At 41.6% G+C, this 144,179-nt stretch overlaps 1 protein-coding gene across 4 annotated transcripts; it reads right to left on the reverse strand.

Annotated features, from left to right (window-relative positions):
* Positions 1 to 5,252: 5,252 nt before the first annotated feature.
* Positions 5,253 to 114,668, reverse strand: LOC127599131 (protein unc-13 homolog C-like). Of its 4 annotated transcripts, none has more exons than XM_052062809.1 (33): positions 113,954 to 114,668; positions 100,538 to 104,746; positions 91,946 to 91,968; positions 91,373 to 91,419; positions 89,538 to 89,616; positions 84,631 to 84,684; positions 78,969 to 79,188; positions 77,980 to 78,207; positions 74,639 to 74,780; positions 70,892 to 71,061; positions 68,100 to 68,215; positions 67,685 to 67,848; positions 62,266 to 62,422; positions 61,815 to 61,883; positions 54,363 to 54,452; positions 51,838 to 51,966; positions 44,480 to 44,613; positions 41,417 to 41,502; positions 33,694 to 33,820; positions 32,780 to 32,876; positions 31,734 to 31,877; positions 30,860 to 30,937; positions 27,938 to 28,015; positions 26,619 to 26,645; positions 23,212 to 23,300; positions 22,283 to 22,420; positions 20,443 to 20,566; positions 19,452 to 19,511; positions 15,652 to 15,732; positions 14,371 to 14,518; positions 11,027 to 11,119; positions 8,313 to 8,472; positions 5,253 to 7,420 (listed from the first exon to the last, which is right to left on the reverse strand). In XM_052062809.1, the coding sequence occupies exons 2-33, from the start codon at positions 104,583 to 104,585 to the stop codon at positions 7,135 to 7,137; spliced, it is 7,686 nt and encodes a 2,561-aa protein (XP_051918769.1). In that variant the 5' UTR covers positions 104,586 to 104,746; positions 113,954 to 114,668; the 3' UTR covers positions 5,253 to 7,134. The 4 variants fall into 4 exon arrangements, with proteins under 4 accessions (XP_051918769.1, XP_051918768.1, XP_051918770.1 ...); XM_052062808.1 differs by having other exon boundaries at positions 19,452 to 19,514; positions 113,954 to 114,667; XM_052062810.1 differs by lacking the exon at positions 26,619 to 26,645 and having other exon boundaries at positions 19,452 to 19,514; positions 113,954 to 114,666.
* Between the last annotated feature and the right edge of the window lie 29,511 nt (positions 114,669 to 144,179).

Genomic DNA, 144,179 nt, shown 5'->3' on the forward strand with positions numbered 1-144,179 from the left:
TTGAAGGTGTGCCTTATACTCCGTAGCGCCTTATAGTGCTGGAAATACGGTCATCAATAAATAACCAATCTTGTGCTCCGATCAAAGTATACAATCGCATTCTTCATTTCAGCCATTAACTGTTAGTTCATTAGAAAGGTGAGTGAGGATACTAGGTTGAGGCGGCCCGGTAGTCCAGTGGTTAGCACGTCGGCTTCACAGTGCAGAGGTACCGGGTTCGATTCCAGCTCCGGCCTCCCTGTGTGGAGTTTGCATGTTCTCCCCGGGCCTGCGTGGGTTTTCTCCGGGTGCTCCGGTTTCCTCCCACATTCCAAAAATATGCATGGCAGGCTGATTGAACACTCTAAATTGTCCCTAGGTGTGAGTGTGAGCGTGGATGGTTGTTCATCTATGTGTGCCCTGCGATTGGCTGGCAACCGATTCAGGGTGTCCCCCGCCTACTGCCCGAAAACAGCTGGGATAGGCTCCAGCACCCCCCGCGACCCTAGTGAGGATCAAGCGGTACGGAAGATGAATGAATGAATGATACTAGGTTGAAAGATGTGATCACAGCATGCTTTTTCGTAGACGATACACCTGCTTATTAAAAGAATCTATCTCGATCCACTTGAGTCTGTTGTGCATCCACCTGTTAAAATTGAGTACATTTAACCAAAACGTTTTTCACTGCATTAACACCAATTTCTTTTGGTGTGACATCACTCACACCAAGCTGAGTCTGAACAGAAAGGAGCAACCACAGTCCTCCGAGTGGGTAGTTCATTTCAGTTTTCTTGTCCCATCTAGACATTTGTCTCTCTCTCTCTCTCTCTCTCTCTCTCTCGCTTCCTCTTTTAGAACGTACCTGGCACTTAGCTCCAAGTTGGGGGGCGAAGCTCCTCGCAGCTGTGCTGCACATGCTCCATCATAACACTCCGCTCAATAAAACTAAAATGTACAAAAAAACTAAACTGGGTTGGAATTGTAACAAGGCTTACTGCAAAAATACCGTCTGTTGAGGTGTAAAACAAGAAAACTGCCGCCATTCAATCCCTGTCAAGTGTGAATTCAAGATTAGTCCCATTTTTTTCTCTCGTTTAACTGCTGCTGTTGCTATTGCGGCTGCTTTTCTGAAAATGTCATCTTTTTGTAACCACGATTTTCGGCGTTTCTTATTATTTCTATCAATGGTTCATTGCCCGTCACGGACTGATCGCACATGGGATTCTCTCTTTTCCTTAGCTGCCGCTTTGACCTTTCAAGAAATGGCTTACTCCAAGCTTCTTCTGATTGCCTGAAACTGAGAATGTTTTTCTCACAATCATCAGTCCTGTTTCTATCCCACTCTCCATATTTTGACTTGGAAGCATTGTCATTGTCAGCATCCTTATTGGCTACCGTGCAGCTAAAAAAAAAAAACAAGAAGCCATTTTTAACATTTTATATCACAGCAAGTATGGCTGAAAATGTCTTCTTTTTAATAGAGTACCAATAGATTTGTGGACTCCCTACCTGCTTCTAAAAAGACAATGTACACAATTTTGCTTGTCTGTGCGCAGCCATAACGTTCTATGATCATCCGGGTCGAGAGTGAGGACTATCGCTCGGCTGTTGTTTTGAAGGCTAAGAAAGTATTCTATATTTCATAGATGGAGTCAGAGAAAGCATGCCAGTGTTAAATATAACTCGATGCAGCGTAATTCTGGATGATTAAGTGGATTCACAACACAGTGATTTTTTTTCTCACATCAGCATATGTAATCTACTCACAATTGCAATTGTCGTTGTCATCCCAACCAGATGGCCACACATGAGTGTACGCGCACTCAGTTGAGAAGAGTGTTCTGCAGGGTTGAACAAATGAGGCGTCCTTTTCGTCAAGTGTGTTTGCTATAAAGCTGCCACACGGTGGAATCAATTACAGCATAGTTTGCGCCCGTGACATGACCTGACACATCACGACGCGACAATGACTGGTTACACCAGCGGCTTCAACAACTCCCATCATCAAGGCGCCAAACACCAGAAGGTCAATGACACTCGTCTAATGCCCTTATGATCCCATTTGGTGTCACTTGGATGACAAAACAAAACACGTTCCCTCTGTATGCTTTCATTGAGTACTTTGGTCCATTCAAAGTGGCCGCAGGATGATGCAGTGCAGTCCTAAAGCACTGCGAACTGCAACTCCAATTACAACTTCTTTTTTTGGTGAACCTTGAGCCAAGGGCAATGAAGGATGTGGGAAAACAGATCCTGTACAGTATGAGCCTCCTTGTCTGCAGTTGTTGGGTCTTTTCATGGAGTGACCTTTTTCAGGCTTCTGATTGGTTTACAGTTTTACTCCCTCATCTATCAATTTTTCATCTTCTTTTTCAGCTTTTCTGTAAAGACTTACTTCAAGCCTTTGCCTCACTAAAACGCCACCTTGTTTCTATTTCCATTCCTCTCCTCTTCTGATGTATTTATACATTTTGCAGCAAATGCTTTCTACCTGGGAAAAATGTTAAATTCAAAGATGCCAGGTGTGATATAGAATGTTAGACTTGGTTGCTTGTTCAATAACTGCAGAGCAAATGTTTACAAAACTTTGAGTAGACCAACAAAGAACTGATGAGATTGAGTTTTTTTTTTAGTGTAGAAAGTTTTTAAAGAAGTTTCTAGACTCTTTGAAATGGTCCAGTTTCAGGCTTGTCAGAAATACAGTCCGTCAGCGATCGAGTAATCCATCCCTGGAAGTAAGCCCCATCAATCTTTCCCTTCAAAAATAAACAGCATTCCTCTTTGAAGGGCACAGCAAAGTCCAGGTTGGGTGCTATATACAGTATGTGTATGGGGTGCTACTCACACTGCTACTCACACATACAGTAACAGCTTGCTGCATCCCATTATCTCCTCACAGATGGACATGCATGATCCATGTGGCCCCTCGCCTAAGTTCTGGATAATTTATTCTCTCTTTTTTCCCTCCTAGTTTTATTGTACTCATGTCATCTGAACTGTAAAATAAATCAGCAGGCTCGATACGATTCCAAATATGTGCATGCACACGCACGCACCCACACACACGCACATGCTGTGGCCTCAATTTACAACATACTGCTCGGTCCTTCCGTCCTTTACATTTTAATGGCGACCCCAGATTGAACAAAAGGTTTTGAGGGATTCTGGATCTTGGTTCGCTTCTTTGTGTACAAAGTGTTTTCTTACTATCCTATGACAGGTACGAGCCACTTAAGGTCCGGTGTTAGTGCAACAAAGCCATGTCTGCCATCTCGTGGTGAATGGTGCAATTACAACTTAAACTTCGATCCCTGCATATTCACATTCTGGCACCCGAGGATTCACATGTTCATCCCCCCCCCCAATATTTTTTTTGTATTTTGGATTGTACCTTTTCTTTTTCTGTATTTCCCCTATTTTTCATGGAAATCATAATGAATGTTTATTAGTGTAAAATTTATTTACCCTTCCCTGTCCTATGGATTCCTATCAAGTATGTTTCCTATAAGTTTCCAAATTTTGGAAACAACTGTTTAGTCACAGCATCATATCGGAGTACAATTGGTTTGACGCTAACGTTCCAACCCAAAGTCTTACAAATTTTGACCCCTGCTTCCTTGCTCATTCTTCTGTGAATGCAATTTTATCGCTTCCTGCTTTCTCCCAGCACTTATTTTCATATTCGGCCGGGAATGTTCTTTCTGTAATGAAAAATACATATTTTGACTCTCCAGGCTGACTGACATTATCTGGTTGACCGCCATCAAGATAAGTGCTAAGGACTAAACGCTCTGATAACAGCTTAACAAATGACCCAATAAGTGCGTCGCTAAAAAATGTCAGAGGGCGTGATGCTTTTTTGATGTGAGTGATGTTATTGCTTGAAGATCTGGATTTAATCTCTCGTTGCGTTGTGCTCGTTCATCGGAGGTCAATGGTGTTATCAGTGTGATTTTCACCTTGCGTATATTAAGCTTGCAACAGGCAAACCAATGTAGCTAGCTGCTCTTCTGCTAGAAGCAGAGCTTTTGGTGGCATCTTAAGGGCATTAAAGAAAACAAGAGCATCATTTTTATTCCAATGTCATAATTTTTAAAAAGAGACAAAGTATATGAATTGTTTCTTACAGAAAATACTGTAAATATACACGAATTTGCTCAAAGCTAGTTTTCATCGGCCCTCTCTTTGCCAAATGTTCATTGACACTTCATTGAAAATGAATTGAAAGTATCAGATGAAGGGCATACTGTCGTTAAGCATATGGTGGTGCTTTTGCATTTTTGTCTTTAATACATAAAATTATCATATACTCAGACCTAAACAAGAAACTCTCAAAGACAAACAAGCTCACGTATACCTCGCTCTGGACTTTGCGCTTTATCCTCTCAGTAGATTTTTTTCTCTTTGAAACTGAAGATGCTGGCTCAACTGTTTACATTTAATTGGATCTGTTTCAATCAAGTGTATACATGTGCCACCTCATTAAATCAGAAAAGCAAAATAAAGTACTGAAGATAAAGAGCACTAGCCAGGCATTAAAACATTGTTGGATCTTATTTGCCACCGACAAGCATTAATTCTTTTGCTTTGCCAATTATCAGAGAGTAAGTAGAGCACAGCAGAGAATAAAATACTAACTTGGGGGGAAAAAAAACAGCGAACAACCTGACAATGCAGAGCATCACCTACTTCTTGGATGCTAAATAAGGAAAAAAATCTCAACAACAGTGGCTGGAAGGACAATACATTTCTAAATTTAGTAAGTAAAGGTGCTTATCAAAATATTCAGTATATTCACACAGTTGCATTTGACTAAAAATATTAACATGTCTGTTCCCTAACTGTTCCCAAAATGTTGATATACATCTTTTTTTTTAATCAAAAAGTGACACAGCTCATAACCTATTGTAGATTCCGGATATTATTATGTCCTTGCCACAATGAGTACCGTGTGAACTAAAGTACTGTATTAGCCATATTTATCTCACTTCATAGATGTGATCGTTCACACAAATCAACCATTGAGGTAATTTGATCTCTTTGTGAAGAAAACATGCAGCACCTACCAAAGCACACTCCAAAAATGGTCGCTGATGGTGTAAGTGGCACACTTGCCTGATTTATGTGTGGGTAGCGTGGGATCGGTTCCCACTCAGTGAGGGTGTAGATGTGTGTGAATGGTTTTTGTCTCTATTATGTGCCCTGCGACAAAAATGTGTCATCTATGTCCTAGTGCATATTTGATTTGCGAAATGATCGAGATTTGCGAGCACATTTGCACATACTTTATGCACATAGAAGAAAAGTAGACTTTTTGTACAATATCTCACTAAATATATTTACATGACATACAATTTGCCATCAGTGCAATACATAGGAATGTTGCATATTTACCAAAAATGTTAAACTTTTTCCTTTTTATGAAGAAAAATAATGACAGAAGCTGAGTGTTTTTTCTCTTTCCAGCTCTCTATATCTTAAAGGAACATGTGCCACTCTCATATTTTGCTCGCATTCCAGCTCCGCGGCAAATAAAAACATGTACATATACATATACTGTACATCTCCATGTATGGAATGGATTGCGTTTGTTTTTGTACAAAGATTCTAAACAACTTTGGCAGTTTATCAGGAACTTAAACAATCAAAAAACATGACGTGAAATGATGCGGCGTAAGCTTGCCTTCCAAAGCTCATGTTCACAGTGGTCATTCAAAAAGGCCAGAAGCTACCAATTCAAAAGAAACAAAAAGGAGGAAAATATAAACGACTAATCCTTCTTTCTGGAGTCTTTTGTCAGATTATGTCATGATTATAAAATTACAAACACCTATGAAGGTTTATGTAGCAGTCATCGCCATTTCAAAATAAGATAAAAACAAACCATTTCCTTGCGGTGGACTTACGATACAAAGAGTTTAAAGGCTCGGGGATCGGGACCCTGTTTGGTGGTTACCGTGAGAACATGGGAAGGACGCAACCGAGAGGACGTGCAACAGTGCTGGGTGACAAAGCAAAATACACTTGAAAGAAAATAATGAAACGCAAAAACAACGGACTCCTCAACAGTGCTGTGTGACAAACAAATACAAAATGCAATTCATTAAAAAGGTCAACAATTAAAAACAAGGAACTTTACAACTGTGCTGGGTGTGAAAAACAAACAATAACAGGGATTCCACAATATGTCTAGGTGGCAAAAAGTAAAAAAATAAGATACAAAAGACTCCACAACAGTGCTTGGTAGGAAAAAGTACAATAAGATAAGGGACCTCGAAATAATGTTGGTGGCCCAAATATATATTTTTCTTTCTAAAATAAGGGATGTTGTAACAGTGAAGGGTGGTTCAAATGACAAAAAGGGACTCGGTATTTTTGGAGGGGCAAAATAATAATAATTTTAAAATGACAAAAAATCTTGGGTGCAACAGTGCTAGGTGACAAGAACGGGGTTGAGGAATGTAAATGAATGCAGAACAAAGCCATACAAAAACACAACTCGCCAAAAAGTTGAGTGGCAAACGTGTCGTAGAAATAAATTAATAAACAACAAATAACAAAAAAATATAATTTAAAAACACAACAAGCAACTTTACAACAACGCTGGGTGGCAAAATATATATCAAACAAACAGACAAACGAGAGACTGCAACAATCAGAATGCCACACAGTCATAAAGTGACTTACACTGGATCATCGAGCAAATTTTCCAACACACTTAGTTCATTGCCACAATTCGTGTCTAGTTTGTTCTTTTTTGTTTCATTTCATTTTTTGTTGATGTTGTTGCAACTCCACTGGTTTGGCACTTTATTGGAACAAATCTCAGTTCAAAAAAAGACCAAGTGTACAAAAGGTATTTTGTCTGCTTGAACGTAACCGATTGAATATGGTACTTAATAATAAGCATACGGTCAGTAAACACTTGTACGTACTTGTAGTATTCAAATGAACATTCCAACAGATGTTTTTTTTCTTACACACATGCACAAAAACAAACAAACAAACAAACAAACAAACAACTCCTTTGCTCGCATCCTGCTTTGGATCATCTCAAGTAGAACACCATTCCAGTGATTCTCATCTGTAGGACAAAACCATTCAAATGAAATACTGCATTTTTTCCCCACCCCCACACACCCAAAATTCGCATTATGACACTTCCTCGGCTGAGCGTGTGTCCGTCTTGAGACGCACAAACTCCTTGGCCACCTCGTCATTGGTCCTTTGCGAGAGTATCCGCATGATGGTGAGGCCTGTCTCGTCCATGGCGATGCTCTTCACTAGAGGGTAGCAGGCGCCGCAGCTGCCTGAGTCAGCCAGCTCGCGCAGCTGGATGACGGTCATGCCGATGATGCGGTCCTCGCGAGCGAAGCAGTAGTCCTTCACCGACACATGCAGCTCGTACGCCTCCGGCCCGTGCTCGTTGCTCAAGACGCTATGGGAAAGAGGGAATGCAAAGCTGAAATCTCGTATGATTGACAAATGCAGTGAACAGCAGTTCACCTTTCACCGTTCTTGAGTAGGTTAGCATTTTTTTTCTGAATGTAACTACAGGAATCCTCCATGAGGTTGTGGGTCTCGATGAATTTGTTTTGTGGAACCCGCTCCAGCTATTATCTGGAAAATTCCCCTGTTCAGACAACTTTGAGTTGTTAGAATTTACACAGTCTTCACATCATACACCCTCAGTTTATTTATCAGGATAAGATTTTGAAATGAGATTGTTTACTTTGGTCATTTGTCATCTGAGTTAAGATTTCATAAATCTCTTACAGTATACAACAACCATACTGCATTTTCCGCAGTATGTATAAATAAATAAATAAATAAATAAATAAATATATATAAGGTGCACCGGATTATAAGGTGCACTGTCGGCTTTTCAGAAAATTGAACGTTTTTAGGTGTGCCTTATAGTTTTGGAAAATACTGTAATATACTTTGAATTTTTATTTTATTATTTTTTTACTCTTAACAGCTTCTTAATGCATTTGTACTGCGGTATGGCAGTTAATGTTACATTGCCTTTGCCATGAGACTAAAATTGTATTTTTATGTTTTACTTACTTAGTGTGTGAATGTTACAATATTGCTTATATATCCATAAAGGTTTTATTTGTGATGCCCCAAAATGAAAATTCTTATCCGAAAACAAAGAAACCAATGCCGACAACCGAAACATAGATAATACAGTACCTTAACCACCCCTTCATCATTAATAGTGTGTCAAAGTACAATAATGATTGGGACAGTGACATGTGAAAAGCCACAAACTTGTTTGGGGATTGTTGAGTTAATTTAGTCCTGTTTTTCCAGTCATGACTTACTATTGGAATGTTTCGTTGTACTTTGGTGACCAGTTGTTGTTCTTGGTCTTGGTGCTGAATTTGCGTTTCTTGTCAGCCAGGTGCGGCCCGACGGCGTTGACCTCAACGAATGGCCGGAACATGGCGGTGGTCTGCCACTGGAGGTTGTTCACACCGACAACTGATACACAAAGTAAGGCTGAGTTAAAGCTTTGAGCAGCGATAAACCTACCCTTGAATTGTCAGACGAGATGCAAGTAAAAAGTTTGAAGGAAATTGGAAGAGGCAGGGTTACGACAAGTAGCCTCTACTATTTCTGTCAGAAATTGTCACTTCATCTCAGAAGGAGGGTGTTTGATCAAGCTCCGACCTTGTGGAGTTTCATGCATTTATGACAAATTATCAAACTTTGCGGCCATTCAATGACAAAAACGCCAACATTTTGTGTCGCCTGTCTGATTAATGTCATGATTCCTAAACACTGCATCACAGAAAGTATATTCTGTGTTCATAAGGAGTGGCGAGGAAATGATCAATTTCACTTAAGTCTTGTTACTGACATCAAAACAATGCATGTGTATTGATCAGTTTGTGCCAAGGACATGTAATGACAGGGTGAGCAATTACAGCCAAAGCTCTTTCGCCAGATGGCAGTAGAAACATTTCCCGTATTTTCCACACTACACGACACTTCGGAGTATAAGGCGCACCTTCAATGAATAGCCTCTTTTGAAACTGTTTTCATATATAGGGTGCACCGCATTATAAGGTGTATAGAGTAGAAGCTACTATTGTGGTTGCATTATGCATCCACTAGATGGAGCTGCGCTAAAATACAATACAATACAGCTTTATTTATATAGAGGTTTCACAACTGCTGCTGCTGTAACAAAGCACATTACAGAACAGTTCAAATACTACATCCAGGAAATCAGAATATTAACCGGTATATAAGGTGCATCATTTTATAAGGGGCACTGTCCGCTTTTGAGAAAATTGAATACTTTTGGGTGTGCCTTCAGTGTGGAAAATACGGTATTCTGTGAATTCACCTGTTATGATTTGTACAACCCCCCAACTAAACAGGCCCAGATTTCAAACTGACTCAGTAAATTAGTAAATTGAGGCGATGTCATTTTTACTCTCTCATAAATACTTTTGTTTGGTCGAATGCATAAACCTCGGTTTAAATGTTGGGAAATACAGGTGGTGTACAAGGTAGGTTGTGATAAGTCGAATCTTTGGAACTTTTTGCAATGGACCACTGGAAATTGTGAGAATGACCCCATGATTTCCTGTGTTCTTGAGAGTTCTTGAGACATTTTTGTGGGTCTCCTCATGATAGAAATGCCTACCAAATTGTACGTTGCACTGTGAAACTGGCTTTGGGGACTGAATTTTCAAAAGGAAATCCAAACTTGGCCAAACTACACTTCAACGTGAAAAGTATCTTTTATTAATACATTATTAGCACTCCGAACTGTTTTATGATTTGCTCTGCGTCATGGAGACAGACATGAATGATTGGTACGCCGGCTGCTCCAGCACTGCCAATGTAACTTGACTTTTGATGTTGTGGCTGAGAACGAACACAAAAAAAGACAGATGATGGAAGATTAAGGCAAAAAGCAGCACTCAGCCTCTTGTTTGCGCGGTCTAATAACAAGCTAATGGCACACCCCACTGCCTTGGTAATAAAGATAAATGTAAGGCTGTGAACATGTCGTCATAGCGCTTATGTTGCTGACAAAGTATTTTATTTAGGGAGGATAAAAAAAATAAAACGGCACCCATTAAAAATAATCTACGCAGTGAGACGGAGTGCAAAAGCAGGGGGAAATGCTTAAGTCATACGCCCCCTGTTGGTAAGAATGACAATTCATCATAATTGACAGGAGGGGCTCTGAAACACAGTGTCCCACACACATATTGCCAGTGTTTTTTTTTCTTTTGTTCACGGTATCCACTGCAACTGCTGAGCCTTGGTTGCGCACCTAAACAGCAGGACCTAACGAGGCATGTAGACAGTCTCTGAGATATAGCTTCTTATCAATTGTAAGCATGGATTAAATGTACTCTTAAACAACAAGTGGTCGCATTGCAGTGTTGTGTCCATCCATGTTGATGTTCGCATTCACAGGCGATGCTGAAGTACATATTCAGTTCCTTTTAAGTGTGACATATCTCGTTGATGTCTGATAAAAAACACACATGTCGTGTATTGTTGTTTTTTTTTTCTGGGAGCAACAAAAAGGTGTTTTCTGGTAAAGTACATGAACTAACCATTGCAAATTAACAGTAGCAACGTGTCGAGTGGCCACCACCTTTCTAGAATTTTCTAAAAAGTAGGGAATGAGTGCCTCAAACACCTCTAAAATCCTCTCTAAAAATACATTTGTTAAAAGGATAGTTGGTGACACAAGGACATGAGCTATTCCGCTGCTCACGTTGCTCCTCAAGCATCATTTATTTGTCCAAAAAATAATTAGTGCGAAGTATGAATGGCTCTCTCTAGTAATGCCTTTCCCTGTCTGCAGTTGAGTAACTAAATGACTCTCCTCTGGCCACCATCTGAGGTGCACCATATTTGTTTCTAAATGGAGCCACAAGCACAGTCACCTGCTGCTTCATTCATTTTCGGGATCCCGGACGGCAGCACGATCATCTCGGGAGTTGCCCCAGGCGAGCGAGCGTGAATACATTTGAATAGAAATGACGACTGATCTGAAGCTCACCCTTCACGCTGACTTTGTGCTCTCCGGTGCCAGGGTGAGAGATGAGGTTCACTTGTATGGACACCTCGCCCACCGAGCCGTTGCTTGACTGACCTGAAAACACGGCAGCAGAAGAGAATTAAGGAAAAGGCGTGGTTAAAATTTGGAGATTAAGCCAAGAAGACAAAAAAAAAAACATCAACAAAACAACTGAAACCCATAAAATGCTGAAGGGATGCACGCTTCTTTCAACAATGTTGGCCACAAGATGTTTCCTTTAGCCCACGGCTGAACAAGAACCGCAACAGGAGTTACAAAAAAAAAAAAGGCAATAAAAACAGAAATATTCTGTCTGGTTGAAGGCCAGTGAGATGCAGATTCTGCGGAGGGATACATTAAATCATTTTTTTCACAGTTTTTTTCTACAAAAATGGCAACGAAATACTGGCAGCACTTTCGGGGTTCTCACAGTGGTCTAGTACATGTTGCAGTGCAACATGCTGAGGGACATTTCTAATGTTTGACCCTTTTACATTGAATAGCAAAAGGCAAATGAAATGTTACAATATGCAAAAGTCATAGAGTTTGCCAATGGGTCTCTTGATGCTAAACTAAAATAACTTCCTAAGTTCTTACAGCAGTAACTTTGGGATTGTACTGGAATTGTACTGGCAAAAAAAATAAAAAATAAGAAATCACCACGGCTATATGTGATCATTTTAACAGTACAAAAACAAAATATATATTGGTGGCCTGAGTCTTTTCCACAGTAAGCAGGGTTACAGTTGCCAGAAAGCCTAATTTAAGTCATCCTCAAGAAAAAAAATATTATGCGGTATCATTATTAGAACATGGAGGTAGTGTTGTTCTTTACAAAAAGAAATGTTTTTTTTTTTTTAATTAATGTGACCAAACATTAACCCGCTAATGAAAATGCCACATCACGTTCAGCATGTTTGCAGAGTGTACTAGTGCAGTTGCTTGAAAGCGACTGCAGTCCACATTTCAGGGGCTGCTACCAAGTCAAGTACCAAAAAACCCCAAAACGTAGTCTTTCGATCAGATTGCTGAGCACGTTTGCGCTGCAGCCAAGCGAGGACGGACGGTGAACGCCCGAAGGCTGCGAGTGGGCTCTCGTACGACGGATGATGGAGCGTGCTGGGCTGATAGCTGATCGATACGTGCCAAACACGATGCATATGTTATGCCACTAATGAAGAAACAAGCCAGGTGATTTATTGTTATGACAGCGCGAGGGGAGGGCTGAGAGTCCCTGCCGCATAATTAAGCTAATAACTTTTGTAAAACAAAGAAACATCACAGCACTTTTACCTCACAAATGTGCTGATACAGCACAGTATTTGTAATCGCGTGCAGGGACGGAAGCTCGACTGTACATTATCAACATACGTAGAGTGTGCACTGGCTTGGAATAACAACGATGCTGACTGGCGTTACCCCGGCAACCCTACTTTAGCGTTTTGTATCAGTGGACCAGTCAGGATATTATTCCTTAGCCGCTGTTTAGTTCATGTTTGTTTGCAATAATGTTTGATTTTTGTTTTGTTTAGATGTTGGATCTTGTCGGATCACGAGATTCCAGCTGAAATAATACACAGAGCCAACTATTGATCTTTGAATACGATGTGAATCTCTGCATTGTCTCGCTATTGTGGCTCCCCTTTGGCCAATTATTGCTGTTACATCATTTTACGGGTAACTTTGCGATTTCCACTTCTATTTCTAAAGTGACGGCAGTGGAAGTGGAAAAGATCTGATTGACACTGTCATTGCGAGATGGAAGTTATTGATTCCAAACTACTGATCTCTACATTGTCTTATTTCTTGGTTGGTAGTTTGTTGAACTTCTTTTTTTTTCATGGTAAATCCTCCAAATGATCAAACATTGAGGCCATGCTGTGACATGAGATGGTGTGGGCTCAAAGCCTAAAACGTTAGCCCAGGTCCTAGAATATTAGAATCGAAGTGCTGGGATCGATGGTACCGGGTGGAGTTTATTTGAATTCCTCAGTCGAGTTGATCAAAGTCAAAGTCCTTCAACTCCCAACATGGCAACTTCAAACTAAAATGGCAGACTTTCTGTTCAATTTTATGTATCAGTCATCGAGACTTATGATAGATGTCCACCCAATTTAAGGTCAACTGATATATTATTTTTTTTTCTTAATACCAAGGGTGTGGGGCGCTACTGAGCATTTTCTCCTTTCAATTAAATGCAGACCCGACATAAAGCTAGAATATCTGACAGTTTTAGCTGTCAGTTAGCTAAATGGTGGGGTCGCTTGCCTGTGTTTTGGGATTTTGTGGTAAGAAATCAAGTTCAATGTCATTGTTTTTATCTTTGAGTTGAAAACCTTGTATGTTGGGTTGTATGATCACATTTTTCTGATTATAGAAAAACATCCAAATATAATAATCTTCTAAACACCCTCCATGATAGTTGCTTCATGAGGTAGCTTCTGCTCTTTGCATCTCAGCATCCCATGTTTGTGCACACCACACACGTAGATACACAAAAAAAACACTGCCTTAGAAACAATTTTTAAATGGAAACAACCTAGACATGGCCAAGCATATAGTTCAAGTCTAAAACACTCTCTTGAATACCAAATCAAATTCAAGTAGAGTCTTCCAATTAGAATCTTTATTGGCTATGCACAGCATGTAGCATTCTATGCAACGTAAGGGAATAATAACACGTTTCCCAAGCACAGGGGATTCTGGGTGCAAAAAACCCAAATGATCCACAAAACCACAAAATAAGCTGCACACTTTGAAGAGAGAAAAATTCCTTTTTCTATTGTAGCCTGACCGCTGGTGCGACATACTTCTGGCTTCTGTGGAATAAACGAGTACACGCACACCGGGCTCTAAATATGTCACTGTCATGAGCAACGGGGGGTGGTGATTAATGAACGAACGTTCGAAAGCCAGCACATCGCTGCCCTGTTTGCTGACCTAATGTGCATCATCCACCTCACTACCTTCACTTCTAGATCCCGCATTTGCCTTATTAAGTGTGTAGTGACTATCATGAAAGAAAAAAGGCAAACTGCAAGTTCGCAAGGTGGTGCTTATATGCAACCTATGTTTGTGTGTGGTGAGTGAGTGAGTGAGTGAGTGAGTGAGTGAGTGAGTGAGTGAGTGAGTGAGTGAGTGAGTGAGTGAGTGAGTGAGTGAGTGCGAGAGAGAGTTTGAAAGGTTCCATACATATATCTATCAAAGAGAAAAGGCAGTAACCAGGTGAGCAAGAATTGTTATCACGTGTACAGTAGCACAAAATATATTACATAAACAACAGCTCAAAAAGTGAATTAGACTTTGTAGCTAGTGGGGTGTCTTACCTTGAGAGGTTTGGGTGCATATATATTTCTTGATCAAGGCATCTGTAGGTTGAGTGTAAAGGCTAAGAGCATATTTGAGGGACTTCATATCCGGGCTCTTCTCCAGGAATGTCTTCTTTAGCCCGTTTCCTCCAGCATGGAAATATTGCTGCAGAAAGCAGGCAAACAACCATTTCTTGGGTTTGCATCGGACAATGTGTTATACTCATGTTGCGAATGGTTCAGTGATAAGTGGAAGTGGCAGCAAATGCATTAAGCCACATTTGCAGCTAATTAGCACGCATGGAAATGTGGAGGCCCTGTCTGGAATGTTCATGAAATTCAAATCAAATGTATTTAGTGTGAAAGTTTTGTGGAGAGAAGATGTCAAGCTTTTGGTCTCCCAACTGTACTATAAGAGTGAATTAATATGAGCACACTGCATGCTTTGCTTTGCCAGAAAAATATGAGCCATCAGGAAATATAAATTGCCTATTGCCAATTTTGCCAAAATTGCCCTGCGATTGGCTGGCAACCGATTCAGGGTGTCCCCTGCCTACTGCCCGAAGACAGCTGGGATAGGCACCAGCACCCCCGCGACCCTAGTGAGGATCAAGCTGCTCGGAAGATGAATGAATGAATGAAGGAAATATAAAGTAGCGAAAACATATAGATGTGCACTGCTATAAATCTCCAGCGCATCCTCACTAGAGGTGGAGCTGAACATACATAAACGCAACACTTAACTAGATTAGACACAGCAGGTACAGTAGTACATAACTCAAAGTCTAACCAGTCAGGACACAAATAAGATGAGTCTTTGTCACTATCACTTTATATTCCAAAAAAAGGACAGTACCTATTCTTTAAATATCAATAAACAACAGACTAACCGCAGTCGACAGACTGTCTAAAGAAACTGATCAATATTTTGTGGAAACTACAAATATGCCAGCCGATTTGTAATACAATGTAGGGTTAGCTTCTCTTGAAAACGAAACCGGGCCAGGACAGGGAAGTGTGTTCGTCACTACACTTCATTGAAGTCCAAACTGCTACAATATGTCCATCTTATCACCTTTTTCCTCTTTGTCAGCAACGGCAACCTTCTGTAGTTGCATCACAAAAAAAATCCACATAAATCCTTTTTATATGAGCCCCACCTGAACAGTAAATTGCATTTTGTGGTTGTATGGGGAACCCAAGAGCCAAAAAAAAAAAACAACAAAACAAAATAATGGCTTCAAGCAATCTATCCATTCATGTCTGTTGGGCCAGTTGCCTCTCGACCATAAAACTCACCTTGATAGTGGGAAGCACGAGGTCCATGGCGGCACACTGCCGTGGAGTCAGACTCCTGGCTTCCTCACGGATGACATGCTCCTGCGGAGGGACACAAACATAAAACAACGTAAAAGTACAATTAGCTTGCTGAATTGAACTGTGGCTTGCACGCTTTTCAAGTGCAGACTTGAATTCAACGTGGGAAACAAGAACATTGCCATAACGTGCCAGGATAAGAGAATCTTAATCATGAGCAGTGTAGTCAAAAACGTAGTCAGGATACTGTAAAATAGCTCAACTTCTAATGCCGATTATAATTAGCTTTTACAAAGCCGTTAACACGCCCATGCTGATATTTATGGTGCATTGCAGAGAAAACACATACCGTCCCTAAAATTAGAACTTGCAGATGAAACGCAAAGCCCTGCCTCGCTTTCTTATGCATATTCATTTAATCAGAGATGGCTTTAAATTGATTTCCATGAGGCGATGTGAGACAGCAAGCACTTAAATCGCCATCTCTGCTAAAATGCAAGGCAAGTGCCAAACTGCGCGCATTTCATTTTCAATTGACTCTGTTCCAGTGCAAGACACGGTAAACCAAAGAGCAAAGATGTGGTAAACCACCACAGTTTAAATAGATGCATCCTCTTTCCGATGAAGAAAAACAAAAGGGTGTTTGCGGAAATTAATTCAATTCAGTGATCACTCACGTGCTGACATGAAAACATTGAGCATGTGAATTCCTTTAACCAAAACAACAGCAACTACAGTGGCAGCAGCTTTGTCATAGTAGAAAAAAATTCATGCACAATATTAAAGATGATTTTGCAATAAGGGTGCCTACACTTTTTCAGCAGATGAGGTCGAAATTGCTTCGATTAGTTTTGTGAGAAACCCAAAAGCATTTCAAAACAAAAAAAAATCACAGTTTTTGGGGAGTATGACTTATATATTTTGAGTTTTAAGCAAGCAAGAGTTAGCTACTGCGCTGCCGCCACGCCATTCATATACTAGAAATGAAGCATATATAAATTGTTTTACAAAAATATGTAACAATATTTACAAATTCATATGCGCAGTATCTGTGGATGTGAATCCTGCAGTCCCTGTCAACAACACGTGCGCAAGCAATATACCTACCGTGCCGAGTACATACAAATGAATGGGACCGAGCTGACAAGGAGCAACCAGCGACATCACTATGAAAGCCATTAACATGATATTGTAGTAGGTGTAGATAAAGTGGTATGTACGCCAAGTGCAGCGCTCCATTTAGCACAGACAGCACGATACAATGATTCATAGTACACTGCCCATTCCGTGCATAGTATTAAACATCTTGTTGTGCTGTGATGTTGGTGTTTAGAATTTCATTTGACACTGATATGTGCTCCATAATGTGCAGTCCTTCTGCCCAGTATGCCTTGGTTCAGTGTTTTCTCTGCAATTCTACATAATAGTAATTTTTCTTTGGTGTAAAACTCACTTGGCATGAATTATAATATACCACTACCATTGATAATATTATTACCCCTCCATCCGTGATCCAAACTGCTTATCTTATAATATTAATAATAATAAGCATAATAATAATAATTATTATTATTAATATGACAACTAATATTATTATTATTGCTATTATTATCAGTAATAATAACAATAATAAATTCCAAAACCCCATTTGTACTACTATATAGATAACACCCCGCCCCACATCACCCAATTTGCAGCCGAGTACTATATACCCTTGGCTATCATTTGTTCTGAAAATCCCTCATACGAGATGATTATGACTCATGACCAGCATTAACAAGAGGATAATAAACGACTTTAATGCTCTAGGAAGGATACAGACACACGCCCATCTGTGCGCTCCTCTCCAGATGTCGCCCCCTCGAAGGATGGCAGCGTTTCCACGAACAACGGGGATGGTTGCCGACTCCAAAGAATGCAAAGGCAAAATCATATACTGGGCGTGCATCTGTTGCGTCACACTCTCAGGTTAAATACCTCCGGTATCTGCATTCACGGTGGTTAGTCAAAGCAAAAGTTCTCAGAGCCTGTGACATTACTCGTCCACGAGTGACTTCAGTAAATAGACATGATTCGGCTGGATTGATGCCGAGGTACTGCAGTAGCGAACAAATGTTTTGGTTTCAACAGGCAGCTACCATTCCTTCTTTGTTGTTGTATAATCACACTCCACACTGTGAGTGCAAGCGTGAACCAGATTATCCATGCACACAAAGTTGCACTGCTGCATTTAAAATCCTTGAGGACATACAGAAAAATGTTGACCTAATATATATTAATTGGACCGCATGATTTGTGTTAGGCTGTTAGGATTTGTTTCTCTTAGGCTAAGTGGACTTGTATATGGGTATTTAAAAATGCATAGCTTCTGCATTACTGGTTTAAAAAAAAACTGCAACCACAAACACACAAAACAACCATTTTACAGAGCCGCAGACATGTGGCGGGAAAAAAACGTTTTTATTCTGGCCACAATCTAAATTAACCAAAATACACTACTCAAAACAAAAAAAAAAAAATACATCTGGATATTTGGTTTCGGGTGCATTTCCTAGTTTAAACTAAAGGGGCACCACAACCTTTACAGGTGGATTTGACCTTCTTGAAACCTTTGAATGGATATCTCCAAGTGTTTCAGTAGTTTTTGCACGATTTGCTGTTCTCTAAGAAGCAGCTGACAAGTATGATGAAGAGGACTTCATCAACATTCATTCTAATTCATTTAGGTAATGTATTGGCCCATTTGTGGATTAAACACCTGTTGTGAATGTTCCCATTCAGATTCTGCTTAGAGAAATCATTTGTTTAATGTTCATCCATTGGCTAAACATTCCAATATACGCGCAAAAGCGTTCCATTATATGTCACACGCGTTGCCATCCCAATTCCTGTGACACTCGTACGCGTGACAATATGCTATGAATTATTCTCACTCAAATCCGAAAGGACTGATTCGAGCCTTCATTTTTATCAGCCAATTAGTGTACAGCCCTCATATTCGGGATCTAAGTCATTCAGCGATTTATACACCAGGAGCATAATTTTAAAATCTATTCAACAGCTGACTGGGAACCGGCGTAAGCGGCAGTTAAAAAAAAAAATGGGTCTGCCTTTTTTTGTGTAAAAGTGGGTTGAAGTTGTTTCCTGGGCAAATCTTTTGATTTGATGACGTTGCCCCTTTTCAACGTCCCCGCTTCAGTCATTTTGAAAAGACTGGTGCATATCCATATATCTAGTAGTGAGACTTTGTCTTTGTATTCGATAGATCCCATATAATCACGTGAGACTTCTGCCTCTGAGATCTGAGAAATTTGTTTCAAGATTGGTGGTTGAACATCTTTATTTTGTGGTCTTCTGTATTGAAGTAATCGCAGCAGACCACGCAAAGTACGCCCAAAACTGTGAGATGCCTGATTTTTAATCATCAGGTGTGGGCTCTCTAACAGATGAACAAACTTTTGAAAAATCCTTATGCATGAAGTGGGCCAAAGTCACATACCAGTAAAGTTTTACTGTAAAAGTAGACGCTGTTGTCGCAGCAAATGGTGGGACCTTGCGGAGGTTTATGTCCATATAGCATGTGAATATACTGTATAATGGCTCATAAGACTGGAAAACTTAGAATAGTCATTAAAAATAAATGAACAGAACAGTGAATTTCAAGCATACATCTACAGTGGCAGAGTATACGACCTGACCATAAAGTGTGATATGAGTCACCAAAAGGCATTATGAAGCAAACTCTACAGCACATTAGCAGCGGAGTGAAGAAACTGGATTACCTTCAATTTGGACAATTGTCCCAAGTCCTTTGCCGCATTGAAGATCATCTGAGCTCCTTGCTGCTGGAAGACAAAAATAATAATAAATCCACCTTTGTGCCAAAAATCCATGGTTGTGTAGACATCCACAATAGATCATCATCGAGGATTCTCAAAGTGGAATTACATTAAATACCGTGTGTAGGAAAAGTGTCTTAACATTATATTGTACGGTAATCTTTCATCATTCATTGGGATAGGGATCAAGTACACCCCCCCTCAAATATTTACAATTCAGATTAAGGAAAAAAATCTGTTACCTCTGCAGCGCAATTAATGAACAGAGATCAGCAGAGTTATTGACAGTTTCCAGCAAGCATGTTTCCAATAAAAATGAAGAATAGAATTGCATATATTCGTAGTTTAATCCATACATATGCCACAAACTATAATCCGGAAACTGTGTCATATAGTTTCAAAATGACCCTGAAAAAAAATTATTTACGAATGAATCGATTAAAAAAAAGAATAAATAAAAAAAACAGCACCCTATGTACATGCATATGTAGTAAAGACCTTACACGACCAACTTCAGCACCCCCCCCCCTGCCTCCTAACATTTTTGTCTCTTTCCAGATGTTACTTGAGACAGATTCCAATTTCAACAGGGCTTTTCTGCCATTTTGTGACATCTTGAAGCATTTTAGAAATAGCACAAAACCATAAAAGTAAGGATTAAAAAAAAAGCAATTACTATTTGAAACACATGTTGAGTTCTCAAGTATTGCTTAAAAAAATTATAATTAATTGATCTTAATAAAATCTTCCAGAACCCACTGTGGAATAAAATGAACAGATTATGGCAAACATGAATGAATGTGTTAATCGAAAACAAACAAACAATGTGATGATAAGTTATAGCCAAGTGTGCAACTTAATGGCTCTTAAACAGCAAATGATGAAATACATTATTGGTAATCATGCAAAAGACAAAACAAACAAAAACACTCACACTCTGGTCACTCAGCGGGGGCAAAACGATGGTTCTCTCGATGGTGTTTAGCACGATCTTCCAAAGCTCTTTGAGAACACGTTTCAGCACTGTCTTCTCACAAATCTTGGCAAATAACATCAAACTGCAAAATTGGTGTAAAAAAAAAAAGAAGCATGTGTTTTATCGTTGCTTTAAGAGACATCTTCAAATATAAAAGTATTAGCTGAGTGCTAAATAATACTTGTATGAGAGTAAATAATCAACTTGTTATGCTGTTTTCCATCCGACGAAGGATGAGAGGGCTTGAGCATTTCCCACCCTGCACACCATTCACAATTCATCTTATTACCATAAACAGTCCTTTTACAAGTCAACATTAATATGAAAAGGGTGTGGAATGCAGCAACGACATACAAGAACAAAGAGTTAAAAGGGCTTTGCTGTCTGTTGGCCGCTTGCCATTACCGCCACACAATGCTCGATGGATCCATTTTGTCCGAGCCAAAAAAACGCTGCTTAATATCTCCGTGACAGACCAATCTGTCAAACCGGGTGGCGTGGAAGGATTCCAAGTTCAGGCAGAGCGATTGTTACACTTGCAAAAATATATCTTGAAAGGTACGCTGACTTGTAACTACGGCTGTAGCCTGAAAACTACCTCAGTACCTTTGACTTGCAGGCAGAATAGTGCGCTGGATTCACTTTTGTCTCTACCCTGGAAATAATGCAAAACACAATGATGGATGCTGACACGTACATCTTTTGAAGCCAAATTGATAAGGTGGGGAGCTCTCTCTTCGCTATTAGTCAGAAGCAGTAGGCCAGCACAAACATTGCAGCTGAGAGCATATGTATTGTACTGTATAAGCATCGCTGACTTAAGCTGGCCTGCGCCATGGATTTTAACAAGGCCTATCAATGTAGCATTAGCATTTTGGGTGATATGAGCTAACAATAGCATATCGTTATTCTATGCGGAATCCAATTTATCTGCAATTGACATTGACATCCACGCAAAAAGCGTTTTCAGTTGCCGATAGACGCGACAAGATCGTAGCAATTGGCAAAGCACTTTTTTGTTTTTGACCTCACCCCCTCATTTCGGTGCTTGGCACCAATATGCCACTTGATGATGACAAACCCAAATTATTTGATACATTACTCTGCCCCGAGTATGAAAATGGTGAAGATGTAGAGTACATTTTTTCAGTGAGTAACAGACGATACATTCCGAGCCGCAAATATTTAGGGGGGTTACCTATACATTGCTTCCATTTGAGCTGAGCATTTAGCTTGTTGAGGAATTCACGTTTTATCACAAACTCGCATCCATGTAATTTAGGGGCCTAGTTTTTCATTATTTTTGGCAGGACTGGACCAAGATCGCCCCAAAATAGCCGAGGGTATACAGTCATCCTAAAATGTATCATTGAATTCAATGAACGCTACCGTGAGGGGCAGTAATGAACTCCTCCAGTACCCCTTTTTGTGGCATTATATTGTGCAGATGGGAGTCAGGATTAGCATTTCCATACCATAAAGAGGATTCCCTCTGTAAAATTCCATTGACCTCGATGCTTCTTTGACAATGGCTGAGAGTTGACTTCTAAACATCATCTGAACCATTTATAATCTCTGTGGCTGTTTCAGGAATGGCTTGTCTTTGACACAATCTGTTCTTTTATCCCTCATTCTGTCTTGAGAAGGGTGTTACTAAGAGGTATAGCATCAGTATTTATGTCTCTTTAGAAAGCTAGGTTCTCCACTAGAAAAAAAACACTTTACTGTATGTACTCTATTGTTGTTCAAAATAAGGTCAGCGGGCTGTACAGGATGAATAAAAAGAGACTTCTCTCACTTTTTATCAAGGAGGTCCATAAGAGGTCGAAGGACAGTCTCTGCATCCATAGCAGCATTACTTCCCTTGGCCGAACCTTTCATCTGGACCAGCTCCTGGTTCATCTGCTTCACACAATCCTCGATGACCGGTTTGAAACTGAGGAATAGAAACGGAGCATTTATTTCCGCTTGTGTCCGTAGAATGTGTAATGACACTTTGGTTCAGGGAAGAGCATTCTTTTTTGGAAAACGCAAGAATCCGAGGTATTGTTTGAATGGCAGTTGGTCTATTTTTCAGTAACAGGCTCCCTTGCTATCTTAACTTTATAACCGATATGAGGCAAGGGCCTCAGGGCAGCAAGGAACAGCATGATGGAGTTGAGCATGTTTGCCTCACAGTTCTGAGCGCTGCGTTTTGAATTTTGGCTCCAGCTTTGCTGTGAGTTTGCATGCTATCCTTGACTTCCTCCCAACATTCTAAAACATTTATTTGATCGAATAATTGAAGACTCGATTAAGGATAAAGGTTAATGGTCGTTGGTCTCGATATGCCCGATATTGAACCAGTTCAGGATGCCCCTTGCCACTCGCCTGAATCAGTTTTGATTTGCCTTAGCTCACCTGTGACCTTAAAGAGTATAAGACATAAAAGAAATTGGCGGCTTCACCAAAAGTACACTACCCTTCCAAGTAGAACTGATTGAAATTGGCTTAGTTGTTTAGAATTGAAGAGTATGACTTGGTGGACAGAAGGCCATAAACCTAGCAACGTTGAGGAGTTGTTAATTCATGAATGCTGGCCGTAAAGTGCATCCCGGGAGCTTTTTATTTGTGTCTGAAATGTTTCGGACAGAGTCTCTAAATGGAGCGTGTGGGATGTTAGTTGTAAAGCAGATTAGTGGTGTCATTCGTCTGAGAAATTTGTACATGGGTTGTGCTAATACTCACCTGGAGCCCAAGACACCACTGAGCTCATCCAACACGGTGTTTAGTTTATTCTGAAGCTCCTTGAGCAGATCACTGGCCTCTGCATCCAGCTGTCATGGTAGAGAAAAAAGACGGACAGTTACTGGATGGCTGCACTCCGCAGAGCTGCTACACGGCCTTACAACTTTGCAGGATGCCTGGGCTGAAATGAAGCGGGGGGGGGGGGGTGCAAGGGGGGTGTTGGTGTTCAACGGGGTCTGCTAACTTGTTTGCCTTCCGCTCGTTCTTCGTGCCATCTGTGCCGAGCATCGCTCTGAATACAAATGGACGGCTCCGAGATGAGCGCGGCTATAAAACATGGCGTTGGCGGAGTAGAATCAGCCAACTAGAAGAAGCTGCGCGCACTCGTGCGTACCATACAGTAGTCACAGCTGGGAGAGTCGAATATCAAGGGAAAGTGTAGTTCTGGATTCATTCTTTCCATTATGAATTGATGATAAGACTCAAATGAAAAATATGAGATGGAGAAACAGGCCACAGGACCGAAACTGATTTTATTATGTGATGAGTCGGATTTACCAGAATTTTGGGTCAAGAGCAACAAAGTTGTAATGTTAATTATAACAATGTTAGCCATTACAACGCTACGAGTTGTTAAGCCCTGTTTATCAATATACAAGCATGTTGAACTAATTATTTCAAAATATGAACATAGTGCAAAAAAAAACCCAAATAAACTTGGTTGTCAGAATATCTACGACACCTATGACAAATCTGTTGTCAGCTCCAGTTTTTCCTATTTGTAGAAATATTAAACCGACATATGAAAAATCACATTTCAATCACTTTGAGTATCCCACGCCCCAAATAACGTTTATTCTTTATTTTAATTTCAATTTATATTATTTATTTTCAAGGCAGGATATTGCTAATTTTTAAAAAGACTTTAGGCGATCAACAACAACGAGCAATTTTTCGGCCTATAAACTCAATTTAAAAAATACAAATAAAGTTGACTCACTCCTGTGGCTTGCTTATTCAATGTTGTATTTTTGATCTAAGCTTAAATACAACTATGATGGAGATAAATAACTAACTAAATAAATAAATTAATTAAATAATCCTTCTTAATTGTTACTTTTTCACTTTTGGATTCTCAAGGAAAAAAATCAAAGACTTCATGCTGCATTGAATTCAATGGATTGGAATGGTGACTGCGGTTGCTTGGGAGCAACAAGACATTGGCTATCAGCACTGGCCCCTGAACAGGATGATGAGCACGGCCAACAAAAACAAGATCATTCAATTTAAATTTAGAATTAAATAAAATCTTTACATTCTCAAATGAAATCTTTTCTGATTTGATGCCCACAGACTCTCAGTCAACGATTTGATGCACTGCTGCCTGGGTTGCCAACGGTCACAAAATAGCATATGTTGGTCTTCGGCCTTGAACTGAACTTGGAAAGATTTTTCCAGAGGGTTCTTTCTAGAATCTAATTTTATACAGTTTACGTATAGTGTGTGGTATGCTCTTTTTCCATTCATTTTCTAATCGTCTTACCCTCACGAGTGTCGCGAGCGGGCTGGAGCCTATCCCAGCTGTCTTCGGGCAGTAGGCGAGGTACACCCTGAACTGGTCGCCAGCCAATCGCAGGGCACACAGAGACGAACAACCATCCACGCTCACACTCACACCTGGAGACAATTTTGAGTGTTCTGCTCCTTTTCAGTTGGTATTCAAATCTTGTCACCTTGCGATGATTTGGTTGGCTTGCTCCGCAGACATGGCTCTGTCGGCACATGAGCACCGCTGATTTACACTTTTGGCTGCTCACTTATGGACACATTCATACTGCTGTCAGTTCAGTTCACCACATTCCGGTATAAAATATTTTTCTGTCACAGAAAAAACTGGCCAAATGTTGGACTTTTTCATTTTACATTGTGGCAAAGGTTCGGTTTAAGCATCCGTCTCAATGGCCTGGCGAACGTTTTTGCCTGACCTTTAATCAGGTGTCGGTCAGTCTCTGAAATCGTTTTTTTCCCCCCCATCCTGTGTCTGCGAAATCTCACTTAATGGCAATATGAGTGAGGAAAATCCAAGCTCACAGTTTGATATCCAAGGCCACTGTCGAACCCTGGGAGCAGAAAATTCAATTCTGACTTCAATTGGTCATCGACACTCTGGTCAAATGTTTGAGTCCTGCCAGTAATGCCGTTTTCTGAGAGGTTTTCACACCTTTCCGTATCATCTGTGGGTCATTTCTCTATAGCTTGTTTCTTTTTCAACAATTTTTTTCGAGGAAGAATAGTCAGCCTTGGTCCTGTGAACAGTTTCAAAATAGTATTTACGTTTGTGGAATTGGCTGATGAGGAGAATCACAAGGGTGATTTGGACAAAAGAGTGAGAAATACAGTAGTGTAATCACAAAGTATTCTCACATAAATCCTTTAAATTTGATTTTTCTATCCTATCCTGGTAAACTATGTCAATTCAAAAGAAGTTTTGAATCTGAGTTATCGGTTTATGGGGGTCACCTCCCAACTGAATAAACTCTCCTCTGGCTTCGAGCCTATCACCAGAAGCCAAGCTTTGTTTTCATTCGCCTGTTTCAACACTTGCGTACGAGGAGCCATTCTGAATGCAGTTACCGAGTAAATAAGTGGTTGATAAACCACTGTTTAAAATGTGACACAACCTACCAATCTGTGGTTGTCAGTATTGCGTCTATATGTATGTGTTGTTTGACGTTTTGGAAAACCTTATGCCAAACTGTCAACATTGTGCCAAGGCTGCGAAAAGCATTCCCTGAGAAAAACCCGGGTGTCCGGCAGCATTGGAGAAGCCAATCAAGATTTCTGGAGTCATTAATACATCAGAAGTAAATGCCCTGGAGGGTGCCGGGTACCACGATCTGTTCTCTGCACCATTTCCAGGAACGTAAAGTAATCTAGATATCTCTTGAATCCATAAGGTGAACATTTGTGGCTGCAGCCTGGATGACCTGATTCAAATCACAACCAGTTGAACTCAAAAGGCTTGTGTGGGGTAGGGAGGAGGTGGTCGACAAGCTATGACACGTTTCTTAAATTGCCATGGTTAAAAGACTGGCTGAGAGGGGGTCAGGAAGCAAGCTAAAAATAAAAAGATGGTAACGCATGTTTTTTGAGCCACTATCCCGACAGTGCCGGTGATGGTGAGATAGAGCAGCCTGTCCTGAGGGATGATGGGCAATTCAGATTCTGTATGCTTGGTGGCACATGCTGCCTGAAGGTATTCATACTAGAGGGGCATGGTGGAGTGAAAAAAAGCGTATGAGTAGTGGCGAGAAAGGGCGGAGGGGTGGGCGGGAAGAAATTCGTGCTTTTTGACATCATTCACTAAATGGCAAGAGAGAGCTGTTGGCGGGTCCCACTACACACACCTTACAGAAGGACACAACCCCCTCCTCCTGGAGAGAGAGAGCACATAAAGGAAATTGGGAGGTAGGGAGGGGGTTATCGGGAAGGTTGGGTATCAGGGTCGAGGGCATGACCATAGGAGACAAAACGCAAGGCGAGACAAGGTGTTAGATATTTACAGAGAAACATGCAATCAAGTAAGAAGACACCAACAGGGGCTGCATCGTCAGGAGTGAGATGACAGTGTTTCACACGCATTGAAAGGGTTGATCTATTTGTGCACAAAAGAAAAGGTGAACTTTGAGAATCGAACTCGACTGAGTTCCAAAACCTGCATGGACCCACAAGCTCCATGTCTCTCACCAATATCTGTGATCACACAGGGGCTTACCTAAAATTTGAGTTCTTCAAACTGGGTATCCTGCTTCCTCAGTTTTGTGTGTGTGTGTGTGTGTATGTATTTATATGTTTTTATTGACCCCACACAAAAAGCACAATGTCCCTAGAGCCATCATCCAGTTTTCAAAATTCTTGGTGCATTGTACTCAGGTTGAAGTGGTTATTCCCGCTAGACATTGCATTTTGACTGATTGTCATTTTGGGAAAAACTATTTGCTCATCCTAGGGCCTTGCCTATAACCGGGGGCTGACTTGTCCCAATGGTGTTTCGAAATGGAAAATTCACTGTCAGCAAAATGAGAGAGAAAATTAGACCTCAAGGTAGGTACAAGCAAAATTAGGGGTACTGATCACAAGGTAGGTTATTTGACAGGGTAGCCAGAGTGCATAAAGCATGCTCTGTCACAGTAGCTTCCCCTTCCAAAATTGCTTTTTTTCTCCCCCCACTAGGCCAACCATCACAGAAACCTCTGACGAGTGGTTCCCGCAACCCAGATTTGAGCAGAGTCTATTATGTTGAAAAAACAGTAGAAATGACCACAGTGACACAGAGCCTGGCTCTTTGGCAAGGTTACCATAGTCACAAGTAGGATAATCGTGAGGGAGGGGGGGGGGGGGATACGATATTAGCAAACTGACAGGGGAGATTCGTTGACAAGTCTGGTACACGGGAAACTGAGGGAAGGATTACAGCACAACACTGTCAGGGTCGATGCCGTTTCACTTCCAAAAAATGTCACGCGAAATTATAATATACATAAGCATGACCTGGTACTTATTTCTTGGGCTGAACGGTGTGAGGATGTGGCATTTCAGCCTCCGTTGCTAATTGATGGCAAGTCTGTTCAATTGTCCTTGAGAAAGACACGTAATCTATGACAACCGACCACTGCGTCTTGTCCATATATTTTATCAGGAATGGGAGGGGGGGGGGGAGACAGACCTGTTTCCCTCCCATTGACTCGAACATCTTCTCCAACTGGACTCTGAGCTGCTGAATGTTGTTGAGAAGAATGCAGGGCTGTGAAAAGGGGTTCAAAACAAAAGGGACATCAGCACATAATACATATTTAATGTTCACGTCTCGCAAAATAAATGACAGCGCTTATTGGGCAGAAGCAGCACGTAAGGTTTGACTCACTTATGACATGGGAAATACATGGCCAGTACGTCAACAAAAGAAGCACCCCCCGCCTCCAAAAAACATAGGAATGGCAAACATCCATCGGTTTGGCTTTCCTGTCACATCATCTACACAAGTGATGCGAGACGTCTGTACTACATTGTCAGTCAGCAGAGGAATATTATGCTACTGGGAGAGGAATGCCTGCGCTGAATACACCGGACATTATCGATTTTTCTGCTCCCTGACAAATTTAACAGATGACGAACATTAATCACAACACTTTTTATGCTAGGCCGCCAATAATTCTTCTCAGCTTTTAGTCAGGCGAGCGTGATGTGCATTATCTGCCCCAAATAGTAGCAAATTCAGCCCCGCAGCTTATAAAAAGGAGGATAGATTTAATGGATAGGGCTGAGATTGTGTTCACCACACAAGAGTATGATTGTTTCCTTTCGAACCACTAAAAGCAGACCGGGAGAACATACTGCACATACAGTAATGACTCCATGCTCCTATTGCATTTCTCTTTTTTGTGATCCTTTTGCATCCGGTATTTAGAGAATGAATAATGGCAAACGAGATTTCTCCGAAACCTTCTGTAACTTGTGGGAGGCTGAAAAATTATTGCGGAACTGCCCATTAACGCAGGAACCTAAAATCACAGTGACAGATGAAATGTGTCTCATGGCTTATTTACAAGCTTGGCTATGAAATTAATTTAACCCTTTGAGTTTCAGGGGAAGTTAAGTTTTAATGGAATCTGTGGAATCCACTAATTTTTATCCATCTAATGGGGATCCCATTTTGCTTTGTGCTGCCACTTGTTGTCGACTGAAAATGACATCACAGTGCCTAAGAGCCCATGTCGTTAGCTCACGGCTCACCTCTTGTCTGGGTTTGGTCAAGCTGGGGAAATTTTGACTTGACTGCCACTTTAAAGGCTAGTAAAGTTGCTTCTTTTTTCTTGACTTAAAATTTCCGATCAGATTCATTGACTTCCTTTAATTGCTTTTAATACTGGTAATGTACACTCACCAACCTTAACTTAAAGTACATATCATTAATTGAACAAAATGACTAGAATTATCATGCTTGCCATTTCATGTGAGGAGGTTTTAACTCCAGTACATTATTGGAAAAGTCTTCTCTGACCATCTCAATTGTCGTACATAGTAACAATCTGTAGTCACTAGCTTAGCCTAACCTATGCTAATGTTGCAGTATGTTCATAATTCCAGGAAACATCAGCATAAAAACAGCATGGTGGTTACTGAGCGCGTGCCTTCAGGTACTTTTAGAGTTGTCTTGCAGCACTCTTCAATGAACACTTTTCATAACCTTTAAATATTGTCGGCCCTGTCGTAAACAGAAACATGAATAATGCTAGAAGTAAAAGTCGAGGACAAGGTTTCTGGCTTTGATGCAGCGTCACCCGAATTACTGGCACGATAGAACTATTTTTTGACACTTCCAGTTCAACCACTTGAGACTTTTTGTTTGTTTTGTTTGTTTTTTGGCGCTTGTACTGCAAAAAACATCAGTACTATTTCAAGTGCAAATCTGCTATCGCTAATCGCTAAACCAGTTATAAAGAATATGCCTGCTTCAAGAGAGTTCCTAATATGAGGTGGGACAGTGTTCCAAAGCTGGAGGGCTGAGCGACTGAAGCTCCCCAGGGTGACCAGAGGTGCAGGAGGTGGAACAAGTTGAACAGTTTGCACAGCGGCGTAAAAATATGTCATCACACAGCAGTTACCGCCACACTAAGTGTTTTCCATCTGATGGATTTCTATTTATGACCTTCGAGGTGTATTTCATACAGATGATTACGGTAGCTTTCTGATAGATTACGCCGTGTTCCAACTGTACAATGTCCCAAGTTCAGGTTATATTGATGCCACGGAACTCTAGCGAAGGAGAAAAGTCTCTTTCCCTAACACACCCACACAGATGACTGCATTGTAGCATAAAATTCACCACGTGTGGTTCGTGAGCATTCATATTAAAGCATCAAGTTGAAAAAGTCAGTGGCTACTATATAAATAACATCGCTAAATATTCACTGAGTATCCTGCACACTGTGCTCATGACAGGTTGGCTGATTCTATATGGGGGGGCGTTTGTGTTTCTTTTTATGATTATGAAATTTATCAATGCGCTGCTACAATACTTCTAAGTAGATCTTTGAGTCATATAATTGCATCTCTGCATTTATCAGCTCTACGTCGCAGTGCACGGAAAACAAACATCATTATAGTGATTGCATTGTATTTGATGTATGACTGCCACTGCATCATGCCAATGGCTTTTAACTTTTGTTCTTTTTTTTTTACATTGTCATCCATTTGTCTAACAAGAAAACAGGTTTTTTTTTTTCCAACTCAAAATATACCGTAATATTGCTTCGTTTGGAACCCTTTGCTTCATATTCCATCACCACCAGAAAAACCGGCGGGCGTAATTTGGGTGGTGGGAAGGACCTTTCTAAGTGTTTGGTCATCTGTCACATTAACCAAAGGTCCCACGAAAAAAAACTTTGGGCCGGGAGATACCGGTAAGTAATTTTGCTTTAACGTGCATAACGACTCACACCGCTTGACTCAACCAAGAACACTTCCATTTGCTATTATAGCTTCGGCTGGATGCCCTTGAAATATTTATCTTGGAACAAATATAAATAACAAATAAATAAATATCAACCCGTGTCACATATTTGCATATACTGTAGTATGTACTTACCACATTCTCCTTGTTCAAATACAAAGGGAAGTCCTTGGAAATGATTGCGGCATACTGCAGAAGAACCTTGTTGATAGTCTGTATGGAGGGAGGGTGGGAGTTAGCATTTTAATTAGAATTGTTTGCTTTTGCTGTGAACTCATTCATCCCAAAGATGTTTTTAAACATCTTTTCAGACTTCGTCCTGAATTGGCTGGTACTGAATGAGTTAATGAATCACAGCAACGTATCAGGCGGGGAAAAAAAAAACAATACAAGCGAGTGGCCTGATGGCATGAAAGATCAATACAGTCAGTTATTACAGAGAACCCCCCCCCCCCCAAAAAAAATGAGGAAAGACAATATCACTGCACGCTGCAGTAATAAGGCCAAACCAAAACGCTTCGGCTGCGCCTAGAAATTCTGTCCATAAAGGTGATGAACAGAATCGGCGACAAAGGGCAGCCTTGGCAGAGTCCAACCCTCACTGGAAACGATTCCGACTTATTGCCGGTAATGCGAACTCGGTCGTCTAATTTCCCCAACAAAATATTTCTACCTCCTCCTTGTCTCCATTCTCTGTCACTCTCCTCACTCCTCAATGGAATTTCTGGAGGCGAGTCACGAGCAACGACTTAGGTTGCAGCTCGAAATGAGAATGAAATGAGCCCAGTGTTTTTATTCCAACTATTTTAATGACGATGTGCATCTCAAAGCTAATGGTGATGCAGTCTCTCAACAGTAAATACACTGTTGGTTTTCTGATGGCACAGTTTGACCCTGGAACACATTTCTACTTTCGATTAAAAAAAAAAATCTTCATCCCCCACTTCCCCAACAAATCAAATACATTTCAAAAGCTCCACTGTGTCTTGTTGTCAAATAAAAACCTGACCTTGGCAAATCGGCACATGAAGTGAGCCAGAGCCTGGGGGTTCGGACACTCGAGCTTCTTGATGATCTCAAAACTCTGGTTCAGCTGCGTGAACACGTCCACCACCGAACAGGAGAAGAGGGCGTGGTCGGATGTCTGCTGGAACTGTCGAGAGAAAAGCCTATTCAAATGTAGTATTGCACGAAATGAGTGAAATGTCGGTTTGAACACTGGAAAGATCCTAGAACTCGTTTCTCAAAAAGCAGGACTCAAATCCACCGACTGAGATATTTCTAGGTCAGTTTTTACGTATCAATCAATTATTAACAAAGTTACATATTTAAGGTGCAATTACGAAAGTGTGAAATTATGTTCTGATATACTCATTATAATAGAAAGATCTGCACCGAGCACAGATCCAAAATATTTGAAGGGAACAGAGTTTTATCTTTACATTAAGTGGCATTCAAAAAATTCTAAATTCATTACAATAATCTAAACATATGTAAAATAAATAATTTATAAATAAAATAGACACAATGCAGATATAAAATATTCAGAATGCACAATTTTCAAATTTAAAATTGCAATGGTGAATGGCACAATGGTTGTAAACTCATTTTTGTGAGCTTCGAAAGATAAAATAATAAACGGTTCTTCCAGCGTTTTGTAAATTTTTCTAGGAAAAAAAAATAGTTCTATAATTAGTTTTTATATTAAATTACACTGATCCATACAGAAAAAAGGGTCCCAGAAGGCGACTAATTTCTTTATTCAACTCATTCTCTAATATACTGGCAGCCTCACCCCACCCTTTTCTCTCTTTTTTTTTTGCCTTGAAATCAGTTTGTTTCTGTTTCATTCAGTCCCGTTCGTATTCCTGTCTCGTGTGCGACCCGAGGCAAAGAATGCCTCTTGTCTGTGTGAAATTCCTTTTTATCTGAGAGACTGTCTCCTCCTGGAGAAGCACAATTCTTTTTAGAGGGCTTCTCCTTGGCCCATTTAAATAAAGCAAGGAACACTTTCATTTTTTATTTTATTTGTTATTTTGATTTTTTTTTACTCACGCCATCTTTCTTGTCTCTCTCCAAAGCTCCATTGAGGAAATCCATTGCCACGTCTTCATTCTCGTCAAGCCACTGAATGACAAACGGCTCAAACCACCTGAAGGAGAAAAGAAGATGTTTGCAGTGTACCTTATGATTGTGCTTGGGTTAAGGTAAGTGAAGAATTCACGTGATTCAACATGGTTTTATTTGAAGTAGGATTCCTTTTTACAAGACGACCGTATTTCCTCCACTCTTATAGCTGGCCTAAGTGGCCTGGTGTGTTTGCCACTTCACCAAATGTGCTATCACAAGGTGTCTTGTATTCTTATTACTAAAGCTGATAACGCAGCAGATGTCTTCAGCCGACATCTTTCAAGCTGGAGTTTATGGTGGCACTGAAACATTTTAACTCAACCAACCAACAAAAAAAAAAATCTAAAGTGCTGTTGAATTCCTGTCATTATTTTATTTTATTGAATCCTACTGCGCTTTTACGAACTCCGCCAAGGTTACCTTTGAAATCTGTTCGTGTGACTCGCGCTCCTTTTTGTATGTTGAAGAGTGACACGGAATTTAATGTATGCGTCGCCCACCATCAATATTAACTTTCAGACAATGTTGCCTCTGTGACAGTCGTCCAACTGTGCTGATAAATCAGGTGTGACAAAGTATTTGTGTGACTTTCCCCTCCTCGCCGTCATCTCGGAAATGCATTGAAAGGCATATTGAACGGACGGTTCATTTTCTGCGGTGCCTTAAAGTGGTCTCTTAATTAACGGATGCAAAAATGTTGGCATGGTTTGATCAAGAAGGAATTCTATCTTGCTGTTTAGCACCAACATATCATAGCAGCATCATTTCACATGTGATACGTTTTGACCGTATGTCCATTCAGTGTATGTACGTTGAGGAAAAGAGCGCATATTACTTACAGAGAATACTCTGGCGAAACCCCCTTGAAGGCTGGCAATTCGCGCACGTACTCATTATGGAACCATTTGACTTTGAAGTGAAGATTCATGTATTCGGTGCTTTTGCATAAGCGGTGCTTATCATGCTCTGAAATGCAGATTAAAACAAAGGAAAGGGAAAATGGTTAGCTCAAAACACTTCACGGCCAAATCGTAAAGCTTGGTCAGAAGAAATTAAATAAATCAAACCAACCTTGTTCCATTCAACCTGTAACATTGTTTTCGAATTCACTCCAACTCGAAAGACCAAAAATGTGCAAGCATTTTCATTATAAATACGAGACTTTGGTTGCCGAGTTGGCTTTGACAAAGACAGACATCGTCCCAGGCACGGTCGTGCCAATAGCCTGCAGCTATTGACGGTATTAGAGAATAAAAAGCATCGAGCAGCTCCCTTTAGAAAAGACAGAAAGCCCTTGAATGATTGCAGAGAAAATCCAGATAAATCCGTTTTTGCCTGACGTTGCTGCTGAGTCATAAAGTCTTGTCACACTTATTTTGGAGCAATTAAACCTTTCCGTGGGGTACCCTCGTCATGATCAAGTATAACAAGGCTAGGAAAAATACATTTGGAAATACTTGTAAATCTGTAATATGAGAGATACGTGTTCTTTTACAGCATCCTCCATTGTCAAAGGGCGGAACAAAACATTTTATGGGTTTCCCTACTTCATTAATAAATGTGGCACTGTCTCTTTAAAGTTGAACACACACTTCTGACTCTCCGATTTATTCTCTTGATGTTCATGGTGAGGTAAACATTTTTCGAGTTGGAGAAACTTTTGTTTTCATTTACAAGTTTTAAGGATTTCGACACATTGCTGTGCCATATAATTTCTGTCGGCGTATGCTGTATCAATATAATTGGCGAGGAGGACATTTTTTCTGTTGTTTTCGTCAGGTATGTTGTGTTTGCGTGGCCCTTTTTTCTCTTGATGTCCATGGGGAGGGGCACGCTGTATCTATATATCGTAATTGACAAGGACAACATTGAGGATGATTAAACGCAAACAACACACAAAATCCTGCTGTGCGTCATCAATATTCTTCAACACAATGCAGCCGGACACCACCGATTACTCAAGGGATGGCAAGAATGATGCTGGCAAAGTAAAGAAGTGAAATCCAAACATCGATTTTTAACCATTTTACATCAACATGTCTTTTCGAAAGCCACAAATGGACAGATTTCATTCCAAAAAAATTAAATCCCAATAAAATAATTGCTGTCCGTCGACAGGAAGTTACATGACAGTCTGTACATTCATGAAATAGTCTATTAACTTTACAGCTCAACCCATATTTTATCTAAAATATTGAAGTTCAAAATATTGATCGATAATAGCAAGTGAATTGTGGACTAACGTGTACGGCCACAGCATCGTGTCAAAAATGAAGCTTAAGATGCTAACAATATGAAGGAATTCATCTGTGGCTGCTTTCATTTAGCTCACACCTCCTTGACGCTAACTGAATAGACGCTTGGAATCCAGCTCGTTGCACTCAAGCTGTCATGCCTTAATCCTGATAAGAACCACGGGTGCTTAGCCTGATGAATAGCGCTAAATAAAGCCTGCCATCCTACACTCTTCTTTTAGCCCAATGAAAATATCGCCAGGTGCTTAAATTACCTTTTTTTTTTTTTTTTAACGTACACATGCTTGTTGCATTCAAATAAGCAAAGCGGTACCGGCTCTTGCTAGATTTCATGAAGACAAAGGTTGCGAGGGCGATGAGGGATTTTCACACGCTCTGAAAATAACAAAATAAAAGCTGCACCGCAAGTGTCATCTTTGTTTTGATTCTCATTTTATCACTGATCCCGACTCCTGACACAACAAATAGCTCACACTCTAGTTTGTGTAGTTGAGCCCTTTTTTCCTCTCCCCCTTTGCTCCACGCTTGCCTTTTAACTTCCTAACTGTTGAGTTAGTTCAAATAGTGTTTGCATTTTGACAGTTTGGCAGGGATCCCCGGAGCCCGAGTAGAAGATTTTTTGGAAAGCACTTGCAGTATCCTTCCTGAAATGAAACCAGTCAACGTTTTCCACACCCGACCGTCATGGGTGAATCGGCTTTGACGACACAGAGAAATGTCAAGTTTCACTTGGTGGCAGATTCATTCGGAGTATGTTTTTCAAAAGGCAATCCGTGTGCAAGAACTGAATGTCAGGAGTGATGAGCGAGATGGTACAAACTGTTTGGAAAACAGCAAAAACATCAAGTAAAAAGTCAAGTACCTTCACAGTCCACATTCACCGTTTATTCCAACGACTTTTTAATCGTTTTTGTAGTGTTGAAATACACACCATATTTTCTTTTCTTAGTCACATTTATACTCCTTTTATGCTACCAGGCATAAAATTAACAATTTACCACCCCCCCCCCCGACCCCCAAACTCCACACATGTAAACTGAGATTTGAACGCAGAATCTTGAACTTTGAAGCAGATGTACTACCCACTATGGCTCCATGCTGTCAGTTTTGGCCAGACACACCCATATAAAATTTGTCACCTGCTATATCTGGGAAGCAGATGGAGGTCATTTCAAAGAAAAGGTCAGCAGGTGTTTCGTAAGATTGTGTTTGCATACATTACAACGTCATCATGAGTTGTTTTTTTTCATAGTTCCTTCCAGCATCCTATAAGTTAGTATATTTTATTTGTGTGTCAGATCTTCTCACAGAGGTCATGCAAAGTGCTTGATATGGTTAAAAAAGCAAAATCACAAACATCGTAGTTAAACCGAGGAACTAGGTTAAGAGTGTTCAACAAACTCACTTTATAACACTTTAAAACAGGGGTGCCCAAACTTTTTGGATCAAAGATCTACTTTTCGATCAACTAACCTCCCGGGATCTATCCTTACCGGCACGCGCATGCGCACAAACACGCACACACACACACACACACACACACACACACACACACGCACACGCACACGCACACGCACACGCACACACGCACACACGCACGCACACACACACACACACACACACACACACACACGCGCCATGATGAGAAACAGCCTGAAACAGAGGCATGCCACGCACTTTTGCAGCCTGTTAACTATCGTAGCTCACACATACCGTTTTAAAGTGCTTCCCTGGGCCCTCCTAGATTCCTATTCTTTGCTCGTGCCTTCGGTGAATTGTACACGAAGCAAACTCTGAATGAGAAGAATGACGATGAAAGATAGAGCGCAACAGCTCTTATCACAAGCTGCAATTGCAGACTGCTGAGAGCTAACAACTTCCGGTGATGTAATCACGCGCCACCATAAATTCAAGATTTACCTGTTTTATTTTATTTTTAAATATTTTGAAAATTTGAAAATGAGACTGATAAGATGATAAGGGTGCAGTGTACATAACACAAAAAATATATTAATATGTACAAAGACGCACAAATGTTTTTTTTTTGTTTTTTTTTTTTCTCCTCGACACTCATCAGATCTACTTGGGACCTGTCTTAGATCTAAATCAGGATCTACCTAATGGGCACCCCTGATTTAGAATATAAGAGGAAGCTGAGTTACCTGAACAAAACTCACGGTGGGATTCAAACGCAGAACCACTTGACTGTGAGACAGACATGCTCACCACTACCTACGGTGCAGCCCGCATCATTTTTACGGGAATCTTTTTAATCACACCATGTTCCATTTGCTTATAGGAGGGAAAAATGAAACTCTAAAGGACAAAAAAAGTATCTTTTTCCATGTTATATATTTTGCAATTGCATTCTCTGACTGGCCCTCAATAGAGGCTATGAAGTCAAAATCAAACGTAAAATTGCCGATGCTTTTATTTTGAAAATTGTGCTTTTACTTTATGTGCAAACGTGTGGATGTTGGTCCAAGCGATGGAGCAATCGTGAGCTACGACTTGTCTGCGATGTTGCCAATTCAGCAAAACATTTGCTACATTTAGTGACTTTTCTCGACTCCTCGAGCAACTACCGTATATTTTCCCCTAAAAGAGACGAGCAAAAGCGACCAGAGTGGTCGTAATGTTAACAACATTTTAATTTCCTCCATGGTGGACAAAAGACATTGTTTCGAATGACCAGCCGTCCATCCATTTTCAACACGGCTTATCCTGAAGCGGATAGCTGGTGATGCTGTCGTCTATCCAGTTCACACATAGAGACGAACAACTATTCACACCCACTATCCACAGCGTCACCGTGTGGGGACCGATCCCACGCTGCCTGCACTACACAATCAGTGACTCTTGTTTAAATTGTGTATTTCCATTTGACAACAATACTTGCCATTTTCACACGTAGCATTCTATTGAAATAAGAACAATCTTCTTTTTCTCAATACGTTCAAAATAATAAGGATGGCCCTTGGCAAGAGTTCCAGTTTTCCACGTGGCCCCTGTGCAAAATTAATAGCACCAACATTGCTCGGAGAAAAAAAAAAAAACACCCCTGACTTTGAGTGAACTGTACCTCTCCTTCCATTCATTGGCACCGCAGCCCAGAGCCTTGAAATAGAAGGGAGAATCCAAGCGAAATGAAATGAGGCCAGCGGGAGCGGTGCAATAAAACGCGGCAGGGCTGCGTGACTTCTTCCGAGTGAGTCATTGGCGTCATTTTTAGAAAAGCTTTCAATGATTCATATCCAACAAATTCAACCGGGATGGTAAGCGACAATTGCCTTTTTTGTGTATTCAACAATTAAAACAGCTACTGAAGGTCCTTGATTTAACTTGACTGATTTATTGGATTGTGCCACATATTCCATGAGCACAGCGGGTACCTAATGAAGCGTCCGGTCAGCACGATGTTCTGAGGCCCATCAATGCATATCTTTCGCTCGTGAAGGTCAGTCGGTGTATATTCCTACCGCTTATGTAAATCCATTCTCATGAGGTCTTCTATCGCCGCAACACGGTGAACCAACAGCCTGTTTGTGCATGTTTGAATGTTGAACAAAGACAAGAGAAGGACAAGCCGCAGTATGTTCTTTTCTTGCCCTCACAAGTCATCCTCTTTAGCGATGTTTTTCATTTTTCATTGCTCTTGTATTAAAATGATTGATGAAAGTACAGAAAGTAATGTTAGCCACAGACTGATTCTAAAAAGTAGAGTTTGTCTCTGTCAAAATGTGAACCCGCATGATGAGGACGACTGTTTCAACCCCAGCCCTAACTGAATCAGCACATTTATTGGTCAAGCCAAGGATCAAACACCTTAATTTTTCCATTAAGCTCCTCGTTAGAGAACAGCAACTTGTGCAATAAATATTGAAACATTTAACAGTTGGACATGTGCATTCAAATGATTAGACAAGGTCATGTTAAGTTCATCTGGAAAGGTTTGAATGCATTTTTGGCTCCTCCTGAAATTTCATCCAAAAGCCAACAATCCCAATCTTTTTGTGAGTCGTGTATAATAATATTTTTAGATTTGTTGAAGAAGAACATGACTTTTGTATGCTTGTGCTCATGACTTAGCTCAATTAGTTAGTTCCAGTGGGATAGCAGCTGCAATGTCTTCCAAGACCATGCTGAACTATGTTCTGTTTATTTGATCTGTACAATTTCTCCTCTTTCTTGTGAGAAAGCAAAAACCTTCAAAGATGCTTCCCACTCCTGTCCTCTCACTTTTCAGCCCACTTTTGTTGGAGAACAGTTCGCTTGCAGTATCGTCGAGCTGAATAATTGTGTTCCTCTCTGTTGATTGGAAGACCAAGAAATTCCGTGTTTACGATGAAATTGTTGACGGGTTCCTTCAGTGCGCAATGCTTTCTGACGATACGGCATTCCCCGGTGACGAAAAACACGACAATAAACTGATTTGCGCGGCCATGCCGCACAGACGTGTCGGCCCTCTCAGTGACTGTTACTTAATGATTTTCATTGGATTGTTTAATTTGATGGCCTCAAGCAGGGCTTCCCAAAAATGTTCCTCGAGAGGCCTATCCTCCCCGTTTTTGATGCCTCCCTCCTTAAAAAGCCCGATCCTGATCATTTGAATCAGTTGCGTTAGAGGTGGGAAATATGTAAAAAGGCTGGATGGGGGCTTTCAAGGAACATACTTGGACACCCCTGGCCAAGAGTGGACCCCCTATACTGTACTTGGCATTCTAACCGTTTTTTTAACGGGGTCAGGACAATCACCGCATGAAACACTATTTTATCCTGCTTCACAGTGTTTGTGGAAAACATTTGGCTGCATGCCTGTCAACAAAAGCAAATGTTCTGTTTGTTGCTAAGCCTGTGATTGTGAAACAAGTTCTTTTGTGGCTCCGCCGATGGTTAAACAATGTTGACTATCCTGAGGGAAGAGTTGGCTCAGCATCCCTGGTGAGGATGTCTTTTTATCTGACGGAGCGATTCACTCGGGAGCCCTCTTTGTTTCAGCATCATTGATTTAAATCCTTTGTTCCGCTGAGCGGCCAAGGTTTTTGCGAATGTATTGAACGTTGATTCTTCAGGGTCTGCACAAGTTCGCAAACGGTCTCAAAGATGGGTGCCAAAGAAATTTTTAACATGTTCGGCCTGAAAATTGATGTCACATTTTGTCATGAAATACCGCTTGTGTATGAAATTAACAAGTGGCAGGCTCATTATCTCTGCCGAGCTCAAAGGTGAGAGGTGTTGTTTGGCAACTCATTTCAAAACTTTGGAAATGACCGGAGGCATTTACAATCAGTTAATTTGTTCTGTGCGGATAGGAATAAAATGTGGCTAGAGGGAAGAATCCATTTTTATTGAAGCTATTTTCCCAATGCCATTAGCCGTACTGGCAACAGCTGCACAGACATATTTTATGAGATGGTGACAGGCCCTCTACTTGATGCCAAATCAGTCACCAGGTGTTTCATCCTGATTAAGCAACAGAAACAAATGCCTTCCTGTAATCAATGTCTCCCATATCTTTTTAGGAAAAAAAAGACCCTAAACAGGGGTGTAACTAGAAAATAGGCCCATTTCAACTTGTTGCAAGCCAGAACAGCAGCACGAGAAAAATTTTACCGAATGGGTTACAACTGACATCTTGCATGGGAGCGTCCAAACAATTGACACGCCTCTTTTTATTGGTGTGCGGGGAAATGACTTTCCACAGTAAAATCGTACAAAGCGCACATCCAAAAATAAGGCTGTCAAGTACCCGTGTACAAACGCATGAAAAAGCACAAGGAAGTGCGCTCATTCATTATTTAATGTCTGCGGCGTCTATAATGTGTTTGTGTGTGTGCGTGTGTGCATTTGTGTGTTGTACGTCTGCAACTGGCACTTTCATTTGGTATCTGGTTGTCATAGCAACGCAGGCCACTGTGGCACGGGGAAAGCAGAAGCAGGTACACGCTGTGGCTGTGAGGGCATAAACAGTCCTCAGTTTTTGACTGACATCTCTGCCTATCATTAACAGAGGACCTTTCCTTTCTGATCACTTGTAAATGTGCTCCACCACATGCATGGACCAAAAAAAAAAATCTCTTGTTGCCATTGTTAGGATTTGGATCATACCCACTGTCAGTTGATATCAACTTGAATTGTGTGAGTCAGTGTGTGAATGACAGCAGCTGATGAGCTCTATTGTGACAGGCAACGAATGAAAGTGTTGGTGTCACCTTATACCTGATGAGCACATGATTTAATTAGTGCTCGGCGAACAAATGGATTTCGACTCAAATGTGAAGCAGCCCAAATGTGAGATGAAACTCACCTTCCATGGCATACTTCATGTCCAGGGCGAAGAGGTGCCATGTGATCTCGGCGCTAATCTTCCCCACGTTCAGCTCCTGGGGAAACCTGTCGAAAATGGAAATGGATTCCAGTCAAACTCATTTCCCTATAATGATATGTTCCACTAGGTTGCCCGAGAAGAATCTTAATTATTTTGCAAGACGATACGATTGGCGAGACGCCCCATGTAACGAGAACAGCCAGAGGATGGCCCTTCATAGAGGTTTAAACATTTTTCATCTGCCAAATCAATCAGAGAATGATTATAATCTAGCATGGCTGTAGAGCATTGGTGCTCAAATTTTCACACCAAGTACCACCCAAAACATTTAGCAGCAGTCCAAGTCCAACATTAAAATACTGTTCCGTAAGAGGTCTGAGTGTTGAAATAAATCAAACTTTTTATTCTTAAAAACAATACTTAGTATTATTTTAAGCAATGCAAGACATTATCATATTATACATTTTCAACAGTCACATTAGTTTCAAAGAGTGGTTCTCAATTTATACAGCATTATTTTACGATCTTTGGGCACAATAGTGATAGTCAACATATATACTGATTTGTTGCTTTACTGTTGTATATGTTAGTTGCTCCATGTACAGCACTTTGTATGCAGCGATGGCTGTTTGAAAGTGCTCTATAAATACAGTTGAGTTGAGTATTGCATTTTCTACACAATAAGGTGCACCTAAAATCATTCAATTTTCTCAAAAGCCTACGGTGTGCCAACATAGTATCTCAAATGTTGTCTAAAGCACTTTGTTACAGCTGCAGCGGTTGTGAAAGCTCTATATAAATAAAGCTGTATTGTATTGCAATTCATTCCCTTTAGCGTAGCTCTATCTCGTGGATGCTTAAAATGATGTCAAGTCTTGGATGAATATGTATGCACTGTAAAAATCTAAGTAGAATAGTGCAAAGCATAGACAGAAAAATCACCCCTCGCTCAAAAATAACAATTTTTTTGTAACCCGCTTTCTTAAATACTTTTATTTAGGACCTACGAAATAAGTAATGCGAATGAATAGAAAAATAAGAAAAAGAAAAAAACGGACTAAATCAAAAATGTGGTAAAAATGGGTAGGAAAAATACAATAATTTACGGGAAATTATATGAAAAAAATTATATGAAAAGGTCTTTGCCAAACAATCGGCTACTTGGAATGCTGTAGAGTGGTGGTCAGAAGTTGAATGTGACATATCAGTGGTTTAATTATCCGTATTCTCGGACAATGATGGGGAGGCATTAATAGATGAAGGACTCTCTGGCATAAAGGAAGGTCAGCTCTTCTTACTGTTGATTTTTAATAGCCTCAAGTATTTTTTCCCCCAGCTGAAAGCACAATCACTCCGGTGTGTCGAATAAACACAAAGCGAGACGAGGAGGCGGATTTGTGATGTGAACGGCGAATGAAGGAAATAAAAAACAGAACCCGAGAACAATCGTTCCTCCTGCTTCCACGTCGATCGTGCTTTATACCTTCAGCAAACAATAAAACGTAAATCTGCGAGGAGGTATTCTACCTCAATGCGAAGTAAACAAGCTGTTTGCGGAATGCCTTTTTTACATTAGGAACAATCTTGAAAGCTTCGAATCTTTTGTGGGCATTGTTCGATATTTATGTTATATGAATCTTCGCAAAATGAACACTGGTCTTTTCATAGTTTGACCCTGAAAACAAATGAACAGCTTTCTATTATTTGGCAATCAAGCCCACTTAAGATTTTAACCCCCCCCCCACCCCCCAAAAAAACAACAAACAAACCAAGAAGCACAATGGTGGTCGTTTTGGTCCCGGAATTTTACCAGAGGAGGAAAAGTGGAGGAAACGGATGCGATTATTGTAGAGCTATCATTAGACAATGTAGGAGAGGGTAGGCAAGGAAGCTCAGGGCATAAACATTCATAATGAGCATCGTAAATCAGCAGGGCTCAAAATAAAAGAAAATGAGCTAAAAATATGAATGTTTACAAAAGGACGAGAGGGGATGTAATACTGCAATGTGTAAGTGGGGCGGCAATAATTATCATTGGCTTTGGTGACTTCCCCATTTTTTTTGTGGAATGTGCAACATATGCTCAGCAATCTCCTATTCAATCAATGCATTGTTAGGAAGCCATTCAATTAAGTTTGGACACCGATGGGAGGAATGGCCGTACCACTAAATTGCCTTGGTTGATTCCGGGATAAAAATGACCCATCCGTCCACATTCTATCGTGCTTCTTCTCTTCAGAGTTGCGCATGAGCTGGAGCCGATCACCGTTGCTTTTGGCATGAAGTGAAATAACACCAGCCAACCGCAACACCGTACAGTATCATCAAAACAACCATATCCATAGTCGCAATGACATCTTGGAACAATTTAGACTAATCTTCAATGAACATGCCGGTTTTCATATTGTGGGAGGAACTTCCACTGTTTTTCTTGCACATTATGTTTTTTTACTTGTATAAATAATGATCATGTAAGTAATGAACACAATAGGGTTTTGCCCCGATTGAAGTGAAGAAATGTAAAGTGTTGGTAACTTTGGCTCACTCAATTTTAGCACTGTGACAAGCATTTATTTTAACATTTGCGTAATCTGTTATTTATTTTGTAGATTCATTGGAAAAAAAACATCCCTTTATTAAAAAAATAAATAAATAAACAGGACAGTATCACATAAATGCACAAACAGAAATGTATTATAATTCTGTGACTGTTTTGGTTTGTCACATATCACAAAAATGCAGAAATTTATTTTCCAAAGTAAAATTATTTTGAATCAACAAAACGATAAGTCTGCTTATCATGAGGATAACCACTGATGAGAGATTCAAATTCCAGGGATTTTGGGCAATTTTAAATTAAACTTGGTCTCAAAACCATTAATAGATGATCAAACATGATTAGTGATTAATTGTTTCAACTCTTCATTTTTTTTCAGTTGCAAGACAATTTAAAAAATAATCATTTTTACACAGTCGACTAAAATAAACAATTTATTGATTTGTCTGAGCGTACCTAATTAATGAGTGTTTTATAGTACATACTGGTTGATGACGGGCGTGTAGGCTGTCCGGTCCTCGTCGATGACCGACACCATGAGGGTGATGAGTTTTGGCCAAAAGTCCAGGTTCTTTATGGATGGTCCCTGCTCCTCACGTGGGATGTCCTGCTTCCGACTCTGCAGAGAAGGGATTCACGAAACGTTAGGCAACATCACTAAGTTGGATGATGAAAGGAATTTTTCATCAGGAATAACAAACGTAATTTGTTAATAGGAAGCCTTAGTAAAACAGATCTTGTCAAATACCAAAAACTCACAAATGTATTTACATTTGTTGGGGTGCAACAAATTGTATATTGAAGTTTGGATTTTTTGGTCGGGAACTGAAGCCGTTTTAGTTTTTCAGGCTTGGCAGCAGAATCATTGACGCTGCATTTCTACATGTAAATTCCAAGTAATGATGACAATGACAAATAATATTTGCCAGACACTCCCAAGAAGATGCTTTTCTCCATTTGTTAATGCAAATCGTGGCCCTTTTGAGAATGGTGAATGTGCTTCAAATCTGTGGTTGAATAATTTAGTGGGAATGATCTAACAACCTTTAGCATATTGACTTTGGTGCTGCACACAGCGGAGGCGTTGTTAGTGAGGGAGCTTGCGAATTGAAATTACAACATGTATCCATCCATTCCATTCCTCAGCAACCAATAGCTGCCATCAATGATTAACGTTGTGTTTTAGGTGCTGAATCAAAAAGATTCCATCACGTGTTTTGCAGTGCCGAGGAGGGCAAGAGAGTTTAATCTCACCCCAACAAGGACGCAAATGATGATCGTGCTACACTCAATTCTGAGTTGCCTCGATTTGATCTTGTGGCTTTGGGACCGCTACAGTAATGAAAAGGGATTACGTCATTTGGATCACAGCTTCCTCTGAATACTTCTCATTTGCGTTTTCGGCTCGATGTGTTGAAACGTGAAAAATGCTTTGTGGCTGCAAAATATGCAAGGGCTTTTTGTGCTTCAGATTCCTAACTCGCGAGACTTTGGAATTGCCCGTTTAGACTCTTTCCCAGCATTAACAAGCTGGAGACAAAAAAAAAATACAAGGGTATTTTAGTGTCGAAAAACTGAAGGAATGGAAAAGCAGTTCTTATGATGGTGAATTCATTTTTACTCGTACTGTATTTATATACAGTACATATAGGTAGCCCTGCCATCAAGTGTGCCGCAAGTACGTATTTGTGACCTGCCTGTGTTTTAAAAAAACAAACATTTGTAAGCAAGCAGTTCAATGTTTTTCTGTTCATTTTTGTGGCAATGTGTCCATTGCGTGCCCAGCAAAAACAGAGCCGCACACTAATCGGTGTAATTCGGTGGCCCATGTTCAAGTGATGCTTCCACGAGTTAAAATACAACTGATACTTTCATTTATTTTCAGGAGGGGGGGGGGGGTATTGCATTTCTTATCTTTTGACAGTAATGTTTTGCTCTTGGTCGTCTGGGTTTTCAATGCCACACCCACATTAGCACACCCCGCAGTAGATGTGGGGATAGCATGAGCTGTGGCTGTTTGATTTGGTCCGGGCTGTAAAACTAATCATGAGGTATTCATGATTCATCCACGAGGTATTTTTGCAGAAACATGGCACAGAATGCTAATGAGACTCCTAGGAATTATTTTCATTTGTGAAAACAAATCTGTATAAGTCTCATTTAAATTCACCCCGTTAAGGGACAACGCTTACTACAGTGGACAGCTTATGGTGTTATCAGGTTACACGGTGCGTGAAAGAGTTGAGTTCCTTTAAAATGTTTTCCAAACTAACCAACTTGTAGTTGTAGTAAGTAATTGCAGCGATGGGAATTGTGGTTGAGGTTTGTGACTAAATTCATGTTCAGTTGGAAACATGAGTATTGAAAAGCCCATCCCTGCAGGATTAAGTCAGTCATGGGAAATCCTCTTGGTACAAGTACAAAAATGAAGGACGCATTTGAAGGTTGGCTCCATTGGCTGCATCACGCATATGTTCAAACTCCCTTTGCTCATTTGTATTCGTCTCAGGTCACTATAACCACGTTGTTGAATGTGATTAAGCAGCACGCTGCTGCTTGTGTATGTATTTATTTTTTATACAGTCACTGACCCACCAATGGGCTCTAATCTTACTTGCACAAAGAGGGGAAGACAGTACGGAAATATTGGATTCCACCTTAGAACCTCGACTTACTATGTGTATGACTCGCTTGAGACAAAAGCAGAAAGATTGATAGCAGCACATCACTCTCCAGAAGCTAACGAGTGCTTTATATATATTGGCTGTTGCTCTCGGCTCTCGATGTGTCAGCAACAGCATTTGCATGCAACTGGCTCTCCATGACACCCCCCCCCCCCCAATCAATTCTCACAACTCAGCTCCAAATTACAGGAGAGACACTTAGGAGTGCTCTCTGGGAATGTGGTTGATTTCTGGGAGACAGCACAGAAGTGTTTGAAGGGGGGCCAGCATAGCTGACATGAGAATGTCGCCAGTGTCCTGCGATTGGCTGGTGTCCAACCCAGGGTGTGATGCTATTTTGTTCTTGTGTGGCCAAGAACATTTCTTCAGTTTGATTTTAACGTCTCAACTACTTCCTTTTCCGAGTGTCCTCTCCATCTGGTGGTTAGTCTGTACTTTTTTGTTGTTGTTGTTTTTTTTTTGTTAATGTCATATATCTTGTCTTGGACATTTTCTATGTGCTCTGTGTAGTCTGGTGATCCTGAGCTTGCCAAGATTTTGTATTTTTAATCAGCACTGACTTTTTCTTCCAGTGTTTTTTTGGGGGGGTGGGGGGGGGGGGGGTAAATAAAGTCCCTCCAACACCCACGCCATTCCGCTTTTGAATGTTTTGGGAGGCATTCTAGTTTGCCTGTGTTCCACATTCCCTTCTCCATAACCCCACCTTACAATTACATTACCCCCCCCAAAAGTATGGGAACAGTGTGGGATTTTTATGAGTTTTTTTCGATTGAAAAAAGTTGGGTTTCACATGAAAAATAAGAGACAATAAATCAACATTTCAGATCGCACTCTGAGGTATTTACATGTGGACTACATCAACATCAAATGTGTACATGAGCAAAAAGTACATGAGGTGTGCCAGAAATTCAAAGTAAAAGTTTGCCCCTAAAGTAATCCCGCAGCAGCCTATTGCACTATCCCAGTGTTCTCTGTCATGCCTTCATGCACTCCGGGAAGGATTCATACAGGATATTTCACAGCTCTGCAGTCTTTAAAACAGGTCCCTTCATGACCATCTTGAGCTTTGGAAAAAGCAAAAAATTTCAAATGATGCCAGATCAGGTGAATATCTCAGCAAATTTTGTGGAGCCCCCGGAGTGCAAAAGGATAGGTGAGCATGCACGCAGGTGCAGTGAACAGAGACGAGTAGGTGGAGTAGTTTACAGTTTGAGATGGGACACGCTCTGCAGGTGACATTAAAAACCAATGCCGTGCCGAGTGTTTTTCACAAGCCACGTGTCGGAGCTCAGCTGATCTGTCTGTGGGAAGATCTGTGCTTCCTCTCAAATCTTTGCTCGCGGCGCAGGTGGCATCATTTCCAAAAGGTCAGTGCTAGTAATGAAGCCGCTGAGTCACCGTACCAAAGCGGCAATCTTTTGATTATGAGTGCAAAGGCAGCAAATTTCAATTGCAGAATTGTCCATGAATGTGTGGCTTGTAAACGAGCACCATGTCACTGATTCCCTCATTCTCCAAAGTGTATTTTGTGGCATCAAAAGAGCATGCGATGCTGCATCTTTCACATCAAAAGGGGAATCTAACTGGCTAGACTTATTTGATAGTATTGGTAAATAAAAGCTGAATTGTTGATCCTGTTTTCGCCAATCTAGAGAAAAAATGAAACATTTCGTCACATAGGTCCAACATTTGTGAGGAGGGTGTCGTTCTTCTTGCAAAAGTTCTGCAAGCTTCACAGTGGATGAGCCGCATTTGTTTTTTGCCCCATTTACCATGACTGATCTTTTACTGCGAGGACTGTAGAATTCGTTAAATTGAGGTCCCCCACACCAATTTCTTCCCCCACCCCCTCTAGTTATTTCATGCCCGGACGGAAGCGATGAGCTCGGTTGTTACGCAAGATGTCCTGTTGTGTCAGGGCTACATCTCGGCCTGCCTTGTAACGATACGGGCCTCTCAAATGAGTTGTAACCGCGGCGACAGCGAGGGTAGCTCGTGTCTGTGACCACAATAATTTATGGTCACAGTGAGGTTAGCCTTGGGGCAAAATCTTTTTTCCCCCCCTTCTTCTTCTGCATCGAGAGGCTGTCTTCGTTGAAACAAGCGCAGAAGGAAGTAATTAGCAAACGTGCCAATCTCACCGGAGTGGTAATTGCCTGCAACACCTCTGGCTGTTTCAACAGAAGGAAAGCTTAATATTCTACTTTTGAGGCGGATTGCCTCCGATTGTAGCCTAAAATGGACATTATCTTCTGTGGTGTGGCAGTCATAAAATTCGGAATGAGTTGCCTTATAATCCACCCAGACGTGGCCAAAGAATGAGAACGCCTGGAAATCCTTAATGCAGCAGAGCCATGGTGTTTCCAGAGTGTCTGTTGCCTCGTTTAAAAGCCTCCAGCTGGTCCCGGCAAGCCAGCAATATTCATGAAGACTTTAAAAGGTGGTTATTTTTGCACATTGCATAAACACTGACTGTTGCTTTGCCTTCGGCTATTTGAAGACGTTTTATTGCAGATTGAGGGTGACAAATAATGTGATAACTGTGGCGTAAGAGAAAGGTTGCCATTTGTGGGAATAGGAGCTGTCCAATAAGAAGTCAAATTGAAGTACCGGTGTACATTTATTTCAGTTCATTATTGCAGTGGAGCATTCATTCAGGACAGTCGCAAATTTTGGGGGTCCCCCCCTTTTCAGTTTTTCTTGTGTGGCGTTTGCATGTTTGCCTTGTCGTTTTGTTGGGGTTTTTTTCTGGGTGTGCTTCTTTCAACATTCTGGAGTCTTCCCATTTTGTTCCTTTGAGGAATCCAATTTGCTCATCGACGTGAATGTTTTTTTGTTTTTGTACACTGTATGTGTGCCCTGCCATGGATTGCCAACCAGTCCAGAGTAGACCCTGCCTCTTGCCAAAGTCGGAGGGCACAGCCTGAATCATCATCAGCAAAATAATAATTCCTGCTTGTGCCCTCATAAAGCAAAGCACATGTGCGAAATTAATTCTTTAGCTGCTAACATAGGTGAAGTCTTTCACTGTTCAGTTTTGGTGACGTCCAAATTGAACCACTTATCGGGTGTTCGATGGTGGCGGTATCACAGCCATCACTTTTTGGAGGTAAACCAGCCTAAGGCGTGATAAGTTATGTACCGATTGCCCCAAAGCGGACTGATATTATTGAAATTGGATGCCAGTTTCCTTTTCATTGGAAAAAAAAATTGACCTTCTCGATGTTATAGGTCCTTTAAGGATTAGTCATCTAATGAGTCTTTGCGACATATCCGCCGACCTACATCATCATATCTTAAAGCGGTACTTCAGGATTAATGGTAATTGCATGAGGGCGTCTTTACGAGCAAACAGCGTGCTACTGTTACTATAACCCAAACAATCATGACCACGCAAGGGCATTCATGCGTGGATCTATTCTAACGCAACAAATGCAACTGCGTTGCCACAAATATTGTTTGCAAACTATAGTCTGTTCGTCAATGGTATGAATGATTTGTTTGCTTCAATCTGCATTCGTAATTAGGTTAGTGAATTATTGTTGTATCTGCAAATGCTTTTGCCCCAAACAGATTTCTGCTCTTTAAGCAGTCGCCAGTTGTGCTCATTATTCTTTGCCCCTTTTTACAGACAAACCTTTAATTGAGAGGATGTTTTTTATCTGTATTACAGCTCCCAATTCCAGTGTTTCATTTTATCTCGAAATTATAATTATTTGTTATAATAATATACAGTGTATAGCATAATACAATGTTTGGCGAATAAATGGTATATAGCTTGGCCAGGCAGCTCTGGGTCCTGATGCCCATTGAATAATTAATATCTGGAAGTACCGTAATTGTACGTGTATATGTAAGTAATGTATGACTGTAATGTAGAATTCCTTTGAAGATCAACGCAGTGTCAACCTAATCTATTATGAGCAATTTCAGTGTTACTTTATTGCTTTCATTATAACGGTGTCATTTGTTAGTTTACCCTTGGCTAATTTAGGTTAGTTTACCTTAGGTTAGTTTACCTTAGAACGTACAGTTGTGTGTGGCTCAAGAGTGAATGAATCAATATTTGGGCAACATAAAATGTAATTGATGCCAGTAAAAAGGTATATCTTCCGAACATGCACTGCTTTCAAGGGTACATATTATGTAAATCGACGTCTTTGTAATCGCTTGCATACAAATAGCCGATTGCTGTGCTTGCCCACCCGTGAAATTTGGCATGACAGTTTCTTTTTTGGGGAACTGACGTCTTCAGAGAAAGCTGTTTGGATTGTGATGCTATTGTCATAATTACACTCATTCAAATATTACTTCCCTCTCACTGAGCTTCCGCACCCGCAATTTGGCAGCAACCTATGCGAACCTGTGACATTCGGTTGGTCTTGGTTGTGGAAAGTTTGCACTCCCATAGGCACACCTTGAATATGAGTGTGCGGGTGAGTAGTGGTTCATTTACTCATGACAGGATAGGCCACCGAAGCCAGCTGCTTTAAACAGGGCTGTGATATTTGATCCTTGGAGTATTTTAACCAAAGCCTGAAGCAGAAATACTATGAAGACAGCGGGGCACAGTTTTACTCTGTCGGAAAATAGCACACTTCATTTAAATAAAACTTTCTGTTCATTCAAGCGTTTAAAAACCGAGGTTTGGAAACTCTTCATACTGGCCTGAGTTTTCTCAGAATTAAAACAAAAATGGTCACGTTGATTTATTGCAGCAATTTGTTGATTTGAGGAATAAAGCAATACAGACTACAGAGCTCTTTTATGTGCAATATATCAATCCATTCTCGTTTGTGCTTGTCATCATTATGGTCATGGATGAGCTGGGGCTCATCCCAGTTGACTTTGGGTAAGAGGCCGGACTGGTCCCCGGTCAATTTCAGGACACGCAGACAAATGACCACTCTTGCCTATGGGCAACTTTGAGTCTTCAATGAGCCTATAACATTCTTGTTGGGAGGGAGCCGGGGCACACGAAAAAAACTATTGCCAGAATGGAGAGAACTTGCAAACTCCGCAAAGGAAGTCCGAGCTTCTATCTGAACCCCGGAATCTCGGAACTCTGAGGCAGAAATGCCAGCCCCTGGGCCAACATGTTGCCCTCATTTAGTGAAATAAAGATAATCTATGTGCATGGCAACGTTGCCACAGCTTACCTGATCCAGCAGCTGATTGTACAGCTCGTGACAGTTATCAAAAATGTATTTGTACGTAGAATCCAGGCAAGCTTTCACGCAGTCCTTAACCACCTGGCTCGCTCTGGGAGGACTCTGGAGCTCTTGGACCTATACATGCACAAAAATACACACGCACACACACACACCCATTCATGTAAGTGAAGAAACACCCTCTTGTGAAGATCCAAGCCCTTTGCGAAAGGTAATCGAATTACCCGCATCTCTTGGCCGCCAATAGGGATAAACCAATCAAATCACTTGATGGTCAATACTGCATTGCGAGGCAACATTTGACAAAAATTTGCTAAACTCGGGCCCTTTTGTCATCCATTTTACTGATAGACCATTTACAATATTGCATCCAGTCTGTGAACACCTACTGTATAACTTAATGTGTTTTCAAAGAACGATGGTCTTCCAACCCATTTAGATCAATTAGATAACAGGGCCTCTGTTGATCCGAAGAGGGAAGACATGAGTTTATCTTTGTGTTACAGCACATTTGTAGTTTTTGTAATCCCTTGATGGACTAGTGTTTTAAAATGTGTTCTGCTTGCTGTCTATGTATAATTCCCACAAATTATTCATATTCTTTTCCGCCGGCCTTTTTAGTTGTCCGCTGTCAAACTGTTGATACAAATGTATTTGGACACCTCATTTTATTAGGATGCTGCTGAAAGCCTGCTTCTGTGCTCGTGTTTTGGGGAGACCACACATTGAAACCGAATGAACAGCGCTTTTTTGGTGGTCCTCTAAAAATAAAAGCATTACATTTTATGACAATAATAAAATAATAAGTTCAGTTTGAGTTTGGGTCACGTGAGTGCCGTTGTAGTTTAAAGACTTATTGTCACCAAAAAACTCCCCCAAAAAACCCAAATAGAATCTTTATGGGGTGTAAAGGTCAAGTGAGAGATGTAACGTGGTAAAATGCAGTTCAACCTTCCCATCAAACTTTCAATTTGCTTGTTTTGTATGACATCACCTTCCATGTTTGGACCGTGTGGTTATGTATGACTTCCTAGTGGAAAAAGGCCACCCACTTACATCCATTATGCATAGTACAATATACGCATGGCGTTAAAGTGTCTCCGCAGTACATCTTAAAAGATGATCGCGGACGTGTCGGAATTCTCGGCGTGGTCGTGACGCACAGCGCAAAAGCTGCGGTGACCCAAAGTGACACTTTTCATTCCATCGCTCACAGATGCCATCTTAGCTATGCTTCTGTGATTCAGCGTTCAAGCACCGCCACCACCAAGTGGGAGCCGAATGGACCCTTCCAGACACACGCTGTTGAAGAGAGATGGGGCGTGAGGAAACAAAGTACGGAAGCAATTTCAATACAGAAGCTTGACTGTAGAGGATCCATTGTATAAGCCTCAAGTCAAGGACTTGATAGGAACAGAGACATGCATCATTTGATTTTGAATGGTCAACGGTGTTGAGAAGAGCTGGGCGTGCGGAAATGGAGTTTTCATTTGCCTTCCATTGAATGAACTGAAAATCAATGTGGGGGTGGGAGTTGTGTTTACAATGAAATGTTGGGAGGATTCCATGGTCGTGAGCAGTATTGTGTTTCAGTAAGTCAAGGTTTTGCACTAAAACATTACATGAGAAAAATTAGCTTCTGCTGTGCTCATCATCATCAGAATCAGAATCAGAATCAGAATCATCTTTATTGGCCAAGTATGTAGAACACACAAGGAATTTGTCTCCGGTATAACACGCTGCACTAGTATCATCGTAAACAACAAAATCATTGAACCATTTTAGAGTAACCACTAGTTTTGAAGTACCATTTTGTGGTGCAAGAAGAGTGACTGTCAGTGACTGTTTAAGGAGTTAATGGCTAGAGGGAAGAAGCTGTTTAAGTGTCTACTGGATTTGGTGCGCATGGATCTGTAGCGTCTGCCTGAGGGGAGTGGCTGAAAAAGGTGGTGGGCAGGGTGCGGGGGATCCAGGAGGATTTTCCGTGCCCTTGTCTTGATTCTTGCAGTGTGCAAGTCCATCCATCTTTATTTTTCCATCGATTCGCTTTCAATGAATTACCATACTTTATTCCCGCCCCTCCACCTATACCACCCCCTGTGATTGATGCAGGTAGTCAAGGCCAAGACCACATGTGTGGAGACCGGCTAAGACTTTCAGGTCATGTCAAGCGCCAAGAGTACTCTGTGGCATTCAGGCTACGTCAAGACCAAAGGCGATAGAAATGTGAGACGGAGGGCAGCTGAAATAGTGACGACCTTGTCTTACTTTAATCACAAAGATACTTAGTCATTGTGAAATCTAGATGTGTCTAGTTGAAGGGTGTGTGAATGGCAGTGGGTCACTATGGCGGTTAATTACACCTGTTGTCATCTCGTGGAAGAGTTTTTAATTGTTCTGCCTGTCACTGTACGTCACTGGCATTGATAGATGAACTTTTAAGTGACCAATTAAGTGAAAGTGGCTAATTTCCAGGCACATTAGTTGGGTATCACTGCACTAAGGATTGGTACCTTCATCCTGAAAAAGGTGATGCTGGTCAGAAGATCCACGGTTGACTTCAGATCTTGGAGACGCTCTCGGTTTCCAGCAGGGAAATTGTCCTGGAATGGGGGAGAAAAACAACCTGACTTTCAACAGCCATCCCCATCATCATTTAGGCCCGAAATATGAAAATGGATTACAGATTAACGCCCAGCAGTCATAACTGAATGAGTGTCTGTCCAATCGTTTAGCAGACTTGGGAGGTCTCCTCTGATGAAAACTTTGATTTCACCGCCATGAAGCCATCAGGCAGTGCACTGGAGCGTAACGGGGAGCTTTTAAATCCCTTGCAGCATTCTGGCACACTTACATTATCATCCTCTTCCCTCTCTCACTCGCTTTGCACTAATACCATTTTTTTTCCCCCAGTTTCCTATATAATAATGAGAAATGCTCTTGCGATGAGAGTTCCCTATATCCTCCGCTACCTTTTAAATCAACGCACAGTAGTAGTTGGAGCAAAACTCTCAGCCGAAGCGTGTGGGCTTTACTGCAAAAACAGACCCGACATCCAGCTCAAGGATCAAGTCCTATCGGCACATTATGGACTGTTCAAAACAGGGTGAAACAGGAAAAAAATTGTGTTTTCCAAAAATAACACAGATTGGCCTTTTGAAAAATTCTGGTATGTTGTTCCTTTAAAATTTAATATTATACCTTTTTCTTATGTCTTTATGACCAGGTTTTCCAGATACTAACTGTGTTGAAGGCTCCTTCTTGCTTATCGTCTTTGGTTATATCACTGGTAACATGTAGCCACCGAGCATTGTGACATAAGAGCAAGGGCCAAGACATCTGACACAATTCAGATATTTTGGGTTGACATTTGACCTTGACATTTGATGAAGATTGATGCAGAGCTGACAAAATCTGAATTTTTATGTTGTTATTATTGATTTATATATATTTTTAAAATCATGCCATTGTATGTTACCATAAGTAATTTTTTACTCCATTGGGGCAAAGAGAAATGTTCAGAAAGACATGCATTAGTGTGGACTTAAATATGGATTATTATTGCTATTATTTTACACATACAGTGACTTTCAAACACGATCCTCCAGTCGACTTGCACATTTTTTTGAATATGTATCCTTCAAGGCCAGGCATGTAAAATAATAGCCTCTTGGCTATTGCATTGTTGCAGCACTGGTCTCATTCACGGCTTCACAGCTTGAAGCGTAAGTGGCATCAGTCACAAGGCTCTCTCTCCCTGCTGACACCGACATTCCCCTGACAATAAGCGCGCATCCACACAACCTTTGTACACAATTCAAGTCATGAGTCCTTTGGAGATGTGGAATTGAGACTCTGCAGAGTAGCCTTGGATGTTGACATCTTGGCATCGCTCTTGAAATAACCAATATCCACAGCCGGCAGCAACACATGCATTGTATTTAATAATGCTAGAATGTTTTTTTCCTAAAATGCTGTGCGGTTCAATTCTGTGCTTTATTACGTTTCTTTTGGGACCCCTTTATAGCTGAAATGGGGTGATTCACTCGAATGGGTGTTGTACTTTGCATGTACAGTAACTGTGTTGAAATCCTTCTGAGACAAATATCAGAGTTTTATTCCAAGTTAAAAACAAGATAAAGAGAAGTGAGAGGTGCAAAATTACGTTCATATAGCCCAAATAAATTGAAAATAAATGTGAATAATTTCTCCAAAAACGTGAACAAAACCGTTAATGGCGGATGTCAATCGATGCACCTATCTAAAAAGATCATGTTGCCCCGGTGCCAGTTTAATACTGTGGCTCAGTAGCTATCCCTATCTAATGGCAAGACACAATTCTGATTTCAAATTATGGTACATCACAAGAAACAGAAACATATGGAAAGACCTTAGTTCATCACGCATCAAAGTAGTCACTTTTTGTGACTTTTATGGCAATGCTTATCGCTGTAATTTATGAGCATTGTTGTTTTTTTAACTTCATTTTGTTACTTGTTCGAATTGTTGACCAGTGAACACATGTTTTAGGATGGCACCGGTTTCACCTGAGACAGTAATTTCCTTTTCATTATTTCCTACGGAACGATTGTTCGTTCTTCTGAACTCAACAGTTTGGCTTTGACCTCACAGCCTCCACAACTACCGAATTTAAGAGACACTTGTGGATTAGATATTCAGTTTAAAGCATGTTCGTTTTGGGTCTGAAATTAGCAGAGCATCATATGCATAACATTGTGATGCTTTTTTTTTGTTTGATTTGTTTTGGACAGGCTGATGTAGCAATTTTGTGCTGGCTGGTGTGCTCGCCGCCATCTGAGTACTAGTGTGTTGTGACTCCATGCATCCATGTCACTACTTTGGATTATTTAGAATGTGAAAGGCACATCAAATTCCGCAGCAACCAGAGATCTAAACATGTTTTGTTCTCTAAACCCAAGTATAGAGGTGATTTCTTATCATCTCTCCCGGTGTCATAAAGTATTCAGTATTATGAACTGTGACACAGTGGCAAACTACGTTAATCTCTTCAACAGTGTCATCTTAATCCCTATCGGTAGAATAACGGGTTTAAAATCATGATACAGAAATGTGTAATCTCATCAGAGGTGAAATTAGTTGGCAACAAGAACGTGTGCTTCACTGTATTTGCAAATTCATCTTGGACTGAAATCATTCTTCTTTCTGCACCGCAAAGGAAGGATTTCTCTCCTGTCATAATGAACAGAAAAATGAAATTCCGTCACGTTCAAAAGACAAAGATATTCCAGCCTGGAGGATAGCTGCGTGCATTTAATAAAACATGTCTTGAATTTATAGTAGTTTTTTCCCAACCTGAAGTCGACATGATGTACAATTTGTAACAAGTCCGTGTCGGAAAAGCAAAGTGCATCTAGCCGCCTCCGTCTAAATAATGCACCATTAAGTGAAAACACATTTTTTGTTGCTGCAAACATTTTACCAAGACTTAACAGTCGGTACAGAACATCTGTCAGTGCAAAGTTTATAAAAGCTAATGTACATTATAAAATGTGTGCCGATTGCCCAATTTGACCAAATACGAGCCGACAAAAAGTGACAATGAATTTTTGATCGACACACAATAGGTCCATCGCTGTATCAAAATGGCTCGGGTTTTTCTTGATTTGTGTTTCATCGCTCGACCAAGTTTTGAGGTGCTTGAATAACTACGAATAACAAAATAACACTAACTGATTGACTGACCAAACCACACCTGACCCATATACGCTCACCGGCTGCCCAACAGGAATATGTCCTTATTACATTACGGCAACGGTCGAATGCCGACATATCATTTTAATCGGTGAAAAATAATTCTACATGGCCAGCCCACTCACAAAACGTCGGCCTTGCATGTACGTATAAAACGTCTTGGGCATTCAAGTTCAGCTCATGAATAATGAGAGCAAGTGAAAGTATTGCGTTTGTATTTTAGTTCCCGATGTTATGTTTTTTTTTATTTCTTCAAGCAACTTCCAAGATGAGACCAAGAGCGGTGCCGTACCTCACATCTCAGTAATGGGTTTAGTTTAGCATTATTATATTTGTGCAAGCGAAGTTGTTTGTAGCGTTTATCAAACCACTGCACCAACCAAGCAAACCATGTTTATTTTTATTTTTTCCTTCATGACTCTTATACAGCACTCACTCAAATTTATGGGCACAACTCCCAATGGGCTTTTGCTGAACAACATGACTTTATATCAGCGTGTGCAAACAACAAGCAGCCTACTAGAGAACCTTGCAGATCCCACAAGGGACACCATGTGGGTACCCAAGATGTCACAGTACATCAGGCCTGTTTGGTCGACATTGACTCAAAGCCTCTCTCTTGTTGTATAAATGCAACCTCGATCACCCACGGAATGTCATTCGGGGAGCGGAGAGAAATTCACAGGGTGAGCCAGATGGGAATTGTATTCCTTTCCAATTGTGGCCGACTGGCTCGGTTCAGAGAGAATGAAAGTGAGAATTGAATAGTGCATGTGAATTGTGTGTGCGTAGGTGATAGGGACACCGCAGGGTGGTGCTGGCAGGTAATATTCTTTGATTTTGTTGTGTGTGAACATCACTGCCAAGAACCAGGGCCACAGGAAAATGAAAGCTGCAGTTACTCAACACACACATGCACACAGCACGCCTGCTTTTCAATCCACCAGTCATCTCTCCGTCCAATTCCGTCCCCTCTCATCCCATCCTTGCGTTTTATATCGGTCCCCGCATTGTTCCGCTTGTTGCTCCGGCATCAGCTGCCATCAAAGTGCTGACCCACTCGCGAATCAACACATCGCGAGTGGGTTGGTGTCGGTTGACTGCGTGGCGCCACCGGCTGGACATAGGTTTTGTATCCAAGTGAGGTACTCAGGTGCACACACACAAAGAGGGGAGGAGGGGGGGGGAAAGAGCAATGGGGTGAAAGGGCGTGATGTACCTGCATGTGGGCGCATGTGTATGGATGTGTGTGAGGGTCTGTGTGTTGGAGCTAACAAGATTAGCGCTCATGGGATTGTTCTAGAAGCTTATGTACTAAATGTCAGGAATTCAATCAGCCTGAGTAGAGTAGTGCAGCACCTTTGGCGGACCGACGTGCCCTCCCAACTCCAACTATCGGAGATGAAATTCTATTTGCTAGAATCCGTTTAGTTTTCATTCTGCCCTGAGGCTAGTCGGATCCAAATCAAATGTTGGAGCTCTCAGTCTTGGCTGGAAAAGTAAGCATTTATTTTTTCATTTCATTTCATTTTTTATTTTATTTTTCCTTTCTGAATTCTGATTGTAATTTCCCCATTGCGGGACAAATAAAGGATATCTTAATATTATGTTGCTGTGCTTCTCTTAAAGATAAACGAACAAAGCTGAAAACTCATCATGGGACCAAAATTAGGTATCTCTGTAGCGTTATCAGGGAACATAAGTCATATTTTTGCTTTGATAATCGACTTGATGGGGTTTTTTTTGGAAGATCTGACGAGATCCGTAACACCGCAGTCGTCGTGGTTTGACTATCGCTCATACAGTCAGTGTGGCTCCTGTTCCCTATTACGCCGATGGCCCAATGTCAACACTACATAATTTATCAGTGAAAGACGATTCAGCACCAGCTTTGTTTTTTCCTCCTTGTTTGAAAGCGCTGATCACAAATGACTACAGTCATCATAATAGCTTGGATTAGACGACACCGCGTTTGGTGACCTGGAAGTGGGTATGTCAGAAGTATGGAGGGGATAATCGGTAAACCTCGTACGTGTACAATGCGGGCGTGAAACAAAATCATTTAAGCATGAACGGTACAATCGGGCCTTAAATCACTAACGAACTTGTTCAAGATACTTGAGGTTCTTCCCTAGACCTGGAGGTCCCCTGGTCGTTAAAAGATTTGTTGAACATCATACCATCAATTTGACCTATGATTTTATCTACAACCCAATCTCGAGTAGCATATCAACCGAAAAATCAATATAGCTCTCGCTTTGGCAAAGAATGATAAATCCAGAGAAGTTTCAAGACGATTTGTTGGACCTGTGGTGTTGCTGCCAAGAAAACCTTCGCGGATGCGAGGCCAAGTCCTAATTGCGATGGCATGACTGTAATGCGCACAAATGTAGTTTATTGCGGAAATAGATGCCCACTTCAATGCGTAGGAACACCCTGTGAGGTAAATAACACACCTCGCTAGTTCTGCCTGGGGGTTATAAAACATGAGTGGCACAGCGCCTGCGCTCGTCATAAAGCACACGGCGTGTCGCTAACAACTCGAGTGGAAAATCCTCCACATACAGTCGAACATCTGTGCTTGGAAGCAAATGTTGGAAAGTCACCAAACTGCTGACCATGAAGAGTTCATCTATGTCGCTTAAACAGCCAATTGATGTTGGACAGAATCCTCCGGAGGAAAATGTCACCCAGCCACTTTTCATTTTGCACTCTTCTTTTTCCATGGAGGAACTGTACGCAGTATGCATCCTCGCTCAGCCGTCGCCTATGACCTTGCTTGTTCACCTGATATGCAAGGGTCTCATAACCTTGTTGTTGTGTTTTTTGTTTTCTTTCCAGCTAAGTTCCAGTAGACATTCCACAATGTTGTGTGTTTATGCTCCATGGACCTATGCTACTTCTCCCCCGCCCCTGACCCTCAGTTCTTACCAGTTTCACTCGACACAAATTGTCTAATCATATCTACCAGTAATATAATTTAAAACAAATGTTTTCCCATGAATACACACCTCTCACATCTGGAATTGAGTTAATAAACATATCACACTACACGGAGTGCATTCTAAATATACAACAGCGTTTGCCAACATTTTATGCTGGTGCTGTTCTACCTAATTGGACCAGCAGGCTCACTTACATTCTTTTCGGGACTCGGTTATGTTGCCTGTCTATAATTTGCCAAAAACGAATCTTGTTAATTCATCATTCGTTGATGATTTTTCAAATGAATCCCTTCCGGCTTTTGTTTTCTTACAATGTGATTACACGCTGCTATGAAGGTTAGTTTGTCTGTGCTTTGATTGACTTTCTTACAATGGGACCTGGAGGGAGGGGGGTTTAAGGTGACCTTGATTCTGTCTCATTACACACATATCCACATTGATGTTTACAGACGGTTCCTGATGGTTTACAGAACTTATTGCATAGCCGATATAAATAGAAGTGTGCGCAATTTAGACATTACGGATCACCAATGAAGAATATCCGGTTATGTGTTGGCACACGGACGCAAGCTGTAGTTAGCGGACAATGGGCCTCATGGTGCAATTTAAGTGCAAAAAGTTGCGCTTAAATTGGGCACGTTTGATGTATAAATCTGTGATTCGTCAATATGCTCATACCTGAAAATCTGCTGATGGTAAGAACAGATTTAGAACTTCACAAAGTACAAATAATGAAGAATCAGCTTTTGAAAAAAACCAAATTTACGCATTGTGTATTGAAAATAATCCCGCATTTGGTAACTACTTGGTTAATGTCATAAATAACCGTGAAAAAGACACACATCATCACTTTTACCCTCGTTACGTTCAAAGGCTTGTACGCAGGTGCAGCCGCTGCTGTCTGCGTATAGGCAGTTGCCCGAATACACGCTGTGATCACGCAACCAGAAAAGCTATCAAACGGGTCGCATCAATTCAAGGTTACAAATCTCGAACGACATTGCCCGAAATTAATAGTTGATGAGAGTTAATGACCGTCCAAAAAAGATAAGTGGCCCACACATCGCTCGTGAAATAACTAACCAACATGGCTTCGATGTGAACCAGACAGGGTTTTAGTATATAATGGCAACGTGAGCACAGTGTAAAAACGTTTTTTTATTTTTAATTTTTTACAGGTTAGCTATTTAGTCATTAGTGAATGAGGCCCACTGTTACAAAGAAGAAAAAAAAGACATCAAGTGGCCACATGCTTAAGACAAAGTGACAAACAGTGTTGAGACTTACACGATACTTGGACAGGTCGATCCTCAACGAGTTGTGCAGCTGATCCAGTAATTTCACAAATTTCTCCCTCTGTCGGGATGAGAAATCAGCCACGATTAGGATCGAAACATTGATACCGCTACAGGATGAATGGAATGGTTGGGGCCATCCTTGATCCCCAGTCGTTTAAATGGCCCAGAAAGCAGCACTCCATCTCCATTGCTGACTATTAAGCGACTTGTCGTCTGCTTGGAACCCTGTTGATTCATCAGGGTTCACGCTGTGAAGCAACTGAGTTAAAATTGACTGCACGACTTAGCTTAACGGAAATGCAACCAGTTTGTAGCCTGAAGAAGAATGTGACGTCAGTGAGGCCAAACATCCACACAGAGCTCCCAACTGGAGAATGTAGGCATTACCTTAGTAGTTGACATTTATTCACTTGGTTACATGTCTATATTAAAGAACTTACCCCAAAATTGGAGGCGGCGAATCGATCCGAAGCAGAGGCGGTGGTTGTGGTGGTCGTGGTCGTGTGGGCGAAGTAGGCGTTAATGTTCGCAAGCAGGTTACTCATCACCGCCGGCACACTGGGACACATGTACTTGGCGGACAGGCAGGAGAAATGCCTGCCAGGGAAAATGAATGGTAATTATGGTTGTGGGACGTGGAGACAATTAAGAACAATAAACCCTGAGACGATTTGAGATGACACAAATGAAGTCTGATTCCTTTGGCGGGCACATGCATTCATGAATCAATATATGCTTAAGTAATTGTCATTTTATTGATGTTCCAAGCAATCCCCTCTGATGAAAGAGTTCATTTTTGAAGGCATGAAGAGATCCCGAATGAATAATGCAGAGATGTGCTGTAAAGCAAAGGTGTGTGTACTGGAATAGCCGTTCCATTAGCGATAAAGCTAATCGAGTTACTTGGAGAGTAAATCCAAGCTTCTTATTGTTGGGATGTTTCAATAACCACACATTTAGTTATTTATTTTCTCGTATAAGTCGATGCTTCTAACAGATGCTAACCTCACTTTGTACTTTGCATATTACAGGAACCATAATTGCATTTTATAGCAGAAATGACGTCAATACACCCTGTACTGGTCGCCAACCAATCATGCTGTATAGATAAAAAAAGCATTCTGTAGTATGGGCAGTTTAGTCTCGAGAATTTAGCCTACAAGGTACCCTGAGAAAAGCCATGCAAGCACGGGGAGAACGTGCAAACCACACAGAGGACCTTAGATTGAAACCCGGAACCTTTGGCAGACATGCTAACCACTGCTCAAAATGGACATTACAACTGATTGTGATCAATGACAGTTTGTTAATTTATCAATACACTCATCTCGTTTTTTTGTCGAAAGACCGAGTATTCTACTTAAGTCACAAAACATACAATTTGAGATTTTCTTGTCCTACCAATACAAGGAAATAGAAATAGCAGATAACAGACTTTTTCACTTTAACCAACCAACATTTCTGGAACTTTGGAGTCATCATACTTTTATGAACATGAAATAAGTTCACACTCATATATACATAAGGCCAGTAGGGAATTTCTGAAACGTGACCACAGCACACATTTCCAAAGAAATGAAGGTATGCTAATTCCAAAAAATATGAATGCAGTAGCATCTACATCACGGCTTGTAGAGCATAGAAAATGTGTGCTATTCAACACTGCAGGGGCATCAAAATGTAAATGTGTAGTCATCTATAAGTTTACTTGACTGCAAAATAGAATACAGCAGCGCAATGGTGAGGCATCCTGCTGAAGCGAGAAAACCAAGGAAAATAGCTGCTTTGCTTTGCTAATGCTCTCACCTAGAAGGCATAAAAAGAAAGGGAACCTCCTGCTATGTTGAATGTTTCTGCATCTGTCCAGTTTGAATACCAGCGGAAATGTTTTGGGAGAACGTGCCTTTGTAGTTGCAAAATAACCCCGCAGCTCAGCTTTTTGTTTTCGCCTCATTTGATGTTTCCTCAAAAGGGTACCAGTAATGGCAAAGCATGATGGACACGTATAAGCGGAAATAGAACATATTGCAACAATCTGGAGTGATCCGTTACTCTGTCCTGGCTGTGATGTACAATACAGTGGAGCCTCTGTGTGAATTAATTGGTTCTGGAGGAAATGTCTGAACTAGAAAACTTTGTAAGTCGAAACGCGTTTTGCATGTAAATGCCCGAATCCATTCCAAGCCCCCCCGAAATTCAGACATAAATGTTATCTAAAGCATAAAAATGCATCAAAATATGTAACAAATACATGTTACAAGTAGACTCTTGTAAAGAACTGATTCAAGGACATTTGCTTTTGTCGGCTTTTAACAATCCTTTGAAAATGTCCAAGGCAAACATCAGCATAGTGAGCGATCTCCCGACTGGTGAAAGTGCTCACCAGTAGGTGATTCACATTTGGAACGTCTCATGGCCTGAGGGGCAGATGACGACGACGCTGCGAGTAGCAGCTCATACTGTATTTTTACCTTTCGCATCTTGAAATTTCTTTCGTAACAAGGGGCAATATTTTCCTGTTGAGGCATTTCGTAACTTGAAAATTTCGTATGAAGAGACGTTTGTACGTAGAGGTGCCACTGTATGTCTAAAGTCAGTTATCAGGCTGTTTAGCGTTAACGTGAGAATACACAACTCCCCAGCACTTTGCGCATTTTCCACAATTAGTGGTGGGCACATTGTTTTGTTCAGTTTTGTTGTTTTATATGTTCATACACTAATGAAAATATTAGAAAGCATGACACATGTTCAATGGGTGTATAATTTTGATTTAAGTAGGTTATCATAACATAATAAGCTCTCCACTGTTGTAACCGCTATCCCTGAATGGGTTAATTTAAAAATGTCACGTCACCATTTGCCAGGCGGTAAGGAGTAGCATCTTCAGAAAATTCCAGATTTTCTAACTGCATTATTTCCAATGGGAAAAGGTCGAAATTTCAAGTCAGAGCGCCATGAAAACTCCAGTTCCCTTGTATCTTAAGTACAGGCTGTACACAAACATGTTTTGATCTAAATGTCTCCATCATCAGTCTGCTTTTAGATACCAAATTACCCAGAGGCACTTGTTGTGAGGGGGCGAGGAAGGAGAACCATGTAAAGTGATTGATGATTGCATCTGTTGAAGTCCTGTGGTGCTCGCTTAGTTCAATCCCCATAGCCATTAGTCCCAATTTTGTGCTGCACCCCCCCCCCCCCCCCCGGTGAATGTAATATGGGGGGCAGAGGAGGGAAGTGTTTGTTCAGTAAAGATGGGGGGGGGCGAATTGAGGTTTTTGAAGAATTTACGGTGAGGTACAACATCCTAAACAGGTTCTGAACTTAACGCAATTCATTGAGAAAAATGCTCTTTCAAGCCATTCTATGAGATCTCGCACTACAAAGTACCTGCTCAATTATCCGTCGCATTCGGGAGCGGCTCTCAATAGGCAAAATGGGATCAAAACACGTTTTTTTTTTTAACATGTCGTACGGCATCCATTAATTCTCCTATTAATCAGTTAATTGGTCAAGTACATTTGATGCAATACAGGTGTGCAGTTTTATTGCCGTCAAATGCTTTTTCCACAGAAAACACACCCAAAAAAAACCCCTTTGTGGCCTTCTACGCACAGATGATGACTTCAATAAAGTTGGTTGCTGTGTTAACCCGCAATGTGATCTCGCCCTTTTAAAAAGCCAGATTCAAACGACGATTAGTGAGATGTAGTCGTAACAAATGGAACTTTATTAGCTGTGACTAACAGCCTGCACACTGCACATCATAAACACTGTTTAATGCAGAGGGAACTTGAGCGTTAATCACTAGGACTTTATGTAAACATACTTTATTAATTCTGTCATAATCATCATGACTTGATCTGTGTTCCCACCGTAGAAAATTTGCAATTTTCATTGTGAAACAAACCTGTGGTAAACATTGGTTGAATATGACACTCCCACTACATTTAGCGCCATGGTGAAAACACTCATTTTTGCAAAACTGGTTAGAACTGGAAAATGCAACAAAAAGGTTGGCGACTGCTGAGGCAAAGATTGGCTACATTTTTTAAATGTTTTTTACATAAAAACAAGGTAGGGAGAGGACTTTTACTTTGATAAACCCTGCTTTCACTTGTTCTTTGTTCATCATTACCAATGAACAATAAAGAAATAATTAAAAATAAACAACCAACGAGTAGGGTGCTGCAGTCACTCCATTTTCTTTTGGGATCAGGATTTACAGGAACCTTGAAACCAAATTTTGATTATATTTGGGCCACTGAGTTTCCACTCTTAGCTTTTATGTTTCAATTTATTTTTTACAAAATCAAGTGAATTGTTATGAATTGCATTTTAGTGAATTCCTGCTCATTGGCGGTTCAGCATCCTCACCTTTGCAATTTTTTTGGGGAACCATATTTGCAGAAACCCGCTCTCATTTGTTTTTGTTTTGTCTTTTTTGTGTCCTTTTTTCACCCAGATTACCTGTTTATTATATATTTTTTCAGGTTTAAAAAAAATCATGGGAATTATAAGTAAGGCATGGTGGCCCACTGGCGAGCACATCCGCCTGTACAGGAGTCCAGTGTTTGAATCTTAACTCCGGCCTTCCCTTGTGGAGTTTGCAACTTCTCCCTGTGCCTGAGTGGATTTTTTTCCAGGTACTCCAGCTTCCTTCCACATTCCAAAAACATGCATGGCAGGCTAACTCGACATTATCCCAAGGTGTCACTGTGAGTGTCAATGGTTGTTGGTCTATGTGTGATCTTTATTTACCCTGCCTGCTGCCTGAAGAAAGCTTGGATTAGGCTCCAGCATGCCCGCGACCATTGTGAGGACAAGCACTTCAGATAATGGATGGATAGATTTCAATTATAAGGGAGCATGAATGTTAGAGGACTATATGAGCAAAATTGTATCATGTTTAAAGTTTCATTTATTTGGGCACATCGAAGCGTTTGGGTGCAGATCCAACAACCCCAATTGTCTGCATACAAAGGCGCCGTCCATCTGGCCGGAGGGCTGTTGAAGTCCACAATTAGCACGTCAATACAGGTGGGCGACCACAGGGGAGAAGGCGAAACTCGGTCACAAAAGGGGAATGAATAATTCGGGACCAGCGGTTGAGCAACAAATGATGAGTTGAGAACACCCGTCGCTCCCAGGGGACATTGGCCATCCGCAAAGTCCGCAACATGTTAATTCGATGTAGACCAGACAGAAAAGGCGCCAATGTACTGGTGGTTCAATGTTTAAAACAGGTAACCAATCACTACCGAGGAGCCGGACCGGGGGTGCGGTATGCAAATATCGGGGGCAGTGTTTTCCTTGTATGTTACAATAAAAGCCTGAATTGGCGGGAAGGGAGCTCGAGTGTGATCGCGGAGGAACAACCGTCGTTCGCTCTCAGAGGTCTGCTTCCGCCGATATTGAAGACAATTTTCCTGTGTGCAGGGTCGTTTCTTTAACATTGTCCGAAAAAATCTCTGACAATGAATTACTCGCGCATTCACTGTTCATGGTTGGACGTGGGACCTCTCCCACTGCAAACAGGGGGTCCGCTGTACTTCCAACAACTGAGTTTTCAACATTCATTATGAGTTTTGGGGGATGGATGAATGGAAGGAAGGAAGGAAAAGGAAGAAATGGTCTCAATCTGGAGCTTGAGAGAGTGTCCATAATCAATGTGACCAAAGCAGTTTTTGCTCGAGACCAGCATAAAATCAATCAAACTTGGAAACTCAATCGTCCTCGGAGCTCTGATAATGCTGAGGAGACACTACTGTACTCCTCATCTCCCCCTCTGCCCCCCACTCTGTCCGATGAGACAATGACTGATGTCTGAGGTACAGGACGATAGATCAGGGTGGGACTCACGTCATGGCCTGATAGATGGACTCCACTCCGTATCTCATGGCAAACTCGTCGACTATCTCCTGGGACACGTCGTCGTAGTACACTTTCCACGCCTCTTCGCCTTTCACTTGCGGGATCTTCACCACGCCGTTGTTCTTGCCCTCGGTCAAGTAATGGAACAGGTTCTGCAAGTGGGACGGGAGATACGAAGGGACGGAGTACGCGATGATGGAGAGTGGTGTCAGTTCGTGTAAGACTGCCGGAGACAAAACTGAACCCTTACAAATCGGACAGATGTAGCATTTTACCAAAAACAAACGGCTGCACACGGCATATGTTTCTGGCACGGACATACCTGCTCGCATAACTTCATTATGCGCTGATTAATACAGATTAGATAGATTAGTTCGATTTCTATGAATTGGTACAAGGTTACCTCGTGTAAACAGGTGTACTGGCCGTGAGGTGGCACCACGTTTTCCTCCCCCTTCATCTCCACGCTGATTTTGAGCCTGATGGCGCCGGACACGGCCGACTTGTCGGTCCTCTTATCTGCAAAACACAACCGGGCCGATTTATTGACCAAAGAGAAGTACAGAGGGTCTAATAGGAAAACCTAGCAATAATAATAATAATAATAATAATGAGGCATATATTCTTAAATATTAAACTAATATATTTATCGTTGAACCTATAGTGAACACTCTTTATTGCATCCATTGGCAAAAGCTACTATATTCAGAAACCATTTCCAAAAACATTACTGAAAAATATGTCAAGCCAGAACCCAGAGAGTCAGGTTACAGTACAGAAACTGTCCTCTATGGTGGAAATGTGTCCTTGAATGCATCATAACAACATGAATGATAGTATGCAGTGCCCATAAATCAACAAAAGTCTATGAATCATATTATCGAAACAAAATGCCAAGCATCATTGATTGGATGACATCATGTACTAGAAAGCATCAATGCTGTCCTACTCTCAAATGTGCATAATGAACCAGAAAATGTTCACATTCATCATGGCAGTTTTGAGTTATCACTAATATCAGTAGTTGATTTTACATGGTTGGAACCGCCAGAGGTGCTGCTGTCTTGGTCTGAATTTGGGATGTAAAGCGTGATACACAATAGCGATCTTATGGTCAGATTTGAGTCCGAGCTCTGATGAGAAAAAACATTAGCGCCAACAATTGTACATTTTGAGCCTGTTTACTTTACGAAAAATTCTCCTGTGTGGTCAACATGTTAGGTAGAGCCGAGGGATCCATGATTGTGACATGAAACGTAACGGTGGACATTTAAGAAGCTTTTCGCAAGTCATGCAACACCAAAAATAAGAAGTCCAGATTTTAATAATAATCTTTCCTATTTGCAATTCCCGTCAGTGGCACCATGCTGCCTCTCACAGGCAGTGGGCCTGCGTGGCCGTTCAGCTCCTTGTTAGAGAACAGCAAGTTGTGCAAAAGAGGAGTAAAATCTTGAGCAGCAGATCACGTGCATTCACATTTCGAGAGGTCAAATGAAGTTCTCTTGGAGAGGTTATTTTGCGTTTCAGGTCCTTCCTGAAATTTCACCAGGAAGCCGAATCTCCCCCAATTTCTGCAAGCTTCATAAAAGGCAGCATTGACACAGTAAAATACACAGTTTGTCTGTTGGTGGATTTCAACCATCTGTGGTAATTTATACAAAGTGAAAAATAATTAAGGGGCAAAGCGAAGGCATGAGGCCTCGCATTGAAGAGGCGCTCAAGAGGCTTCAAGAGGAGTGCAGCTGTGATGGGGTGATCAACCACCTCGGCAAAAGCCCTTTTAAACATTCATCGCAGGTATTTAAAGAGACTCTGAACCGCGGCACCGGCCATGGGGTCACTATTAGCGCAAATTGCTTCCTTTTAGCCAGAGAGACAAACAATACTTGAGCGGCAGTCTGCACTCCTATTAAGCCGCCATTCAAACCAATGGGGGAGCGGAAATAGGAGAACACTCGGAATGGGAACCACAGGGCCAGCGTGTTCTTTGGTACTTGAGCGGTATTGAACACATCAATTGGAACACACGTGATCCGACCATAAATTTATCTTGCTATCTTTGAGGATAATGGTTATTGGATGGGAGCGGATATAGTGGTTACACTGTGGCTGCAGTGTAATGGGATTTTGTAAGGGAGGCCCGGACGAGGAGACCAATTTGCTTGTCGAACATAAACTTTGTGGTCTGATGACGACAACCAAGAATCGGGATGGGAAATTCAAGGGACAACCTTTCACTTTATTCATTTTTATATTATTAAGTTAGATTAATGGTATGGCACACGTTACAGATTTATTTTTGCGTAAAACTTTGAAAGTTGTGTAACGTTTTCATTCAGCTTCAGAATGTTGTGCTATTTAGTGTTTTTCTATCGCAGGGAATCATAAATGGAAATGTGTGATTAAGGTGGTCAAAAAAATTTGGAAAAAGCTGCGAAGGGGTACGAATACTTTTTCAAGGTGCTGTACAATGGCCAGCACTTCTGAAGACTCTGGGCAGATTAGGTTGCCATGTGAAGGCAAAGTTAAGATTTTGACTGGACAAACTTCTAAAATCCACATACACACTTTGACAAACATGTACTGGAAGTAGCACCATCCATCCATCTTCTGATCCGCTTATCCTCACAAGGGACGCGGCACATGCTGGAAGCATGCGGAGCCTAACCCAGCTGTCTTCGGGCAACCCTGAACCGGCTGCCAGCCACTCGCAGGGCACACAGAGACGAACAACCATCCATGCCCACGCTCACACCGAGGGACAATTTAAAGTGGTCCGTTAACCTGCAATGCATGTTTTTGGAAAGTGGGAGGAAATCGGAGTACCCAGAGAAAAGCCACGCAGGCATGGGGAGAACATGCAAACTCCACACAGGAAGGCCTACGCTGGAATCGAACCCTGCACCTCTGCACTGCGAGGCGGATGCGCTAACCAGTCGATCCAGTTCCCTCTTCACAGGGCTGTCAGTACTTCTGATCGTGTTTTGATCAGCCGAGAAGGCCTCGCTGGCCCTGGAGACCCACTACTTTTGGAGATTGACTACTTTTGACATTTGCCGCTTGAGGTAGCTTAGGCTCAGTTTTTTATCGGGCCCTGTTGCGTGCTAAAAGCCACAGTTTAGAAGTTCCATGAGATGCTTCAAGGCGTTTTGTTGACAACCAATCTCGCATGTCATTTGTGGTTAAACTACATACCTAGATTGTACCAAACATCCATCTCCCCACTGAGCGTGCGGACCTCGATGATGGTCTGGCCCAGGAAGTCATCCGACTCCCGCTTGAAATGCTGCTTCACCCGCGACTTGATGTCGTCGTCCTCATCCCACACGCGCACCTTGATGCGATCCGTGGCGTTGTGACATTCGCTGGGGATTGCGCAAGGATAGGCACGTTGGTCAAAGCAATCAGTGGCGGCGTGTTCTACAGCGTTGCGTTTGGCTGACAGCTCATCGGGTCGGGGCGCCCAGCCGAGCAGAATGATTTAATGTCAAATACACAATTGGAGATAAGCACAGACACACACATTCCTTAACCCCCCCCCCCTTTTTCCAAGCAGAATACAAGAACAATTCTTGCCTGTATGAGATAAAAGTCTATTATTATTGTATGAACGGGCATGCATCTCATTTGTGTGTGTGCGCCGAGTCGTGCTCTCTGCCTGGCAGGAAGCGTCACCCCCAAGACGCTGCATGACCTTTCCTTTGCATGACTCTCTGAGCGCATGCGAACATCATCAGAGCGGAGCTGTGTGTTACACAAGAATGACTGCGTCGCCGTTCCCGAGGAGGATTATCTATTTGCGAAAACGTCATTATGTAAAATAAGCGACGCTTCTGTCCAGCGGGGCTACGCCGTAACGCCGCTGCCGAGAATTTATAGATGAGGTCAGACCACGTCCGCCCCTCCAATTAAAACCAACAGATTAGGTCGTGCACGAATGACGTCTTGGATGCAAAATCCACAGCAATGCTCGCTGCAGTATTTCTGCTGTCATCCCTTTCTTTGGGCAGCCCTGCATTCTCGCACCTGCGCTCGTCTGGGATTTTGCTCTTTGCTAAGCACACAGTAATGTATCACTCTATTAATCTACATCCCCGTAGTAATAGGAAAAAGTTTTATGACAGCCACCGCCGGAGTCTCATTACAGGTGTGGAGCTGGTGTGCGAGTGGCAAAGGCCGAAATTGCATTAGTTGGAGTTGCGCTATTTTCTTCACAGATGATGACGGCTTATTATTTTTGATTGTTTTGTATGTATGGCCTACAGTAGATGTGTTTACTGTACATATACAATTATGGAATTACGCAAGACATTAGGCTGCATCATGCTGTAGGAATATATCGTCACACGACCAAAAAGTCACGTGCGGTTATCGCCGTATTTGCTGTTTTTTATTTGGATTGTATTGTACTGATGGCCAAGAAGTGTTTTCATCGAAAGAGTTATTATGATTTACTCTACTGCAGCCGTCACGTTGATGAATGATGCCAAATGTCGGCACGCGATTTCTTCTTCAAATGTAGTCCATTGTTGAAAAATGTGCCGGAATCCTAAGCGAATTTAACATTCTGCCAGTGATCGTAAAGCTCAAGGATATTTTCTGAAACGCCCCAGCCGTAGTCGAGCTTAATCTATGAATAGAAGCTATATAAGGATGCACGGAAACCTCCAAAGGAATGATTAAACCAAAGCCCTTCACGCGAGCGTAGCACCCTGGCAAGTAAAAACGTTGGGCGAAGGTGACGACAGATGAGCTTGTGCAGTGATTCATAAACACTGTCAGGCTCACACATTACTGGCTTCATATCTGCCATCAAAAGCGCTCATCACAGTGAAGCGCTGCAACAATGGTTCAGCAAGCAGTATTGTTGTCAAACGCGGGGCATCAAACGCAAGATTTGTCACTATAAATCTGCTGTCGGAGGCAAGACCTGCTTGTTTTTATGTTGATTCTTGTGCATTGATTAATGCCGCCCGATCGCATTCTGCCGCAACTCACCTCGATTTATTAACGTGTATTACCGAAATGAATACTAGATGGCGTGGCACTTTTGCTAGGGGGTAAAAAAAAAGAATACGTTGATGAGGAGCAAAGATGCTTGAGATTTCTCAGTGTGGAAGCACACAGGTGATAAAAATAGTGCATTTATAACCTGATATCTGCTGAGGTCTGCGTGATTCTCGAGCATTTTTGCAGCATCCAAATGAGATGTGGCGTAGGCAAATACAGTGGACGGCTGCAGTGCATAATGCATAGTGGACGTCTCAGAGGCTGCAGATTTATCAACATATCAGTTGCTGGAGGGCTTTTGGGAACCGGAGCTTTCCATAGAGCAACCGAGGACAACCCTTGTGCAAAAGTTGTGAGTCATACCTCCCCGCCGTGTATTTACATGCACATTAAATATGATATTCTCCAAATGAAAAAACATATCCCGGTTCAGTTAAAACGTATTTAATGAGCTTTTCTTGTTGCTCTTTTTTCAGACTGTAAGGTCGTAATTATTGAGCTCATTACTGCTTGAGCAAAACCTGCAATGTTTGACGGGTTCCAACTGCTATGTTGTGGCAACATTATTTAGTTTTGATGTGGGAAATGAGCGATATCGGCTGAAAAACAGGACTGCCATCAACAAATTGTGAGGGATAATTGCTTATTCACTATCTCATACTTATTCAGTGACTTTGATGATACCAGTGGTACATTTATCATAAGTAGTGACAACGTTCTGCCCTTTGGCACAGCTCCTCCAGGCTTTTTCACAGTTTCTGTAGACATTTTTAAACAGCTGTTTCAAAGATTCCAAAGATTTCAAAGATTTCAAAAAAGATTTCAAAGATTCCTGTCAGACTTATCTGTTGACTGTCGATTGAATATTAACTTTATTTGTATGTTTTTCAATCATGTAAAGCCCTTGGTGAATCCACTATGTACGAAAGTGCTATATCAATAGAATTGACTTACTTTTGGTGATTAAAAGTTTAAATCGTTGCTATTACTGTTTGAAAGTTTAATTATCGTTGCTACCATATTTAGCGTCTCTGGGAGTAAGCGGCCCTGGAGCGAGCTCCTCTTTGATGCAACGTGCTCAGTTAATGCAGCAACATTAGCAATACCATCGGCAGTTAACAGCGTGTAGGTCGATGCTTGAAAGTCATTTGCCTGATATAGCCACAGGTGTACACAGATTAGACGATTGACTTATAAGACTTTGGACGAACACGACTGTCTTCTTTTCACCTCGGTAATGAGTAGAACACATTTAGGTAAACGTGCCCATTGCTATTTTCTTGTACTTTATGTCGTTACCTGCTAGCTGACAATGCTAGCAGGTCGGCTAGCAGTGCTTAGGGTTACTGCTTTTATTTTGTTGGTACTAGAAACAAAATGTTTTCGATGTATCAGTCTTTATGTTATTTTTACTTTCATTTTGACAGTATCTTATACCGAGATTAATGCGTTCCAAAAGCCAACGACAAGAATGTAGCTATTCAGTATTTCACAGTCTTCCTACAGTGTTCCTATTTTTTCTGGAATTACTGAGAGAAAATAGAGGCAGGTAGCAAAGCCGTCAAGAAATTCCAGAGATTATTACAGACCGTTTCAGAGCAGGAGAAGAAGAAGCAGAGGAGAAAGAACATAATATGTCACATACAATTTATTTGGTTGGGAAAACGGCAGGGATACAAACTCTGGTGCATACCCTGATTGATGGTACTGTAAAACTGCAATAGCACTGGTTTCAGCAATGTTGTGCTGCAATTGTTGTGTTGCATGTTCTACCGAACTGTACTTCTGCTTAAACTTTTAATAACACAGTTTTACATGCTAAATAATGGATTGAACCCCCCCCCCCCTCCCTCTCCGCGCTTCCCCAAAATCGAGCCTCAACAACAACCATCTGATCAGAGAGGACAAATTCTTCAAGAGTAGGCTACTTACAAGTAGAACCTCTCGTCCCACACTGGGTTGAGGTTGCCAAAGATGGTCTTTGTCCGACGCTTGGTCTTTCCCACCTGGACGGTGACGTAGGGGTCGCTGGAGCCAGTTTTATCCTTGGCCTGGAGCCCTTGAGCACTCATGACTGAAACAGTAAGAAGTGACCGATTCTTAGAAAGATTCACGGAATGATAGAAAACTGAAAATTGGATGGATATTCATGCAAGGTAAATGAATGAAAGGATTGGTGCTAAGCCGACAGTCAATGTCAGAGATTTGTTGGTGCTTGCGCAGACTTAAAACATTGATGAAAATATTTTAAGACATGATTGTTTAAATGTGTTTTTGCTTTAGACATCATATTTGCAGGTGAGCAAAAGGCCAAGAATTATTATGGACATTTCGAAATTTCCTTTTTGGATCCCTGATAAACTGCATGCAGAGGCTCATGTTTTTATCAACTCATATCTACAGTGGAACATTCGCAAGAAGGTAGAAATACAATATTGTGGGGAAATGAGGCGAGGCTTTTTCAATCTCCTCATCAACATCACCAAAGATAACGTCACTTCATTGCCGCGCGCCATAATGAACCGTCTGTGTGGCTGAATTAGTACTATCACCGTAAATGTCCATTTAATGTTTCATGTATCAGGGGGATTCAATTAAAGGCAAATATAAAGTCGATATTGTTACTCAAAACAGCTTTACAGATTTACAGACCATTGTCAGTATAAAGCAGTCTGTCCACCCCAGCCGCACGGAGCGCATATTGGGCTTATGTTGAAGCGCAGGTCGGATATATGCAAGATGTCCATTCAAACTGCTGCGCGATTGAATAAAACATGATACGTATCCCACCTTGGACCAAATATGAAAACTGCTATCGGGCTTGATTCATTCAGACGGTCAGAAAAAAAAATCCGATACAGGTCACATACAGGCAGAAAAATCCAATCCTGGGCATGATGTGGACCTACCGATAGTCTTAGTTTAGCATGTTGGCAAACATAATTCTATCATCACAACTCTAAAAAACGTCAACATTATTGACTCGGTCGAATAGTTTCACTTTTGATGGTTGGGCAAACAATTCGCAAATCCACTTTCAATCGGAAGTCCTCTTTCATCAAATCACACATTGACTGGAGCTGAAGCATAAGCTTTTCAAAGTACTCGATGAATATGGTTTCACTCCAGTTTCTCGTCAAGCAGCAGAATTTTTACCAGTCCAGATCTCAAATGTACGATGGATAGCCAGAGGCTGAAAAAAAAACGAGCTCCGACTTCACCGACAGGATAGATATTCCTTTCATTTTGCACATAGTGTTACGTCTATCCATAATTAATCTCCTGTCCAGGCAGTAGACCCGTGATTCAGAATCCTATACTTCCGCACATGCTGACAACAATACAAGAAATAAGATTTCAGCTCCATAAAGGGGGTGATGCGGACACTGGGTCATTAAAAATGCAAGGGACTAGTTCAATAATTCAGGCTACGTGTATATCTCAATGCGGACCGGAATTGGAAGTGTGACTCGAGAGGGTCAAACAACGGTGACCCATTCACCCCTAGAGGACACAAAAACATGTCTTCTGTGGCAAAGGGTGTATTTTAGGAGAAACTAAGGATGTCTTAAGGAGCAGCTGGTGGTTCAGTCTCTTGCTCAAGGATATTTCGACAAGGTCGTATTGGTAAGGGATTGAACAATCCCCCAACCCGTGGGTTGGGAGACAACCACTGAGCCAGCTCCACACGGCTAACAGTACACAGAGGAGAACTCTGAGAATCTAATAATGCTGAAAAGTCATAATCCTCTACTGCGGATCCAAGGCTTTATTTGGACATTGATGTTAAATGAAGAAGCCGAGAGGCGGAACAGCTCCCGGTTGCTGTCTGGGAGCTGTAGCGTACATGCCAGCCCTTGCTCATTTCATGAATGATGACTAAATAACCGCTCAATACCTGCATTCTAAAAAGGAACATTCAATAGGCTCTCGGGATATCAACAGAGGCAACCCTGGGTCTTTTCCAAAAGCCCGCTCTCTTTCTCTTTTCACTTTTTTACTTTCCTTTTCACCCAATTCAATACTGGCCCTCTCTATTCGTGCCTCACTTTCTCAGCATCTGCTGCTTGCTCTCTTGTATTGATAAATCCAAAACTGCAAAATGGGCAGTAACTGAGCCGAGCCTGACAAATAGTAGTTACCATTGAGATGGATTGGATTCCTGCGAATGAGGCTACCCTGCCAACTTTCCGTCTAGGGCCGGCCCAAGTGTAGCCAACAAAAAGGGCAAAGATTGCGTTTGGTTTATGGTTTCCTATTCTGTGACATTTTTGTGAATGGTGAATTTTTGTCAATGGCATTATGACACCCAGCTCGCAACGGATGCCTCTGTCGTGGCTCCATTTTACTCGAAAAGCTGGGAAAGACGATAAAGTTCACGGCGAGGGATGGACTATCAATTTCCCTTTACAACCAGCAGAAAATGTTAGGTTGTATTAAGCATGAAATAACCCATGAAATGGAGAAAGAGAGATCCCGAAATGTATGCCTATTAAAAAAAAAAAGAAAAATCAAAGTGCACTCCAGCTGTCTTGTCAAATTCCACTCAGGCGCTTGACATTTTGATTGGCATCTCAAACAGCTCGCTGGTGGCGTCATTTCCAGAGCTCACCGTGCAAATTTGTGTCAGCATATCCAGTTGTGGGATTAACCTGTGAGTGAACTCCACAAAAATCTCGCACATCAGTGCCTTAGGGAGGATTTTGATTTCAGGCTTGTTTAACATTTGCCGGAAGCAGGGCCACCGCGTCGCTTTTGTTTTCACTGCAGCTACAGTTGTGTTCAGCATTACAGCAATGTGTTGGAAAAAAAATGGAGGAAATCTTTATGATGGGCGTTTTTGATTCCATTCATACAATTGCAGTGACAACATTGTTCTGTACATACCATCCATCCATTTTCCAAACCGCTTGATCCTCACTAGGGTTGCGGGGGGGTGTTGGAGCCTATCCCAGCCGTCTTCGGGCAGTAGCCGGGGGATACCCTGAATCAATTTTCAGCCAATCGCAGGGCACACAGAGACGAACAACCATCCACACCCACACTCACACCTAGGGACAATTTAGAGCATCCAATCAGCCTGCCAAGCATGTTTTTGAAATGTGGGAGGAAACCGGAGTACCCGGAGAAAACCCACGCAAGCCCGGGGAGAACATGCAAACTCCACACAGGTCGGCCGCAGCTGGAATCGAACCCAGTACTTCTGCACTGCGAAGCTGACTGGACTACCGGGCCGCCTTCTGTAAATACAACAACAACAAAAACACCCTTACCAGTGATGCTGATTTTAGCAGACCATTTGGAGGTGCCGTCCAGCACAGCTTGCTTGGCTGTCTTGAGATGGCTGGCGAAGTCCTCCTTGGAAATGTCGAACATCTCTTGGATCACTTCAAACACCTCAGGTCGGTTCTTCTCCCGGATCTTCATTCGCTCTTTCATGGCCATGATTATGTTTTGGGTCTTGTCCTCCGCTCCATGCTTGGAGCTCTTCTCCACTGCCCCTAAAAAAAAAAAGATGGTGGGAATAACATTGGATTGGAGCGGTTGGCAGAATATGTAGCTTATACATAAATCACAGCGATCTGTTTTGGACCATATAGATTTTGACAACCTGGAAAAAGACCATATTTGAAAAAAATGTTTCACGGTAGAAATCAGCCTGAAACTATATGGGTGTGAAATGTGGGTGACTGCGGCAATGTGATACAATGACAATCAACGTTTCACAAAGATAGGAAATTCAGTATTTTTATTTTTTTGAGAAGTTTCTTTATCTACTGGATAGCCTTCATTGCCAGCCTGTCGGCACGTGAGGCAGGGCATGCGGTCGGTCGGCAGCCCATTGCTTGCACACCATTCATCTTGTATAGGCAAAGGTTTTCAAGATCTAAGATTTGATTTATTCTTATCACAATGATCAGCATGAATCACAATTTCATTCAGGGGGTGGGGGGGGGGTAATTGCTCTACTCGTCTAACACTGTTACAAAGCATTGCGTTTAGGTGTGGCTAATCCATTTAAGTGCGCATGGATTGCAGCAAGCATCCTGCGGCACCTTTTCTATTAGCTGACACTGTTACAAAAGAGACAACCCTGATTAGACTACAGATTGAAGATGATTATGTGCGCAAGTGCCTGAGCGGGCAACGTAAATGAACCAAAATTTTTGCCTTTGTGCATTTGGAATCTGTACATTTTCGATTGATTGTTGATTAATAATTTCTTAAAATGGTGTGCGTGTCAGGAAGTTTTCAGACTTACTCTGTAAACAGTCTGCATTGAGCAGGTCTTGGCACTTTTCGTGGCATTTGACACCACACTCAGAGCAGCGCATGCCTTGGCGTGCGATGCCCCACAGGAGCCCCTCGCATTCATGGCAGTAAGTTGGCGCAGTGGCTGTCCACACCTCAAAGTTGTGCGGTGTTGTGGAAGAAATCGGATATATCAAGGCCTGGAGGGTCTTCTTGAAGACGTGAAGTTTCTGAAAAGAGGCAAATCGAGAAATTTGAGCGTTGCCATCAAATTTATAGTTTGAAACAATTGTGATGAAAAACAAATAGGATTTGGCACAAAAAGGTCTGACGATGTTAGGTTACTAAAAAAATAGTCCATGGAAATAAAATTAGCATGACCTGTCACTTTCAACGGCCCTTGCACTGCTTTGCTAAAATAAATGAATAAACAATGCTTGGCACGCAAATGCACATGGAAAGACTCGAGTCTGGTGGACAAATTAATATTTTCAGGACGCATGCATTCCTCTGCACACCAATAATGTCAAGCTAAGTGTCACTGTGCCATGAACACCTTTGGAATTTTTCGTTTCAGATTACCTCTAGGAAGCTTTAAGAAAGTTAGCATCACTTGTTCAAATTCATGCAGTCATGACTCATTGCAAGTTTTGTTGATCCTTTTCTGATTACCCTCGAACGATAACAGAGGTCCGTTGTATGACAGTAAATCAGGCCAACATCTCATTAAACTCAGATTAACAACATCCTTAGCCCCCACAAGGCTTTGTTCCAATCGACTGGTTGGCGGACCAAAGGCTCCCCGCACTGAATCCTGGAGTAGACCAGCCCCTTTTGACAGAAACCTCCTCAAATAGAATGCTTTACTGCAACGATGGTGCCATCAACAATGAGTGGGCTCTGCCAATTCCTGAAGCAACGATAGATGGGAGCCATAAAGAAGGTTTGAAAGATGGGAATGATCCATCCAGATTGAGATGGAGTGAGAGCGGTGGAAAGACAAGAGCCATAGAGCCTAGATAAATCTCCGCTTGTGTCGGCCCCCTCACCCCTCATAAAGTTAAAGAACTTTAGAGCAGCTCACATTGCCTTCTCGTACCGCCAGATGATTAAATGATGCCAGATGACGGGACAACAAGTCAGAACACAAGAGACTTTGAGTCGCTCATGCAAAGAGCTGAACCCTAGTGGACCTCTAATGAAATGCTAAAAGAGACTGTGAAAGATTTTCCTTTTTAATCTAAGGTCAACGAGATGGAGCAGATGTCTCCGATTTATTCACTGATGCTGTGATACGGTTTAAAGAGATTCCCTGCCCGATTGTTGGTAACCCCTGACGTATTTTGTTACTTTTCAGTCAGTGTATCATTTATTTTTTCCATTTTCATTGTTACAAAACTAAAAAAAAAAGATACAACTCCCCACCAATGTTTTGTGTCATACCAGCCAGCCGAAGTGTGAAGAGTACTCTTGTGAGTCACCCTGTGAGGTAACCCTGACTGTGTGGTGTAAGACACTGACATAAGTGTTTGACAGATGCCACGTCGATCTGAGAGCAAGGCAGCAACGCAGTCAAAATCTTGCAAACACCTTTGGCCCTTCGCCTTGCCTTTCACCACCTGTTGTCTGTGTTGTCTGGCGCTCAGTCAAAACAACCACTTGCAAAACCCAATGAGACGTTCAAGTCACAATGGTTGCTACTTGGGTTGCAGATCTAGTGATAAGAACACTTTCGGGTCAGGCTCTGAATCAACTCTATTTCAACTTGTTCTTTTCTTGGTCTGACACTTTAAGTACTCAGATTTTATTCTCAAAACCAAACTGCTCTTATATATTGTTCATCACAGTTTGTTAATGTATACAAACAAACTCATGTAGGCCTTAACCTTGATTTCGTTTTGACCTAGTTTTGACCTGCCTTGTTCTTGACTCGTTCTCACATTGAATTGGCCTCACAGGTCCTTAAAGTCTTGGTCTGCCCTGGTTTCGACCTGCCTTGGCCATAGTCTTAGCCTTGCATTGTCCTACATTGTTGTGGTCTTGGTATTTACTTTGTCCCGACTTGAATTTGTCTGTTTCTTGTCTCGTATTGCTTCTCCCTTGGTTTTAATTTGGTCTCAAAGTGCCTTTCTCTCTGTCTTTCATTGGACTTTCATGATTTTTATTCTACACATCCATGGTAGGCTTGGAACAAACTTCCAAAAGTGTATTCTTAATAAATTTGGGACATTACATTTTGCCTTTACGGCCAATCGGCCATTTTTAGACACCACGACAAGAACAATGATGGACACCTGAGCATTGACAATCAGTGGTCTCCTGATACGGTGGTTAGTTTCGTAGTCCAACAGCATGCAAAGCAGGCACTTTTAGACTGTCAAAGGTCCCAGCCCTTTACTGTATTCAGTAATTATCTTATTGAATACTAACTGTATTGAACAATTACCAACTATCAGCATGTATACTACATCACTATCAGTGTGGTAAATGCAGAACCACCCAGACGTTGTCATAAAATGATTCGTCCAACTCGACAAATTCTGAGCAAATAGAAAAATGTCTTTTTATTTATTGATAGATAAATAATGCAAAATAGTTCATGTAATTTCTTTTGCTTTAGAAATTAATGCTAGACCAATTAGATGACTGGATCCTTATCTTAACACTGATACAATTTGGGAGCTTTCGGTGTTCAGATATTCTTGGCAAACACAAGCAAAGTTCTTTATATTGATGTTGACAACACAACTGAAAAGCTGGAAAATAGATGGCGCGCACATAATGTTTCCATTCTGCCCTAAAAAACACATCAACTGGAAACGTGATTCAGATGTCTTATTCGTCATCTGATTCGAAACATCCATGTAAGGTAAAAAAGAGTGGTGGACACCAGTCAAAATGTGAAAGGTGTTGAAACATCTCCTACTTGGGAGGTGAGGGGCAGTTTGTTCAACGTGAATGCCCGATAGCTAACATCAACGCCGCAGGACTGCGATGACAAATTACTTGCTGCCTTGCTCCCTAAGTATTCTTCTTTCATCACCCTCTTTGGTCCGGATCCACTCCCCAACGTCATTTGATTGTTTATACAGTGCTCCCCCCCACCCCACCCATTCACCCACCCTCCACCCCCCTCTTCCAGTCCTCACAGGGAAGCACTCTCCTGGACTTAATGCAGCAGATAAAACTCTGACATCTGCTCGGCCTACTTACCACGACCGCACAATCTGCAGCCTTACTGGGAACTCGACCACAAAAGTACACAACTCTGTTTGCCCCCATGTCCGAATATACTTCTCGACAGATGCCCCTCTAGGTCCCTTGCTTACAAGGATGCACAGTCTCAAATTATAAAAGGGGGCATCCTCAATGCACTAATAAACACAATGAATATTTTATGTCTTTACTCCGCCATCTGGATTTTCCATCCTTAAAACCCTTTTAATCTCACACAATGCTACCGCCTATCGTGAAATAGTCGCTTCAACACTAACAGGCGCTGTGCCTTAATTAGTCAATGTGTCTTCTTGAAATTGATCAACACTTTTTCCCTTTGTATATGTCCTCATTCCAAATGTTAGCATGTCCGCATTTTAGCAGTTCTCATTTCTTCTCATTTATTGTGCAGTTCTCATTTATTGATCTTCCACATTTTGATTTCGGTCTTGCGTAATGTTATAATGCTTGCTGGTAGCCTGTTGGCAATTCTCATTAGAAATAGTAGCTGAGGACAGGGCCGGATGTGAAATCTTTATTGTTTTGCTTTTTGGGCTTTTCGGCTTTTTGCATTCAGGCTGTTGCAATATTTGAACAAAGTGACTCTTTCTGTGCTAGTATTCCTAGCCAGCAATTTTCCATTTGTAATGATACCTGACTACTACTACTACAATTACTGTATAAAGCTGTCTGATCATATTTACAGCATATTTGCATTTGATCAGTTCATATTAGAAATACATATAGTACTTGACTATAGCGTATGTTTTTAAAATTCTCATTGATCTGCCTGTGCTTTTAGTTCTCAGGTGTCTATCTTGCTAGATGTTGTATTATAGTGCATCTAGATATAGTATTTATAGATATTATGTTATATATATTATAGATATAGTATTTCACCAATTTTCTTTTGTACATAAATTCAGGGATGTGAAATCACTATCGTATTTACCTCAGCACTTTCTTTCCTCATGTTGCTATTTTGCTATTTGTTAGCATACCATAAAGTGCATAAAGTAGGTTTCAGAATTATAGTAGATGTCCACTGAGGTCCCAAAATAACCCATAGCCAAACACCTGCAGAGGTGTTTTGCATGCTATAGGTTCTCATGGTAACATTTAGCATTTTCAAGTTTTCATATTTGCAGGGCTACTGTTAGTTTAGTTCTCCAGAGCAAGCCCAAATCCCAATAAATCTGCCATAGGACATAAGGAAATCAAATACTTCATGTCTATCTTTAGAAATCATTCCATATTTAATGCAAGGGCTTCAGTTGTCATGTAGCCCCAAGTTAAAACGGCAATGCCATTTGTTGTGCAGAGAAAGTCCTCTCACTCCTGCCTACTGTAAATCCACCTCTCCCTCTGGGAGAGACGAATTGCAATCAATTAATACAGAGACAGCTTTGGAGGTCACCACAAAAGTGTCTCTTGCTATTGACTTTTACATAACGCCTGTCCACTATTACGGTAACTCAGCCTTCAAAGTGTTGCTTGGTGTTTATTAATTATTGCTGCATGCTGTCATAATTGGACAGAGCGGGAGCGTATTGAGATATATGGCAAAAACAGGTTGAGAGATTATGTGGACCAGACATGCCAGAAGGGAGAACAAGCCTAATTAACAACAACTACAAAAAAAAGTCATAGTTGGAAAATCCATTTGGTGTCAATCAACCATTGATTCAACCAAATGAGAGAAATGCAGCAAAATGGCAAAAATAGAGTTACAAGTTTTGCGATTGGCTGGCATCCAGTTCAGGGTGTACTCCTCCGACTGCCCAAGACACCTGGAATATCTTTCAGCATGCCCTCGACCCTCATGAGGATAAAATGTTTGGATTAAGAATGGATGGAGGTGCAAATTTGTCGGAATAAACTAGTTGCATAGCTTCTTGGAACACAAACATGAGTAGACACAACACTGTGGAGGGAGCACATTACAGTCTCGTGGTATACTAAACTTTGAATTAGTTTTTAGTAAGATGTAAAATCCCACATTTATTTTCCATTGAGAGTTTTCACATGCAGCAGTGATGCTGTTCATGGGCACAGCATTTCGATATTTAATGTCTTCGTGTGAGTGGTGGCATCTATGAACTAAGGTAAATGCACACCCAGCGGGACTACCTGTTTGTTTGAGGAAAGGCTGACATCTATTTGAGGGAGCCATTTATTTCTCTTGATTCAAAAACAGCATTCATCAGAGGGAAAGGTACTTGGGAGTAAATGCATACATTGTGTGTTAGCAGCCTTTATGCCTTGTTGACCCCAATCAGGAGAGTAGTGAAAACATCCTTTGTATCCCCCCCCCCCCCCAAAAAAAAAAACAGACATCAATGTTCCTGTTTTCATAAAGGCATACTGTCCAGTTATGATGGAATTGCTGCCATGGCAACATTTCTTGACGGTCACCATAGATTATAAACTTACTAAGACGTTCCATTCACACTCACCAAGTCCTCGTTATTCAGGGTGGAGCGGTTCACCAGAGCAAACGAGATGCCTGCCTTTCGAGCAGTGAGGGTCTGCGAACAGAAGGGGAACAAGGTGATGAGGAGGGAGAAATCAATGACCTATTTCTGAGAGATTTTCTGCAATTTATCACAGGCAGAAGATGAATTTGCACGAGCGAGTACAAATAAGTTTCAGCGCAGCGGCAACTTTTCATTGGGGTGGCCTGGGTGACACAAGGGAAGGGTGGCCTTGTAAGGAGTGTATGTGTGCGTGCATCGTTCTTGAGCAAAATAATATTCACACAGATCCAGAGCAATGCCCATCACACTCATAATCAAGTTGGAACTTGTCCAAGTCAACAGCAATATTTTGCTGAGCTCAATTTACTAGTTACATGCCATTTTATTTGCTCTTGCTTTGCTTTCGTGGCCTAAGCATCTACTTCTATCCCATACACTGAATAACTACCTAACAGCCATTTAGTGATCACTTGTCCTCCACATTGACACCGTTTTGCAGACTGCAATCAATGGCTTGTATAATGAGTGGGTGTGCATATACGTTTGCATTTTATTTCATGAAACCCTGACTGTGGATGGTATGATAAACAATGACTTCTCGGCCATCTTATCTGCTTGCTGTGGCGTTCTAATAATGATTTTGATTGAAACGGACAGTACGAATCAAATGTTATGTACACTTCAGGTGTTTCTAGTTTGTATTCACATCAATTGTATATTTATTCTTTGAAAATGTAAAAATCGCTGATATTAACATTTTCCCTGAGGCTATGGGAGTGTCAACCACCCAGCTCTGTGACTAATACAAAAAACTATGATTGCTGATTTTCCAGCATTAACTTGTGTTCACATCTTTTGGTGACAAGAGTTTCATTGGAGGGGAAAAAAACTTCCACAATCTATACCAGCGTCCTGAAACAGATTGTGTTCCACCGTTAGCCAACGTGAGCAGACACAAGGAAACTTACCAAAGCCTGTGGTTTCCAGGAGGCCAAGAAGTGAGAATGAAAGAGAGAGACAAAAAAAATTAGACATCGCAGGAAGTCAATTAGGACTGAAAGCACTAACAGCAGAGTACTTGTGTTCCATAGTGAGCGGACAAGTGTCTTAACTGCCATGCAGGACTGCTGATTGTTGTTTTCAAGCTCTTAGGCAGAAAACTAATCATCAGATATTTTAAAGTCCATGGCGTGATTTTTTTTTTTGAGGAGTGTGGGGGGGTTGTTTATTTTTAACCCACCCATGCACTAGATGTTACTTGTTTGCAGTCATGCTTGGCTCTTCTCTAAAGCTCGCTGTCTAGTGAAGCTACTTGCTCATATATTCTGCTGTATGCTCTGCACAGTCATTTGACAGAAACACGCCGAAACATAAACACACACACGGACGGACACACTCATGTTCAGGTGAAGCCGACTATGCTATACAAACCTGACTCACGCACACACAACACACACACAGTTGCTGGGACATTAAAAAATGCACGATGAGCACCAATGGGCAACACAAATGTAGACGAGGGGTGGGAATCGCCGTGGAAGTTGTGATATTTTGCCAACTCTTTACGGTACACTGATTATGTTGTGAATAATTTATTTAGATGGGAAATCAGCTATTGCAGAAACAGACATAACTCTGATACTTCATGATATGTTTGGAACTGATGCTTGGTCAGCTTGTTGAAATATATCTTACACAAATATCAAAGAATTCCAACCAATTAATATTGCAATACTTTTTTGGTGTCTTTTATGAAATGGTTAGCCTTCAATTGTGCAAAATGATGGTTCTCATTAAGTTGCAAGAAATGGTTGCATTGGACTATTTGCATGGGACGCTTCTGCTTTGCACAGTACAGAATATTATCCGATCGGCAACTATTCATCAACAGGTAGTGATGTATAGTAAATTCCACATCACAAACTAATTGCCGGGGCGGCCTGGTAGTCCAGTGGTTAGCACGTCGGCTTCACAGTGTAGAGGTACCGGGTTCGATTCCAGCTCCGGCCTCCCTGTGTGGAGTTTGCATGTTCTCCCCGGGCCTGCGTGGGTTTTCTTCGGGTGCTCCGGTTTCCTCCCACATTCCAAAAATATGCATGGCAGGCTGATTGAACACTCTAAATTGTTCCTAGGTGTGATTGTGAGCGTGGATGGTTGTTCGTCTCTGTGTGCCCTGCGATTGGCTGGCAACCGATTCAGGGTGTCCCCCGCCTACTGCCCGGAGACGGCTGGGATGGGCTCCAGCACCCCCCGCGACCCTAGTGAGGATCAAGCGGCTCGGAAGATGAAAAAACTAATTGCCATTAATTGCGCTGACGTATATTGCTGATCAGGACTATGTGCTCAGCTGTAAAAACAAAAAAAGAATGTATTAATTAATTTTTAAATGTAATTTATTTGTTCTTTTTACATAGATGTCAGGGGTGTCAAACATATTTTTGTCATGGGCCACATTGTAGTTACGGTTTGCCTTGAAGGGCCATTGTGAATTTTGGGAAACCATATAAATGTTTAATCACCTCCATATATTACAGACACAGCGCACAACAAATTTATGAAAAACTAGTTTTTAAATCAGAAGTCAAGAATAGTGACTGTTATTGTGGAATAACATATAACAATTCTAAATTTTTGGTTCAGACTTTAGCAAGCATCATGGAATTTGACATGCTTGGTTTGCGTTTGTGGGCCATATAAAATGATGTGGCGGGTCAGATCTGGCCCCCGGGCCTTGACTTTGACACCAATGGTCTTTGTGACCAGTAACAAATAGCCATACCAGACCAAGGTCCGGTGCTTGGGGATGTCTGCTGAACAAACTGTTTGTATTTTGTCCCACCTCCGATATAGATGCACAGATATATATATATGTGCGCACACACACACACACACACACACACACACGCACACTGCAAACACTGACAGTTGACAATGGTGAACCGGTCTTTACCACCAGCCTCTTCTGCGCGCAGGCCAGTTATGGTAAAGATCTACGGACGGCCATGGGAAATGGCGGAGGGAACCTCTACATGAACTGCGAGTGTTGATGTAAGTTTTTCTTTTTCTTTTTTTTTTTATCAACATGCACCAGCATTGCTGAGGTTGCTGCAGGCAATACGAAATGACTTGATAGGATCTGATCGGTGGCGATATCACTGCTTTTCAAATCAATTTCCATCGTTTTTCTTGATATCTTTTGTCTCTTTTTTTTTAATACGTCTTCATTCTTTTATGTGGGTGAGCCCGGCTGCTGTTGCCCTGAAGCAATCATACAGCGAATGGGGGGGAGGTGGGGATCGGGGTGTACAGAGGACATTGACAAAGGAGTAGGCATGATAAGGGGGGACGGGCACCAATTGTTTTGCTGACTTCATCCCACGTGTAAAAGGCTTGGTGAGCGTCACTTTTACATGATTTAAAAGCCTCACACAGTTAAATCAAGAGTCAATGAAGTCTCTCCCCGGATATATATTTTTGGGTTGAGTTGTCATCATTTCAAGTTAAATACAGTGATAGTAATAGTAATCATCATTATGAAAAAAAAAGCTGAAATCTGACAACTCACTGAAAAATATCACCCATAGCTGTGATGGGTCTATGTAGGAATGTCAAAATATACACGCAAAATCCCCAAATATTAAAAATAAATAAATATTAAGACAACAACCCCGATACTTACCAAGACAATGTTGGTTATTAATTTCATGAGAGACATGGACAAATACAGCATCAACTCATGTTGTTCACTGTGATATAAACATTTATCAGCATCCATTGTCATCAAAGCATTCAAATGCACCGACCGCTTTACTATAAAAGAGTATTTACGTGTTTTGTTTTGTTTTGGTGGCGGGGACGGTAAAGTGGCTAAAGTACATGATGATGAAAAACATACATACACAAGAGACAAAGTCACGGACAAACAAGAATACACACATTTGATCGTTATTGGCAGTGAGACCTACGTGCTGCGAAATTGAACTGTGGCGTTACTGCCAGGTATGTTATGACACATCAAACTAGCACTGGGATGCAATGTCAAACACTCTCTCTTGGGTAATTAATCAAGCTGCAATACCCGCTAGCTGGAGTACTTCTCTTCAAACTTCGGTACGAGTTGTTGAGGCATCCAATTTGAATATGTTAGTAGATCACTGTTGTCACCCTCCAAGCACATTACACAGCAAGCACATTTTAATCCGGTGAGGTTTGCGCTTGGGTTTCATCAGTTTATCAAGCCACAGCAAAATACTGTATATGTTCTGACTTTGCGGATTGTTTGTGTCTTCTCTTCATTTCTATTGTGCAAGGTGCTCTCAATCACGACGAATGTGAGAGAAGCAATCACATACATTATAATGACACATCACAACATGCTGTGATGTGATTTTCACTTTTGGGATTATTTCTCCTTGTTGTTTATTTCCATTGTTCAAGGTGGCGTTGATTTTGACGAACTAGCAGAAGAACCAGTCCCATTAATTTTATGACACAAAGTTGATGCATGCATGCCGCTGTGGGTGACCGAGCATATCGTAGAATCTTTTTGACTAAATGGATTCTTCCTAGCTGTATATTTGGGCATTAAAACCTGCTGTAGGTGTCGCACCTTTACAAAACAATACACGGCAGTATCATTAAAAAAATCTGACGATGCCTGGCAGGTATACATGTGTTCATTTAAACCATGCATTTCTTGTTTGATCTTTTCATGACTTTTTTTTTGGATCAGATAGGATGCAATCAGGTCTTCAGCAACATTTCGATTGCGCTTCTTGATCTGATACTCACGCAGCACGGGGTTCCACCAGTGTGACACAGCGTAAGGTCACTCAGATCACTTTGACATAAATCACATACAACTCCGTTCGAGGCAGATGACTCACCAGGTCCCGGACAAGAGGCACTGTTCTCTTGCGGCGTAAATCTGGCATGCTGTCAATACCGTAAAGAATACTGCCGGCCCTAGAGAATAAGACAGATTTAAAGTGTATTAATATCATAACAACGCCAATGCGAAGGGAGATATTACTAGCAGGAGGTCTTTTGATTTATGCGTACTAGCAAACACTGTGCCTCCTCCCTTCACCTGCGCCACCTTTGGATGTGACTTCTTTGCATTCCATTGGGATACTGCTTTTCATCCTCGAGGCTGCATTGGAGTTCATATCACTTGCGAGAATTCTCATACCTCCCAAATCACTTTTCAGGAAAGCCCCAAAATGGCTTCTTTGTTCAAACCGTTAACAGAGAGAACAGCTGGAACTTCTGATAGATACCGATTCTTTGAGAGGCTAGCGATCGCTTTTCAATATATTACCTTGCCATATTTAATTTTGGCTTAGCTACACACATACAGGCACATATTTGAGGCAATGCGTTTAATTATACAAAGCATTTTTTCAATGATACTTAACAATTCTACGAATGTGCAATATTTATGACATGTGCCTCTTACCCAAAAGTGAACAGACTTTCATGCATCTTAAAGAAGTTCAAATGCTTTGGTATGCGCTGCTATTTTGCTTTGCATTTGAATTCAAATTGGCACAGAATCCCGATGTGTGAGTGATGCCGACTTATTGTCTCTGTGTGACATTTAGGTGTACATTGTCCTCTCGACTCTCTGAATTCTTACACTCCCCACGGGCTGGCTCCTCATCATTCTGCCCCCCCCCCCCCCCCACACACACACACTGTCCCACCAGCACTGTTCCTTCACCACGAGGCTCTGGGTGGCATCTCCTCAACTGTCACTCAAAGCCTTTGTAATGACCTCGACAGCAAGTTTTCCCTCTGTGCTGCTGGAGCTCCTCAAGCCTTTGTGTCATGCTGTATGACCCTTGAGTTACACACAATGTGACGAGCGGCAGGGCGCACCCTTGCCTCACCTTGTGGGGGCTTGACTCTCGCTAGGTCTATGCAAAGGTAGTCAGGTGTAGGGACATTTAAGGATTTTCGTTTTTATTTTTCTGTAACAAACATTGCCGGTTTAGCATCTGGGTTGCATTTCTAGCTCACAGTCAAAAGTCTACAATTTAGCTTTGGTCTTTTTGTGTGGAGTGGGCATGCTCTCTCTGTGCTTGCTTGGAGTACCATGATCAAGCGAGTGTGAATGGTTGTTCGTTTTATGTTTCTTGCGATTGGCGGATGATCAGTCCAGGGAGTACCCTGCTTCTTGCCCAAAGTCAGTCTTCAGAGTCTTCAGATATGTTTCATTATTTATAGTTTGAAACCATTTTCATTGGCTCTAATCATTACAATCGCTTGCTTTTCACCCATTGACAGTTCACAGCACACCGGACCTTTGCAACAGAACCCACCTATGCCGCCTATTCCACTTTCCTCTTTTGCTCAGATGGAAAATGGGCTGGTTCAAATAAGTTGCATAAATGTGTTACATCTAACTACATAACTCCCTGGAATAAAAACTGAAATGTTGTTCGTTAGTCTCATATTCATTTCACCGTTAAACCCAAATGTTGACAACATACAGCAAAGGTAAAGAAATTGGCCTGACTGTTCCAGTGCTTTGTGTTAGGTTGCCCCAAATTGTACGGGGCATGCTGTCTTAACTAATTGGGGTTGCCTGGCAGAGAAACAAAAGATTCCTGTCACATTTTTCTGCCTCCTTTTGTACGGTAAAAAACAAAAACAAAAAAAAAAACAGCCTGAACAGAAAGTTGGAGCCAATCAGATGAAAAAGTGAGACAGCACTCACCCTCCAGACTGCAAGCCGAGCAGTTTTGGGTCCAAAATACTGCGAGGCTACAAGAAAAAAGACAAATTCAGTGTTAAAAACGCCACAGGTTCCGAGCTATGTGGCCAATGATGAAATGGTTCATTCATAACAAATCACTCCCCCATTCGGGAGTCAATTCAGGATAAAATAAATGATGGGCGATGAGTAGGAGTGGGAGATGGATAGCACAGCAGGAAGGAAGGGAAGCACCAAAGGCGAAAATGAACCAAATTATTCCACATGAATGTAATTTGTGGGCTCAAGACTGAAAATGATGTCGCTCTTGGTGCTTCAGGCCTTGATATGCCTATTGTGTAATGCTCCCTGTTCACTGACCAAAAAAAAAAGCACACAAAAATTCCTCATGGAAAAGGAAAGAGCAGGAGTAGTAAAATCTGGGGACAGAATGATGACAATGATTTTTATTTATCCATCCACACCTGACAGATACACCAATATATTTGTGACTTTACATTTGGTTCCACTGTGCTGACACAATCCCACCCACATGCGTCAACATCACTTATATGATAATAACCAGGGACTTCAAACCTGAGTATCCAAAGCACTGCAATCTGAAAGGAGAAAAATGATAGGGAATTCAATCAACAATCAGCAGTCATCTGACAGCAACAAAAATAGAAAATAAATAACCAATTCATTTACTGTCGTACATTTTGCCGAAAGGCATTCATGAAAACCGAGTAAAAATGCCCAGTGAACAAATCTTAATGACGTTGTTGCTGTGTGCGGCTCAAATTAAAATATCATGGAAAACATCATTTATATCAACGTTTCAATTCAAAATATTGAGATATTGTGAAATATTTCATGTTTTTTTTTGTCGTGCTGATAACTGATGACAACTAAATATTAACCATACTAAGGAATTATAAAATCATTTAAAATTAAAATGACTTTTAATATGGAAGGCTCCCTGTAAAATATGTTCATGAATCTGAAATATACAGTATGAGTATCATTTTTTAAAATCATGTTGAAATCCTTTGAGGAGCACTTATAGATGCAATCAACACACACAAGGACTCTCTGAATGGAGCATATACTGTCATACATTTGTTCTGGTGACACAGGCGTGTTGAGCTAAATGACCAACCATGCACATTAAATACCTTGGATCAATGCAACACAATACACACAGCTTTTATTGGCGCATGCAGCCAATTTAACAGACATGTTGACACGGTGCTGTATGTTAGCCGAGCTTGAGCAGTTTGGTATCAGGTAGCAATTTTTGCGGACGAACCGGCGAGAGTGCAGGCCGGACCGCAGAGACGTAATTAGTCCACTATTGATCCGCGTGTGATAGATGGTTGCGTTGTCATAAGCTAACATAGTACAAACTACACACAGGTGTTTGTAAGAGGGTGATTAAATTGCAGCCATAATTAAAACAAGCCCGGAGAATGTTGTTTGCTGTTGACATGCTGTCAAGAGGACAGTTCAGACAATATTGGATGATGCACAGTGTACTTGAAAGTTATCACCTATTTACGGTATTAATGACTAAACATTAAAATGTGAATTTTTTCCCCACCAGGAATGCAGTCACCTAGAAAAAAAATGCAGATGAATAAAAATAAATGAGGATTGAAGCAATGGGTTTGGATGCAAATGAATTACTGCGACCTTCCATAACACCATGATATTATGCAGTGTGACAAACTTTGAGTGTAAAATTGGAGCAATGTGATTGGACAACAGTGTAAGCGCCGTGACCATACAAGGTAGGATGCAATTATGACTCCTAGGGTTCTGTGTTAAAATCTTCATTTGTGTACCGAGGCAAGTGTAGTTTACAGTGTTTCGGAATTTGGCAGATCACGTTACGCCTCACTGGGTGGTCCGAACTTTTCTACTACACACCATGGCACACCTGACAATTTGGTGACGGAAAGTAAATTAGGCTTTAGACCAAGTGACGCCAGGTCTAAGTTGTGGTGCTAGTGGGGTAATGGGTTTTTGGTGGATTTGATCCAGGCACAGGCAGCCAGGTATTCTGTACTCTGTTTATGTGTGTACTGGATGTCATTAAGTCTGAACACAGCCAAATAAAGAACAATGTTGTTGTTTAGTGTTTTTGATCAAGAAAATAGCAATTTGTAATAAAAGAGAATGTAAAGAAATCAACTTGTTTGAGAGAGAGTCATCACTCTACGTTGCCATGAGACGAGTCACAACAACAACAGTTGTATGGTGACAAATCGGTCCTTCTGAGACTTGCCTACATCCTACTTAGAGAAGATTGTTGTTGTACAATTGCAATTGTAACAATAAGAATCCTTTCTTTACCATGTCCCATTTGGAGTCTGTTTGATTTCCATTTGACTTTTCCCCTAATCAATTCACTGCTGACGGTTTGGCGTTCGAAGCGTTCATCCTTTTTGTCAACGTGGAAAACCTAGCCAGTGCACATTTGTGGCTTGCTGTAACCGTGGTCACAATGCGTCGGATGTGGCTGCGCCCAAGCAGAGGAGCAGCACTCAGATGTGTCTGCAGGCACCGTGGACAGCAATCAGCTCAGCTACTATGAGCTGCAGCCTGACAAGATTGAGCCATCGCCCGACCACAGCTGCACGAGATAAAAGTCTTACAATCGGCCGAGATGAACCTCAATACACAGGTGCCTTAAATCTCAGGGGGGGAGGAAAATAACAAAGATAGTGCCCGATGTCTCTTCCTGTGCTGTGGGCAAAAGTGAGTAACAATCGCAGTAAATTTAGCATCTTTGAGCCGACGCGCATGATCACACCTCGCGTAGATCAGCTCTCATTGGAGCAGAAAAGCCTGCTTTTGGCTGATAGTGCAAAATACACAACATCATTCGTTCCAGGATGGACACAACAGAGACACATAGTAAATATATGCTGGTGTATTCCTATTTACTCATACAGGCAGAGGCATGCACAAGAAAAAAAAATCCTCAGAGCAAGTGAAACAATCATTACATAATCAAAAAACAAGCCCCCAATTCAGTAATAGCTGCATGTCATGAGGCTCTAGCGTAGTGGAGAGCTTTAACCTTGTCTCAAACTGATGGGAGGGATTTTACTGATGCTCATCACTTTGGGTCTCTTCTTACAAGAGGATTTGATGATGCCAGCATCAAAGGACAGGAGAAGGATATTAAAAGTGCAACAATTGACTTTTTTTTTTAAGAGTTGTGATCAGGATCACTATCTGTGAAATAGATCAATATTTCCCAAACCTTCACTGAATCAGGCTACATTCGAAAACTCACCACCTCACAAAAATTCCAGATTATATAATATGCAATGAACCACTGGTATATGGAGGCTTAATGTTCATGATGCTACAATATTGCACATTTTTGAGCGATCATTTTGTTTTAGTTTTTACAGTATACTGGGAAGTCCAAAATCAGAGTAGCGTACCTTCCGTGTCGAAACAGATCTTACCACAACATGCAATGAGGTTTAATTGGAAAACATGCAGTGCAATTGAAGAAGAGCAAGAGGAAGAGACAGAGAAGGTTCTCAACTAAACTTTAATATTCATTCATTCATTCATCTTCCGTACCGCTTAATCCTCACTAGGGTCGCGGGGGGTGCTGGAGCCCATCCCAGCCGTCTCCGGAAATAATATATTACTGAGAGTAATGTATGTGCTCTGTGTATTTATGTCTTAAAGTATCAGTTGTTTAAAGGTTTATAATTACCATAATGTAAGGACCCACAGAATCGTTTGAGACCACCAAGGGGCTGTGCCCTAAGTGAGCCTGACTCACGTGATTGAGTAGAGATTTCCATTTCCATTTCCTTCGTGTCTTTTTCACAGGGTTACACAGTGCAAACACAAGTACCGCTTGAACTGCTGATAGTTGCTCCTTAGTTTTCGTCAATCACAACACCACTATAACATCGATGCTTATTTCTATTAGCCGGTCTCTAGATTTTCTCTTTAGATGCTAGCATTAAGCTAGCAGCATTTCGTCTAATGTTAACTGGTCATTAGACATCATCCATTGCAGTATATAAAGCGTACAAAAGCCCCCATAAAGATACTTTTTTTTCACTTGTGGAGGCAGCATTAATAACCACACTGTTTAAATTGAATTTACATTACATGATGTAATGTTATTTTGTAATGTTATATACATTACGTTATGATGTACATTAAGGTACATCATAACAAAAGAATATAACATATTAGCACTTAGAACAGCATATCTCCATACCTGTATTTAAGCTACAAATGCTCTTCGTCCCACATTTCAACAGTACCGGTATTCATTTTCATTTTGGCTACATGTTGAGGATGGATAAATACTGTAGCTAAAAAAAGCTTAGCCTGAAACTGTCACAGAAAGACAACACTGAGAATACCGGGCCACGTGAAAACTCACTCCTGTTTTGCCGTGACAAAAGATAACAGGGAGATGCCAAAGGATGACATTCTCATAATGTCATCAATAAAACCTATCAGCAAATATCTATTGTAGCATATTTTAAAATTGGTATGCTTGCAGAGTAACAAACAGTGCATTTCATCTGAAATGAAAAGCACACTTCAGTGGTATGGGTGACGGATGAGTCAGAGGGATCAAATGAAAAGTGAATTAACGTTCTTTGCCGATCGAGACTTCAGAGTGTAGCATCTGAGAATGTAATTACTGATCTTGGCAAGCACCATGACAAATCAGCGAAAGCATTTTCTGCAACCTGTTGGTTTCTTTTCGAGTGGACTGACTTCAGTGAGCCTTTTTTTTCTGATCCAAGTCTAACACTTTGTATGACAATGAGTGATGGCAAGGGCTACTCAACAGTAGTCTTTTGGCCTTATGGGCCGTCGACCCAAGCGTATCGAGGAGTCCATGCTGTAAGAGTCTTCAACTAGATGACTGTTTATCTTCACTGGGTAAAATCCGTTTTGACTGAAAAACCACACAACCTGGTGGTTGGCAAGCTGCGGTGCCAAAAAGTGACGCGCAGGAATTTCTGGATGGAGGCACTTTCTGGAAGAAGGCACAGATGTGGTAATCAGGCAGCTGTCGCAATTTTGATTGTCCTCTCACCTATGTTGAAAAGCTTTGTTCTTTAGTCTATATCGGTTCAGCCGCACCCGCTGACAGATTCTGCTTGCCTGTTGTCATTTCAAACTCTGTCTTTTCAAATGTTTTTGGAAAAAAAAAGTAATTTAGTGGGTTGAGCATGCCAACGTGGTAACTGACCAGTAGGCTACAGTATGATCAGGAGGTCAGAGGCCACTTCCGTCACACAAAACCCACAAAGACATGTAGCCTATGTTAACTTCACAATTTAGCTAAGTCGGTTAAACAAAACTAAGCTCTATATTGGATATGCATTCACTTGACAAGACAATGTAACAGACAATACGGAAGATGGTTCGAGAAGCAATAAATGTGGTTGTGAATGTGTTTGTACAGCAAACCAACGCAATTACAGATACGTACATGAGCAAATACACGATATGTTGTAATTGAAATGTAATGGGTACACAAGTTGACTTACTTTGCCACAGTAACTTGGGACTAGCCTGAAAATGTGAATGTTAAGAAATTGAGACTTACTTCTGACTACCTCCCGGCATGTTTTTTTACATTTACCGAAAACGCAACTGCACGCGTTTCACCTTAAAATGCAGCCAAACAACTTGCCATCACCCGTGCAATGACAGGAAGAAAATGATGTATCCTCTACATATTTCAACACCCAATTCGAAACTGATGATTTCAGATTGAATGATGCATGTCCTTACGAGGCCATATAGGAACACAAATGACCTTTTCCCTGACGTCTCAGTCATCCCATCACTCCAGTCCCAAAATTAAAGCGATCACTTCTTCTCACTGACAGTGCACGGTGATGAAACAAAAGTAACGATTGCCTTGTTAATCTCAATATGTGTCATTTCATTGGCTGGTAAACAATAAAGTCTGACTGACTTTCCATCTGAGTTTGCTACAGTTAACGGTCTTAATTAGAATGCAAGACTGACACCATGAAAAAAAAACACCATTCGAAAAATACCTACACCGAAGAAAACCTTGGCAGAGGTAATTAAATGAACTGTCACTTCTAATACCTTAAACTACTTTCATGAGAATGAACTTGTGACAGAAAGAGAGATTTGTTGGGGACTTCATAGCTCTCTTGGCCACGTAATTTTAGCTTCTACAAGACCTGGGACTCATTAATTGTGAGTTGGTTACAGCACTCATTACCTTGCTGAGACTCCAGCACTGCCTAAGGACCACTGCAGCTTAATAGAGAAGGAACATATAATCTACTTTATCTACTCTAAGAGTTGCACTTACACGTTACCTCAGCTTTAAACATTTGCAGGTGACTGCTGTGAGTATATGTGTGTGTGTGTGTGTGTGTGTGTGTGTGTGTGTGTGTGTGTGTGTGTGTGTGTGTGTGTGTGTGTGTGTGTCATGAGTGTGTATGAGTCATTTCAGAAGCCTCCGTTACACTGCAATCTCACCAAATTGCAGTATCAGAGTCTTGACAGAAGATTTGCTAATTTTCTGCCAAAGTCACAGTGGCATAGTATCCTGCAATTTCATAATGTGGTGCGTGAAAATATCTAAAAAAAATCATTGGAACGGCGGAAAACACCCCGGTCAATCTCATTCAGCAATTCTTTGTTGATGGCCGTTTAGACCCAAAAGTCAAGTCAAGTCAAGTCAACAGTATTTATAGAGCACTTTCAAAAAGCCATCGCTGCATACAAAGTGCTGTACATGGAGCGATTTAACATACACAATAAACAGTAAGACGAATCGATAATAAAGTGAAACAGAAAAGTGCCAGCTAGAGGAATGGCGTCCACATAACACTTGGAATGTAGCCTCTTGCTAACGATTGCAAATTCCGAAGTAAAGTTTGCACACAGGCTATTTGTGTGCAAAAAAAAACTACAAGGCCAGAACTATAAAACACCAAGTATGAAACCATGGCAAATTACCTTCTTGGAACACCCGTTGTAGAACAGTCATGTCAAAGAAAAGAGACAAAAAGCCAAAAACTATACTCAATGTTGAGTAAACGAAACAAAACATTTAAGGTCTGGCGAGTTATCCCCCAACAACACTTATGACTGTTGTCTTAATTCCAAATGTTTTGTGCAACGTTATGAAACAATTTACAAAATGTTATTCTGAATTCATAACTGTATGACCGTTCTGAGGTTCTGACTTAGAGCATTTTGAGATCACGAGTGGCTGGCAATTAACTAGCTGGAGCAGTGGCACAAAAATATGCCGTCACGCATGCTCAATTACTGTCGTACTTGTATAAATGATTTTTTTTTCAACTGTGTGATCATCAAGTCCTTGTTCCGAAGCATGTACATTAGGGTTAAGTTGCCATCCTAGGGACAGAATTCCATCAGAAACAAAAGCCCCCTGTAATAATCTACCACAAGATGTGTGACAATATACTTTGCTCCTACTCACAGAAGCTAGCCTGTGTCCGAAAATGCATCCAACAAAAGAAACATCTCACTACAGATGGTGAAAACAGGGTCATAATTGGAAGCACACACATGCATATTCCACCCCTCATTAAGCTTTACGCCTCCATCCCATGAAGCCAGCGTGTGCTCGTCATGAGTGCGTTCTGATGCATGCTGGCTGGTCTGTGTGCGAGCTGTGAAGGGAGACTCAGCAATGCTCCCTGCCACTCCTGCCAGCTCCCCCTACTTCAACTGACTACAGCAATGTCTGTATTCAGATGCTAATTCACACTCCCAAGGGCATTCTGTAACCAGGTCAGCCTTGCTTGGAATATTTATAGAGGTCTGCTGCTCGTGAAGTTTGAAGGAGGTATACCCTCTTTATGCTTAGTGCATCATTTCTTAGCAAAGTGTGGCTATGAAAAATGCAGTTACAAGGGGAGAAGAGCCTCTGGTATAGTGGAGGTGATACCCCCAGATTTTGAATTATACTGATTCAGTCGAGCTATTTTCACCAGGGAATCTCCGCAAACTTTGAGAGAGGCTGGGCTTTCTCTTTGGGTCTTTAGAAACTTGCCCAAATAGGATGTTAGGCTCAGAATGTCCGCAGAACTTTCAGAAATTCACAGGAGGTGCTCGATTTTTGACGTATCAGCATATACTCAGAAATTTCATGTGTATGCATGACACTGAAGTCGTGGCATAACAATTATGTGATCACATGGCACAAGAAGGCTGGCAAAGACCATGCCATTGATGGTATATGACAGCCAAGCATAAAGCATGACTGCACAACAACTAAAAGCAGAATACTGCTCAAACTGTGTGTGCCAATAAGGTAGTACAAAAAAAAGAGAGCCAAAGTCAGTAACCCATTGCACGTTTTTATTACGAGTCCTGCGCCCGGAGTCTACTGAGTCTGCTGCATGCCTCACCTCGGACATGCAACACTGAGGGGTGATTCAGTCTGTCAATGAGTCAGTATTGTCAAAATGGTGCTACTCTGTCAACCGAAAAATTCAACACAAATTACAATGCACTGACATAAATTACATTGGCGCCATTAATATACATCATATGAAAAAATAGTTACTACAGATCTAAATTTGTTTATCTTCGCCCAGAGATGCCCAAGCCTGGTCTTTGAGAGCCCCTGTCAAGTCAGCAACACACCTGATTCGAATGATCAGCGCATCAGAAAGCTTTGCTCATCATTTGAATCAGGTGTGGAGAAGGAAGGCATGTAAAGCAGGTGCTTTCAAGGACCAGGCTGCATCACCGTTGCCTTCTGCTATGAAGACGGATGCTATTTGAAATATTCAAGTCAAGTCAAGTCTTAGGGCCTCATTACTATTGTGGCTTCTTCTATGAAAATGCCCAGGATTGCCAAATGTGTTCTCATCGAATGATTTTAAATGATGGACCATTTAACTTTAATCACATTTCATCACATCCCTTGCACGAAACAATTAGACATCTAATTGTATGTTGTACCGGTCACTGCTTTCAAGCCGTTTTTTGAATTAGAATGAAAGTTATGCAAATATTGTTCATTGTATACAAAGGAGATTAGAAATCTATGGTAATAATGGCTAGCATAAGGCGATTTCTGTCTTCACTGCACAATGTCAGGAGTAGGTACTGTATATAAAAATGATGGCAACCAATGTGAAAGAGCCCTACCTCCCGCCAAGATCTGTTGCTCCAGTTCAGCCATCTGTTTCCGGTACGCCCTCAGAGCAGCCTCTTTAAATGTCGGTCGTATTCGCTTCTTTGGTTGTGCCTCAGTGGATGCGGGCTTCTCGTCCTCCATGCTTTTTCTTTTATCCTCCTCATGTTCATCGACTTTCTCAGATGCCTCGGCGGTCTCCTCAACCAGCTCCTCGATCTCCTCTATATCCTCATCGCCCCCTTCCATATCCTCGGTAATGTCATTGTCCTCTGTCTCGTCGGGTTCCTCGACATCCAGATACTCCACCATGGCGTCATACTCGGCCGTGTCCTCTGTCACATTGGTTTCATACTCCTCGCTGTACTCCTCATCATACGGCTCATCCAAGCCGCAGTCATACTCGAGGACATGTGCCTCCTGGCTCGCATCATTATCTCTTGTGATGCTGAAATCTTGAGCGGTCTCAAAATCTTGAGGAACATCATTGTCTTGAGAAGGCTGGACATCCTCAAATGCATCATTGTCCTGAGAAGGCTCACATTCCTGCACAGGCTCTTCAGTTTCATTAACATTAGTTATGTTCTCCAAATTAGCCAGAACCTGTTCCATCACCTCAACGTAATGGGTCTCGCCATCCTCAGATTGTTCAACGGCTTCCGTCTCTGCATCTTTTTTCTCTTCCTCTGGTTTGTAGTAAACAGGTTCTTTGTGAACAATTGGGTCTACTGCAGATGGTGAGTTGGAGTTGGAGATTGTACGGAAACGCCCCATGAATGAAGAAGAAGAGTTTGTGGGTTCTTCAGGAGGTGCGGGAGTATTCTGAGGGCCGGATTTCCATACAACCTCCAGAGCTGATTTAGCTCTTTGCAGCGTAGACCCAAAGCCAAAACCGAAAGACTTCTCGCTGAGGTCTATACTGAGCCTGCTGCTCCATGACTTAGGCACTTCCTCAACCTTTTCTGTTCGGATCTCACTTTGACTGCGGTACATAGTGGTAGATTTACCTTGAGTTTGGTGAAAGCTGTGATTGACATTGATTTCAGGAAATTTTTCTTTCGGGACTGCTTTTGAAGCTTCCTTGGGGGCATCTTTAACAACTACTTTTGGGGCATCTGGAGACACTACCTGAGGCGATTGACTTGGAGATGCCTTAGGGGCTTCTTTGACAGAACCCTTTGGGATCTGTTTAGATACTTGTGTTTCTTTGATTGGGATGCCGGAATCCTTTTTGGGTGGTACTTTATTGCTGTTGCTCTCCTTATTCTGTACTAGAGGTACCCCTTTTGTGGGTACCTTTGTAGCTTCTTTGGTAACTTCCTTAGCAGCAAGTTTCTGTGCGTCTTGTAGGGGTTCTTTCACACTGACCATAGGGGACTGTTTAGGGGATTCTTTAGGGGACTCTTTGGGAGTTGAAGCTGGGCTCATTATTGGGGTGTTTCTAGGGCTCTCTTTTGGTGACTCTCTTGGACTTTGTTTTGATATAATCGCCTGGGAAACTTTCGGGGCTGCTCTGCTCGCTTTAACCGTCTCACTGCAAATGACCTTCGGCACTACTTTAGCAACATCTTCAATGGCAGGCTTTGTGGAATATTTAGCTGTAGGTTTCGGGCTATCGTTAGGGAATGATTCAGTGATCTCTTTAGCTATGGATTTCTTCTGTTTCAGCGGCTCTTGTGGAATAGCATTTGATGTAATTTTAGATGTCTTTGCAGAAACGTTTATAGTTTCATTTTCCTGTATTTTGGGGGCTTCATCTTTTAACCCAGTTTTAATTTGTTTATTTGTCATTTTACCTATAGCCTTTGAGGTGTCTTTAGATAACACTTTCGTATTTTCTTTTACTACCGCCTTGGAATTCCCTTTAGACTGGCGCAAATGTGCTTTGGTGGACTCGCGCTCCACAACCGGTGTAATAATGTGAGTGGTTATTGGCGGCAGAGCAAGTACTCTGTCAAGCATCATGAACTCCTCCTCACCTTCAAATTGTAAATCAACTTCTTGGCATTTAGTGATATTCTCTGGAAAACCCGGGATGGTGGATGGGTCAAATGGACTGCTAACCTCTATGGACGCTTCCAAACCTGAATCGGCTCCTTGCTCTATATGATGCCAATCTTTCCAAGGTGACAGGTCAGCTTGGAGAGAAAGTTGGGAGCCACTGTAGTGGCTTCTGTCCCCAGACATGCAAACAAGTCCATTGCTGACGCCACTGTCAACAGTCTCTGTTGTCTCAATCTCATTTTGTTCATAAGGTCGATTCTCATGGCTGAGTGGGTGACTGGGGCTAGCATACCAAGAGGAGGCCATGTCCTCTTGTTTCCTCTGCCACAATTCTTGATCTGAGGAGGATAACAAAGAGCAGCCGTTGGCCCGTGTAAAGTACTGGCTTTCTGAAAAGTCCTCTGAGTATGATTGGCAAAGTTTTGAGCAGTCCGATTCAGAACGACTGAGTTTGGGCGTGGAATAGTCACTTTGAGAGAGCCAGCCGGAGGTCACATCAGAATAGTAAGCCTTCCCATGCTTGTCGGGGTCATAGTATGTGTCATCGGCATAATGAACTGCACCTGAGTAGCTTGCCCCCTCCCCTGACCGGCTGTGGTCATGGGATCGTTTTTTCTCCGATTTGCTCTTGTGAGCAGGCTTTGAAATCACCATTGCATATTTGTTTCTGCTTAGCTCATCTAATTCCTTGTCACTGTCCATAGAATCCCAATCATCACTCTCTACTACTTTATCTTTCCCTGACACCTTAATATCCATACTTTCATAGGTTTGTGAGGAGGACATTGACTTGTCCTTTCGCTCTTTCCCGTCCCGAGTTAAACTGTCCGTGGAAACTGTAATCCCAGTACCTTTGAGTTTGTAGCATTTTTTCAAGACTAAATCCCTGTCTTGGGGTGTTGCAAATATAACTATAATGGGACGAGGCTTTGCGTTAGAACATTCTCGCTGTTGTCCTAATCTGTGAGCAAGTTCAATTTTAATTGTTTTATGGGCATCAGCGAGACCCATTTTGTCTTTTAGTAATTTATATATAAGATGTTCTGTTTTCTCTGACCTTTCTTCGGGGACATTAAGGAAGCGCAGAGTTGAATTATTGGCCTGGTGGCTAATTTGTTTTATGTAATCATGGATGTCACGTGTTTCCCTTCTTGACTGGACAAATCCAGAGCGAAGTTGCTCAATCTCGCTTTGAACTACTTCCACACTGCTGGAGATCTCGTCAATTGAGCTTTTCAGGGCATTGACATGGCCACGGAGCTCGGACAGTTCCGTCTCGATCTGGCTGATCCCCTGAAGTTCCTTGAAGATCATCTCCATGACATCCTGTGTCTGACTGATGCATCCCGTGGAGGAGGAACCGGGTTCCAGAGTTGAGCTTTTCTGCTGCCGTCCCGCCCGGTCCAAGGACTTGCTCCGGATGCCTAGTGTCTTCCTCCAGTTGCTCACCTCGGAGTCCGAGGAGACACATTCCTGACTCTTTTTCCATTTCCTCAACTTGCGAAGAGCTCCCAGCCGGAGCGTTTGCAGACTTGAGCGTTCCACTCGTTCGCCCTCAGAGCTCCCATCAGAGGGAGCCAAACTGATGAGGCTCTTCCGGTTCCGTCTTACTGGCATTGTGTGCGATTTATGCTCATCCAGCCTCCGGATAGGCTTTGCGTCGCTCAGTGTGTCGGAATAGCTACTGTCGATTGAAAGAACCTCTGGAAATATGCTCTCATTGTTGTTATTCAAAAATGGGGCAGTTTTAGGGAGTCCATTTGCGATGGCTACGCGATAACTGAAAGTGGGTGACAGGGACGAGCAGTCGTTCTTCCCGTCGTCGTCTTCCAGCGATACGTTACGTGCTGAGGAGCATTTGGAGATCTTTTTAACAGTGGTCTTCACTGTGTTTGACAGAGTTGGATGGTGTGCTTGTTGGTCAGTGGTCAATTTTGTTGGCTCTTTATTTTTACTTCTCTCTTTCTTCTTGATTTGGTTTGCCAATTTCTTTGTAAACATTCCTTTGCAAATCTTTTCAATGTAAGATGATATAATCTTGATGAGGGTAGAAACCATGGATGGCAACCCTGAAGACTCTATAGCATTAACAAGAGAAGGTGACAGCACTGGCACAATCAGGAGTGTCAGCGTGTTTATGTGGAGTGCAGTCCACTTGTCTCCAGAAGCAAATGGTGAAGCAACCTTGATATTGTTTAAATCCAGTAAAGGAAATCCCCCTGAAAGGTGAAAAAGAAAATTGTTAAATTATTTTACTCTGCAATATCGATGAATCGTTCATACAGCCATACAGTGCGAGCCAAAATACAATTTCTCAATGGAAAAAATGAATGATGAATGAAATAATGGCAAAAGATGATGTCACGCAGCGATGGATGGCAAAATATTAATTTTCTCAAATCACGTTCCAACAGAAGACGAATGGTGTTGTCAGATACACGGCATGCGCTTTCCATTTATTGATCGCAATCACAAGTATGACATATGAGCTAATTAAACATTGAAAGTCAATGATCTGTGCTGCCATTTGTTTCACGTGCAAAGTCCTGATGTGTATGGCTTTGTATTTGAATCAATCATGTGGTGATAATACATGGGTGCAGCAGACTGTACGCATGCAAAGGCATCGTCTTGAAAATTTAAACAGTCTGGAGTAGCTGCTGGAGACATTTGTTTACCAATGAGAGAAAATGGTCAACTGAGTCGAAAGAGCAATGCTTGCCATCAATAGGTTTTGGCAGCTGTTTCATATTATTCCTGGGATGTACAGTGTTGATACAACAGTCTACTGCAGCCTCAAGCCCACAAAGACCTGCAAACGTCAAATTAGTTGTAAAACAGCCTCACTGTTTGGCTTTCATAAAGAAGATCAACATGTATTTTGGCTTTGGGTGTGTATGGTTATGTTTTTCTTGCACTGTAGTTTCCGTTGTCTTTCAGTTACTTCTTTGAGCAATCATAAGCAGTCACCTTCTGCACATTTAACCAGCAAAACATCAACCCCTGCTAGTCAGCATGTGTTCTCAGGCTTCAGTAGCACGTGTTTTTGTGTTTGAATCGCACCTCCCTGGACCATCATTGCCAAGTAGTCTTTATTCATGATATCATTGTGAAATCTCAATGTCAATCATTATAATAGGGCTCTGTCAGCATGTCGACACTAACTCTCGGTGTGTATATTGAATGAATGAATGAATTAATTAATTAATTGAAAAGAGCTAAAGTTATGATTTGTTGAAATATCATCTGGAGATTGTACTTTTGAGCTTCCACTGTATGAATGAAATATTTAGAGCAGTTGCAGGAAATGAAGAAAATAGCTTGTTCGTTCCAAATCCGGGGTGTTCCTAAATCAGCTTGGGTAAGCTCTAGCTCATTTGCAACCCTAATTAAAACAAACGGCAAAGAAAATGTATGGCTGAAGAATATTGGTAATCTATATGGGTGGTGTGTATATTGATTAGCAAAAACCCATTTGGACCCAAAAAGAAACTCAACTTTTATACACCTTGCATGAAAATAAAGATTTGATATACCCCGACATTGCCACACAGACTAAGAAGTGATGGAATAATGCTGTCGGATTTGGTTCGTCAGCATGCTGCTAAGGGTTGAGCGGGCCACCTTTCGAGTTGGCCCATATCAAGTTAACCCATTAACATAATTCCTCTGGGACCGCTTTTTCAGTTCTAAACATGACTAGCCCTGTTGTTCTAGCCCGCCTACACAACTTCTACTGACTGACCTCCTCTGGAGACAGTGTGGGCACAGATAGCACTTGATTGACGTCTCCCTTACATTGTTTTTTTCTTTTTATTGGATCGACGGCGTCTGAGTTTTTGTTTTACTTCATTATCATTGTATTAATTCAGAGAGGCCTGGAGAAAGAGAACTCTTTAGCTCTCCAACTTCCACACTAACATTTTTGTATCAATGAGCTTCAACAGAAACACTTTGGAGTTTTTGACGGCGGGGGTTTTGACTACTTTTGCAAAGTATTTCCTCTGGGCTGTTTGATTGGGAAAACAAAACTAGGCTCACAATTTTGAGGCAGTTATAATAAATCTAGTTATAATTTACTGCCACGGCTCTGACTGTCTGTTTTATATGACTCATATTATATGGCCTACGTTTTGGGTCGTTGGCACAGAATTGAGTAATTGTTGTGCATCTCGGGTGGAGATATTTGTAAACGTCATGCCCCATAGCAAGCCTCCATGAACGAATTACCACACTACTCTGCATATCCCCATCAGCCTTACACAGCTTTATTGCCAGTTTTGGCTAACTGTTTAACTGCCCAGCTGTGACTTTACTGTTGTGCCTTGCTATCTCGTTCATCGTAATCCAATAATAAAACCATCTGAAACACTAATCACCTGACCGGCTCACGGAGTACCAAAAAGGCAAACACATTCTCATTTCCGAAGGGCGGCACAGGTTGATTGCCAATTATCCTCAAAACAAACCCTTGTCTGTGAGTGTTGTTGACATCTCCCTCAGTTGTATTTCCTGTTTAGACACAAATACCGCCAACCGTCTGTTTCACACGCTCTTGTTTCGTTAAAAAAATAAAAATAAATACAAGTGCTGTGAATTGAAACACATTTACTCGCTCAAAATATGATTGCGCTTCAGTGGCATTGTTTCCCTCTCCAAGGTGCCTAAAAACTAAGTCAATACTGTTAATTCTGTGTTTAAATCCCTGGCTGGTGGGTTGACGTTAAGGGGAGTGATGCAGAGAATCACATTATACTTTAATATGGGCCCTTCAACCCCCCGCGGCTTGAAATGAATAAATACAAACTACTGAGGTATAATACCCCCCCCCCCACACACACACACACACATTTTAAAACAACTCCCATGTCTTTAAATAATGCAACATGATTTCGTCAAAATATCAAAGATGAAGACTTTTATTATACTTTACACGAGGGCTGTTTTCTCGGACTTGAAAAAGCACCCATGGGGGTAGAAGCTCACTGCAAGTATAAAGTGCATAGGCGCATGACTTAAATATATACCCCAAAACGATGATTCCAAAATATTTGATCATTTGAAGCTCATCTTACAACATTGCTCTTCAAAATATATGGCTTTTAGAAGATTTGTTTTACTGTCGAAAAAAATGCACCAGAAAGGCAAGGATGCTTCTTGCGTGGATGTTGCCATTATGCATATACTTGTGAGCCATTCAACAAAAAGGCCAAAAACAGCAAATAAGCTCATTTTCAACAAAGCACGAACTACCAAAGGATAAGATCACCTAAAAAATTGGCGAATGAATTCACAGGTAGTGAACTGCACTTTTTGAATCTGGTTTCATTTTTAATTTCTACTGATCGAAACACAACAAATGGCATTTCGTTAAACGGTCTTGCTCACTTACACATTTTCAGACATGGATAACGATGGATTTAGCTCTTCGTTTAGTTTTATTCTTGATGGTTGTGCAGGCACTCCAGAGACCAAACTATTTTTGTACAAGCTTTTATAAGTGAATTTACCATAGACATGCCCGATAAAGCCTGTTATAATAGATGTGATGAATAAATGATTGATGATCCAGAATCATTTTGAGAATATAATCAGGAAACTATCATGATACATTCTTGAGATGAGCCACTTAATTGGAAAGGGAAAACTGTCTAATCTGACAATCTAAAATCAGCACTTTCCCGTCCAGTGGTTTCCTGTATTGTGGCTTGCGCAGAGAAATGAGTGAAATAATTGAATATGATCCGGACACTTGAATAATACAATGCAGTGAGCAGCAAAAGGAGGATATGGGAGCCAATGTAAGATGGGGGGGATGTAATGAGTGAAATGAGCTGAGTTAAGGTTAACAAAGTGAATAGTTTGCTGTCGTTAGTGGATTCAGTCATGAACGGAAGATTGTTAAAAAAAATCAATAGATCACATGTTCAGCTATGAACAATCCCCCTCTTTCTGATGTCTCCTGGGAAAAAACTCCAGTCCCTCTGCTACCCTACCGGGGATAAGCCACGTTGCTAATGGATGGGTGCTTTTAAAACACGGCGACGTATGTGACCTAAATCGGCAAGTCCAGCTGTCCAACTCAACATACATGTGAGGTGTGTCAGAAGAACAGGCTCATTGTCACGACTGAAGGTTCTATCAAAGAATCTGGTTTTCGGATAAAAAGATCAAATACACAACAACAACAAAAACATTCCCACTTAATAATGAACAGCCAACTGGTTTTTCTTTTTAGATAATTATTAATAAGATTAATACGATTTTGCACTTTAATTTAAGATGTCCATAACAGGACACTATTTTCCTCTCAAGAACCATTAATGAGAATTTAGTTAAATCTCTCCCATTAAATTGTGGTCTATGAGAAAAAGTGTTTTCAGACAACAGCGATTTTTGCCGGCTAATTCAGTTGTCATGGTCTTACTATTACCTCAAAGTAAAAGTACTCCAATCATGTGGAACATTGGTGATGCAGCCGTGAGTTGCCATGCTATGACTGACTAGCACCTGTCGACTCTTCTTCACCTGTCTTCCATTGAAGTCGAAAACTCATAGTTTGGAGTTTCAGTTCTCATCCCACATGGGATACTTTTTTTAGCAAGGGAAGAGAATGCCCAAAGGATGAAAATGTGAACTCCTTTGTTGTTGGGCTTCTTGCCTTCCACCATGTGTGTAATTACACAACAAAGTAAAATCTTTTGTTCACTGCATATGACAGAAAATATGTCTGTTGGAGAGCCGTTTAGTCCTGTGATATCAGTCAGACTAATTAGAATAATACCGCCCCCACAACAAGTTTGGCTTGCCGCCACGTTCCTTTTGGCCAGAGTACACAGAAATCATTTAAAGCCAAAAGCTACGCAGAGCTGCAGTACTGTTGGATGCACTCAGTAGGATTGGCTAAAAGTGTGATCAGCATGATCTGGGGATAAAAGTCATGCGGGGTGGACCTATCTATCCAATCTTTTGAAACAACGTGTGTCGTATTTTGAAAATTCTGCATCATTGATCGATCAAAAAATTATGAGATTACAACCCAGCACCGATTTTGCATTAAATGCAAAATATCTGCTGATACAATCAGCCAAGTCTTGTCCATACTGTAAATGTGAATGTTCATCCAGGTTAGGCCTCAGGTCACTTGCCACACTCATGAACACGATGTAATAGCCGTGCCTTCTACACCTCCCCTCATCTACAGTTGCGTCAACAAACACACCCAAGGCCACTTTGTGAGTGAAATGCAGTACCACATGTCTCAGTTCTGGAACATAAAGCGCTTTCCATGTCCGCTTGCTGTCTGAACAAATCACAGTAAAAGAGCAGTCGTCTTAAATGAGTGCTTATTAACAATTAGTGCGCCGCCTCGCAAGGCTCCACTGAGCCAACATCTTGACACGTGCATGTTAGGACTTGACAAATGAAGCATTCAGCCTCCTACCCGAGCTCGCGTTGCCACACAAATGATTCGATAATATCCGCGAGGTATCGCCTGAATTGTCCCGTACGGGTGTAATGATGCAGGAATTAGGCGGAAGGGATGACGGATGACTGTATCACCTTTTGCTCCCCATTTGCATTTTATCAGTTTGACCGCCACATCCAGCGGACCAGCTGCAAATGCAAAGATTATTCATTCCCAGCCATAATACCTAGGACATGTGAAATTGTCTTACAGTGCCTACAGCTCAGCTGATTGCCCTCTTGGTCATTCTCTCCGTAGCATAACATGAGTGGCTTATGAGAGCTTCTAATGTTGCATCCGAGTGGATATAAATCACTGCCGGTTCAATATTGGGAGGTTAAGAAGCAGACGTTTGTCATTTAGTCTGGAGACGGCGCATTGTCCACCATTTCATTGCGGGCCATTGAAAGCAATACGGACAGGCATAATAATAACTGCATGGATTTATTGATGGTTAAGAATGCTGTCTGTGTGTGGAACTGATTGAATAGCGACTGAGGCAAATTGGCACGCGCTACATGGCTGCAACGAGCTGAGGTACCGTTGATTCATCCATCCGTCTTTTATCTGAACCGCTTTATCCTCACGAGGATCGCAAGCATGCTGGAGCCTATCCCAGCCGTCTTTGGGCAGCAGGCGGGGCATATCCTGAACTGGGTGCCAGACAATTGTGGGGCACACAACCAGTCACACTCACAATCACATCTATGGACAATTTAGAGTGATCAATTAACCTAACGTGCATGTGGAAGGAAACCGGAGTACCCGGAGAAAACCCACTCAGGCACGGGGGACAACATGCGACCTCCACACAGGAAGGCCGTGGCCTGTAATGGAATCTGCACTGTGAGGTGGACGTGCCGCTTGCTTTTCATGACTCAAATAATTAGATTTTAAAAGGAGACCAACTTGAGAGTTGAACATCGACTGAAAAATACTCATTAGCTCCTCAGTTTTGCCAACGTCGGTGCTATATTTAGTGATTTTTCTGACACTTTTTCTGGTGTGATCGGAGTTATGTTCACACCTTCAAATCCAGAGTGCAGATGAACAACATGTGAAAAGCCACCACTGGCTATTTTAATGACGATCGTCCGTCGCTTGATGACAGCAGATCTAGGGGGGTCGCTGCCCAATCATGGAGAAATTCTGGGTGGGGGGTAGTTATAATGTTGGGTTTTGTCTCACATTTTCATACACAGGCAGATCACAAAATATTTACTCGGTTGTTTAATTTCACATTGGATGGGTGGGCAGGCACTTTAGAGACCCAACTATAAAATTTCAAAGGGGAAGTTGGTGACACTGAGCTCCATTACACATGAGCAACTTACAGCCTTGATTATTCCGCAAATTGCACGGGAACACTGGCATGGGAAATGGACTCCTATTTTCGAGAAATATTCTTCTAGCCTCTCTGAATATTTTCCTAAATATTAAAAACACAATGGATTAATTGTTAATATTCCCAATATTCAAGCATGTAATTAACCGTCCGCCTTCATAAAAAAACACTCACACCATCTAAAATGTACTAAAAAGTACCTGCTCCAAAGAGTATATATTGGGCCCTATTTTCATGGCCATCACTAGTTTTCTTTCTTTTGGTATTTTCTTATACAGGTACAGTATGTGTGCATTTAGAAACGGCGTTTCCGCCATTGTGGGAGTTAGCAATGCTGACTTGCTCCCCAGCCAATGGAAGTGGCTCCTCTCCTTCCCTTTACATTCAGTGCAGGAAAGGTGCACAGCCTCCATGGCAGAAGCATAAACCGACTCACCGGAGTTCATGCAGGGTATCGATGCATGCAAAGTACATTTTTAAGGAACTTCAAGAGGAGTTCCACTTGTGGATGATGAAAATTTGGATGGGACACGATTGTTAGTCCGTGTGACAAACACTCCACTTCCGGGCTCCCACACAAAGTATTTTTTTTTTTTTAACAAGATGAGCAACAAATTGAGTGACATTTTCAGGTGTTACTGGAGATTTGGAAACTGTGAGATCCAGAGCTTGAGATTTTATTTTATTTTTTTCACACACTAATATGTCCCCCCCCCCCCCCACACACACACACCCTGCCCACCACTTTTTCCAGCTACTCCCCTCAGGCAAGCACTACCGATCAATGCGCACTAAATCCAGCAGACATTCAAACAGCTTCTTCCCTCTAGCTATTAACTCCCTAAACAGTTACCCAAATCTATAGTAACTCTTTGCAAATGTGCACCCCCCCTGTGGAACAGCATTACCGCAATAATCATTGTAGATCCAGCTCTGTACTTACTTGAACCATTGTCACTGATCTATATTCCACAGCACCAGACAATTAAAAGCGCCCAAGGACTCTCTATACCAATGTTTTTCAAACCCTGTGCCGCAGCACATTGGTGTCCCATACTGCTAGGGAGCAGCAACAGCTAGCCAATTGCTTTGTGTTTCGACTACTAGAGACCAGCGAATATGTCTCGCATGAATGCAGGACCACAGTTAAACAATAAATATCAAAGATTATAAAATACGTTTTTCTTTGTGTTCATTTGATTCCAATTCAAGCTGTTATAATGGCATTCATTCTTCAATGTTAAAAACGGTTCAAGTAACAATATCACACGTTAATTGTTAAAATAAGTGTTTTTTTCACATTTTCAGCTCGTGGTGTGCCACGAGCTGCCATGAGGCACACTTCTTCATTTTTTCAATGAAAGAAGTGTGCCTTGGCTCAAAAAGGTTTGAAAAACACCGCTCTATACAATTGCGTACTAAAAGATGTTCTAGAAATACTGCTACTGGTCACTTTAAAATGGTGCAATGGTGATCTGCACCAACTGTACAACTGTTGTGGTATTGCATTCTACCACTGATCACTTTAGCTCTGCCTGATACTTTACACATTTTCTCCCAGCTGACATTGGGTGGTATTACTGACCTGACGGAAAGTCTTTCGATAATTATTTGTCATGTCCTTGTTTAGCGTAGTTGCTTGTTATTGATAATAGTAGTGTAGCCTATACTACCTACAATCCAAAAAATAAGAGTTCCTTGCATTATTGTGTGTGTGTGCGCGTGTGTGTGAAGAATTCCTGTGCGCCGAGTGCCCCTCCACTCTGAGAAAACTCCAGAGGAAATAAAACAAGTAGGGGAGCCACCACAGCCACACCTACTCCCGTGAGCAAGCCTGAGGCCATCATCACAAGTATCCAGGGACCCTTTTCCTCCATTTCCCTAGAGGAGCATCTGATCAGCAGAGCACTCTCACACACTCCATTTGTCACAGCCTTTCAATATGTGTGCCACTCTCTTGCTAACCCATTTCTCCCAATTGCCATATCGGGGTCATCATATTTTCTGATTGGGGGTGTTTTTGTTTTTTTTTCAACACATTGTAGATACTCTATATGCATATGTGTTACGTCATGTCTCTAGGAGCACATGATCGCGGATTACGGTGGAGTGTGGATGAATGTGGGCGTGTGCGCAGCATCTCGCACATGCATGCACACACATGTGCATGATTGCTTTCTGTACCACCCGAGAGAGGGAGAGGAGCACACCACAGTGATGGCGGGAGGGGGACATTACAATCTTCAGCTCATATTGGCTGTGTTTAAAACCTGTGCCTTTCCCTTATAAATCAAACCCTAAAAAACATTCCAATGCCTCCCCTTTTTTAAGGCGCAGGAAGAGCGCTTGTCATTGCATCCACAAAGGAGAGAATGCGAGGTTTGTACATAATTTTTTTCTTGTTCTTGAAATAAACTGAGCGCAATCTATATGATCCCACCGCATTCCGGTCAAGCAGCATGTCGCGGTTGCGATGACAGGGCCACAGAGAGACAATGGGTGGATGGATGGATGGTGGTTACAAGAAATGGGGTGAAGTCCATTCATTCACATGCATGCATGGAGAAGTCTCTCTCTCTCTCTCTCACACACACACACACACACAAAATATACCTGTTTATGTCAAGTTGCTGTGCAGCAAACGCCGGTGGCGATGGTGGTGGTGTTTCCGTGTCCCCGCGTTCAAATGAGTGCCGTTCGGCGATGCTGGTGAGGTGAGGGGAGGAGAGGAGAGGATAGGAAAGGAAAGGAGGGGACAGGAGAGGGAGGGGAAAAGGGCGGCTTGGGTTCGCAGCTCACGGGAGTCTCACAGCAGCGGCATCATGGTCGCTGGGCTCCCGTCAGACAGCACGCATCCCGCAGCCGTGCCTCCACGCCTGTCTTCCTGCATGCCTCACTTTCTCACCCCTTGCCAAAAAAAAAAAAAAAATTAAATCCTCTCTAACCTCCTCGTTTGTTCGCCTGGGTTGTGTATAGTCCGAAAGCTGGATGCAGATTGGTAGTGGTAATAGTGGTAGTGATGGTAGTAACTGGGGGAGGCAGACAGCAATGATGCTGCTTCTCCTCCTTGCTGGCCAGACTGAGGCTGTGCTCCCCTGCTTGAAGAATGTCTGTCCCCTCCCTTGCACGAAGCTCACTCCCTCACCATCCTCCCCCTTTCTCGGTTACTCGCTCGCTCGCTCTCTCTTGCCACCCCTTCTTTCAGCACAAACTGAGGTGTACAAACGACACACTCATTGCAAGTCTGCATATTCCCATGCAAAGACCAGAACGGTGTAATAATAGACATACATCACAACACACTATTGTTAAGGTCTTCAAGACATTATAGTGGTCCATTGCTGTGACACCACCGTAAACCATTTTTGTCCGTTTTGTCCATTTTTAGTCTCAAAATGGGCGGCATAGTGGTCGATTGGTTAGCACGTCGGCTGCACACACTGCAGAGTTCCAGGGTTAGATTACGGCTCCGGCCTTACTGTGGGGTGTTTGCATTTTTTCCCCGTGCCTGTGTGGCTTTTGTCCGGGTACTCTGAATTTTTTTGGAATGTGGGGTGAAACCAATGTCTAATGGAACACTCGAAATTGTCCCAAGGTCTAAGTGTGAGCGCAAATGGTTGTTCGTCTATGTGTGCCCTGCGATTGGCTGGCAATCAGTCCAGGGCGTACCCCGCCTACTGCCAGAGGACAGCTGGGAGAGGCTCCAGCATGCCTGTGACGCTTGTGAGGATAAGCGGTTTGGAAGGTAAATGGATGGAAGTATTTCATATTCAAATGAGAAACAGAAAATTAAAAAAAAGGCAATTACCTACCTCTACTCTGCTTGCACGCTAGAAGGCGTTCACAACATATTTTGAATATCCCACGGTTTCCATGACAGCCTTGTCTTTTGAAAGAAAACCTTTTTTTTTTATTTTGTCTTCAATTAAAAAAAACATACACACGCATTCTAAGTGACCCCAAACTTTTGAACGGTGGTTTATTTGTCTATATATTACTCACACATTGTCTGTCCTCTGTTTAGTTTCATTTTTACAACAGAGATTTTTTTTTTAAGTGAGATTATACGTAAGTGTCACTCACCTAACCACAATGCTAATGCAGTAGTAAAGTATTCAAAACACTTCAAGGTCATAAATATCAAACAAGTCACAGAACTAGAGTTTTTGTCATTTTGCAGGAGAGTAATTGGCCGCAATAAATCAGGGTGATTAATATCTTTGTGCTTTATATGGAAGTGATGACTTCTTTCTTTTCCAGCTATTCCCCTCAGGCAAGCACTACCGATCCATGCACACTAAATCCAGCACACATTCAAACAGCTTCTTCCCTCTCTCCATTAACTCCTTGTTTATTGATAATTTGCGGTTTTTGTTCGATTTTGCCAAACATAATTCGGACTATGATCATACTGGATATCCACATTGAATCATATTGCTCACACTATTATCCACAACTGAGGGACTGTCATCATCTTCAGTGGCCTGAAAGAAAGGAAAAAAGAAAACAAACAGGGATTAGGAAATATTTTTGGGTGGAGTAGGACAAACATCCTTCAACTCTATCAATATTACTTGAAAGATGATCAATTTTCACTTATACTAACTAATGTGCCGATTCTCTGACACCCAGGCTAAAGTGCTACCTACCTACTTTCTGAGTGTTCTGTCACATTTTGAATGTTACATTCTGGGATATTTTTTTGCAGAAACTGAAGACTTGGAGTTACACTGTCGCACGGATGACTAAAATGGTGCTGTTATATGTTGGGCTTATTCGCCCAGCATCTAGGGTCCTGTCTTGATGTAGTAGACACACACACACACACACACACACACACACACACACAAAACGATCTAACTACGGCTGACGTCATGCCATTTCACCTATGAGTTGCGTCTGGGTCATTTAAGCAGAGTGTGATTATTAATTTTGGCATCTCCTGGAAGGCTTTTTCATGTATGCTGTCCCATGTTTTAAACACAATGAGCAGATGCTGTACCGTATTTTCCACATTGGATTATGAGGCGCACTTTCAATGAATGGCCTATTTTGTAATTTTTTTTTTCATACATTATAAGACGCAATCGACAATGCATCCACTAGATGGAGCAACGCTCAAGGAAACGCCAACAGAACGATCAGAAGTTAGTAAAACGTAATAAAGCAGCGACACAGTTCACTTAACCATCAGCAAGGTATAACATTGACTCGTTAACATTGAACTCTCTTGCCGCTGCTCTATTTCCTTGTTCAACTGCATAACCCGATCGCTTTAAGTTTGAACTTTGCATAGTAAGCATGTCTCAAACAAGGAGCCATTTTGGGGTTGATGTTTTACCGTAATAACCATACACAAGGCACATCGGATTTTAAGGCACGCTGTGAGCTTTTAAGAAAATGGATGGCTTTCAGGTGCGCCTCTTAGTGCGGAAAATAAGACAGTATATGACAATATCTGCAGAGCTGAAAAAGCACTTGGCTACGGTATATCCAATTGCCACTAGGACTTTTATGCGTTTGCTGGCTTACACAACATAACCGGAGAGTTCAATTTATCTTCTGTACATAGGTAATGCACTCATTTGACTCTTCCACTCACGCTTCCAATTTCATCACTTCAAACTTCCATTTTGCTTTGGAATTTTTAAAATTGTGAAACCCATCAAGGCTACCTAAAGCGCCAATCCCTCTTTTAAATATTGATGTCTGCACCACTTTTCCACTCGTTGCCAACAGCAACACACGCAATTAAGCAGCTATTTGGGATCTTAGAAAAAGCAAGACGCCCACCAACAGTGCTAACAATCTGTTCGAGTGAACAAATCATTTAGCCCAGCAATTTCTTTCCTAAATCAGGTCCAAAAACAGAAGTTAGCGAACAGTGAGTTTTTTTGCCTTATAATATATTGCGGTTGTCATAATAATTTTTTTTTAAAAACTCAGTTAAGATGTTAAAAATTCAATGCATGCGTCCCCTGCTTTGATTGAGGCCTTCATTTTGTGTTGACGTCAACAAATGGAGACTCTTTGTCAGCTTGTCTTCCTTTAGCGGCCACTAATTGTCTGGCCTCCCAGCGAAGTCACATCCCTCCCTCATTCCCTCGCTGGAAAATAGGAGGAGGGAAGATGTACAGGGGGAGAGGGGAAAAAAACGCTTAAGTGTTCTGTGCATGGCCCCCTTTCCCCCCTTCTGGTGACAGTAGTAACTGCACACTCAAACCAATCTTACCCGGATGGCTTTTATTTTTTATTTTTTGCATATTGCAGAGCACTCAGCCAAACAGGGGGGAAGTGCAAGTGAGTTATTTAAGCGATGCGCCATGCTTCACTTCGAGTATAATGCAATCCAGAGTGGAGTAATCAGAAGATTAGTTGTGTCGGAGAAAGACGATAATGGAGGAATTCAGTTGTGAAATATTTGTCGCATTGGTGCAAATCAATCCTTTCTCTCTTGTCTTTTGTGTGTTTTTCTATCTCGCTGTGTAATATCTGAACTTGCTTGTAGCGGGCACAGCTGCATACAAATATTAATTCCAATCCACAGCAATGATTACTTCTCATCTTTTGCTTTCATATTGAGTTCATTTCGCATTGTATCTCAGATGATTAAAGTTGTTATCAAGTGATGCGGTTTGCTGTTGACTGGGGAAATAAAGCGAAACGGTGCCGCTTCTTGCAGTGAATTTGCAGCCCAATGTGGCGAGACTGAAAAAAAATAAATAAAAAATTGGAAATCCACAACAGCTCTGCTGCACTCCAGTGACCATTTAAATTTCATCCAGAGCCACTTTTAATAAGCATTCATTTGATTTAATGCTAATGGGTCCCAATAGGTCTGCGCACTGTTCTAAACTATCCAGTGTATTGTATGAACTACACAGGCAGCCGACTACACTGTGTGAAAGACGATCATGCCGAAACATCCATATCTGCCACGGGCAGTCGCCCCTTTTATTATTATGTCAAAGCCGAACGTACAGAACTGAATCGAGTTTTGTTGGATGTACACATTAGCATTAGCAGCATACTTTAAGTTGTCTATGTGTATGGTAATGTATCCATGCATCTCAAACACACAGTGTCGAAATCTTTATGGACCCCCCCAGCCCCCCGCCCACACACACACACACACATACATACACACACACACACACACACACACACACTGGAAGTATGAAAACGACTTTAATTTCAGCCCACAATCATTATCACGAGAGAAAATTTGATTCGAGTGAGGTTCAGACATGCTGCCATTCTCATGAAGCGGGAAAAAAAGTGAGCCACACTCACCGATGTACAGTGCACTCCGCTTAATAGAACACCATTGGGCCGAAGCGCTTCTGTTCTACTAAGCGGGGTTTCTATTAACCGGAGACACTTTATTAGGTACACCTTCAGACACGTCGACGACCAAGTTATGCACGCAGAAAAACCCCTGCTGACGAGTTAGAAGAGATATTTCGACTGTGGACGTCCATATCATTAATCAAACAACAACTTTAATCAACTTCAGTCAAACATCTCAAATCACGAGAAAAATTTCGTTACTTTTGTCTGGAAACAGGAGTCCGTAATTTTGCGGTTGACTTCCCTCTCAATGCGCTGGATAAGAGGGAAGTCCTGGAAACCGCGGGCGTACCTTCTGAGAATCCGGCAATGCATCGTATCGTCTGAGTATGTCCTTCTTATCCGCAGGTGATAGCCCTCGTCTCTTGAATGAAGTTGAAGCCATTGTGACGTGCGTGTGTCTATGTGTGGAGTGACGCGTGCTACCTGTTACTGTATACGGCTAGAACTACCGCGTTTTCTCGCGATAGTGGTACAGTATCGCGATAGCTACACTTCGTAAACCACTAGTTTACAATGTTCATTGCTTACGGCCTGTTCTATTAAGCGGAGATCTGTTCTACTAAGCGGAGTATCTTTATAGGAAATTGCATTAGGCAAATCCGTCCCAGAGCCTTTTGCTCTATTAAGCGGATTACTCTATTAACCGGTGTTCTATTAAGCGGAGTGCACTGTACTTATTTGGTAGAAATTGCCACACTTCCAAAAGAACACAGCTAAAAGAGCGACAGTAAGGTGAAACTCATATCCAGACTGTCACAGACGACTAACCACCCATGATCCTGATGTCACATACCTGGCCACACCCCTTAAAGACACAAACTGTACATCACAACTAGTTGTGGTGACTCGGCTTATCCCAAAATATTATTGCACAAAACCATTTCATTTCTTTGCGGTTTATGTTTGTATTCATTTTAAAGTCCCATTTTTTTTCCTTTATATTTTGTGGGGGGCTGCAATGAATCAATGTCATTTCAGCTGTTTTTGATGGATAGGATTGATTTGATGGATGAATAAATTGAGCTACAAACTTGGTTGTAAAGCAAATTAAACTCGTGAGTTTTAGAGTGGCTCACTTTGTTCACTCTGAGCTGCTTCGGAACGAATAGTCGCTCACCTCATCGCAACGCCCTAGCGTCAACTCTGCAGTGCATTTGGGGTCGGGGGGGGGGGGGGGGGGGTATATGAGCAGTCAGTGGTTTCCACCAGTGTTCCAAGTGGATGTAAAATGAGATTTAATTATGTATCCTTTGTGTGTTCAGAAGGAAAACTACTGTATTTAGAGGCTTTTAGTAGGACACTTGGGAGCTGTATTAAATTGTGTAAAAAAAAAAAGCATAATTTGTCTTCTCTTATGCTACTTGGGCAAAATACCGTGCATGACAAAGAGACAGGCAGAAAACCACAGACAAGTCATGTTCAATTCAAACAGGCTCCAAGGGTGCTTTGTGCCAAGACTTTTTTTTTTGCATTCCCTAAGGTCACACTTTCAGAGGCATGTAGCTTTTATCTTAACCCAGGAGAAACACACGGACATAAAAAAAACCCCCAAAAAACAGTACATACATCGTTCAACAATCTTCCATGACAGATCTTCATCCTCTGGAGGCGCAAATGCTGCAACATCAGCGCTAATGAGACGAGCAGATTGTCTTTATGTTGGTCCTTACGAGGTTCAAATCCCTCTGTTGAAGCGTAAAGGCGTCACGTAGCGCTAAATCCATCACGTGGTCAGCAGATTAGAGGAGAATATTGTTTCATTTATGATGAGGGGAAGACTTGAAGATAACCCAGTGGATGACACATGAATGTATGCTGTCTTCAGCTGCCATTGGGCATCCCATTTTCTTCGTGTCACCTTTTCACATCACGAAAATAATTCATTAAAGGGGAATTCAAACGGCAAGTTTTCTTGACAGTAATAGGTTCTACGCACTTGCACTAGCCAAAATACGGCATTCCGATTCATTTTTAGCCATCGAAGGTAGTGGCCATGTTTCCCCTTTCCGTCAACTGTATATTATGTGACTGTTTTCTGAAGCTGAGCCTTGTTTGGCTGTTACCTCAACCCGAAGCAACTGCGATGCCGTTTTTGCAGTCGGCAGAAAGTGCCAAAATGGCCGCCCGTTCAACTAGATCAAAACGGATGGATGTTACTGCTTAAACCACATTCCACAAAGTCAATTCATTGCAAGTCACTCATAATAACATTTACTTCTTTGGCATGCGCAGCAAGTGTAAGAGAGATTGAAGCCACAAGTGTGCAAAGCTTTAACAAGAGATGCTCTCTAAAATCCTGCTGCACCTTTCACACAGGGTTTAATTTGAGTGGAACCAATACGGATTTCTTTCAGCTTCCACGCTGAATCTTCTCAGTTATGTCAGATCAAGAATGACAGCACCTCGATTTCAGACGGCATTTGGAGATTCTTTCATTTGTCCTTATTAGGATGAGCTGGAGCCTATTGCAGCTGATTTTGGGCAGGAAGCCGGGTACACCATGGACTGGTCGTCAGCCAATAGCAGGGGACCAAAAAAAACCTCTACAAACAATCTGGGTGGAAATAGCAAAAGTCAATCACATTTAGATGGTTAATATGTCTGCCTCACAGTTCTAACTGTCTTGGCTTTGGCCAAACTGTCTGGAGTTTGTGGGTTATGTCCTGTGGTTATGTGGGTGTTTTCTGCAGTCTCATATATATATAATATATATAATATTTGTCGTGCTCACGGCTTTTTAAAAAAAAGGTCTATTTGTGCTAGTTTGATTAAGTTTGAGGAAGTACAGTGTTTGAAGATGTCAGATAATAACACATGCAAGCAAAGTTTGCACTCACGCTTAATGAAGTCAGTGCGACGAGCAGGAATCCGGCTCCCGATGGAGTCCTCTGAACGTATCTGCCACATCTTTGCGACTCTAAAAAAATTGCTTTTGAACTCTTGAGAAGAAATCATTAGGGAAGCTGTCCAGCTCCAACCGTTATTTCTGACCTTTAAAGGCACAATGGATGACTCGCCTTTGAATCTCATGTGGTCCACACAGCTCGGCTAATAACGTCCTTACCCAGACTTTTAGGTTATTATTTTTTTTTTTTAATGTTTAGTGTCCCAAACATGCACAGGAATAGAAAAGGGTCTGAGGGCAAGACAGCGTTCAATTGTGACATCTCTGCTATTCCTTATCGTAATATATATATAAGTCATAAAGCAAGTAAAAAGCATTTTCAAGTCAGTCATAAAAGAAAGGGTTTTTTTCGCACTTATGATATAATATTGTCTCTCCATTGTACAATTTTGTGTTCCCTTCGGGAACCGGCATTCCCAACAGCATGACCGACTACTGCCACATCAGGCAACGACTGATACTTCAGGGGGTCCCCCTTTGCCTTTTTTAGTTCTTTATTTATTTATTTTGATCTCCCAGCGTGCTTTGTGAGTCTCGTTATCTCACTCCCGCAGCCACGCTGCTTGACTTAACGACAAACAGGAAGTGCTTTGCTGACACGGCGATGCCTCTAGACGCCGTAGTCTCTTGCGAGGCTCATTTGAATGATAATCAGCGGGGCACGCGCGCTCTCGCTCATTGTGGACGCCTTAGGTATCTACATTTGAGCACACTTCTGCGTGTGTGGATGTGTGTGTGTTTGCAATAAAGGGCATGGCAGCATTTTATGGTTATTTTTTTTTGTGAGTGGAAATGAAATGCAGCCTCATTACTGGATAGGCTGCTTTTATGTTTTATTACAGGGCTGAAGCGATTATGCATGGGTGAAACCTTATGGTTATCTTTGTGCACTGCACTCTTGTATACGAGATATACTGTATGACAGCATGTGTGGATGCCGTAAAACAAGCGACCTCAACGAGAGGAATGGAAATTAAACGTGGGTTGACATTATTTTTAATTGTCCGAATAGCTGCTGCTGCTGCTGCCGAGTGACTTGGGGAATGCTAATTATTCTAATGAGCCGTTCCAAAAGATGCTGATGGAGTGTAAGTATCTGGAACACCACTCAAAAGATTTCATACTCGCGCGACCATTATGTGAGGTTAAAATAATCGACTTGTTGAGCGAGATTGTAGATTACAATGCAATGTGATGTCATGGGAACTCGAGATTTCAGATCTGAAGAACCAGTGAAAATGTGGGCTAAGACCTATTTGCTGGTCCTTGTGCCTGAGTCGGAAAGGAGGCAAGTGCTTTTTCAGCTCTGCAGATATTGTCATATACTGTCTTATTTTCCGCACTAAAAGGCGAACATAAAAGCCTTCCATTTCCTTAAAAACTCATAGCGCGTTAAAATCCGATGTGCCTTGTGTATGGTTATTACGGTAATACATCAACCCCAAAATGGCTCCTTGTTTGAGACATGCTTACAACGCAGAGTTCAAACTTAAGGCGATTGGGTTACGCGGTTGAACACGGAAATCGAGCAGCAGCAAGAGAGTTCAATGTTCATGAGTCAATGTTATAACTTGCTGTTGGTGAAGTGAACTGTGCCGCTGCTTTATTCAGTAAGTTTTACTGGCATCTGATCGTTCTGTTGGGGTTTTCTTGAGCGTAGCTCCATCTAGTGGATGCATTGTCGATTGCATCTTATAATGCGGTGCATCCGATATATGAAAAAAAATTACAAAATAGGCCATTCATTGAATGTGCACCTCATAATCCAGTGCGCCTTTTAGTGTGGAAAATACGGTACATTGGAGATTCCCCCTGAAGGTTTGACACCACGCAGAGTCGCAACACCTTGAAGCAGAATTGCGATAGGCAAGAAGAAAGAGGAAGAGATGTCCGGGCATGCGCGCATCTGTCGTCATAGAATACGTCTGCCCTTGCTACGAGCTAATGATATTCCAGCATGTGTGATGAATGCAGCCCTGCTTTGATATACTCCACCGCTGCTCTGAGTGTTTTCACAGTCTCACCGTCACCGTGCACATGCATCAACCCCCCCCCACACCCCATTCCCCTTGAGAGCAATTATTGCGGACTTCTACAGTATGGAACCAAGTTATTAATCTCTCTGTTGACTTTGCCCGCAACAATACAGCACTTTCCACCGTTATTTACTGGATGAGTCTGGGGCCGGGGCTTTTACTGCAGCCTATAATTGCAGGCGCAAATAAGCTGACGTCAAGAAAGCCCCGCGTCTCACTCGCTATTGGTGAGTGTTGAGGGACGATCAACTCGATGACCAGTGGAGTGCCTCAGCGGCGATGTCATAATCCACTTAACAGCCCCCTGTTGAGGCTGCTCTTTCCTTTTGGAGAAAAGCGTTATGCGGCGAGGCAGCTATGAGCCAAAGAAAAACTCGGCTACACCTTTGTTGCTTGCTTTATTGAGTTCTCGAGTACTTTGTTGTGCGAGACGTAAGGGTAGAGCTGGGTGAATAACATTTTTGTTTTGTTTTTAAAATATGTTTCAGATTGTAATTGATATTCCACCCTTTGCAGAAAAAAAGGGGGGGGACACTGAACCTGTTGCCAGCCAATCGCAGGGCAAAAGAGACAAACAATCATCCATGTTCGCAATAATACCTGGGGACAATTTAGAGTTCTCTGTTAACCTGCCATGCATGTTTTTGGAATATGGGAGGAAACCAGAGTACCCGTAGAAAACCCATGCAGGCATGGGGAGAACATGCACACTCCACACAGGAAAGCCAGGGCTGGAATTGAACCCTGCACCTCTGCACTGAGAGGTGGATGTTCTGACCAGCCGACCACCGTGCACACATTTGCTAATTTACAAGCTTTGGATGAATTTAGTTTTGAATCAGTTAGTTCATTGGCTATCGAGCAGGTTTTGTGGTCGATGAGCTTCAAGACTTTCAAGGTTTCTGAAGCTTGAATAAATAGGAAGCGCAATTTCCTGGTCATCTGCAAGGCATCGATCAGTCATATGTGGTGGGGGGGGGGGGGGTATGCTGGCCTCGTGTGAGTGTCATTGTGCAGCCAATGGAGGAAGTCCAGAGAAGGGCCATCTGTCACGCTCTCACCTCGGCTTGCTTTCCGAACCCCTGTTGTTGACCCTGTCTGCCGCCCCATAACCAGCCTGACTCACCATTGCCAACCAAGCTCGTGGACATTCTGTGAATATTGGCTGGGGTTGTTGTTGTGATCTGTCAGCAGCATTGTTCAACAACAACACCCAATCCATTACTTTTTTTCCCCCTCAATTTTGGATGCGTTGAATGAATATAGGTCAAATTTCCCAAGGGGTTATTCTTATAAAATGTAATCATCAAAAAAAAAGTTATCTTTGTATAAAAACCTGATGTGAACATACATACACTGGCTTTTGAATGAGTTAAACCCCAAAGGTATACTTAATATTTGATGTTTATATTTCATGCTAAAGTAGTTTCAAAAGATTGATTTCTTTGAAGCAGAGAATGAATATGACTATTGTTCAGCATTTTTTGCGAAAGCTGACAGTTTTTGTCAGAGGTGACAAATGAGTGGAGATATTTTTATTTATTTTTTTTGCGTCACTAGGTTAGCAGTATGATCTGGTTTGACAAATTGAATGATACAAACATTAGTTTTTAATTATGCGGCGTGTCAGGTCACAAAACAGCTCCTATTTTTTTTCGCGTGAGTCATTTCATCTGGAAGTGCCGAGTGATCATAATATCAAATCGAAATAAATTAGACTGTTCTTTTGAATTTCATCAAAGAGGCTAATTTTATTTTGCATTCCACTTTTCTAGCTACATTATCTCAGCGGCACAGAAGATGCTCAATATATTAAACCTTTGTCAGCGCAATGCAAGAAGCCTCAAAATGAAGGCAAAGAAAACCTCTTCTCATACAGTACATTCATTGACTTCTTCCGCAGGCTGCGCGTTGTAAAGCTCTCATCTTTTCATTCAAATCGGCTCAAAGTAGGCGAGGGGTTTGCGAAAGCCATTGTGGTGTGGATGCATAAAATGAGGCATTTAAAAATTTTAAGGTGTTTGATTGAGTTTTGCTCCATGTCTGTGTGCTTCTTTCTTTGGGAAAAGTCACAAATATTTAACAACTGCTTCAAAGGTCCTTGTACTGATCATAATCTCACGTTGATGACATATTTATATTTAGTATGTAAGTATTTAGCAATGGAGGGGAACAAAAAACTTAAATTCACTACCTTCAGCATTTGGAACTCAAATTTTTCTCTCAACTCAAGTCCAAAAATCGGCCGAACGATGGCCCTTATCTGTAAATATCACTCTAGACTCCTATCTGTCAATTCCCAAAACTGCATATGCTGTGAGATGTGATTGGATACATCATTGAAATGAAAATGCCAGCCGAGCACCCTTTATTCTCCAATGTCATCAATCCTCTCTTCTTTGTTTTAAAACACCTCTCGGTTTACGGAGGATCCTGCAGTGGTGTGACATGTACAGTATACATTGTACACACGCATTGTTGGCCTTTTGCAATTTGTACAACAAAAAATGTTAATGATAGGATTGGTGTCTTGCATGTCGTTCTGAGCTTGTTGAACAGCCTCAATAATTACTTTCATACTTCCGTTTTCCTGTCGCCGTTCTCTTTTGACAGGCACCCACATAGAATGGAAATACAAAGGCACAGCAGAATTACTGTGAGGGTTGTAATCGTTGGTGCTGAAACAGGATCTACTTATAGGAAGAGTAGAAAACTTTACACGGGCTGTAAAGTATTTTTGGTTATTTTTTGTCGAACCAGACGTTGGCCATGACATTTTTTGTTGAATGTATAATAATGTATAATATCCCATACATAATATCCCAGGCACTACTGCAAAAAAAAGTGTGTTTTTATTAAGTAAAGGTTGTATACAGTATATTATGGTGGATAGATTTAGCCCTCCAATGCCATTTAGTAATTTCCAAAAATGATAAAAGATCAACTTGGCTGTTGAATAATCATTTAATGAGTGGGCAGGCACTCTGGAAACACAACTGTTTGTGTACAAACAACAAAAAAGTCAAATTTCCATAATATGTCGCCTGTAGTGCACAGTTCACTGACGGAAGGGCACAATCAACCGCATCTATATTGACGATGCCATTTCCCTCTTTGTCACAACAACTCCATGGGCGAAATCTCCCCCCTATGTCACATGACATGACATGCTCGATTTTGCGTCACAATGCATTGTTTTCCCTCTGTAAATGCCTTACTTCGTAGCCACACTTCTTCTCTTAATGGTGTGTGGTACAGTTCCGTCGTGCGCTGCATGCCGCATCCCCCTCAGGCGCTCGGAGCCGTCAGATGTCATCGAGAGAAATTATGTACTGGATGAACAGATTGCGACCGCCAGCCAAGGTCGTGTATCATTCATGTGCAGATCAGCCTCCACTACCGCATGATTTTTAAAAATGTTGGGGTGGTGTTAATCAAAGTGTAATTTTGTACTGCACTGGGCATTCTTAGGCCACGAAAAAAAGTACAAAAGAATGATTCTTTACTCTATTGGGTGTTTTTAGGCCACTAGAGGTGGTTAGATTCAACGGAAAATTGGCCCAGGTGACTCTGCCTCCCTACGAGTCCGCTAAATTGAGTTTCCACTGCACTTCATACCTTCCCCAAACTGGTTGTGAATGACTTGTGAGACAGTCAACAAACACTCAACAAAATCGGTTGCTCCTTTATTTATTTGTGGCAACAGCGCCAGCTTCGGGTTGCTTCCCAGTTGACGAATATTCAGTTTACTCGTACAATCTCGGAGACCGTGGCCCAGCCTAACTCGGGGTTGGCCACACACATTTCCATATTTTCCAAACTAAAAGGCACACTGGATTATGAGGCGCACCTTCAACGAATGGCCTATTTTGTAATGTTTTGGGTGCACCGCATTATTAGACAATCTACAATGCATCCACTAGATGGAGCTACGCTCAAGGAAACGCCAATAGAACGATCAGATGTCAGTACAACGTAATAGAACAGCGACACAGTTCACTTAACCAACACCAAGTTATAACATTGACTCGTTAACGTTGAACTCTCTTGCCGCTGCTCTATGTCCGTGTTACTACGTAACCGATCGCCTTAAGTTTGAACTCTGGGTTGTCAGCATGTCTCTAGCAAGGAGCCATTTTGGGTCGACATATTACCGTAATAACTATAGACAAGGTGCATCGGATTTTAAGGCGTGCTGTGAGCGTTTTAAGAAAATTGCAAGGCTTTTAGGCACGCCTTTTCGTGCTGAAAATACGGTAGTTTTTTATTTTTTAAATCTTTAATGTTGAACTTGTTTAACAGTTACAATGATCGAATGCATTTTGAAAAGATTGGGGGAAATCACGCTTAAAACACTTCACAGCACTGGATCATTGCTCACGATCATATTTTAAAGGCACCCGACACTCATGTCTTTCTTTGATCACGAGGAAGTGAAAAGGTTAACTTTGGCTCGATTGTCAGTTTGTGTGTATCACGCATGAGTTGAAACTGGTCATTTTCTTGACCGCTTCCGCGATACCTTTTCAAAAGCTGAGAAAAACTCTGTGTTTAGTTCGCAGTCAATACGAAAAGCCAAATGAGAAGCATCCGTTGTTTATGCTGAACGAGGACGTTTGCGGGTGATTCATGGCAGTGGCTCTTCATGTGACAAACATATTCATGGCATTGGCCTTACATAACCGCGTTTGCGTATGCGCTTGTGTACTGTAAGTAAGAGACAAATGCACACAGACACAAGCACGACAATATACAGTGCAAGATGCCTTTGGGAGGGGACATTCCTGATTTTTCTTTGGCTATGGACTATGTGGGGGGAGACGCTTCCTAAGGGCTGTCGCCAGTGGCTGCGATGGCTGGTGACATCTCTAATTCCAGATCAACGTGAAGGGCGTGCGCAGCCGTAAGGGACACGGTGAAATTAATTGATGATGGTTGCAATTTAAGTGCTTCTGTTGTAAAAGAACAATCAATACAAAGTCGTTTGCACACTTTGGCTAAATCCCCGTGGGGCTGCACGCTGGGTCGCTGCCTCTGATCCATTCTGAGTATGTCCACCTACATTTGAAATGTGTGTGTGTGTGTTCGTGCGTGTGAGACACTAAGCCAGATATCCAACATCATTCATCTCCTCATGAAATGCAAACGTTAGGTTGAAGGTTGCAAAGGTGATTCAGTTCCATGGGTAATCAAGCTGGAAAAATATTGGAAATATTCCAAGTTGGAATTGTTTATGAACAAAACTTGCTTCATTATCTTTTTTTTCTTTTTTTTTTATGATGTGAAAAGCACTGAATTAATTTGACGGTTTATATATTATGTAATATATTGTTTGTTTGCATTTCAACATTACATTTTCAACACTCTCGTCTGATCACACAAAGCCTACGTCTTTCTGTCTCAAGCTATTAAGTTCTGTCGAAGAGGCCTATAGGGCTAACCCCACCCCCCAACCCCCTACCCGAATCAAGGTGTGAAGACTGAGATCATAAACATAATGATGATGACTCCGCTCTTCCTCCTTTGGCTGCGTGACTGTTTACATCAAGTCACGAGGTTTCTGGTGTGTGGTCGCCAGAGAAATGAGACCGGTGGGACCTAATCTGGCGTGACACTCGCCCACGTCTTGTGTTGCCCATCCAACCCAACAGCTCATCGGCAGCAGTCACGTGGCGTTCACAAATAAAGTTAGCGTGAAAAAGGAACTCTTTGAGGGCAAAACATGTTTATTTAAAAAGGAAGGGACAGGCAGTAAATTAAAACACACACACACACACAAAGTGTGCTTTTACCAAGTGAAAAAAAGTGATTGCGTCATTGATGAGGGACAAGCATTGAAGCGAAGGCTATTTTGTGAAAATACGGGGGGAAAACAATCATAGTATTTGAGAAATAGAAACAAGTACCCACTTAAGGCTAGATTTATTCTACAGTTCCAAGTGCCCGATTTATATAGCTTGTAATTGAATGCATTTTTTTCTGTTCAAGCTGTCATTACACATAACAGTCGTTAAAAAAAACGGAATTATGTCACTTGAATTTAAATCAAGCCTTGTTGTGTGACTGCTAAGACTCTACAATAGCAAAGGTGTGCTGGTCTTTGACCCAAAAAAGTATTTTAGCATCAATCAAGTAACAGCTTTGCATTTTACAATAAAATAAATGAGAACTCTCCTCGTGCTACTGTCAGTTTAACCGCCGCATCTTACTTCAGATTAAACCTTAAATGAAGTCAGGTTGGGTTCACTGAATTTATTCCAAATAAAATACATTTGCACTCGAAAACAGGTGCTTAACTTGATTAGACATGTAAACAGATTTGAAAGTGAATCTACTTTTAACCACCTCAGTGACTTTCTCAGATTGTTTCCCATATTGTGTTTCTTCTGGTTAGATCAGTCCTTCTCAAATACGGGGGTGGAGTGCCAAGACAGGCAGCCCACGCGTAGCCTCAGAGATCACATTTGTTTTTTGCCATCATAGAATAAAATGTAATTGTACATCCAGTGCAGTAGGTGGCAGTCATGCATCGTCCACTTATATAAAATAAAGCCCTCCCTCAAATGTCGCATTTGGCAAACTTGGGGAGTGCTTTGTAACTGGCGTTATCTCATTTCACTGACATCCTGGCATTTAAGATGTGTCCATTTCAAGCACCAAGGAACTACGCCACTCAAGTAGTTCTGCACTAGTTTAGTCTGCTTGGTTGCTTGCCATTTCTCTGCAGATTTGCAATCCGGTTTCCTCTGACGTGTTGTGACTTGAAAATGTTGAGTCCTTGCTGATGTTCCTAGTACAGCTCACGGCCACCAAATGGTATTTTACATGGTCTCTCGAGATTTCCATGAGGTCTTTTAAGCAGCATTATAGTGACAAAGGATCTTTGGATTTTTGTTTGTGATGCACCATTTCGTAGTGTTCACAGGTAATTACGAGCTGCAACATAATTAGTTCCCAAGAAGTCAATTCCTAAAATGGTACGTCGCTTATTGGAAGAGGGAAAGCAAGATACAAAAACATTGTGCCAGTATCATTTCCCTGAGTGCCTTCCAGTTGTCTGAACCTGATAGCTTGTGATCTCTTTCTTCCGCTTGCCACACTTCCTCTTTCGCACCACCCGCTTCACCACGACCCCCCCCTCCCCTTCCCCCTACCCTTCCAAATCCCTGTAGGCGGATCATGGCACTTCTGTTTCAGGAAGGAATCTCCAAGCCGATAAGATGAATGTACAGTTTGGAGATCACAGCTCCAATTTCTTGTTGCCTTAGCACTTTCTAACAAGCAAAGCCGCCTTCCCTCCACTGGGGCAGTCGTGTTTAACACAGTAGAAAAAAAAATCCCACTTCAAGTGTGAGATGCGAGGAAAAATAAGGTCTGAGGCACAACTAGCAGCTTTAGCCTGTTGGGGATGATCTCTTTTAAAATGAGGAGCGTGCAGCATCCATTGGATGGAAATCCAGAAGCGAGTCAAAGCAAGATGCCAAAACATTGATTCACAGCATTGATCTGGAGAGTTATTTCCAACAAAATTGCCCGTAATTTAATCAGTGCCTCAATTAGTTGCGTGAACAACTGAACACCTTTCCCCGTGTGAACTGCTCACATTTTCCAGTCAGGAAAGAAAAAAACTGAATCTAAATGTAATTACGGTATGTCGGTTCATCAACACTATCATGCAAACTACCATTACCATTACATTTCTGTTGATGAAACAGCAGCACCTAAAATAAACTAGTCTCGAAATGTGGAGACCCACGAAAGGATTTCTTTGCGCAGTATTAATGATCATCTTTACTGTGGGTGATGTGGCGCCATTTCAACTTTACCTGCCAAATGTTTTAAACACTGTTGCGGATAATTTAATTTACAAGAAGTAGTCGTAGTAGTAGTTAGAGAATCCAATGTAAAGTGAGTGTGATAAGTACGTGTACCAAAACTGGTCTCATTTAATATAAGTTTTCACTTGATAATGTGAGCAATTAGCATAATCCTTTTGGTTTTGTTCCCATGGGCAACCGCATTTGAATGACAATGTGTACATAAATCCATACAGTAAACTGGTTGTGTTTGCCTCACATTTGCCAGACCTTACTTGATCTATAAAGGTTCAGCACAGACAGTCTAGACACGTATTTTTAAGACTTGCCTCTTCAAGGCGCCAATAAACAGTTTATGTTGTTCGCTACAAAGTGTGTAATGACAGGCTCTGTTATCAGATTGATGGTCACTTCGCCGTGCAGCATCAAGGTCAATGCCTGTTGATCGTCGTAATTATCTCAAGACATTTCCGTGTATAATTCCCCAAGAACTAATTTGATGATCTTGCTCAGCTCCTTCAGATGATTCGGGATATTCAGAGCCTTCACCAAGGACAAGGTTGAAGTTGCCGCAACGTTTCGGACGACAATGATAATGAATGCGTATGTTTTCATCTCCATAAATGTTGCCCCACCCTTTTTGTCTGCGAAAGAGGAGACTGTGTGTGTGTGTGTGTGTGTGTGTGTGTGTGTGCGTGTGTGTGTGTGTGTGTGTGTTTCGGTGTGTGTGTGTGTGGGTGTGTGTGTGTGTGACTGTGCATTTGACATTTCATTAAAATGTTGCAAACCAACCTGAGCAGCAGTGCTCCTGCTTTTCAAGGAGCATCTCTCACCCAAATTCATACTGTTGCATCCTGAATTCCAATATCCCCAAATAATGGGCCTAATACTTCGGTGGGCTTTTGAATAAATTTCTTTGGCTGGCCTGTTGTGGAAACTATGAATTTGTTTTTACAAAAATAATTACCTTGAAGAAAATGTGAAGATTTTTGAACATTTTGAACTACTGTATCATTGCTTGTGTTGCACTGAGCTGAATAATGTTGCCTCAACGTCCCAAAGTTAACGTCATGTTGTATTGGCTTCATTGAATTGGATATTAGTTGAGATGGAATCACCTGTCATACACTTGGTTATGCCTCAGTCGCCGATGTTGTGTAAATGTTTTGGGATCTGTGATTGGCTGGTGACTAGTGTATCTGGCCTCTCCCCCAGAGTTAGTTAGAATCGATAACCAGTTCACTTGCAAAACGCCTTAATGGTCAATTAATTGACTATTTTGCCAATTCTTACATGTATCTTAGGTGACAATTATATACATATTCATATATTATAAACATACAATACAATACATGCTGATTTATATAGCGCTTTCACAACAGCGGCAGCTGTAACAAAGCGCTTAACAAAACAGTTAACATAAAGTAAAATAATAAACACAACACATAACATAAAACACGGACAGTCGTGCACTTCTAACCACTTTGCCGTCACACGCTTTGTTGTTTGAAGCAGTTTTAGGTGAAAGAGGAGAGAATCAAAGTGTCATTTAACCAGTGGATCAGAGACCTCATGCTCAAAATGTGCACACGTCGGCTACAAGCTAAGTTTCAAAGTCAACAAGAAGCTGTAGCATCCATTGACGAAAAAAGAGATTGGTTCACTTCTCCTGTCCCATGGAAATCCATTTCCATTCCAAGCGGCGACTCATGGTTCCAAATACGCATCGGCGCTCTGCGCCAACGCTCCTCTCTCCTCATCCTCAACTTCAGCAGCCATCCATCCAGCCGCACCAACACCGACTGTCCAACAGCGCCGACATAGCCACTGAACAAAACGGGGTTGTGAAAAATGCTGCCCATTAAAGGCGCAAAAAACACAAGCGTCCCAGGTCTGTCCAGCACCGACAGTCAATGGCGCCGACATTGCTCCCAATCAAAATATAGCCGCATAATAATTATGACTTAGTTTTCGTGTTAGTCGTAAACTGCGTTGTCCATTCATTTTCTAATCTTATCCCTCGCAGGCTTGCTAGAGCCTATCCCAGCTGTCTTCGGGCAGTAGAAGGGGCACACCCTCAACTGGTTGCCAGGCAATCGCAGCCCACTGTATCCGTAGTTCTAAAGATAGGGATATAGGTGGGTTGAACCAAGTTCCGGCATCCAAATAGCTCACATGGACAGTTATAAAAAACAAAAACAAACGTTGTTCTCCAGAATAGGTTCTTACTGAAACACAGTTCTGAGTGCAAAATAAAAAATACATACGCTTTCGGAGGGCAGCTCCCATCCCAAAGGTTGCTGAACCTCCTAAGTGTACTAAGCCCCAAGCAGGATCTTCTTTTGGAAACAATCAATGACCCTGCAACTCAATTTAGATCATTCTTCCCCTGAGCCTTAACAAACACAATCGTCTTCCAAAAGTTATGTGTTCCAAAGTCAACTTTCTGCATTTTCATTTCTCTCCGATTAAACTCAGGGACTACTTGAGGTTTCTATGGAACCAAAAACCTTGACCTCTTTGTACCAGCCTTGGTTTCATAATCTTTTGTCCATGACAGGTTAGGTTAGGTTAGGTTAGGTTAGGTTAGGTTAGGTTAGGTTAGGTTAGGTTAGGTTAGGTTAGGTTAGGTTAGGTTAGGTTAGGTTCAGCTTATCCAATCTCCAAGAAATGACTTGTTGGGAGTTCGCTAGGCCACTCCAGGATGATTGGCAGGAGCTCGCGATAAACAGATATGACCACATCTGCAGCTGCTCGATAATCAGTGGTGGCCAACTGACAACGCTCTTAAACTTCCCCCAAAAAATAGCAACGCATCAACGATTCAATCTACTTCCTGCCGTCTTTTGTGAGGATACCATCTCATTCCAAAGGACATCTTCAGTGGCGATTGAAACCGAACCACTCCGGTATGTGGCGTAAATGAGCAGCCTGAGATGAAAGAAAGTGGTGCTATGCAAGATCTCACTCGACTGATTGCTTATCTACCAACGTCCTTTGGAGCATCACTGAATATATTTCCCTTTTGGTCCGGTGTCTGAAACCAACGAGAAACTGATAAAGTGAAGCAGATGACAAATACAGGATCTCATCCTCGGTTAAAAGGGATTCAGTGGAAAACCAAAACATTGTAACTTTTTGATATTCTCCTTACCTACCGTATCCACAAGAAATTGCGGGATTGGTTTACCTCATTGTGAAGGAATATAGACAGAAGTATGAACGAAACAGACAGTATTGTACATTTTTATCACAACTTAAAACAATTCCTCTGTGTCTTATCAAAAGGTTAAAAGCCCTTTTGTCAAAATGCACAAATGATCTGTAAATGATCTGAAACCCAGCAATTTTGATATAAGCCAATAGAAAGTTTTTACCCGATGCAGTTTTCAAACCGTTTTTGCATTGACATTAAAAAAAATACCCTGAAGCAGTTTGACACTGATCTGTGGACAACTGCGGCTGGAAAAAGAGCACACAGGGTATTGATTTGGCCTTTCATCTCGGCTAACTTGGCCATCTTGTGTCAGACAGTATCGAGAATGTCAGACGTCAATACGGTTTCTATCCTTCAAAATGAACATGCGGTCTCTGCTTCAACACATGAACTTATCCTCCAGACAGTCAACACCGGTTAGAGTTAATTGCATTTGGAGGTCAACGTTGCTCGTGGCTAAGCGGAGGCGTCGTATGAAAGTGTGTTTAAAAGCTCGCCCGCGTTCATCACTGGCAACCGGCTCTGACATTGTGTGTGGGCTTGCAAACTGCCTGTGGAAACGCATTCCAAAGTTTTCTCGCAGAATTGCTTTGCATCGAGCAACCGAGCATATTATTAGTATTCAGACACCCATCCATCCATTTTCGAAAGTGCATGTCCTCGCTCGACCTCGCTGTGTTAGCTGTAGCATCTGCAATGGCCCACTATTCTTTGATAAATAATCAAAATGGACATCTTCAATTCTAAGACGTTGTTGTTGTTGTTATTGTAACGGATGTATCGGGTAGTCAAGGAGACCTCCACTGATGGGGAATGCATTTTGTAAGGGAATCCTGACTGGCCAGGCAAAAGTTCCAGCAAAATGTCATTAGGAGAAAGCCTTTTCCTCTTCGGAGAAAAGATTTGGTCAGGCTTAGTCGGCAATCAGTGTAGATCAACCCCACCCCCCCCCAAAAAACAACAAACAAATCCAAAATACTACCCATCAGAAGATATGTCGCAGTGCAAATCACCTCCTTGGGTGATTGGGGAAAAACACAGCAGTTCTTTATCCCGGCTGGCTGACAAGACAATTCACCGTCTGAATGGGAGTCAATCCCCTTCACTGGTCCCCTAATTGCATCCGAGTAACATGAGATCGTTTTTGTCTTCTGCGTGGAAGGATGCTTTGCAGTAGTTAGACATGCTCTCCAATCGTTCCATTTGGTCTAAATGAACCAAAAGGAATTTCAAAGTCAGGACTGAAACTTCAAATCAATCGTCTGGAATAAGGGTACTGATCAGATGGGGCTGCAGCTTTCTTCAGTTGTCAGCTTCACGTGTTTGTGTGGCTCAAATTGCCCCAAGATAAAGGTAAAAGTCTTGAAAGAAAGAATTCCAGTGTATTGGTTATTTTCTTCTTTTTATGTTCCATGCATCTTTATTTATTTGCATTGTATATATTTAAAATATTTCCTTAACCATCCCATTGCTTGGTGAACCGAATTCAACGTTTTAATAAATTTTTATTACAGGTAAAACAAAAACAAAAAAACAATCACATTTTAGTCTAAGATAAAATATTTGGCTCTGTTAAGGATCGCAACTCCCAAATTTTCCTGGGCTGAACCTTGAAAATAAATAAATTAAATTAATGTGGATGGCGAATATGGTGACTGTCACACTGTGTTTGTCCATCGCGCCTGTTGATTGGTCAGATCAATTTAGTATGGGCAACATTAAACAGAATAAACAAAGGAACCTCGGGGAGCCGCGTATTAATCTTTATAATATATTGTAACTAGTGGACGACATGATCCTGAGTACCTGGTAAATAATAGACAATGACATTCCACCAGATGATTGCTGAAATGTAAATTGTTTCAGTTGCCAAAGACCTCAGGAGAAATTGTGGGGGGTTCATTAATTTTTGTAACATTTCAAAATGTTCTTGTAAAATGATGACTGTGCTCCTTATATATTTTTTAAATTACAAATGTATACTTGCAAAAAAGTAATTTACCATAATACATTTCTTTTATAATTATTAATTTACTTTTTTAGAAATACAATGCCTGTGGAAAAAAAAAAGATTGTAAAATGACCAATCAGACATCTTTTTTTTTTCTTGTGAAATAATGGATTTAATCATCTCGAACAATACTTTAACGATTTGAGAAAAAAATGCTGAGTTTGTGTAAGAGTTTATATTTTACTCCTATAAAATAATCCATATTCAGCCAATCATTTCTACTTCATTTTCACCATCAGGATTTTGTTCTCCCACACAGTTTTTGTTTTCATTTTCAATGTCGATTTTCACGGACCTCAGACTGGTTCTTTTGAAAACATTTTTTCTCTCTCAGTAAGTGTTTCAGCAGAAGTGCAAGAGTTCCTAAAGTGATGTGATGGCTGCCAAAAGAAAGTGAGCCTGCAATCACAGTAAGTGTGTGGAGGCGGTGAAACGCTAAATCTTTTTGGGGGTCGACCCTCCGCGGGGAGACATCGGCATCACGCCTCGCGCTTCATCCCTCCGAGGTGGCATTCGCTTTCTTAATTATTACCGCCTACACTTCCTCAGCGAGATGGAAAGCGATTTAAGGAGATTTCATGTTATGTAATATCTCGTGACGGCCCATCCTCGACAGCATCACCCATTGGTCAGGGAGGGGCGTGTGGGTGTCATAAAGTAAACGTGGTCAGCTTGTAAACAATGATAAATCGCTTGTATTTGCAAACAATCGACACATATTACTACACCACGGCTACGCTAATATATTCACATGGATTGGGGACGTGAAGCCTAAGCCTTCCTCCGATGCCGATTTATGATGAATTGTATTTCCCCGGGGAAATATATTTTCCCTCAGGAATAATCAGACGCGTTTGCTATGTGATGTATTGGTTGGGTTTACACATGCCGGCCGCTGTGTGCATGAATGATCAATTTCATAGACTCAATTTCCTGACGCAAAGTGCAGTCATTGGGATACAACCATAGCGCCGCGCCAGTGAGATTAATATCGATGTGTGTGTGTTTTGACGGTGGTTTAAGGTCACAGTTGGGTTTACGTCCATTGCGAGTTTGTGTCACTCCCACAAAAAATATTTGACTTTTGTGGTATTTTCCTGGAGCTGTCTTGAAAATCAAGTCAAGTCAAGTCAACAGTATTTATAGAGCACTTTCAAACAGCCATCGCTGCATACAAAGTGCTGTACATGGAGCGATTTAACATATACAATAAACAGTAAGACGAATCAGTAATAAGTAATAAGTAATCAGGCGGTAGAAAGCACCAAGCAGTAAAACCAATAGCAAATCTAAGTCATGCTGAGTCAAACGCCAAAGAATACAAGTGAGTTTTGAGGAGGGCTTTAAAGATGGGCAGCGAGGAGGCTTGCCGAATGTTCAGTGGGAGGTCATTCCAGAGAGATGGACCAGCAACAGAAAAGGCTCGATCCCCTCTGAGCCTCAGTTTAGTTCTTGGTACGTCTAGCAAAGACTGGTCCACAGACCTGAGGTGCCGGGCAGGGGTGTAGGGGCGTATGAGCTCAGAGAGGTATGGTGGCGCGAGATTATTCAGAGATTTGAAAACAAAGAGGAGGATCTTAAAAATAATTCTAAAATGAATGGGGAGCCAGTGAAGGGATGCCAAAGTAGGAGTTATATGCTCCCTCTTACGAGTACCAGTCAAGAGGCGAGCAGCGGCATTCTGTACCAGCTGAAGGCGCTTGATGGAGGACTGGCTGACTCCAAAGTACAGGGCGTTGCAGTAATCGAGCCGGGATGTGACAAAGGCAAAAAAGGCAAAAAAAAAAAAAAAGGCAAATGTTTCAGTTGAAATCAATATTTGACCCATGGCCTGGTTACCTGACTTTCAGTGTGACTTTGGCATTCTGTCTTCGAGATGTACACTCAGTCTTAATGGAACTGCTCTTCTTCGGTAGCTCCGTAGCTATAATCCCCTGTGAGAAGTCGGATGATTTCTAACCTTTTGAGCTTCTAAGCTCCGACTAGTTTCGCCCCCGTATATAACGCAACTAGAGAGTTATTTTAAAGTGCACGATTTCAATTCGGGGGACATACGTTGTTGGCGCTAAAAATGTGCATTTTCAGCAACCTCTTCACTTATTGAACATAATGTTCAAGTGCTGTAGGGTATTTTTCATCATTAAATATGCACTCCAATCCACACATCAGTAAATCCTCTAATGGGACTCAAGTAAAACCCATTTATCTATCAATTTTCCATGATCCGCATCCTGCATCATGCGGATCTAACACAGGTTAGTGTATCAAAACAGCCGGATAGTGCCATAGCATTATTTGCTAAATGTGCCGATGAGAACAAAGTTCCATGATGATTTTTATGGTGGGCGTGTTTGCATTTTGATTCACAAGTGTATGTTTTTTTTATTTTTTATTTCATGGCATAAATTATTTTGCTAATTTTAAAATATCTCCTTGCTGGTATAATGTACTGCCAGCTTGATACATGAAGCATATTCCCAATGTAAGCTGAACTGTAACCGTAAAAAACGACATAAGGCATTTACCGAACCGTGACTTTTGCTGTCACACCGCTAATCCGATGTCTGTTCTTAAAGTAATGATCACCTGTTTCTATAGAGCTGTGCATACTCACCTTATGAAAGTGGTCATGCGTGTGTGTGTGTACAGGAGTGATGAGAGAAGTGATGAGTCGCGTATAGCCCTTGCTGACTGCACACTGTCTGCCAAGGAAATCGGAAATGGTTTATAATTTGCGCACGGCAACATCTTTACTGCCAGATTTACAGGAATCTTTCAAATGTGCTATTTTAATACTTCAGTTACTGCTGACATGATGATGTGAAAAGAGTGAATGCAGCCTTTGTGTCAAATAATCCATCCATCCATTTTCCGAACCGCTTGATCCTCACTAGGACTAGGGTCGCGGGGGATGCTGGAGCCTATCCCAGCCGTCTTCGGGCAGTAGGCGGGGGACACCCTGAATCAGTTGCCAGCCAATCGCAGGGCACACAGAGACAAACAACCATCCACGCCCACACTCACACTTAGGGACAATTTAGAGCGTCCAATCTGCCTGCCATGCATGTTTTTGGAATGTGGGAGGAAACCGGAGCACCCAGAGAAAACCCACGCAGGCCCGGGGAGAACATGCAAACTCCACAAAGGGAGGCCGGAGCTGGAATCGAACTCGGTACCTCTGCACTGTGAAGCCGACGTGCTAACCACTGGGCTACCAGGCCGCTGTGTCAAATAATCCAAAGGATATATCACCTATTAAAGCAGAAGCCAAACTGCAACACTGTGCGGTCACTTTTCAATTGTCACATTTCATCACACCACACGAGCAGTAACTAAAAAGGCACTCGGTGGAGCAAACTTCACCCAAGGCCGAATAACCCTCAACGTACATCTGTCTATCTGGTAGGTTATTTGTCAATAGTGTATCGCTTTGTATTCATGTTCCCATATGATATGTCACTGACGTAGCAGTTCATTCGACTGACTTCCGTGCACGCAGCAGGATTTTGTTTGCATTCGGTAATGGTGTGAATCCCTAACAAATTTCTCTATGTGCCTTGTTATTTGCTGGTGACCAGTCGTCGGTGAAAAGCATAAGATGTGTTTAAAACAAATGATTGGATGTTATGAAATGCCTTTTGACCACAGTTGCATTTTGGAAAGTGTTTTATTTAAGTACTCAACAGCAGAGTTGTGGAACTCGAGTCACATGACTTGGACTCGAGCCAGTCATTGCTAATTTTTTGACTTTCTTGGCAAAAACTTATGAAAGACTATGACTTGGCATTTGTGATACTCAATTTAACTTAAACTTGAACTCCATGGTTTGAGAAGCCATTCTCTTTACATTTAAAAATCATGACTCGTTCATTCATTTTTTGAGCCATGTAACAAGTGTCACCAAAGATGAAGACTGTACATTTGGATTGAAGGACTGTCGTTTTGTGTAAACCGGAAGAAAAAAAAAAAAAACAATCGCAACAGGCAAACTCGACAACGAGAGAGACAATATCTAGAACGTTTACTTTCATCTGCCAAATGCAGGTACTGTAGCTGTGTAACTGTGAATAGATAGCTAGTTAGCTAGCTGGCTAGGTTAGTTTGACGGTGAAGCTCACCAGTAGCTGCTCAAATATTAACTAATCTTGACATTGGTCATGCATTTAATTAAGAAAGTGAAAGTGATAAATGAGACATTACGGAGGGCAAAATCTTGAAACAATATCATTTAAAAAATGGACTCTACTTTGAAACTTTTATGGTTGTGAGTGTAATCACCCTATTTGATGCGGCATGTCCCCCGTAAACTAATGCCCTTCAACTTCCCTGAACTTGCCTGACCACCTTTTTTTTTGTTAATAACATATTTTATCGTCACTCCAATATATGTTATGATTGAGCAAGATTTTATGACCTGACTTACCATATTATTTGATTCAACCACTAATGAATTCGATTTAACTTGGTTGAAATTTGATGGTGACTCGATTACTTGACTGTCTTTATTCTTTCTTTTTTTATTATATTTTTTCACCACAACTTGGGAATTGCTTGAGACTTGAAAGTTATGACTTCAAACTTACTTTGCGACTTGTACATTTGTCACTTAGTCACACCTCTGGTCAATAATCAAATGAGTGTATCACAATTTCTGAATCAATGTGTAATGTCAGCCATCTTTTGACAAATATTTTTGTCGATTTTAGTTTAGCCGTAGTGTAGTGAAAAGCCAGGAAATATGCCTGTACCACTTTGGTCACTACTAGTTCCATTTGCTATTACATGATTATTGTCACACTGGCCCTCTTTGTCATCCTTCTGTACCACAAAACACAATAAAGAAACCCCAATTTAGTTCATTTTATTTGTCATGATTCGGTTTAGGGACCAACAGGTGGCACTGTAGGGCTCCCCCGGCAGCTGCACACCTGTTGGTCATTTGGTAATTAGTTGTATAAAACGACTCCTGCCCGAACACTCGGTGTCGGGTCATTGTTGCTTCTCGCTACTGTCATGTGTGTTGCTGTTTGCTCTTGTTTTCTGTCATGTTTAGTTCATTGTTATGTTTTAGATTTTGTCATGGTTTTTGTTTGATACTTTGGACTTTGTGTGTTTTGGATTTCGTTTTCTTTGTTTTAAATACAATTCTTCAAATACACCCCACTCCTCTCTCCTGCCTGCTTTTTGGGGTCCACCACCACCTTGCTACGTGACATTATTAGATGCTCACAGAGGTTAAATCCTAAATGTGTGACTGAGTTTTTAAGTTTATGAAGGGCATTCATTGGTGTAATGAGTTAAAGTAAATGATGTTTCTGTTTTGACATGTCTAAATAATCCCTGAAATTCAAATCACCAACTGCTAAAGCTCCCAAAGCATTATGTAATCTCTCTTTGGCCAAAACCAACAATAAAGTGAGAAAATCCGCTAAAACACGCCACTAATAGACACAATTACAGACAACTAGCACGCTATGGCACACGTAATGTATCACACACCAACTCAAGGACCTAGAAGATATAATCTGACAGCGTTAATCCCGCCAGCACTGTACAAGTGGGGGAGTAATTCTCACATCCAAGCGAAGGATTAACTCCACATGGAACATACACGCAGTGTACACTGTGGGTGTCCACATGTGCATGTCTGCAGGCTTACACTCACTCACGCTCACACACACACACACACACACACACACACACATTTACTGGATTTACTGTTGTTGGTTTTTTGACATTTGATAATGATGTAAAACCACATACACAGACACACATACACTGTATGAGATTGCCAAAGTCGTCATCTTCCTCCATTTTCCATCTCTATCATCCATCACCACTCCACATGTTTGAGTGTGTGATTCACTCAAAAGATAACCTCCTCTAGTGTACTAGACTATCCATCCTTTGATTGGCTGGCAAGCAGTTTAGGGTGGACCTCGCCTGCTCCCCAAAGACAACTGGGATAGGGTCCAATACCCCCGCAAGTCTCATGACGATAGGCGGGTTACAAAATGGATGGAGGGATATACTGTACTATCCATACACTGGATGATGTTTGCGCATGTGATGTGAGCACACAAGTGCCCTGGGGGCAGCCTTGAGCATCGAGCTCCGGCAGTGCCGAATGTTGCTTACGTTCCTCGTAAATCACATATAGGGGAGTCCAATAGCTGGCTTCTCCATCGCAATCCTTCAATGTGCTCATGGGCGTGTGTCTCGTTGCGAAGGTGAAAGCAGATGTGCTTGTTAATAATCAAGTGCTGTGCATTTGCATCATTTTACATTTTGATCTTTCATTGTGTGAGCATGCACAATACCAATGATTTATTTGGGAAAGTGTGTGTGTGTGTGTGTGTGTGTGTGTTTGTGTTGTTATTTGGTCAGGCATGTTATTATTCCACATGGTGTGCGGCCAGTCTAGTGACAACTGGCTATGCCTCCGAGCGCCAGGATTTTGCTTGTCTTCCTGCTCGCAGACACACGCGCGCGCGCACACACACACACACACACTCATACACCTAGGTAAGCACTCGGTTAACGTGTTCTATTGACAATACTCACTATATATAAAGTTGTTGTCATTCCTATGAGTTGTAAATGCAATATTTTTCTGAGCACTCTTAATATAAAGCCAAAGGCCGTCACTATAAATACCTCTTGATTGATTTAATGTCAATATAGTGGTGTAAAAAAGCGAAATCATGAAAACTACGTCACTGTCCACATAGTTTTGATAAATTATGAATCAGATTAATAATCATGTTTTTTTTTCCACAACGGTGTAAATCACTCGCCCATACAGTACATAGGTATATATCTGTACGTAGGTATATGCATACATATATGCAGTACACACCATTGCCTTAACCCGTTTAATCCCACCGGTCACATTTGTGAAATACAACAATGATTAAATTTATAGGGCTCTAAAAAAAATATTACTGGTTACTTAAAAGGCCTACCAATGAGACCTGACACCTTTAAATTTGGGATTAAATGGTTTAATTGTATAATAATGCCTTACTCATTTTTCAACATTTTCAGAAAACAAGAACAAATTCAACACTCAAGAAGAATCCAGTTGCCTCAATTCAGCTGTTGCATATTACCATGGCCTGAATGGGTGAGGTATTTATTTTTGATATTGTGATCGTAGACTGAAAATGATTTTGGCATTTATACTCTTGGTCTTCATACTCTCAGTCCTCGCTTACGTACAAATGAAGTTATTCAATTTTTTATTCGAACCTGGAGAAAGGAGCAACAGTCCTTTACTTCCTAATAATAAAATAATAAGATTTTTTTTTAAACTGCAACCACAGCAAGACTTTTATCAAATATGTATGTATTTGGATATATTGTATATGGACCCCTTGACTACCCGTTCTGACTAAGAGAATGTGTGCAGGGAGCCAAGGTAGTCTTGCTATTGATCTGTTGTGCGAGCAAGGTTACGAAACACATGCTCCAGTAGTATTAGTGGCTCGATTGCATTTT

This window comes from Hippocampus zosterae, chromosome 4 (genome assembly GCF_025434085.1).
Source record: "Hippocampus zosterae strain Florida chromosome 4, ASM2543408v3, whole genome shotgun sequence".
Classification (NCBI taxonomy): domain Eukaryota; kingdom Metazoa; phylum Chordata; class Actinopteri; order Syngnathiformes; family Syngnathidae; genus Hippocampus; species Hippocampus zosterae.

Excerpts from the sequence above, each read along its gene's own strand:
- LOC127599131 (XM_052062808.1), bottom strand. The coding sequence starts at position 104,585 with ATGGTTTCTACCCTCATCAAGATTATATCATCTTACATTGAAAAGATT. Across the intron at positions 51,967-54,362 it reads TCACCTTTTTCAGGATGAAG|GTCCAAGAGCTCCAGAGTCC; the intron begins GTACCAATCCTT and ends GTGCATGTATAG. Across the intron at positions 30,938-31,733 it reads TCATGTGCCGATTTGCCAAG|ACTATCAACAAGGTTCTTCT; the intron begins GTCAGGTTTTTA and ends CCCTCCATACAG.